A 144,179-nucleotide genomic window follows, 5' to 3' on the forward strand; every position below is an offset into this window, starting at 1 on the left:
TATTTTTAATGACAATTGATTTTTGAATGGAAAGGAACCCAACTAGTAAGAGTATCCATTTAGGGAAATTAAAATCAAAGGTCAAGGATTACTAACTTTTGTATATTCCAATGATGTGTAGCTTTGTATAGATTCTTTGTGCTCATAAGTTATGGTCTGTGTTTTTGTTATTGTAAGTAGAAAATTGTATTCATTTTGAAATTTGTAGTATGCCTTGCGCCAAATGCAAAATAACAGCATGTGTAAATATTGATTTTCTCTCACCTTCACAAAGGAAGGTGAGATTGTTGTAGAGAGTAGATAAACAAGGGAGAGAAAATAAGGAAGAGAAATGAGAAAGAAAAAGTAACTATTGTCTTATTAACATTAATTAAGGAATTAAAATTTAATAGTGTCTTTTTATAATATTTTAATGTCTGTTTTATTCTTTCTAATATTTTTTTACTCGATGTTGTTAGAACAAGGATCAACCGGAACAAATGATATCATGGAAGAAAAAAAAGATAAAAGAAGTTACTATAAAAATAGATGTAAGAGAAAAAATGTAAAAGAAAAAACCTTAATTTATAATATACTTTATTTTACCTCTCCCCTCACCAGCCTTTCATTTAATATTCTAATTTGAAACTATTATTTGTTGAAGATGCATTATACCAACCAAAGTCTCCAATAAGTTAAAAAAACAAAAGGGCTTTTTGAGTGGGATGAAATTAAATAATTGTAATATATCTTCTGATAAAAAAAAACCCATAAAACATATTCGTGGAAAATGTATTTATAAAAATTTAGTAGACATATTACTATTATGAATAGGAAATCGTAAACAATAATTAATAAATGTCATTGTTGAAGATGAATCTAAAAACAAATATTAATATTATCATTAATTTTTATTAAGAAAATTACTAATAAACTTTTAGTAATTATGAATAGGACAAATTACTTTTAGTAATGTTTTTTTTATGATCATATTTTTTAACCAACCATAATCAATTTCAAATTTTATTCAAAGAGTTTAAACATACTATTACTCAAACTAAGAATAATTTCCCTTTTTCCATTGAGGAGACTTCATTCAATACCTTATTAATTTATTTTCACTCAAACTAACAACTTGTTAGTATATATTGTTTATTGTACTACAATCATAAAATATTTGAATATTGATGAAAAGTAGACCTTAATATCCATTAAACAAAATGATTATAAGTTAAGGTTTCTTCAATATGAATATAAACTCCTTCAGAACTTGCTTGTATAAATAATTACCTCTTTAACATGTCTTCTAACTTTGTTCAAGAGAAAGGGACCAAGAGAGAGATTAATAGAAGGTGAATGTATCTGGAATACACTTCATTTAGCATGCAAGTTTAATAATGGAGAATGTAGATTTTCTGATAATTTTGCTTTTTTTTGCATGCTACAGCAAATCTTGTTCGTGAAGTAGCTCTGTTCCCCCCTTACTAACTATTATAGATATAACATTTTATGCAGAGTCAATTTCTGAACCATCACACACTGTATTATTAAATAACTGATTTTTTTTTTTTTTTTTATTTCTCAGTAGCATTCATTTCAAACTAGATTTGCAGACTTCTGGAACAGCAACTCCTCTGTAAGCCTTGCAAACATAATGTGCAAAATTTGCATAGTCCTGAACTCACACAAACAGCAATCTTGATTAGTATATTCTCAATAATCTAAAGATAATTTGACAATTAAATTTTGACAACTTTTTTTATATTTTGAAGTGACATTTTTTAACTAATTTTGAAATATAAAAAATCAGAAAATAAAATAATAGAAAGTCACTTAAAAAAATGTCACTTCAGCGCGTAAGAAAAAGTTATTAAAATTTAGTCGTTAAAAAATTATTTTTCATAATCTACACATCATAAGTGTGTGTCAATTAGAAAGTATGAGACAAAAAAAAGTACTAACTTTTCCAATTGGTTGATTGTTCACCACCACCCATGGTACAAATGAAGGAGATGGGGAAAGATGTGCAATTTGATCAATATATGTTTTTCCAAGCTGCATAAAAATTCAAATTTCACAATGTAACACCAGAACAAGTTATTAAGTAGTTCAGAACCATTAAGGTTTTAGCTAATAGAAAAGTAATAGAAGAAACCTGTGTTCCATTTCCCATGTTGAAGCAAATCAGAAGAAGTTCCGTAGGCAAACCCAATGGGTCTAAACAGTATTCCTTCCATTTGTTAATGGTTCCCTTAATTGCCAGAAACTCAAAGCAGTTGATCAATCCATATTGTATGTCCTGCATTACAGTATTATTGAAGATATCTCAGATCCATTAGAATTATTGAAATCATTATAAGTTACTACCATAGAGGTCTGGTTTCTCTGTGTCCCTGTTAACTATGGAGGGAAATTAATAGTATACTTACCACTTTATGCCAAAGATTAAGGGCACATGATTCCAATGAATTTAGCTCACATTCATCTGGCCCATTCTGCCATGCAGTGTATAAGTATGAGTCACTGATAAAGAAATATGAGAGGGATTTTGATTCAACATTTTGTTTTTATTTTACAAGTTTGATCTTTTAGGCTTAAGTTAGTCCCAACTCAAATTCTTAAAATTTCATGACATAAGAGTATTTTAATCATTATACTTGTTTTAAATCACAAATTTTACTTTCTTTTCTTTCTGCTAAAGTTAACTTAACTATAATAAAGTATTAAAATCTCCCTCTCTTTATCTCGTTTCCTGCAATCATACACTGTGTAAGTATTCTCTGCAGTTAGTGCATGGATTGCAGATTCTGACATATCAGAAATACTGCAACAGTAAAGTTTATTGACTGCATAATTGAGTGAGAAAAAATTACAAGACATTGGTAAAGTTAAATTCCTCTTCCCATATATAAGTGAAAACATCATGAAAAAGGCAACATTAACAGATCAGAAAAACTAAACTAAATTAAAACAACCGAAATATAGCAGAGACAACCATAACTCCTAGTCCTAGCATTTATGTAAGAATACTTTACTTTATATTTCCATAGATGCTTAAATGCATGTACCTTTGCTTTCTTCTCATCATAAGTTGAAACAAAAATACACTGATTTTTTTCTCAAATTTCTGAGACTTAAGCCTGTGATATTTCATTGCAGCAAAGCAAAGATAAAACTAAACCTGACATGATATGGAACTGTTGGTTTTATTGATGTAAGCTTTGGCCCAAGGAACAAGCCGAAGATTCATAATGCTGATGAGATTGCTGTCAAACACATTCTTCAGATCCCGAATAATGAATTGTGCACAAGATTGGCAAAGGCTATCATAATACACAGACACATTCACTGTCTGATGAGCCAATGGTGGATTAATGTTAGCACCATTAACAACACTAAGTGAGCCAGAAGAATTAGATGCACCCTCAGACTCATACATGGAAAGGAAAAGGATTAGCATCAATGCATTGGTGATAACTAGTTTTGAAAGAAACATTTTGTTTATACTTGTAGAAAGACTTTCCAGTGTGACTCTGGTGTATGTGAATTGTGAATGAAGAAAGATTTGGAACTGAGTCTCTGATATATAAGTATAAGTGTAAGTGTATAAGAAAAAGAAAAAGAAAAGAGAAATAGAGGAGAGAGAATTGGTATTTCAGTTTGGAGAACTTCAAATTCTACTTTCCATTTTGGTTTGGAAAATGTAGCAGAAAAGCCTTTATCTATGGTTTTGTTTACAAGTAAAAACTAGAGGGCATGAAGCCCATAAGTACAATAAAACAATGGACCATAACAGTAGAAGCTAAAACCTTTAGTTTTGTATTGTTGTGTTAACTTTGCTTAGGTCCTCAAAAATACAAGTTTCAAGCTTCATGCTATATCATAGGCATTCTTCTTTGTTTGTTTATTTTTCCTTCTCCCTTCTCTCTGTCTCATATCACCAACCACAAAAAGTTTAGATATTCCTTTTGTCTTTTACACTTCCTACTTTCTAGCTTCTTTTTTCTTTTTGCTCTAGTTTTCTTGGTATCCTATCTAAGTTTTAGATTTCCTTCTTTTATTTCTGTCTCTTTTGAACCCCAATTGTGAATCATATCAGTGATATTTTTATCTTATATATATATATATATATATATATATATATATATATATATATATATATATACATATATTTGTATGTATGTGTGTGTTACTAAATTGAAAGGGCTAGTTCCAAATTAAACTTTAGACTAGGCAAGTCCTGCAAAATTTCATTCTGTTTTTGTTCTCACAGTATCTATTTAAAAAGTCTGGCTTTGGTATAGGATTTAGTAGCATTCACCTTCCTTTACGTGAATGGTTTTATAAGTTACTGATAATATCACTATGTCAGTATAATTTTTCAATCAAGAAAGTGGGTTTTAGAACTCGTTATGTTATTTTTGCAAATGAAATTCAGGTAATAGTGCAGCATAAATAGAATTACTTGCAGTATATAAGTTGTGTATGCAAAAGAAAGTAAATAATGATAGTCAAGTACTTGCTAACTTTTAGTTAAATTTTAATTTGATGTCCTTTAATTATATGAGGTTTTAGTTGTAACGTCCCATGACTATAGTGTATAATAATTATTTATAAGAGTCAAGTAATATTGGATAGGTTCCAACTATGTGTCTAAAGGGGCTAATCTAGGCAAGTCCATTTTGTCTCACTTTTTAAATTAAGTAGAGAGGGATCTTTTAGGTTAATAAAGTGGGTAAGACAGAGTTCTTAGAAGAGAGAAAGAAGAGAAAAATTATTAGCATATTCATTTAGCTTCTCAGTAAAATTATGATTTCTTCTTCATTCATCATTTGTTGGGCTTAAATTTTGACAATAGGTTCACAACATAAAATTCTTCATTTAAACTATTGGGATTGTCATTTGGAGGGTTTTGATTAGAGAAATCACTCTCAAACTCTTGCTTTACTTTAGCTTTCTCTTTCTTTGTTGAGAACATTATTGTATTGATATATTAGATAGTTGCAGACATTTGTTTGTGTTTTTTATTTGACTCTCTTGCATCAATTTTTTTTTATCTTAGTGGATCTTGATTTATTGACTTATGCTGCTGGATTTTTACTTCATTTGTATTCTCTTTTGTGATTATTATTATTATTTTCTATTATTATTGTTCCTCGTAGAATTTTTAGCAAGCTTGGAGGAATTATTTATGCATATATTGGTGTTTTTGTTGTTGTTATTATTTTCCCCATCAAGTAATATAAACATAAAATCAATAGGTTATTCACATAAGTGGGTACATCTTATCCCAAAGGATAAGTTACACTACCAAATTAAAATAAAATTAACCATTTTTATACAAATCATAAATTTTAAAGAACATATAAACGTGAACTTAATATATGAAAATATCTCGATATAATGTTAGTCAAATGGTGAAATATAATCCAAGTTACTGGTAGTTTTCCTAAACTTCTAATTCATTTCAGAAAAACTTTAGACATTCTTAAGATTTATGATTCCTACACATTAACATACATAAATCATAATAAGATAAATCATGATCTATGAGAGATTCAATGAGAATAGATGAAATATGTTATTTGACATAAACCAAATCCTTTCTATTAACTAACGTCTATCAAATTGGTTACAGTAAATCTTATTTTATTCTATTATGACTTCTCATAATAATTAATAGGTCCTTATATCTTATTAAATCACATTTAGACTCATCTATTTTACATGAGTTACATAATTAAATTAATTTATCAATTAATTCTAACATGGTGGTCATTCAAAGGATCCTGCACCTGCAACTAGAGTTGTCAAAATGAGTTGGAAACCTCGAGCCAACCTGGCCTACCACAGGTTCGAGTCGGGTTGGGTTGAATTTTATTTATAAATTTCAGTACGGGTTAATTTTTGACCCGGTCCACCTAGAACTCGGGTTGAACATGTGGTGAGATGGATTGACTCACCAACCTATAAATAAAGGGTCTACAAATAAAGGGTCACACAAGTGTTTTTTTATTATATTGTGCTTTGTATTTAGGTTGGGGTTAGGTTGCTCTTTTTAGCCAACACATTGGTAATTTGTATTTTTGTGATTTTGGTTTGTATTTGGAGTTTAACATCCTTTTGGATTGTATTTAGATTTTATTGAAATTTATTTAGATTTTAATCATAATTATAATTTAACTTCTTTTAGACCAAAGAAAAAAATGTTTTTTTTTTAATTAAGTGAGTTAGTGAACCAACTCGTTTAACCCACCAACCCGATGGGTCAGACTAGGTTCGAATGTTTTTTGGTTCACTAATAAGTGACCTGGGTTGGGTTGGCTCACTAAATGACAAACTCGAGGTGGATCGAGCTGGACCAGGTCAAGTTACCCGTTTTGACAACTCTACCTGCAACATCTTGTGCTTAAGTGTTAAATGATGATTATAAACACAACATCAACAAAAGCAAAAGCATGAAGGATTGGTTAATATTTTTTATATTCAATATGAAGTTAAAATTTACAATTAGTAATAGTAAACGTAAGTCAACAAATTAACCATGCATTTATATATAGTTATGCAATCAAACATGCACTTGTAAAATAATTTCAACTTAATTTTCTTGAATCTAACATTTTTCAATACATCACCAAAATTTAAAAAGTCCAAACCTATTTTAAGAATTTGTTTTTTCTCATTTTAGACAAAAATAAATCATTCATCCCAAAAATTATAAATCATAATTATAAATAAAATCTAAATAACCTCAAATTTGGTCTATCTTCCTCAAAGCTTCAAAAGAAAAAGATAACTTGTGTTTTGGGTTGAAATGTTAAGCTAAGACTAAGGTAGGATTTTTATTATTTTTTTATGTTTGAGTTGGTGAGTCAATTGGCTCAACGGGTTCAACCCAATTGAGTCGAGTTTTTAGTACGTTGGGTAATTTTTGACTCGTATTGAAATTTACAATTTTTTTAACCTATCCCAACTTGAACCTGTGATGGATCAAATTGACTAAAGGGTTTTAATCTATTTTGACAACTCTAAGTGTTAACGACAAAATCTAATCTGTTATTTGAAATTTAGTGAAACATAGACATCTCTTTTTATTAATATATCAACAAATCAATACACACTAAACTTCAACTAGGTTAATCCAACGTATTTCATTAACAACTCAATTTCAAATAATAATGAAAACATTCAAAATAAACACTTAGATTTATTAATTTAAATTAGAACAATCACTACAAGAAAAACCTAACATAATGACCAAATTTAGTGATCAAAATTAATGTCACTATAGTGACCAATTTAAATACTAATATGTAAACTAAGAATTATTGTTAACTAAACTAGTTTCAAAAAATTATAATTCGTCTCTAAATTGGTAACTAAAATAGTTTATATTATTAATTGGTTTCTAAATTGGTCATTAACATTAGCTACTTAGGTTTTGACAACCAAATGAATTGGTAACTAAATTAGTCTCTAATGTTGGTATCGCGTAGCGGAATGACTAAACAATGGTCAAAAATCAAGACGGGGGGTGAATTGGATTTTTAAAAAACTTGACAGGTTTTAAAATTTTTCTCAAAATTTAATTAATTAACTTAAAATAATAGTTACTTTAAATGCAAGTGCAGATAAATAAGGAGTTTAAGGGAAGAAGATGCACACTGATATTTATACTGGTTCGGATCAAAAGACCCTACGTCCAGTTGTTAATCTCTTAAACAAGGAGATTAACTCAATCACTATAATAATCAAATTACAACAGATTATATAAGAGTAAAGATTAGAAAACACCTCTCTTGAACAACCACAAGAGATGAACAAAACTCCCCCTGAATCTTCTAAGAACTCACTTAGAAAAAGTTATCACTCACTCACACTAGGTTTTTCAAAGCTTTCTTTAAGAATCTCACAGAGCAACACTTTGCAGTCACAGCCAAAAAACTCTGAATCTTAAAAAGGTATTTTTGAAGTTGAACTGCAGTTCCTTAAATAGAGTTTTTGAAAATTAGGTTAAAAATTAAATCGTTATGTTCCAACTGCCAAGGATAATCGATTATCCTTATAATCGATTATTCCAGTAGGTTTTTGAAAATTAGGTTAAAAACTGAATCGTTAAGTTCCAACTGCCAAGGATAATCGATTATCACTAAGGATAATCGATTATTCCAGTAGGTTTCCTGAAAAGCAAATTTTGAACAGGATAATCGATTATTTCAGGAGATAATCGATTATTCCAGTAGGTTTTTGAAAAATACAAGTTCTGTACAGATAATCGATTATCAATAGTGATAATCGATTATCACTGTAGTTTTTCTAAAAATAAGAAACCTTCTAGAGAGACGAATGCAATGTTGATGATTCTAAGTTTAATTAAACTATTCTACAATACACTTATTTTATTTTACAAGATAACATTTGCATAATTAAACACTTTGTCTTCATTAGTGCTTGATCATCATTCAAAATCACTAGACTTCCTTCTTTTTGCCAACAATCTCCCCTTTTTGATGATGATCAAAAATATGTTTAAGGACTTGTTGCTACCTGCAATTTAGAGACTTGCAAAGAGAATGGTTAAAATAAAATAATGTGTCTTTATCATTTAAACTTATTCTCCCCCTTTTTGATCATAGGAGAAAAGGGTAGAGCTCCCCCTAAATGAAATAATGCTTGAGGGCACACAACAGGAGATAAAATACTTAATCATTCATTGATTCATAAATTAAAAGAGACTACAGGCAGTGGTAAAACATATGTAAGAAATCCTCCCCCTAAAATTCTGCACTCATGTCATCATCATGAGTGAATTCCTCATCAAACCTATGTTCTAAATGGGAAATTCTAGTATCAATCCCCCCTAATTAGCCCGACAACTTCTTCATGACGAGAGTTAGACAAAAGAAATAATTCTTCTAGTCTTTTGTTCATGTTGGCTATGTTGTCTTCTATAGAGAAAGATGAGCCATCACCACTTGAAGAGCCAACATTTTGTGTAGCAGGAGGTATGGATCAGTAGGAGGAAGTTCTTCATCTTCAGCATCATAGTTGGGCATATCATCTCTATGGACATAGGTATCACCAAGAGGAACAAGCTTTAGCTGTTTGAGAGAACTTTCAGCAATTTCATTTGCACGTAGGGTACTTTGACAAAGCTCCCCGGTGGTGTCAACTCCCTTATATTCGCAAATCCTGGAAATTAAGAGGGAATATGGGAGAGGACATTGTGAATACCTCTTTGCTTTGAGCATAGTGTCAAGGATTAAACTAGACCATTTTATCGGAACACGATTGAGAATCCCATACATTATGAGAAGGTCAGCCTCTGAGCACTGAGCATGATTGGTTCCTCTAAGACACAAAATCCAGACAATTAAGTAATGGATGAGTCTTTCATCCATTTTTAGTCCTCCAGCCAATAATTGTCTCCCAACATCCTGTGCTGGATTGCGTAAGAAAGATTGATAGGCCAAGATTCGATTGAAGCCATCAATCCCATTGAGAATTGATTCCGCAGCATCATTGATGGGAAATTTCGCCACATTTTCCCAAATATCATTATCGATGATAATGTCCACTCCTTTCACCTTTGATAAAGCAACTTCATCTCTGATCTTGAGATTGTAGTAGAAAACTCGTACAAGATCAGGATAGTAGTTTCCTTGCATTTCCACAAATGGTTTGATGCCTTGAAAATTAAAGAGAGCAGGAAACTCAAAACCTGCAGCTGTGAATTTTCGAGAAGTGATGTACTTGGGAGAGATGAGTGCTTTGTTTTTCCAAATCTGAACGAATTCATCCCTTCGATCTTCGTCAAAGATCCAACCTTCAATGGATGCGGATCTGATGGAAGGTTGAGTTGGACGTGGAGCAGTTCGTCTACGTGTTGGGATCTTTCTGCGAGATGATTCTGCCATGGCACTGATTGTTAAGAGCAAAAGATGACACTGAAGGAGTCTTTAGGGTTTTTTTTTAAAAGAAAAAAAGGGCAAATGATGAGAGGAGTTCGTTTCTGCGTGAATAGTTGAAATTGGGACTCTTAATTTATAAAGAGTAGGCTCCCAACGGCTAAAATGCGAAAATAAAAGCAAATCTAGCCGTTATAACGGCTATTTTTTCAAAAATTTTTACATAATGTCGTGCAATAATCGATTATCCTGAGTGATAATCGATTATTATTTCATAATATGAATTCCAGAAATTATTGGTATGAGCAAATAATCGATTATTGTAAGTAATAATCGATTATTCCAGAACGATTTTGAGTATTTTGATAAGGGTCATGATAATCGATTATCCTGCTTGATAATCGATTATTCCAGGAATTTAGAACTTATTTTGGGAGAAGATAATCGATTATCATGAGTGATAATCGATTATTGAGCGCTGTTTTACGAAAATATGAAAAGTGAAGGTCATTGCTCTTTCAAGAGACTTCTAATATTCCTAAATCTCTCCTAAGCTCATAAAATCTGTCTTTGGCTAAAGGCTTTGTAAAGATGTCCGCCAATTGATGCTTGGTGTCTACATAGTCTATCACACAATTTCCTTTACTTATGTGATCCCTTAAGAAGTGGTGTCTAATTTCTATGTGTTTTGTCCTAGAATGCATTATGGGATTCTTAGTTAAGTTTATGACACTAGTATTGTCACATTTTAGAGGTATATGATTTAGATAGATACTGTAATCCTCTAATTGTTGCTTCATCCATAGGATTTGGGCATAACAATTTCCAGCAGCAATGTATTCGGCCTCTGTAGTTGACAAAGCCACACAGGCTTGTTTTTTGGAGTGCCAAGAAACTAATGAGCTTCCTAAGAGGTGACAAGTACCACTGGTACTTTTTCTATCTATTTTACAGCCACCATAATCAGCATCAGAGTACCCTATTAAACTAAGTGATGCCCCAGAAGGATACCAAAGTCCAAAAGATATAGTTCTTTTAAGATATTTTAAGATTCTTTTTACTGCTATAAGATGTGATTCCTTAGGACTAGCTTGATATCTAGCACAAACACATACAAATTGCATAATATCAGGTCTACTTGCCGTAAGATATAAAAGAAATCCTATCATACCTCTAAACATGGTTTGATTTACCTCAATATTCGATTCATCTTTATCCAAATAGCAGGAAGTTGCCATAGGAGTACTTGCTGCTTTAGCATTGTCCATTTCAAATTTTTTAAGTATTTCCTTACAATATTTAGATTGAGATATGAATGTCCCTTCATCCATTTGTTTAATTTGCAAACCAAGGAAGAAGTTTAATTCTCCCATCATTGACATTTCAAACTCACCCTGCATTATGCTTGCAAAACCTTCACATAGAGATTTATTAGTTGATCCAAAAATTATATCATCAACATACACTTGAACCAATAAAATGTGTTCACCTACTCTTTTAATAAACAAAGTTGAGTCTATTTTACCTCTTTCAAAATCATTTTCGAGCAAAAATGTGCTTAAGCGTTCATACCAAGATCTAGGTGCTTGTTTTAAACCATAAAGTGCCTTTTTTCAATTTATAAATATGATTTGGAAATTTATAATCCTCAAAACCAGGAGGTTGTTCAACGTACACATCTTCTTTGATAAAATAATTTAGGAAAGCACTTTTGACATCCATTTGATATAATTTAAATTTCATAATAGAGGCATAAGCAAGAAGTAAGCGTATAGCTTCTAACCTTGCAACAGGGGCATATGTTTCATCATAGTCTATACCTTCTTCTTGTCGATATCCCTTTGCTACAAGCCTAGCTTTGTTCTTAGTAATATTTCCATCTTCATCCATCTTATTTCTGAAAACCCATCTTGTCCCAATCACTTGAAGTGATTCATTTCTTGGAATCAACTCCCATACTTTATTTCTTTCAAATTGATTGAGCTCCTCTTGCATTGCAATGCACCATTGATCATCTTGAAGAGCTTCTTGAACATTTTTTGGTTCAATCTGTGAAACAAAAGCAACATTCATACAGAAATTATTCATATTTCTAGTGATTACCCCTTTTGAAATATCACCAATGATGTTGTCTAGAGATAGTCCTCTTGGTGACTTCCAGCATTTTTCAAGATCTTCAGATTGAGAAGGTGGATTCTCATTTAAATACATCTCATCAAGGGCCTCCTGAATATATTCTTCATCACCTGTAATTTGCTTATTTGACTCAAGAGGATTCACCTCAAGGTCTACAACTTCATCAAAGACAACATGCATGGATTCTTCAACATTCAAAGTTCTTCGATTAAAGACTCTATATGCTTTACTAGTAAGAGAATATCCTAGAAATATTGCCTCATCAGCTTTAGAATCAAATTTTCCTAAATTTTCTTTTCCATTATTTAAAACAAAACATGTGCATCCAAAAATTTTAAGATGAGCAATATTTGGCTTTCTACCTTTAAATAATTCATAAGGAGTAATTTTTAAAATAGGCCTAATAAGCATTCTATTTAAAACATAACATGGAGTACTCACAGCATCAGCCCAGAAATATTTAGGAACATTATATTCATTTAGCATTGTTCTAGCTAGTTCCTCTAAGGATCTATTTTTCCTCTCTACAACTACATTCTGTTAAGGTGTCCTAGGTGCAGAGAAATTATGCAAAATTCCATTTTTATCACAAAATTTTTCAAATGACTCATTTTGAAATTCCCCACCATGATCACTTCTTATAATCTTAATTTTCAAATCTTTTTCATTTTGAACTAATTTTGCAAATTTTTTAAATGTTTTAAAGGCTTCACTTTTTAAGGTAAGAAAGAAGGTCCAAGTAAACCTAGAGTAGTCATCCACAATAACAAGAGCATAATAATTTCCTCCATAACTCTTAATCCTAGAGGGACCAAATAAATCCATATGCAAAAACTCTAAAGGCTTTGAAGTAGATAAAATATTTTTTGAATGAAAGGATGATCTTACTTGTTTTCCTTTTTGACAAGCAACACATATTTTATCTTTTTCAAATTTTATTTTTGGTAAACCAATTACTAAATCCTTAGAAATAAACTTATTCAACTGTTTCATGTGAATATGAGCAGCCCTTTTATGCCACAACCAAGGATTTTCTTCTTTTGCAACGAGACATGTTATATCACTAGATGATGCATAATCAAGATAAATTAAATAGATATTTTTGTGTCTCATACCTTTCAGAGCAATTTCCTTAGAATCCTTTTGGTGGATAGTGCAGTAATCACTTTCAAAGATAACTTTGAGACCTTTGTCACATAGTTGACTAATACTAAGGAGATTGTGCTTCAGTCCTTCTACAAGTAGCACATCCTTGATCTCCAAGGTATCCCCTCCACCAACATCTCCAATTCCAATTATTTTCCCTTTGTTGTTATCTCCATATGTAACAAATCCTTGATCCTTTCTTTTGAGATTCTTGATCTTCCTTTTATCACCCGTCATGTGTCTTGAGCATCCACTGTTAAGGTACCACATTGATTTTCTGGCTTTGGAAGTTAACTACAAAATAAGAAAAAATAATTTCTTTAGGTTCCCATTAACTTTATTGGGTCCTTGGGGTTAGAGAGATATAAGAATTATCTAGCAATAGGCATCCAAGTATACTTCCCATTTGGAACATCATAATGTTTAATATTGCATTTATTTGATGTATGCCCCTTTTTCATGCAATAAAAACAAGTAGCTAAACAATTATTTTTATAGTGAGCAGTTCCTTTTTCTACCCACACTCTACGAGTCCTTTTAATTTTATTTTTAGGAACATATTTGTTTCTACTTAGATTCTTCTTCTCAAAAACATGTTTTTCAAAAGATTTATTTTCTAAAGCATCTTTAAGTTGTTTTTCTAAAATCATTAACTCAAACATATAGCTTTTGCAAGATTCACATTCAACTGCCTCAATTTCTCTATTTTCTAAACTTAAGATTTTATTTTTCAAAACATTTTCTTGTTCAAGAGATTTTTCAAGATTGTCTTGTAACTCTTTAAAATCCTTTTTTAATTTTTTGTGAGCAATATCTAGTTTACTGGATTTAGCAAGCAATTCTTGAAAAACATCATAAAGAGAATCATAATCATTTTCATTGTCAGAGGAGCTTACCTCACTATCAGAGTGATCACTATTGGCCATTAAGCAAAAGTTTGCTTCTTCCTCATCGGATCCTTCAGAGTTGGATGAACTTGAGACATTATCTTCCCACGCTATGTATGCCTTTTTCTTATAATATTTCTTGCTTTTCTTTTCATCACTCCTTTTTGAATTTGGGCAGTCTGCTTTTACATGACCAGTTTCTCCACATCCATAGCATTTAAAGTTTGAGGAGCTTCCTTGATTCTTCTTCTTATTACTCTTGAATTGATTTCTTCCTTTGGACTTCATGAACTTTGTGAACTTCTTTATCATGAGACTGAGATTCTCATCATCATCAGAATCTTCTTCCTCTTTTTGCTTCTTGCCTTTGACAACCTCAGTTTTGAATGCAATATTCTTCTTTCTTCCTTGATCTTCTTCATCATTCAGTTTTCCCAGCTCAAGCTCGTGCTCTCTCAGTTTTCCAAACAGAGCCGCCATGGTCATTGTTGCAAGATTTTGTGACTCCGTGATAGCCGTCACCTTTGGCTGCCAAGTCCTATTCAAAGATTTAAGAATTTTTATGTTAAGTTCATCAGTATCAAAGGTTTTACCTAGCCCATTGAGATGGTTGACAATGTAAGTGAACCGCTTCTGCACATCGTATATGGTTTCTCCCTGCTGCATTCGAAACATCTCATATTCTTGTATCAAGGAGGTCTTTCTAGCCCGTTTGACATCGTTAGTTCCTTCATGAGTCACTCGAAGGATTTCCCACATCTCGCGTGTACTGGTGCAGACAGAAATTCTGTAGAACTCATCAAGAGTTAGAGCAGATGATATAATGTTTCTGGCTTTAACATCATATTGAGCTCGCCTATTTTCATCAGCAGTCCATTGAGCAAAAGGCTTTGGTTCCTGCACTTCATTAACAACGTTAACAAGCACAAATGGTCCATTCAAAACAGCATCCCAAATACCCCTATCAACTGATTCTAAAAATATTTGCATTCTGACTTTCCAGAAAGGATAGTTTTCACCCGTGAAAAGTGGAGGTCTATTGATAGACGCACCTTCAGCAAATGTTTGGTTTGACCCTACCATTTTCGAAGAATTTGAATAACTATCAAAGCAAGTTCTGATACCAATTGTTGGTATCGCGCAACGGAATGACTAAACAATGGTCAAAAATCAAGAGGGGGTGAATTGGATTTTAAAAAAACTTGACAGGTTTTAAAATTTTTCTCAAAATTTAATTAATTAACTTAAAATAATAGTTACTTTAAATGCAAGTGCAGATAAATAAGGAGTTTAAGGGAAGAAGATGCATACTGATATTTATACTGGTTCGGATCAAAAGATCCTACGTCCAGTTGTTAATCTCTTAAACAAGGAGATTAACTCAATCACTATAATAATCAAATTACAACAGATTATATAAGAGTAAAGATTAGAAAACACCTTTCTTGAACAACCACAAGAGATGAACAAAACTCCCCCTGAATCTCACAGAGGATAACCAGCTTTCCTAGCAACAGCACAACACTCAATCTTCTAAGAACTCACTTAGAAAAAGTTATCACTCACTCACACTAGATTTTCAAATCTTTCTTTAAGAATCTCACAGAGCAACACTTTGCAGTCACAGCCAAAAAACTCTGAATCTTAAAAAGGTATTTTTGAAGTTGAACTGCAGTTCCTTAAATAGAGTTTTCGAAAATTAGGTTAAAAATTAAATCGTTATGTTCCAACTGCCAAGGATAATCGATTATCACTAAGGATAATCGATTATTCCAGTAGGTTTTTGAAAATTAGGTTAAAAACTGAATCGTTAAGTTCCAACTGCCAAGGATAATCGATTATCACTAAGGATAATCGATTATTCCAGTAAGTTTCCTGAAAAGCAAATTTTGAACAGGATAATCGATTATTTCAGGAGATAATCGATTATTCTAGTAGGTTTTCGAACAATACAAGTTCTGTACAGATAATCGATTATCAATAGTGATAATCGATTATCAATAGTGATAATCGATTATCACTGTATTTTTTCTAAAAATAAGAAACCTTCTAGAGAGACGAATGCAATGTTGCTGATTCTAAGTTTAATTAAACTATTCTACAATACACTTATTTTATTTTACAAGATAACATTTGCATAATTAAACACTTTGTCTTCATTAGTGCTTGATCATTATTCAAAATCACTAGACTTCCTTCTTTTTGTTAACATCTAATTAATTATTTAGAGACCAATCTAGAAACCAATTCCTTTAGAAACCAAAACCTAAGTAGCTAATGTTAGTGACCAATTTAGAGACCAATTCATAATAGAAATTGTTTTAGTTACCAATTTAGAGACCAATTATACTTTTTTGAAACTAATTTAGTTATCAATAATTTGTAGTTTATAAATTAGTATCTAAATTGGTCACTATAATGATTAATTATTTATTATCACTAAATTTGGTCATTATTTAAGTTTTTTCTTGTATTTATTCAACTAAATAATAAAGCTCCAATTCTTTTTGGAACTCTTAAACATCGGAATTAAAAATTGTTGAGTGACATTTGGTTGGGGAGTGCAATTTTTTACCAGATCCCATTTCATTGGCCGGTTTTTTGTAATTATTTTGAATTTTCCACTATATTGATTTCATTGAGCGACAATTCAACATTTAAAATAACTATCAAATATCAATTCAACATTTAAAACAATTGTCTAATATTAATTTCACATTCCTAACAAACATAAAACATTATACTTTATTTAATACATAAACTAATCATCTACGACAAATTCAAATTCAACCAAATTTCACTTTTCAATAACTTTCAAAATTTGTTTAACATTTCACATGTAATCAAAATTCATCAAAAGTTAAAACCCAAATAACCTAATCACAGAAAATTTAAAATATGGTTAAATTATTTCTTTGGTCCCCATGTTCGTAGCAAAATATCAATTTGGTCCCTCAATTTTTTTTATCTCAATTTGGTCCCTATTTTGGGAAATTTGATGCAATCAAGTTCTTTCCGTTAGTGGTGTAGTAACATTGTTAAATGGGGTGTCACGTGTCAATTTCTGGATTTTTTATTTATTTTTTTTATTTTTTTTTTTGAATTTTTTTTTTATTTTTTTATAAAAATATTTGTATAACATTTATATGAAAGTTAATTTTTGTTTCAATTTGGAAGGGGACGAAATTGCACAATTTTTACAAAAATTGGGACTAAATTAATTGAGACAAAAATTAAAATACAGGAACTAAATTGAGAATGAGAAAATGACACCTGGCATAATTGTGACACATGGCACTATCATAGCCACGTGGCATGATATCAGCTTGACACGTGACAAATTTTTAATTTTTTTTTAAAATTTTAAAAAAATAAATAAATAATATAAAAAAATTCGAAAAATAAATAAAAAGTTCAAAAAATCCATAAACAAACACGTGGCACCCCATTTCATTTCCTCAATTTTTAACCTAAAGAACGTAGGTCTATGAGAGCATGAGAAAAGAAGAGTGTCAAGAAAAAGTTATTCAAATTGGAATTTTCCAAACTTAATAATCCAAAACCTTATATTTTAAATTAAAACTCAATTTACTATAAAATTGTTATTTCTCCTTATAAACATCATCATGAATGCAGACTTTAGAAAGAGAATGCAAAATATGGAACTTACTTAGTGATGAGATCATGGACCAAGAAAGACTAATTTATTATTAAGAAGTGGACTTTAGGTTTAAGCCAACCTCACGAAAGTTTGTTAGGTGAGGTTTGAACCTACTTATATACTATGAATCTGCCTAATTTCTAGACGTTGGTGGATGGTCCGATAGCGATCCAAAAGTGGGTGGATAATAAACCCAACAAACAACAAATTTTACTAGTATAGACTCTAAACCATGTATCTGATACCATGTTAAAAAGTGAATTTTAGGCCTAACTCGAACTTACAAAGCCAATTTTTAAGGCCAAGTTTGCACCTTTCTTTTTAAAGCCTAATAGATGCATAATTATAATAAATAAGAATAACGTCATAAGTTTCAAAAAATATCTCAAACTCCCCCCTTAAGTTGGTAAGTGTTTTCCATTCGCAACTTGGATATAATTCTTTCAAAATTATTGTAGTGCAGTCCTTTGGTAGCTTTATATGCAAGTTGTCCTTGAGAAGAAATAAAGTGTGCAAATCATGTCATTGTCAAGCTTTTCTTTAATAAAATGTCTATCTAGTTCAGTATGTTTGGTTTTATCATGTTGGACTGGATTATAGGCCATGCTAATTACATATTTGTTATGACAATATAGCTTCACAAGTCCATCATATTTTATCTTCAAGTCTTCTAGGATAATTTTCAGCCACAATAGCTCACATATCCCTTGAGCCATTGCTCAAAATTCTGCTTCAACAATGGACCTGATTACCACACTTTGTTTTTTACTCTTCCAAGTTACCAAGTTCCCACTAAGTAAAGCGCAATAACTACTAGTCGATTTTCTATCAACAATTGAACTTGCATAATCAGCATCAGTATATGCTTTAAGACTAATATTCTTGTTTCTTATGAACAAAATTCCTCAACTTTACATTTGGATCAACAAGTGTGTTTGATGGTTTGTAGGCCATTTGACTTATTCTAGCAACAAATAAGTAATATACTTATGTTGAGATATAAAAATCCATTTCTTGGAGTGAGCAACTTCAATTCTTAGGAAATCTTTCAATTTCCCAAGGTCTTAATTTCAAATTCTCTGGCCAGACATTGACTCAATCTTTTTTATTCATGTTCATCATTACTAGTCACAATAATATCATACACGTAGACAAACAAAAAGGTTACTCCCCCTAAATCAGAATGTTGAAAACTTACATGCTTTAAAATGTTCCCTATCTACTCAATTGATATGTGTTGCAGTTAGATTTTGAAAGGGGTGAAGATGAGATGAAACGAGGGAGGAAAATGGTTGTGTGAAGGCTCACAAGAATGAAATAAAAAGATGGGGATGATGTTTATATTCTCTCTCCTCTTCCTTTTTGTTTCATACATACATGATAGAGATAAATTATAAATATTTTTTAAGTGTAAAGTATATGTATCATTACAAGAAAATACTCATATAATGACCAATTTTAGTGACAAAATAATCAGCCACTATAGTGACCAATTTAAATATCAATTTATAACCTAAAAATTATTGGTAACTAAAATAGTTTCTAAATTGTTCTCTAAATTGGTCATTATAGTGAATTAGTCTCTAAATTTGTCGCTAACATTAACTATATAGGTTTTGGCTACCAAAGGAATTGGTGTCTAGAGACCAATTTAGAAGTCAATTCATTTGATAACAAAAACATTGGTAGCTAATGTTAATGACAACTTTAGAGACCAATTCACTATAGTGACTAATTTAGAGACAAATTTAGAAACCATTTTAGTTACCAATAATTTTTAGTTTATAAATTGGTATCTAAATTGGTTACTATAGTGACTCATTTTTTTCACTAAAAAAATTTGTCACTATTTAAGAATTTTCTTATAGTGTTTTGTTCTAATTCATTTAGTTTCTTCTTCTTTTTCTTTTTTTTTCTTTTAAGTTACTTATAGTAGGGGTAGTGGAACTAGTTGTTCTATTATCTTTTTCCATTATGAAGTCCAATTTGAATTATCACTATATGACTTTTTCTTTAGAGTTATGTTATCTTAAACTAATTTTTAATTTTAATTTTTCATATATGATTAAATGACTTAGATATTTAGGCTTTATGTTTTTTATAAGCAAACAATTCTCAATTAATATTATTCTTTTTGGTGACAAAATTAAGAATCCCAAAAATAAAAACATGTTACATTTTAAACACACATGTAATGTGCGAGTCAAGTAAAAAATGTTGAAATTAATCCTATTTAAGGAAGGATAGGTTACAATTCTATGTAAAATCATAGTCTATACTCAGGGTGTTTGAGTATAGGCTACAATTCAATCAAAGAACCATATATTATACTCTCACTATCTGAGTATAGGCTAGGTTCCCTCAGTGAATTATAGCCTATACTTATAAACCCAAAATATAGGTTATGTTTTTATTTGAACTATGGCCTATACTTTATTAGTTATTTAAAATATATCAGAATGTTTTTGTAGGTTATGTTTTTCATATGTTTGTAGCATATACTACATACTTAATTGATATATTTGGACTAGTGACATTTAAGTGAACATAGAAATAATGTCTTTAAAAAAATTGAAAAGAACAAAAGAAATGAAAATGATTCTCTACCAACATTTGTTATGAACACATATAAGAACAATATTGCTAGTACACCCACTTAAATATGAAAGAGTAAATTATAAGAAAATGGATAATAATGAATTATATAAATGAGTTAATCCAAAGTTTCATTAATTTAATTAGTTAAACCTATATAGATAAAATTATTACAATTGTAATTAACTACATGAAAGAATAACAAAGTCCAATAAACTAATAAAAAAATTATTTAATAATAGATAGAAGTTAATATTTGGATGATAGATATTTACATCTCAATCAGACATTGTTAGATGATCCATCGGATGAAGAGGAGACATCATAAAATTCAGCATTTTCAAAATATGTATTATTAGAAAATTAAAATGAAATAAATCAGCACTTTCTAGTATCTTATTATGATAATTTACACTTCTATGGTGAACATTCAAAGTTATAAATTGGTCGATAGAAGCTTAAGCTTATCTCCAAAGTATAAATATTTTACACACCCACATGAATAATCACATTAAAAGTATATATGCCAACCTAATTTAAATCAGTACTACTTAATCTACTTTCCAAAGTGTAAGGTCAGATTTCTTGCTTCATCTGCATAGCAAACAGGTATAAAGAAGTTATTGTCTTTTTCATTTGACTCATCATAAGTTTTTGTTGAATGTGATGATCTACAAGCACTTGGCATCATTTTGCCTTTGTAAGCCCTACAAATATAGGTCTCAAAATTTCTGTAGTCCTGCATCACACAAGAAAAGTCAAAACAATTTCGCCATAATTCAATATTCAGTTGTGTTCTACAATCTTCAGTTTGACATCACTCACAAACCTCTTGGAGCGCTTGGTTATTGACAACCACCCATGGAACAAATTTATGGGGTGGTTTAAGCTCAGATGTTTCTTTTCCATACTTCAAGTGAATCTGTTTGGTAGACACATAAGGTTGTTTGCATATAATTTGATATATGAAATTATATTCTTCTATCATAAAATATTAGTTATTAATATACTAAATTTAGGATTAAATATATTTTTAATCTCTAAATTTGGACAACAAAATTAGAATTCGTCTATGTTTCAAACTTTGATACAATTTAGATCTCAAACTTTAAAAATGAATAAATAGTTCTTCCAACTCAACTATGTGAATTTTTTTTTACGTGTTAAATGACATTTTAAGCTAGTGTTGAGTTGTTTACATCATTTGACACGTTCCAGTTCAAATGTCAATCTGAAACATTATTTAACACGTAAAAAAATTGATGTTGTTGGATTAAAAAGACTATATCTATTTATTTTTTAAGTTTTGGAGCCAAAATGTGTTGAAATTTGGAACAAAGATAAATTCCAATCTCGTGTCCAAGTTAAAGAACTAAATATATTTAACTCTTAAATTTATTGATTTTACTAATAACGTATATTAATTATAGAAGACATAAATGAAGAGTGAAATAAGAGAGTAAAAATAACTAACAGTTTTCCCATTTCCAGTTGTGTAACAATCAATAGGTGATGTGCCCAAACCAGTCATTTGGAAGCAGTTCATCCATTGCCTGTGTCTCCCTTCTAAACTCAAGCGCTCCAAACACTCAACAAATTTGAAATGCTGCACCTGCATGAACCGTAATTATGTGTTAATTAACTTATTAAAGTCAACAAATCTGAAATCTTACATTCTGCATGCATGAAAATGTGATGCATGAAAATGTGATGCATGACTACTTAAGGTTAGTATGATGACTTTTTTTTTCTAAGTTTTTTAAAATCATTTTTAGCAACTTTAAAGATATCATTTGTCATTCTGTATAAATAAATGGAAATTTCATTTTATAAATCGATTTTATAATTTGTAAGATTGAGTTGGAGTTAAACTAAATTTTTTAAGAAACTAAAAGTTAAAAGATAAATTAAATAAAGTTTATAAAATTGTTATATAGGAACTCTACCACGTCAGGATAGATTGTAATAGTGCAGGCCTCAATTGTGTTTAGGAAGCATTCATCCTCTCCATGCTGCAATAATTAAGAGAAAAATAAAATAAAATTAATGATGGTAAAAATAAATTATAAAACAAAATGAAATAGAAAATGATTTTATTAAAAAAATACATATTTCATATGGTGATGAAACATATATTTCATCATTTTTAATTCTTTTTATTATAGCTTGAAGATATTTGTATACTTGGGTCAACGTTACTTTTTTTTTACAAAATGAAACAATTTTTTTTAAAATTAATCATGAATGGTGTAAGTCGTGTCTCTCTCTCTCTCCAAACATTCCTTTCTTTTATTTTCAATTTCTTTCTAATCGTTTTCAAAATCTAATTGCACCACGGTAAAATTGAAAAGGTAAGAATCATTTTGAACCGATCAAATTTTAAAATAGAGTAAGTTTCTTTTTCTCTATAAAATCACTCATTTCTAGTTTTTGTGTTATTTCTAGTGGGATAGTTGAGAGAAGTGATTCTTTCATCTTAATCTATCTTATACTAAACTTTTGTCTTTTTTTGATAACATATTCTAGGTCTCTAGTTGTGAGTGGTAGTGCTTATAAAGCTAAGGGAATTTAGCTTTGAAGGATAGCTAGAAGAATTATAATTCTAGAGAGCACCAGAAGTTCCACTTGTTGGGCGAGTCAGAGCTCGTTGGGCGAGCTTAATAAAACAAGCTTCTAGGGGCCTATTTGTTGGGCAAGTTTATTTTGAGAAATCAATAAAGCATAGGGTGGTTGAGCAAGGGTTAAGTTCGCTAGTTGAATGTGTGGGATTTTAGCTCTAGTGCCGAATTTATTGGGCAAGACACCTTTTCGTTGGACGAGTTTACCTCCAGGGGTGTCTCGTTGAGTGAAAAGGGGACTCGTATAGTGAGTCTATGATGGTTGAGTGTTATGTGATGATTGAAAATATGAGGTTTCAAAGGTGATTATAATATTGATTTAATGAAATATGGTTTTGAATGTTGGAACATAGTGAATACATGGAAGGATGATGATTTTGTGGTGATAGTGAATGTTATGTTGTATAGAAATTGGTTTTTTGTACCACACAACTATTGGGTTAACTGTTTTATATTTTATGTATGGACATGTGATATGAATTTGTTGTATGAATGAGAAGGGGTGAATGCGATTCAAATGGTGAAGGTGATGATTTCATGCTTATAGGAGGATTGTGTTTGAACATTTTGGTTTATTTATGAATTGTATGAATGTGGTTAATTCTAAGAAGAATTGTTACATTGTCTAGTGTTAGGGTATGTATTGAGTAAGAGCCTAGATAGTGAAGTCATCCTAACTCTACTAAACTCATAAACTCATATAAAGAATGAAGTTTAGGTAGTGAGAGTTGAACAAGGTTCATATAGCAGGATTTGGTGTAGGAAAACACATTTCTGGCTAAGCTATAGTGAACTAACCCTATCATGAGTGATTTTTAGACCAAGCAGAACCAAGACTAGTCGTTACAGTGCTTTATAAAGTTACATGACAAGGGCATTACTTCATGAGCATTCAATTCAATACATGTCATTTTGAAAATTGAGTCTAGAATGCATTTGTGTTTATGAATTGTTATTGTATGATATGATTATGAGTCTTTCAAATTTCCGCATTGGTAAGTGTGTGAGCATATAACTTGTTAATATTTCACTAGCTTACCCTTATGTTTTTGTTGTGGTGCTTTTATCCTTCCTGCAATGATTGTATGTTATACGTGACTAGAAGATAATGTAGGGGGAGAGATGAGCAACGGTGAGACGGGTGAGGGTTGAATAGTGAGTAATTGTCACTTAGGTATAGTAGGGTGGTACTACTTAACCGTTGTACTACAAATGGAATATAAGGATTTTGTTTGCCCTTTCTTTTTCTTTTGGTAGCCTTTTCTTTTTATTTGAATATTAAATAGTTTTAAAAGGTGCAAAGAGAAAAAAATGGAGCAAATAAAAAGTCTCATATAATTTATCATTCTTAAATTAAAAATAAAGGATAGTTTCTTTTATGCCAAAAAAAAAACGTTTCATTTTGTCCTTTTTTAATTATGCAATATACAAGTAATTTACCCTTGACAAAATTTGCATGAACATTGAACTTGCACTAAGCTATTTTGTTTTTCACTCTCAAGTTTCCTCTTTAACCTCCATCGGGATGCATAAAAGGAAAAAATTCTCTCAGTGCCACCTTTTGATATTGTCACCCTTTCTTGTCAATAGAGATGACAACAAGTCGGGTCAGGCACGAATAGTACATACTGCTACCCAACCTGCAAAACAAAATACTCACTACCCACCTATTTGTCCATTGGGTACTCGCTTAAAAAATACCCATGACTTTTTTTTAAAACCCGCGGGTACCGGTGTATACCAGTATACCTGCGAATATTTAAAAAATATATATTTTATAAATTTTTTAAATAAAATTTAAATATAATTATATAAATATAAATAACTAAATTAAATATAAATTAAATTTTAATTTTAATTAAATTTAACCTAACAAAATATAAATTAAATTTTAATTTTAATTTTTGGTGGGTAACGGATACTAGTGAGTACAGGTAGTATGATATCTGCACCTGACCCGTTTATAAACGAGTATTAAATTTCTTGCTATATTTCTACTTTAAAATGAGAAATTCAGAAGGAATTTTCAAAAAAAAACTACTTTTAGAAGAAGAGAAAAAGAATAATAGAAGAACTGTAGGATAATCGCAAAAGAACATAGTAGAAGAACCATAGAATAATCGCAGAAGAAGAAAAAACAAAGAAGAACAGAAAAATAACCATATAAGAAAGACAACCGCAAAAGAAGAAGAAACAAAGAAGAATAGAAGAATAACCCTATAAGAAGGATAACCAAAGAAGAAAAATAATAAGAGGAGAATGAGGAAGGGGAGGAGGAGAAGTGGAGAGAAGCATAACCAAAGCAAGACCAAAGAAGAGGAAGAACGAAAGAAGAAGAAAAAAAAAGTAAAGAAGAAGAAGAAGAAGGACAAAAAAGAGAAGAAGAATCATATAACAATATTTACCAATAGATTTTACAAACAAAATTTATCAACGAGTATTTTACCAAGGAATTTTTTATTGTTGGTAGGCCCTTAATAATTTTAACTTATCGACGACAAAAAATTCATCAGTAATTACTGACAAATATTTACGGATAGATAATTACCAACAAATATTTACAGATAAATAATTACTAATTGATTTATGTTCGTCGATAATTATTGATAATTTTTTTATCTCTCAATAAAATTTATCGACGAATATTTTACTAAAAACATTTGGTCGTCGATATATCATCTATAATTTTGATTTATCAATGAATTTAATTTATCGATAATTCTTATTTTTTGTAGAGTTTGATAAAAAAAATTATATTCATTAGAAATAAAATCAAATTATAAATATATATAAACCTCATTTTGTAAAATTCAACTTTTGAAAAATTAAATTAAACTTAAATTCACTTAATAAAACCTATATTCTTTTTATCTCAATATTAAATAATATATTCAAGAAAATGAAATATAAATTTTAAAAATATAAAAATATAAAACACTTAAAAAAAATAGATATGGAAAGGAGGAAGGAGACAAGAGAGATGACATCCAAAAATAAGGTTATTTCCCCATTGAGACCTAACTCCTTTCTTTTTACCTTATCCCTAAAGGTTGATAATTGTGGTTGTTGAAGTATTGAATTCGGGCACGGAATCACTTGGGCAAATTAAGGGGCAAGAATTTATTAGGATGACAGTGCCTTTAAATTACGTTTTAGGGATCCCAGAAATTGACCCATAACTCTTACAACTTTCTTTCAATATCATAACTTCTACTTCTGCTTTCAGATTTCTTCTGGAACCACTTTGTGCATAATCATGCAAAGAGTTCAAATGAGGAGCTCATATAGTAAAATGACAAGTAAAAATCAATATAAAAAAAAAAAGGTTGTTCATCAGAATGTAGAGAATTAATTAAAATTCAAAGGAATTAGATATTTTCTATAAATTACAATTAATTTATGTATAAAGGAAAAAAAATTAAAAGAAATTGACATATTAACTTATTCATAAAAAATGTATCTTAAAAATTCTAATAAAGAAAAAGTTTATCCAAACTTCTTCTAAATGAAGAATAAAATTTGATTCCAACTCCAACTACTTAGATAATATTCTCATTCAGAAAACTTAGAACACTCACAATCCTCCTAATGAAAGTTTGCATTAATAATAACTACAAACTATCAGAAAAAAAAAACTTAAATTTTAATTAAAAATAACAACAAAACATACTAAAAATTAAGTTAGATTTTTCCCTTTAAAATAATTAGGTTTAGATAGAAAAAAAATCAACAATATGAAAAGAAAAGTGGAAGAAATTTTACCTGACAAACGACAGAACCATCGGGTGCAATCCAAGCATTTCCCCAAGGGACCAATCTGAGGTTGACTATGGAGATAAGATCCGTTTGGAAGAGCCTCACAAGACGATTCACAATGAAATCAGCACAATAGGGACACAAGCTCTCATAGTAGAGTGACACAGTTACCTTCTCATTTGGGGCAGAAGAAGAAGAAGATGAAGAAGATGATGGTGGCACCAAGAGCAAGAGCAGAAGAAAAAGAGAAAGGAGGAGGAAGCAACAGAAGAAGAATGAGCGAGGAAAAGAACGAAGAGAAGGAGCCATTTTCATGTGTTGTGTTTCTTAAGAATCAAAGGGTTTTGTTTAGTAGTAGTTGTTGTGCTGTCTTTGTGTTCTTTTGTGTTGTTGTGTTGTGTGATTCATAGGTTGTGGAAGAAAGGTATCTTCTTCCCTCTCTTGTCTCATCTGTTTCCTGCAAAGTGCTTTTCTTTTCATCTGTAAATTTATTATCAAAACATTATCATCTTAGTTTCCAATTTTATTATGTTTAGAATAAAATATTGTTTAAAAGTTTTAAATTTGATTTTAGTATCTTCAGAAAAATCTATTTAGAACTTATATACATTATCAGAAAAACACACATATCTTCTATCAATTTTAATTTGAAATTTTTTTCATATTACAAGTTTTTGTTATAAAAATTAATTTACAAGAAATTACTATTAAATTTTTTGAGAAATATATTTTACAAATAAGTTTTTCACACAAAAAATTACAAAAAATACTTGCAAATTTTATAATTATATAAAAAGTAATTATTCACAAAAATATTTATTTATCAATTAAAAATTTTATAAAAAATAACAAAAAATATTTTTTAATACAAAATTTTATAATAAATTCGTAAGAAAAATATCATAAAATATAAAATATTCTATTTATTTCTTCAAAATGTTCGATAAAAATGATAGTTTTTTTATATTCAAAATAGTTTAGGTAAAAAAAATAATTTTTATATTCAAAATAGTTTAGATAAAAAAAGTTTTCTTTTATCTTATAAAAATTGTTTACATAAAGTTTTATAGAATAAAGAAAAGTGACTTAAATAATATTGGAGATATCAGAAGCAATACGTTTTAAAATTAGGAAGACTAAAAATACAGAAAAGTATATGTTAAAGAAACTAAAAAATTATTTTATTGCTTAAATCCATTTTTTATTCTTGTAGTTTCCTTAACGTGCGTAAATTTTGTTCTCAAGCGAAATTAATATCATATTTAGTTTTATAAGTTTCAAAATTACGTAATATATTCAGCCTATAATATCAAATGCATAGGAAGAGAAGAAGAGAAAAAATAAATAAAAAAGTCATAAACTAAATAAGATTATCATACCATCTAAGCAAGCTATTTAGCATTAAACTATATAATAATATAATAGATAGTAAAAACTGTCTACACATATCTTAGACCATTTAAAAATAATAAGCAAGTTGGCTATCTAAGATTCCCATCAAGTTAAGAGTGAAGGTTAACCATTTTCAGCTTGAAACAATTATCGTAAAAAATGGTTAGGAAGAGGTTTTGTGAGAATGTCATTGAGTTGGTTTCTAGAAGAAACAAGTAGAAACTTGAGAAAACTGGCAATGACTTTTTTCTCTAACCAACTGACATCAATTTCTATATACTTCATCCTTTCATAAAAAAATAAAAAAAAAAAACTTGGTTGTCATAAAAAGAGAGTTGGATGCAATCATTGAATTTTGCAACGAGCGGATGCAATAGCATGATATTCAACTTCAAAAGAAATTCTAGATATGGTAGGTTGCTTCTTTGATTTTCATAAGACAATAGTCCTTCCTATATGTAAATCCAATATCCAATAACATGTTCTTGGATGCATAAGTTGTCGTGTGGTGGAAGTCAACACACTTGGAATACTACACTCTCAAGTAGAAAGAGTTGTGGAACAAGTTTAATTCTCAGTAGGATAATTATTCAAGGGAGATTATTGTGGATTGCACAATATTGAAGAGTTTGATTCTCAATGGGACAATTGCTAAAAAAAGATTATTGTAGGATACATTAATTATTTTCTGTTGGAGGTCAGCTGGATCAAGTCACAACCTGGATTATTGTGCTTTCTTTCACGAAAGCACTAAAGTGAACTATTAACATGTAATATCTCTATCTCTAAATTTAATAAATAAAAAATGATAAAAAGAACCTTGATTAAAACCATGATTTTGAAAGAAAAAAGACAACCTAGAGTTCATTACCTTCTAGCTTGCCTAGAGGTAGCTGCACGTAAACCTCTTCATTGAGATCTTCATGTAGGAAGGAATTCTTAACATCTAGTTGTGTAGGATGGCTGCAACAACTAGAATGACATGCACAATGGTTAGTTTTACAATTGGTGAGAAAGTGTGAAGAAAATATAAACCTTTTTTTATGTAAAACCCTTATCCATGAACCTTGCTTTGTATAATTATAAAGAATTGTTTGCTCTATACTTAACTTTGTATAACTATCTGCAATAAATAGCTTGTTTATGTTGAGGAAGAGTGACTATGCTCTAGGTGTTGTTGATTTTAAGAGCCTTAATTTCTTCGTTCATGGCTCTAATCTAGTTAGAATCCTTTTACAGTTTTCTTATAGAATTTTGGCTCAAAGATAGGGGATATCATAGTATAGCACTTATTGTGTTTAGAAGAAAATCTAGAGGAAACATAATTTGACATTGGATATTTAATTTTTTGTGATTTATTAAAGGAGTTGGTTAGAATTAATCCTTCAAATACACAAATGGTTTCCTTATAGGAGAAGATTGTCTATAATTGATAGGAGAACCAACAAGATCAAACTATCTAATGGAACAAACAAGATCAAATTGTCTAATAGGGTCAATATTGTCTCTTTCTTCTTTAATAAAATCAGTAATTTTGGTAATATCTTTTTGTTCGTGTGTAGCATTATTGCAAATGGAGTCTAAAGTTATAATTCTAACTTTGTTCTCTGACTATAAGGGATTGTCAACATAAAAACCATAATTCTCAAATTGTCTAATGAGACCATATGAGGGGTTCTCTCATATTGACATTGCTTTTTGATTAGTGGGTGATGAGATACTAAAATAGCAACCAATTCTAGCAAGTGTGTTGATGCATAGTAGTATCAAACAAGTGTCCTTCCATTGGATTTGTTAAAATTATCCAATATTTACTTATAGATTTAATGGAAAAATATTTGATTAAGTTGTGTTGATCATAAAAACAAAGTTTAACTAATAATTAGAAAATATGATAAAAAAATATATGTTGAGGTTGAATTTCATCTCATCTTCTTCTAATGTACTACTTATCTTTTATACTTAGTATACCATTTATTCAATTTCCTAGAAGTACTCTGCGGTAGATCTAGGCCCATTCCTATAACCTAGCACCAGTGCAGGAAGGGGCTTTGGCAGCAGTTGTTTTTAATATTTTGCACCGGTTCGGGAACCGAAGCATATTGGGGTGAGGTCGGCCTCGGTTAAGAACCGAAGCCATAGAGGCCCCTTCTGCCTCGGTTTAATGGAACCCGAGGTCATCGAGGCCCACCTTTTGGCCTCGGTTTTGGTTCCACCCGAGGCCATATGTGCTTCTTTTTCTTTTTTTTAAAATTTGATACCCTTTTGGCCTCGATTTTCGCTGCACTCGAGGCCATATGGGCTTTTTTAAAAAAAAAATTCGATACCCTTTTGGCCTCGGTTTTGGTTGCACCCGAGGCCAAAAGTACGTTTTTTGCTTCGGTTCTGGTATGAACCGAGGCCTAATATGCTGTTTTTTTTAATGCAGTTTCTGTTTTGGTGTTATTCCACTCATGGTACGTTTAATGCAGTTTCTATAGAATCTAAGAACTTTAGACCCAATGTGATTCTTCCACTCATGGTTGAATGATTTCTTTCCTTAAGTGCAAGACTTAATAACTAGCCCACCCTTTATATCATGTATAAGCCTCTAATAAGAATGAGATGATTTGATTCGACCATAGTTTGAGACTAGTCTTCCAATTCAATCCAAACTAATGAAATAAGATGAGTTGTCAATTTATCCAAACAATAAACATAAATTAAAACCACAAATTATTGAATAAAATCAAACATAAATATTAAAGATGTAGCAGTATAGAGAATTAGAATCAATTACATTTAACCTCAACACATGAGAGTTCAGCTACTCATGTTGATAGTGAAAGCTAAACTCTAGGAGTTTGTTGTTCCTCTTCTATGCCTCTCATTAAGATATTCTAATTTATTACATAGAGAGTGCCAAAAGAAGATAAGAATGAGATGATAAAACTAGAAGCAAGGCATTGTATTTATATATAATTTTAGGCGGTGCTCAGCTTCATTTTGTACTGCTCAACAACAAGGGTTTCCTTTCATTTCAACTCCATGTTCTGGTGATCAACACTTGAGCTTTCCTTCCTTGGAGGGTTTCCTTGGTAGTTTAGCCCCTACTTTTGGTGCTTTGGGTTTCCTTTTGCAAAAGATTTTTTATTGTGGCTCAACACCATTATGCGTCGCTCAGCTAGTAGGACAAATTTAATTGTTTTGTATCTTCTACCTTCAATATTCAACGCCAATAGTTATGGCTTGGCTACATCGTTGTTGTTTTCCTCTAAAATAACTATAAAACATCAAAAATATCATTAGTTTCACTAAATTATAATTCTTCATACCTTGTTATGTTACTTAGAGCTAAAAAGGGTTGTTTTGCTTACAAAATGTAATCAATTAATGCATGATATAATAACAAATTTATGTGAAATTTATGGTATTATAGACACTTATATCTATTGAACCCTATCATATAACAAATAACACTATCAATACTATGAATCTAACATTAAAAATTAATTCACCAAGTAAAATGCTAATTAGGCAACAATACAAAGAAATGGATTCAACAAAGGCCATTGACTTCAAACAACCAAGGCCAAACTCCACCAACGGAACATGAGATTAAACTATTTTCAAATTCCTCCATCCTAAACAAGGATCACTAAATTATAATATTTCATCTCCTGTCCACAACTCTAATTTTTTGACCCTCACCGCCCTTAAACTCAAATATTCCTTCCACAGACATGCAAATAAATTTATGTGACATGTTTTGGTCTGGTGAAAAGAAAAAAGAAAAACTTTATTAAGTCTCATTTATAATCTAATAACGCACTTGAGCTAGGCAAATATGAAGGACATTTGGCACAAGCTGAGCATCCTTCTCGTGTTCAAAACCCGCAACCTACACAACATTTTCACAAATTGAAATAATAAAGCTCACCATTTCAGTCATCGGAGAATGTTATAAAATTGGCAATGTTAGCGATTTAAGAAATCATGTACATTGTCACATAATTGAGTAAAAGGTGGTAAGTTTTAGTGGGTTATGTAACATCCCGACCGGATATTACGAATTTAAATAATAAAATAAGAAGTAAATAATAAAACTTCATTTATTATAACTGATATTCCCAAAAAACGCGGGAAAATTAAAATAAACTTTTATTAGTTTCATATCTGGCATTGTCAGGAAAGTATTTCTCCAAGAATCATGTCCTGAAGTTGGCCCAAGTCATCTGCTCTTCACGAGTGTGCATCAGCTGTTGCATCCCCACCCACCAGTACTCAGCGTCTGCCACAAGAAGGAATGTGACGAAGGTCAACTTGTGTGCATCAGTGCATCCAATTGCTCGGCATATCTTCTCACACTCCCTCAGCCATGCATCCGCTTCGTCCGGAGTGACCTTACCAGTGAACTTAGTTAGCATGTGCCTTATGAAGTCTTCCATAGTCACAGCACGAGCAGGTGCGACTCTGGCTCTGGATTGCGCTGCATTAGGTTGCATCGCGTCCACCATTCGATGAATTGCATGTGCAATCTCTTCAGCCCCAGTATTATCCCTTCTTTTCCTGTTTGCCAAAGCTTGTGCACGCCACATTTTAGCTGGATTAAACCACACAGCTTAAGTCATGCCTTATGCAAACAAAAGGTTTAACATAAAAGAATTAACACACTAAGTCGTAAGTGAAACACGATAAGCTCACTCCCCATAGACCCCAAAAATCTTTTGAAAACCATTGCTCTGATACCAAATGTAACATCCCAATCGGATAATACGAATTTAAATAATAAAATAAGAAGTAAATAATAAAACTTCATTTATTATAACTGATATTCCCAAAAACGCGGGAAAATTAAAATAAACTTTTATTAGTTTCATAATAAACCAAAATCCATAAGTATAAATAAGATTATAATTATCCAAAAGTCCAGAATATTTATAATTACAATTTATTTCAAAGCGTAAAAAAAATTTATAAAAGTTCTCATAAAATCTTCTCCCAAAACTAGCCCTGCTCCGTCTCTAGGCCTCACCAGATCCACCTGCAATAACATCTGCTCCCGTGTACCGCGTACACGATCATCGCCAAACACAAGCAGATAGGGTGAGCTAACATATTACACATACATATAAATATTGCATAGTTATATATATCACACAATCACACCAATACTGCTACAGTAAAATTGCCTAGCGGGGAACACGTACCGCCAAGCGTTGCCCGCTTCCAAACCGCGTGGAAGTTATGATGAGTCGAACCTTGACTGACATTCAATAATTAAATTTTGGGAATTTCGTATTATTTTTGCGCTTAAAAATCGTATTTAGTTGCATGCTAAATTTATTATTAGATATTCTTGAGTTTAATAATGCAACTGTAATTTAATTTAGGTCTCCAAGGGTGTAAATAATGAATATTTTAATTCATAAATTAAGTCCCAAAATAGGAATTTTGGAGAGAAATAGTTCAGGTATTGAATGCACCCACAATTCTCATGTTTACACCCCTTTTTTCAATTGGAATATTTATTTTTAAAATAAAACATTTTTGGAGCTAGTTGCACCCTCTGTTTTCAGGTTTACACCCCCTTTTGTAATAGTAATTCATTTCTGTTCTGCACCCTTCATTTTTACTAAGCTGCACCCCTAATGTCACTTAAACTCTAGTCCACCATATTTCACCACGTGGCAATCCTCCACTTACTAAATTAACCAATGACAGTTTGCCACATCATCAATCCTCCACTAACTCATATCACCAATCAATGTTTTCCACGTCATCATCTCCTTTCCAACACAAACCCTAACCCTAATCTCACTTTCTCTCTCTTCCGCAGCTGCCACACTCCGCAGCCGCCACACTCCGCAGCCGCCACCTCCGACGCCGATCGTCACCGCTACTCTGATCGTCGCTGCAGCGTGCCGGAACGCGGCCACCAGAAACTCCAGCAACGCCTGCGCCACTACCCCCATCTTCTCGCACCAACTGCCATTCGCGCGCCTCTTCCTCTCCTTCATCCCAAAGCCACCATCGTCGCTCAATCGCCGGAAAACACAGCCCCCGTTGCTGCACCAGTTATGCGCGACATCTGCGTCCTCTCTGCAGTCCCGCAACCACCACCACACAGTGACAGCTTGCGCAGGACAACGGCCACCACCTCCTACAACTCCCGCGCCTCCATCGTCCTCCGTCGTGCCTCTCTCGCGCCTCCATCACTTCCCCCTACGCGAACCAGCCTTCATGACTCATAGAACCACCGCGACTTCAACCTCGAACCACTATCTCTATTGCGTCTCGACTCCGTTCACTCATGCGTCGTCGTCGACGGCATCACTTCCATGGCAGCCACCACATAGCACTCGCGCCTCCTGCTTCCTCCACCATCCAGCCCCACCGTGACACCACTTCCCCCGTGACAGTCGCGAACCCAACAACACCTTCCGTGATAATCCCGCAGCCACCGCGACAACCACCATAATCTCGCCTGAACCATTCATGGCAGCCAAACCCTAATGGGGAGAGAGACTTCCCTGACATGTGGCAATCTCTCAATGGCTGTCAAAAGTCAAGACTGGTCAACCAGTCAACTCTGGGCAAGGCTCGGTCACAGTTGGTCAACAAGCTATTTTTATACTATTTTCGGCAGGTGGTTCCTTTATAGGAACCCTAATCGACCTAGCAATGAAAAGATAGTCTGGCGGCAGTTCACCACCAATCAGACTAATTCTGAAAATTTCCCAAAATCACAAACTCTAAAAATGAAATATACGAATCATACATAATTATACTAAATTCAGTATACCAATCAGAATTAAATTAATCAACGCATGAATTACCCTATTTAGCATGCCATTCAAATTAAAAATAAAGTTATCGCGTAAAAGCTCCCCTAACCTGGTTTTCCTTCGCCTAAATCTTTGACAATTGAAAAGTTCTCCCTTGATCACCAAAACTCTCCTTGATTCTAATCAATTCAGCTCACAAAGCTTCCCTCAATCCTCCCCACTCTCTAATTTTCGTGCTCTATTCTCGCACCTCAATAACAGCCTTGCAAAACCTTTCTCCTAGCCTAAATTTACCTTTTTAATGGTGCCTTAATGTGAGTTAATGACATAAAACGAAAATCCAATTAAATTATGGGTTAATGTCCTTTAATTGGTTGTCTTATGATGGTTTTCCAACCCCCTTGGCTGCTAGGGTTTCCTTGCTCTTTCACCTTCATGCCAAAACTAAAATTGACAAAAAGAAAGCCTAATTTGGTTCTACCAAGGTTAGAACTCATAACCATGCCAATGTTCAATCCAATACACAACCATTCAACAAATTCATGTTTCATGATGAGTAATATAATTCTATGATTATATTATTTCACAACATAATTATACATATTATTAAAACAATAATAATTAATTAATACATAAATAACATACATAGGATTTGAACCCAAGTCCTCTCACACATTTCAATAAACTAGTACTTTTCCACATCATACAAACCAGAATTAAATACCATAAATGTTCTTACTACCCACATTTATTAATTAATTAATTATTATTATTTAATTTTCACGGGTCTTACAAGTTAATATATCATTATTTTTAAATTATTATTATAACTTTTATATAGTTTTTTATTAAAACTTTTCATTATAATAAACTTTACACAATAAATTATTGGATGTAAATTTTAATTATAAAAATCACAATTTTTTATATAACCCAAAACTAATATTTAATTAAACCATCACCCAAATTAGAAACCAAGGTCGGCCCAAATTATAAATTAAGGTTGTCACAAAGGAAAGTATACATGACATGATCATCATTTATGGGCATCTGCATTTTGTTTTCATTTTATCCTATGGAATGATTTTACTTTGTTAAAGTTATTTTAGTCAATTTATAGGAAACAATTCATAAATTTAATTAATTTTTTATAAATAAATATAATGCTTCTATGCTTTTGTGAAATATAATTTTTTATAGTTTAGTGTGATGTTCTATATTTTGCTTTATTTTATTTTTTTTAATAAAACTTTAATATGATGATAAATAATTATTAGACTTTAAAGTATCAAAAATTTGTAGTTGAATTTAATTTCAAAAATCATTTTTTAACTTTTGGATTGTATAATTTAAAAACAAACATAATATAATTTAAAAGTTATTTTTTTAAAATATTTCTGAATTCTATAATTCAGAAATTAAATTTAACTTGTGTAATTTAGAAGTAAAATAACCTTTGTATAATTCGAAACTATTTTTTTCAGAAAAAAAATAACTGAATTATTAGATCCAAAAATGTCAAAATAGTTTTTGGGAAAACAGGACGAAAGTTATGGAGGTGCAGGAAGAAACTGCCCATCTATAACGTTGAATTGAACCCATTTCCTTTATCCTCTTCTGAATTCAACAGAAATACTCCTTCACTTCAAACTATACTATCTTCACTCATACCTCCATTTTCATATTCATTTTCCTTCAATGGCTTCCATAAACTTCAACCCCTTCGGGGGAAACTGGTTCTCCAAACCTCCCAATCCTCTCTCTCTCCCCTCCTTTCCCAGCAACGCCTTCAACCTCGCCGACGCACCCTCCCTCCACCCCAACTTCGCCACTATCTCCCTCCCCAACCCCTTCCGCCGCAAGCCCAAGGAAAATGCCGCCGACCCTTCCGAGCCCGGTCACTTCGAGATGTTGGCCCGCCAGGCCCTTTGGGAGGCCAAGACCTGCCCGGACCACCGCCACACCCCGGAGGTCGACAAAATCCTCGCTGAAAACGACGCCGCCTTCGGCTCCGACGACTCCGTCTTCGAGAAGCGCGAGAACGCCACGGAGGAGGAAATTCGGGAGAACGCGGAGCTTGTGGACATGATGCGCAGCAGCCCCTTGGTGCAGTTCCTGGCGCGCGCCGAAGAGATTCTCGACAAGATGAACGAGCTTGAGCTGAAGGCGAACGAAAAACCCTACCACGATGAGGATGCGGAATTGTGGAAGGAGATTCCGCATATCATTGGGCTCGACGGACGGCCCATGCCCCGCAAGGCCCAGAAGACCCGCCAGGAGGCCGACGACAAGTTTTGGGACTTCGCCAGACAGTTCTTTTTCGGGCTTTGGAATTTCAGACAGCGGCCCTACCCTCCCGGGAAGCCCATCGACGCGGCCCAGTCCATTGGGTATAAGAACCTCGAGAGGCGCTACTATGACTGTGAGTTGCATTCATTTTTTTTTTCAATCCTACTTATTTGCCAGTGTTTTTATGTTTGGGTTGTGCTTTGAGGTGAGCTGTAACATATTTCCACAAAACTTTTCATAACAATGGCATTGTCCAAAATTTATATTTAGTAACACATAAGCTAATGTGTAAATTTTTGTTTGTTTGTTAAAGAAATTTGCTTTATTTTTTTATGTACTCCCTGAGGTTGAAGTTATTGCACATATTACCTCTTTTTTTAAACATATACAACAACACCTTGTGATTTTTTTTTTTTTACAAACAATTAAGGGGAGACAGATAGTGTAATGTACAAGAGATGTTAATCTAATGTTCTTAAAACAATTAAGGAGCTTTTGGTATGTCCCAAGAAGGAGGGATATCTGGCAAAATCTGAGGAAAAGACATGGGAGACGGGTCTAGTTTAATCGGACCTTAAATAATTAACCGGTTAACCATGGAATGTGTAAGAATTACAATTGATATGACTGTCAGGCTTGGATTATTTATGAATAAAAAAACTAGTGTACCTCAGTGCCTGAAAGTTAATCGCTGTGTGAAAAGTATGAGATGGTCATTGTTGGCTGAGGTTGTTTTCTTGATGGATCCAAACTCATGAACAACCGATAACCAAGACACAACTTGACTCAAGTTGATATCACATATTGAGTAGAGATATGACTAATGTAGTTCTTCCAAGTTTGGGATGTCTACCTTATAAGTTAGTTTTTTGTGAAATTTAGTTAACCGATAAGCTTAAGTTTTAACGTGTATCATAATCTGTCTTTTGTTGTTTATTGGCCACTTGTATCTTTAAATGTTCGAGCACCCATATTTGTGCATGCTTCATGTCTTGTTGAGGGGGTGTACGTGACATCTCACATTCATTAGAGATATAACTAATGTTTTTTATATAAGTTCTGTGGTGTTGAATTAGGTCTTGGGTTCAAATTCTAAAATCAATGACCTTATCTTATAAAGTGAAATTGATAACATGGATCATGCAATGTCATTAAACTTAGTTAAAGTTAAATTCTCAACAATATTGTATAGCATGAAGCAATATTTTGGGCATAATTGAAAGGATTACGTTAATATGTCAAAATTTAGAAACGAAGATAAGCTACATGTTGCAGAGAAGTTCAAATGTTATAAATGTTACCTAGCATATCAAAAGTCTATCAAACTAAGAGAATATTTTAATTTTGAATTTTTCTCTTCTAAAAGTAAGGGTCAAGTAAATTATCGTAGTCATTGAACAACATTAACAAAATAGAGAGAGAAGAGCATTTAGGGTTTTCCTTTATTTATATAATTTAATATTTAAAATTTATGGGTGGGTTGGTGAGCCAACTTGGCTCACCACATGTTCAACCTGGGTGAGCTGGGTTCTTAGTAGGCCGGATCCATTTTTTTCTCGTACCAAAATTTACAATTTTTTTAACTCAACCCGGCCTGAACCTTTGGTGGGTTGTGTTGTCTCGCAGGTTATAACCCATTTTGACAGTTCTAGTTTTGGATTTGACTCTAGGTGAAATATGTGCCGGAGTATTTGTGTTTGTTAGAATAGTGTTAAATATGATTCATTGTAAAGGTGTTGTGTGCTTTGTGCAACACCTATTTCCTGGGTATAACTTTTCAGATTCGCTTCTCTTCCCTTTCATACATTGTATATGATGTATCTAAAGTTGTTATAAATATGAGATCCTAAAAGAGGGAAATTCATGCTAAAAAGTTCATTCTAATTCCTTTATATTATTCTCAAGTGTGTTGTAATATTTAATATACATTGTTGATGTGGGTTAATTGGTATGAATTGATAGCCTTGATGAAAATATATTGATTCTTGTTCATGATCCCTCGTAGGCAATTATCAATTTTGGTGCTCTATGTTTGGTTGTGAAACAAGCTATCTACCTTTTTAATTTGTAATTTGCTGAGGGAAAAAAAGAAATATTCATAAGTTAGAACGGATTGTATTGAACATTTTTGTGGTTATATTATTGCTAGTTTCCTATAACATGGGAGTTGGACGTGAGATATGTAATCAATATTATCATTGTCTGTTGAAGCTTTTGTAATAAAATATCAAACTCTAGATGTAAAAAATTCCGTTAATTGATGTATCTGTCCACAGTTCTACTTTTTGTTGTATGATGTTATTTCTGTCGATGCAGTTATCATGAGGAGTGGTGGGTGGTACTATAAGGATCGGCTGGGTCGCACAAGAGGACCGTTAGAGTTGATTACGCTTAAAAGTGCATGGAGTGCTGGGATTATTGATAAGAACACTTTCATTTGGGGTGAGGATATGGATGAATGGGCACCCATTCACATGATTTACGGAATGGAGCGTGCAATTGCCACTTGGGAAGGTCTGTTGAGTTCCATATTTTCTCTTTCTCTAATATACTCTTTATTGTTTGGACTTGAGTAGAGCTATGACAAAAATTGTAAACTTAAAATATTTATTTCATTTGACCATTTTGTCATCATTTTACTGATGATTGATATATAAGCATTTGAGCATTTGTTTTTATATGAGCCTAAGACTAATGGACCAGGTACCACTATCAATCAAATGTTGAACCTATATGGTATTTTTCTCTGGTCCACAGATCAGTGGTGATTTTTTTTTTCTTAGTTTCAGATCGTTAGAAAATTTTGGGATTGGAGGAATCGTTCTTTGTAATTTTCCAAATTTCTGGTCCCTCAGTTACATCAGTCAAAGGGATTATATGAGGCTCTCTGGAACTGTTTTGAACAAGGTTATTTACAACGCCCTAAAATTGGAATATTACATTATCCAGTTTTTGACAAAAATCTTGATAACTGTGTCTTCAGTACTTCTTGACAAAAACTATAGAACTCAAATAATATTAGATGCTATTTTAGTTTGTCTTCTTACTTCGTGTTTTTGCTTTTGGCTTGAGGATTGTTTTTTCTGGCCCATACACGTTAGTATTTGATAACAACTAATTCTTGGTTGGGCAACTTTGTAGTTAGACTTGCTGCTTCAGCAACAGCATTGCTTCAGAAACTACAAAAGGGCATACCACCTTGGGTTCCTTTGAAGGGATTTGAAAAGAAGACTTATAAGGAACTTCAAGAAGAGGCTATACAAAGCAAGAGACGTGATTTAGCAGTATTGGAAGCTAATGATGGTCTTTGGCCTGGAGTTAAAATTCCAAGCTATGCCCTATTTCTTTGGGCTAGTGGCTCTGAACTGACCACTATATTGGAACAGGACCACATGCCCAACAAATACATTCCCAGACATGTAAGGTATGCACATGCTGAGACTGTTACCAGAATAGCACTGAATTGTGATTTTTACAACATTCAGCATTTTGTTTTGGTTTCTAACTCTTGCCCTTCCTCCCCCCTCCTCTTATTTTCTTTGGGTTGGGGTGGATTGCTGTGTGAGGCAGAAAGAAGTTGGCTGAAATCATTCCCGGGTTAAGGCCATGGGAAGTTCTGAGCTTAGAACAAGCGATGGATCGACTAACGTTTAATGGGGAATGGTACCGTGAGCCTCTTGGTTCCTACACCACTGGTCCTCCCTACCTCCAGCACTGGAATGAAGATGCTATGGTATGCCTTTTCATCAAACATTTTGAATTCATTATTCTATAATTTGATATTTTTTAAAAATTAAGGAATTAAATGACATTTTACTAGCATAAGTGTGTTAATATTTATGTTTATTTTATAAAAATTACAACTTCAATTTAAAAAGAAATAGCTCCAAAACAATGCTAACTCTTATGGAACATGAATTTTAATTTTCTTTGATTGTTTGCAGGAGTTGTATAAGATATTTGAAGATCTTAATTCTGAACTGTGCTATCACATGGAGAATTCAATTGCTGGCTTTGATAAAATTATGGATAAGGTCAGGGACGATTTTATTGCGAGAACTAACAAACTGTTGGAGCAGAGAGACAAAGAGAAAAGAGAAGAACGCAAGAAAGCTGGGTTGCCCGAGTATTTGTGGCCTGAAAAACCATTTAAACCTTCATGATTTCTGCAGATCATATGGTAAGACTCCTTTGTACTGAGTCTTTAAATTATAGTGAGTCATTTATTTTGAACCTCCCAATGTATCATAGCTATCCAAAAAAAATTATTTACCCACTTGTGTTGACTAAAATGATGAAACAGAATTTTCTTTTATTTTTTGGGCGGGGGAATGGGGTGTCAGATTAATTTTCCACCAGTTATTTGAATTTTGATTGATATAATTGAATATATATATATATAATTCATTTATTGTCAATAATAATCATAATAAAGAATTCCATTTAATGTCAATAATAATATGCGTGATAAAGGATTTAGTTAAATGTCAATAATATGCACAATCGATAAATGCGTGGACAAAATTTGCGTGCATCTAAATTTTGTCTATTTTTCTTAACTATAAATATCATGAGTAGAGTTTATTAAATAAGGAGTGAAAACTATAATTTTGTGATTTTTAATAGGTATTAGCATATCGTAAAGAGTGCTAAAAAGTTGTGTTGTTAGCAATTGTTAACACGCTTATTGGTTATTAACACGAGGGCATGCATTACTTGCGTTGCCTTTGGGAAGTTAAGCATATCTGGTTCCTTATTTATATGCATTTGGTTCTTTATTTGTTGCACATTTTGGTACACTAATAAAAAGTTGACATTGTGGTTTTTTTTTTTTAAATTTTTCATACTCTTCGGAAAGTTGAAAGGTTGATTCTGGCTATTACAGCTCTAACAGGTTCTCAAATATTTTTCTGGGGGCAATATCTGGTTGATTCATTAAGACACTATTGCTAGAGGATCTTTTTCATTACAGGGTAAGATTGTTAGATGGTGAAAAGTGTCCTGAGAATGGTATCATGTACTACGAAGGCAATCTGGGACCTCAAGAATTTTGGTCTTTCTTGGAGTTGGTTAGAACATTTCTTTTGTTAAATATTGGCATGTACATTATGTTGGATAATCTTTAATTTTGTTAAATAATCTTTAGATTACAGAGTTGTTTTTATTTAGCAAAGTGATAGAGTATTTTATATTTGATGAATTAGATTTAAGTTAGTTGTTATTTTAGTCGATTGGAGTATCTAAGATTTAGTTTGTTAATATGGCATATTAGATTAGATTAAATTAGATTAAGATTTAGTTTGGTTTGTAAGTGACTATATAATAGCCCATTCTCCACCAATGAAAAACACCATAGTGAGTTACTTTGCATATTCTTTTAGTGTGTGTGAGTTTTTTCCAACAAAGTGGTATCAGAGCTTTATGCTCTGAGTACCGAGTGCGAGAAAGAAAGGAGAGAGTGAAACAATGTGAGAAAGGATGAAAGGAGTGTGCCTGAGTGAGAGATGGCTAAAGTCGTTAATGGTATGATGATGTTGCAATTGACGAAGAAAACCAATTATGATAATTGGTGTCTACAGATGAAGACCCTTTTGGGATCTCAAGACATTTAGGATATAGTAGAGACCGGGTATCAAGAATCCGTGGAGGAAGCAAATCAGACGGCGATCCAGATTATCGCGCTGAAGAAGACGTGAGTGAGAGAAAAGTCGGCTTTGTATTTTTTTGTACAACACTGTGGACGAGTTAGGCTTCAAGAAGATTGCAAACGTTGCATCTTCCAAGGAAGCATGGGAGATTCTGGAGGTTGCATACACAGGGAACAACCGCGTCAGACAAGTCCGGCTACAAGCTCTCAAAGGAGAGTTTCAAGACCTGAAGATGGAGGACAAAGAGCAAGTATCCAAGTACATAACTTGAGTAGAGAAGGTGGCTAATCAACTCGGTAGGAATGTAGAGCCAATGCCAGCAAGCCGAGTTGTGGAGAAAATCTTGAGATCATTGACAGATGATTTTGAGAGCATCGTATGCGCCATCGAGGAGTCGAAGGACCTGTTAGTTCTCCTAGTGGAAGAACTTGTCGGGTCACTAGAGGCCCATGAACAAAAGAGAGGGAAGAAGCACGACCCGCATGATCAAGCACTAGAGGCGCAACTTGATTTGAATGAAACTTGGAACACTCAGGGCCGAGATCCTAGAGATAAAGGATGAGGTGGTCAAGGATGAGGTCGCAGAGGACAAGGTGGCCAAGGACGAGGTAGACGAGATGATGTTGAAGACGACATGGATCAGACCAGGCTACAGAATTGGAGTGCCTGTGGTCAAGAAAGGGGCCGAGGAGATTGGTCAAAGTCAGAAGTGGAATGCTTAAGGTGTGGCAAGTATGGCCACTATGCAAGAGAATTCAGATCGACAAGTTGCTACAACTGTGGCAAGGTTGGTCATATAGCGAAGTTTTGTCGAATTGAAAAAAAGGAGAAAAATCTTCTCACAGAGGAATATGACGAGGAGGAGATAGGGATTTTAATGATGGTGCAAAATGTAGATGCCGAACTAAAGAGCGATAAATCGAAAGCAGAGTGGCGTTTGGGTTGTGTAAAGGAAAGGAGATCAGGTGACGAGCTTAGTCCAGGTTGTTTAAACAAGTCGGTCTAGTATCTAGATACTACAGCGAGCAATCACATGTGTGGCGATGAGAGTTTCTTCAACGAACTCACCAAGATGGAGGTCGGATTAGTGTCATATGGAGATGATTCCAAGATGGTGATAAAAGGGCGTGGAACAATTCGGCACATGCAGAAGGATGGACGGGTTGGAGAAATTAGGGATGTCTACTATGTTCCCGAGCTGAAGAGTAATATTTTAAGCATATGTCAGATAGTGGAGAAAGAAAACTCAATTCTGATAAAGAACCATGTACTGTACTTGGAGGATAAGCACGATCGGCTAGCAGCCCGGATAGAAAAGAAGAAAATCGAATGTACAAATTGGAGTTGAGCATCCTGCAGGCCCGGAAGAAAAATCGGATGTACAAATTGGAGTTGAGCATCCTGCAGAAAAGGTGTTTGAACCATGTGGACAGTGAAGGCAGCACATGATCTGTTCGGAATGGTGTGGTGAAGAAAGAGACAGGTAAGCAAATTAAAGCAGTGCGATCTGAAAGAGAAGAGACAACCAATCTTGCCAAAGAAGTTGAAGAAGTAATGTTGTTGATAATGGGATGTAGCTCGAGGGATGAGCACAAACAAGTGGGGAAGTCGGCAAAAAGGTTGAATGTCATAAATCAGTCCAGAGAGGTTGTCAAAACATGCGAATAGCTCGGAAAGGAACTTAGAGAGCTCCGTGGAGCATGAGGCCAATTCAATTAGCTTAGTGGGAAGTTCGAATTGCTTGATTAAGTCGGTTGAGCAAGTGGAGTGCCTAGATCATTTAGGGGAGCAAGTAAACATCTCAGAAAGCTTAGCAGGGAACCTAGGTAACTCAGATAGCTCAATGTGGAGTGTGGATAGCTCGGATCTTGAATAAGAAGTGTTGTTTGCAAGAAGAGCAGTTGCATGCCGAGAAGGATCTGAGAGTTGTACTGGAGGTGTAAGATGAGAAGTGACAACTTGAAATGGATGATGAGTTTGGTGTGAAGAAGGTGTGGGAATTGTCCACTCTCTTAAAGAGAGATCAACCTATTCAAAGGAACTCGGTTAATGGCAAGTTGGCCACAAAGACAATAAAGAACCCAATAAAGGGTAAGTCAGCCAAGGTTAAGATGAAGTCGGTCAAAGAGAAGGTCAAGTTGGTTATGGAGATAGAAGATTATTCATAATGAGAAGGAAAAATTTAAAGCTTATGGGGGAGTTTTGTTGATAATTTTTAATTTTGTTGGATAATTTTTAATTTTATTAGATAATTTTTAATTTTGTTAGATAATCTTTAGATTACGTTTTAGATTATGAAGTTGTTTTTATTTAGTAAAGTGATAGGGTATTTTAGTCACTTGGACTATTTAAGATTTAGTTTGTTAATATGACATATTATATTAGATTAGATTAAATTAGATTAAGATTTAGTTTAATTTGTTAATATTTGATTTGTAAGTGGTTGTATAATAGTCCATTCTATGTCAATAAAAAACACCAGAGTGAGTTACTTTGCATATTCTTTTAGTGAGTTACTTTGCATATTCTTTTAGTGTGTGTGAGTTTTTTCCAACACATTAGTGAATAATGAACAAAAATATTCTTTAGCTTCTTGTGTTTTCTATCTTTCGGAGGTGCGTGACCTCTAATCACGATTCTTTCACAACCCTAATCTTTAACAGTTTGATTAATTTGCATAAAAAAACATGAAAATCTTGCAATGATCCAACTTAGCATTGCACATCTGTGGCTGTATACACGATTACCTTCCAACTCTGCTGAAACAAACTTACACCAACAGTGTGTCGGGATCTGTGTTGAAGATACGTGTTTTGTAGTAAAGCAACTTCAACATTTAAAAATATTCAGAAATAATTATATTTCAGAAACAATTATTTTTTGCTTGAAATGTTGATGTACGTTAATTCAGGAAATGCAGGTTTTTTTGTAACCACATGAATGAAGCTTATGGCTCCGTGAAGTAAATTTCCTGGCATTACATTCCTCTGTTAGAATAAGAATGTTTTGGAATGGGTAAGAAGCTCTTGAAGAATTTTGTCCTTCTTGAGGTATTAGACAAGGAAATCATATTATTTCTCTCTTATCGATTTGTTTTGTGCATGGAATCTCTCACCTTATTAATCTCACCGTGTATCATTAAAATCATTAAAATTGGGTACCATTTAAGCATGCCAGGGAGAGACCAAAATGCCAACCAGATTAATGATGCCTGGAAAGTATTTAGGGTTTGAGATGTTTTCATCGAAGAGTTTCCAAGCAAAGTTTCATCTATATCATGGAGAAAGTTAATCAAGGATTGTCTAATTGGAAAGTTTCTTCTGTCTCTATGAACTTAATTTTAAAGTATTAATAACAGCAAAGAAAATGTTACAACAAATTAAAAATATTTAAAATCTATAATTTCAAAGTTTATATGCATAAAAACAGAACTTAAGTTCAAATAGATAGTATTCAATAATTAAAAAAAAAATGTTTAACAACTTAAAAATCAATTACTTATGTATGCCGTCTCAAAATACACGACAATTTTAAAATCAATAGATAGTCTTTGTTTGAAAAGTTGGAAAAACGGTTCTTTAGAGAGGACAATGAACATATAAGATAAAGACAATTTCAAAGCTCTTATAACTAGTTTGTATTTTTTCTAGATTGTCTTTTAATATTGTAAGAACTCCTGTCCTGTGAATTCATATTTGTTTATTACAAATTATAATCTTAATGCTTTACTTCCTTCGATGTTTTGAGAATTACTCTAATACAACAAGAGAAAGTAAATGTTGAGAGGTTACTTAAATCAATTAAATGAACTTAGAACAATAAAGAGATTAACATAGTCTATGATGGATGAACAAATTTTCAAATAAATATATTATAACCAGTGAGGTGTTCACGTTTTCTTAAAAGTTGTTAGAGCATATGATGAAATAAAGAAATAAGTATTACATAACAGCTAACATAATGACTAGTTATTACAAAAGTAGTGAAAGAAAATGTTGTGCAAGTTTTGATAAACAATGCTCATGTATGCAAATGTGCTGTAATGATAATTAAAGTTTCATTTTCTTAAGTTTTTTGGATACCGTGTTGTGAACACACTTATATTGACCTTAAACAACATATATAAAGCTAAAAATATTGAAGGAAATTATGAAATATTTGATAGTGATATTTTATTCTAAAAAATTAAAAATTTAATAATAATAATATTATATATATATATATATATATATATATATATATATATTATAACCGATTTAAATATTTTACAATGATATTTTATTTTCACAAACTTAAATATTTTATAACAATATTATAATAAATTTATAGTAATATTATATTATAGTCAATATAAATATTTTACAGTGATATTTTATTCTAACAAACTTAAATATTTTATATTAATATTATATTATAACCAACTTAAATATTTAAATATTTATAGAAATATTATATTATAACCGATTTAAATATTTTATAATGATATTTTATTCTAAAAAATTTAAATATTTTATAATCATATTATATTATAACAAATTTAAATATTTTATAGTCATATTTTATTTTAAGTAACTTAAATATTTTATAGTCATATTTTATTTTGAACAACTTAAATATTTCGGTGATATTTTATAACAACTATTTTTTATTTATTATAATTTTTTTACATATGAAAGCTATTTAATTAAAGTTAAAATATTTATAAGATTATATATATATATATATATATATATATATATATATATATATATATATATATATATAATAACTATTTATTTTAAAATATAAATAAATTTTTTTTTATAAATATTACAATTATTATGTATATTTTGAATTATATATGTACATGTGAATCATTAACCTTGATTTGATAATTATATGTAAATTTCATTCTTTAGGTTTAAATTGACTAACTCCAAGCTCAATTTGAGAGGCGAGAACACCCTTTTAAAGCGACATACTGACTTGGTTTGGAGTAGGTCATTACCTGACTTAAAATTGACATATCAACTCAACTAGGAACATGATATCACCTAACTTAAAATTGACATACCAACTTGGCTGGGTACATGTTATCACTAACCTGACTTAAAATCGACACAACATCTAGGTTGGGGAAGATTATCACCAAACTTAAAATCGACATACTAGCTTGGTTGGGAGCATGATATCACTTGACTTAAAATCAATATACCATTTCGACTGTGAGGAGGTTATCATTTGACTTAAAATTGACATACCAACTCAGCTGGGAGTAGGTTATCACCTAACTTAAAATTGACATACCAGCTCAATTGAGAGAGACTATCACCTAACTTAAAATCAATATACCATCCCGGTTGCAAGGAGGTTATCACCTGACTTAAAATCGACATAACAACTCGTTATGAGCAAGTTATCACCTGATTTAAAATCTACATACCAACTCGACTGGGAGTAGGTTATCACCTGAATTAAAATCAACATACTAGCTGGGATGGGAGAAAGTTATCACCTGACTTAAAATTGGCATAGCAGCTTGGTAAGGGGTAGGTTATCACCTAACATAAAATCGACATACCATCTTTGTTGGGAGCAAGTTATGACATGACTTAGAATCGACTCCAAGTTTGGCTTGAAAAGCGAGAAAACCTTGTTTAAATCTATTAACTTCAAGCTCATGTTGCGGGACAGGAATGCCCGATTAAAGTGATATTTCAACTCGACTGGGGCTGAAGAAGCCAACTTAAACTAACAAGCTATTCATTGGCTAGCCAAAACAAAACCAAACAAGCTATTAATTGGTAAGCCAAAATAAAACAAAAAAAGTTGTTACTTAGTCAGCCAAAACAAAACCAATAAGTTGTTAATTTGTCGGCCAAAACAAAACTATAAGTTGTTAATTTGTCTGCCAAAACAAAATCAATAAATTGTTAATTGGTCAGCCAAAACAAAACCAACAAGTTATTAATTGGTCAGCCTAAACAAAACCAACAAGTTATTAATTGGTTACCCAAAACAAAACCAACAAGTTAATTGGTCATCCAAAGTAAAAGCAACAAGCTGTCTAGAAACATCAAAGTTAACAATGTTTTAAGTTAGATGTTAAAACATCATTATAATAATGCTTTAATATATATATATATATATATATATATATATATATATATATATATATATTATATATAACTCCATCTCAACCTTTTTTTTTTGCCATGTTGTAAGGATTCAAGGAATATTATTATAATGGAACTAGATGTATATTCTTTCATTGAATTTTAGTGAAAAATTATACTTATGAAAGTAATGGTGAAACCTTTTAAATTTCTGCATTCATTCAATATCTCATAATCACTCATTTATCTCTCATCTAACTCATCCAGCACAATCGTATTAAAAAAAATTATCATTTTTTACAACCCTCTTCCAATCTTCTCCAGTCTCAATCCTAAAGGACACTTCCTTCTATGAACGATCTCCTTTTCTCCTTCATAGACCCTTCTATCAATGACAACCTTTAAAATTTTATGTTTTCTGTTTCTACAATTACAAGACTCGTAGTTGATTGAAGGTAAGATCTTTGGATTGTAAATCCTAAATACCCTATTTTTTGTTTTTCTTTTTTATTTATTTTGTGGTTATATTTACTTTTTATTTTTGAAGGTTAACTTTTTTGAAGCTTTCCTTTTTCGGTTGAGGGAATAATTTTTGTATTTTGTCTATCCTTTCAAGATTTTTAGATTCTTAAAACTTAATAGTCAATGCTATGAGTTTTCATTTAATTTTATGTAGAGAACACTGTGTTTTTTAAATGCTTTTAGCAAGTTTTATTACTGTTGCATTCTTTGTTTTTATGATTTTGGTATTTAAATTTTTTTGAGTATGTTTTTTATTGGGATTCTACATTGTAATAAGTTTCCTCTTCGGAAGAAGACTGTCCTCCAAGTTATATTTTCGGATTCATCTTTTTGTTTGATTATTTTTACTGCTTGAAGGTTTGTTCTTTGGTGATTTTTCCATATTAAGCTAGGAAGCCCTACATTTGGTGATTGGATTTTGGCTGAAGATATAAAGTTTATCATCAACCATATAACTTTTTGGGATTCAGGTTTTTGGATATTAAGCCAGAAGCTCTACATTTCATATTTACTGTGTTTAATATTTAGAATATGATTCCCTTTTTTAATCATGCAGACATATCGAGGCCCATTACGTGATAATCCTTCCTATTCATGTCGATGGATGTAAGCATCTTTCATTAGACACTGACTTGATCAGTGGATAAAGTTTTAGAATCATGTGACAACTTTCTATTCCATATTATCTGTTTGAAAACTTTGTTTATACTTCACATATATAACACTTCTGAGATAAAAATTTTATTTATTATTTTATCAAAAAAAATCTTATTTATTATTGTTACTCTTAACATTAATTAGCTCACAACTATCATATACATTAAAAAGAATGGCCAAGAGGTTTGATGCCATCAAGAACATGCCGATTGTTTATGGACTATAAGTCCTCTCCTTGACAAAGTCCAGAATGCAAGCTGACAATATTTTAGTTTATGATGATGTAATGTTGTGTATTGCTTAACTATTTTTAACTATTTTATGTGTTCTGTATGTACAATTGATTTCCTTTATATAATGTAAAATTACTGAATTTTGGTTTTTAGTATAATGTTGCGTTCTTTTCCCCATTTTGGTTCATTGTTTTGGCCATAGTGGTTACATGAAATCATGTTGACATCTATATAGTGTACACATTTTTGTCCATATGCATAACTAGTGATTCAAATAACTTTCTATAAACTGCCAACATCTACTATAAACATGTTGCTTGAGATACCTGTGCCATCAATAATCAAGGATTCACTTCTAAAGGTAATCTTCTTTGAATGTTTGAATTTCTATGCTTCTAGCCTAAAGCAAACTACTTTCAATTATAGATAGTTGGAAGCAACAAGATAACAATGTCGAACCCCATTTTTATGAACAAATATAACAATCACAATGATTTTTTGTGCTCCAATAAGAAAGTGCTCTTGATTTCTACCAATTTTACTTAAAAGGTTTCATAATGTTTGAAAAGTATAAGCATTCATACATGTTTTTTCTTTGAAAAATACAAAGTGCTTCATACAATTCCATCGGATTATAAGTTTGATTTTAGAAACTTTATTCATGAGCAAGGGGGCAAGAAAAGGAGATCCTCTCCCTTCGTGAACATGTTGCTTTTGCCTGCATGAAGGTAAAAAATTTACATGTGTTAGTTATGTCTATCTATATCTTAGGATTTTGGAGAAATTAACTAAATTTAACGGTATCAGGAACTATAGTTGTTGAATGAGAAATGCAAACTAGAGAGACAATTCCCTAAACTAAGAATGGTTAATAAATGTTTTTTGTAAGTTATAGTTATATTTTAGCATCTTGCTTATATGACATCATCTTAAACTTTGAATGTTACATTTTTATTATGCAGTTGATGAGAAACAAAGTGAAGTTATCTCATCCACGTCTAATGATTTGGCTTGAAGAAAAGGTTATTTTGAAAAAAATTTAAAACTTGCTTATGATTTGAAAGTAAGTATAGTTTCATGATTATATCATAATTTTATTACCCTCTTTTCATTATTTTATTGTTTTGTTGCTACTTTTAAAGCTATTTTTTAAAATTTTAATTGGTAGAGATGGAATGCTACCATTAACTAGATAATTGAAGTTAGTGGTGTCTTGATTCTCTATGGTGGCTACTAACGTTGATTAATGACTTTCTTTTTTTATTTGAATTCACTTTATAATGGACCCAAAATAATCTTTGCTTAACTTAATGGTATGTTTGGATGAGGCAATTCAAGAGGGTAATTCATTTATTTGGAGAATTTGAAATTCTTTGTAATGAAATGCTTTGTTTGGATAGAGAAATTAAAAGGCATTTAAAATGCATGCATTTTTTTGAAGTATTTCAATTAGCTAAATTAGAAGGAATTCAAATACCCTAAAAAAAGGTGGAATTTGAAATTCTTCTCACTCAACCTCACAATCTGGACTCAACCCCAAACGGACCCGGCAAACCCGACAACCATGACAGGCTGGGTTGGCTAGACACTCCAGACGTATCAGACAGACATGACGACACAAACAGGTTGAGCAGACCCGACGACCCACACGGGTTTGGCGATCCAGATGACCTAGAGGTGTCGGGTGGGCCTGATGACCCAAACATGTCAGGCAGGCCCAACGGCCCAACTGACCCATTGACCCGACAAGCCTGACCGACCCGATGACCTAGTCAGGCTTGATTGACCCGACAACTTAGACGGGCCCGACCAGTCCGACGACCCGGGTGATACCGATTGGCCCGGCGACCTTGCCAGGTCAGGTCAATCTAACGACACAGACTTGTTGGGTGTGCCCAATGACACAAACATGCCCGACAACTCAGATGGGTCAGTAGGCCTGACAACCCAGATGGGTTGGGCGGGCTCGATGATTTAGTCGGTCCAAGTCAGGACAACGACCTAGACGGGTTGGGTCGGGCTGGGTTGACAAACTTGACGGACATGACCTGCCCGTATGGGTCGTCAGGCTGATTAAGCTTGTCTGGATCGTCGAGCTGACCTAAACTAGCTCGTTTGGGTTTTATGACCCGGTTGAGTCGTCGAGTCGGCCCGACCCATCTTGGTCATCGAACCTGTTTCCAAATTTACCATGAACTCAAAACATAATTAAGTCTAAAATAAATATTTTTAATATGAAACTTTTATCTCACAAGAAATTCAATTATTTTATCAAAACAAGAAATTGAAATGTAAGGTATTTTAATTTCTTTATCCAAACAAGTTATTTAGAAAATGAAGGGAATTTAATTGCAAACAATTCAAATACAATGCATTTCAATTTCTCATAATTGTTGAAATGCTTCATCTAAACACAAGGTAAAAGTTCATAGTTTACACCTAAAATAAATGTCATGCTAATCATTTGTGTTGCAACGACAATTTCTTATTAACTCGAGAAAAATGTGGATTTGTAACGAAAATTATTATTATTGCAATGATTTGTATGAAAAGGTGGAAAACGATTTGACAAGTGCTTTGGTTTTAGAATTTAACTCGTGTAAAAAAAATGAACCTTTGACCAAATAAGTTGCCTTTTGATCCATAAGAATCATCTTCATGTGTCCTTTTGATCCATAAAATTTTTTATTTCCCACAATCCAGAGATCGATAATTCTAACTGCTAGTTTCAATGTTTCTCTATTTCCATAAATATCTCTGACCATATCAAGTTTCCTAGCCATCTACAAAAGCAATATATAGACATGAGATCTATTATATAACTAATAAAAGAACAAACGTTTAACAAAAAAAATCAAGAAAGGTTGAAGCTTCAAAGTTAAAACATTCAAACCTTGCAACTTCAAAATAACAATCTACAAAGAAAAATAAAGCAACCACAAATATAAGGTTGAAGCTTTCAACAAAAAAAAAAAACATTGAAGCTTCAATATTGAACCAAAAATAAATCAAGAAAGGTAAGATAAATACTATGATAAAAGGAAAGAACTAACTTTTTAAATCAACAAAATATAAGAAACATTGCAACTTCAAAAAAACAATATACAAAGAATATCAAAGCAATAACAAACGTAAGGTTGAAGCTTTCAAGCAAACAAAATCAAGAAAGGTAAAGCTCTAAAGTAGGTTGAAGAAAAAACAAAATTCAACCAAAGAATATCAAAACATCTACGAAAGTAACCTTTCAACCAAACTATTAAAAAAAAAGAATGAACTAACTTTCAAGTAACACTACAAGAAAAATTGATTATAGTGATATAAATATTCATCACTAAAAGGTATAAATATGTCACTAATAGTACTTTGTGACAAAATTAAAATTGTCACTAATAGTTATGTCACTATTATACTTGTGACAATAATTTTAAATGTCACTAAAACTAAATTTTATTGTGACAAAAATAGTTGTTACTATTAATTTTGTGTAATAGTGACAATAATGAAATATCACAAACATATAAGATAGTAGTGACAAATTTATTATCACTATTATATTTTTTTAATAGTGATAATAAAAAATTATGACAAAAATATAAAAGAGTAAAATTAATTAGTTATTACTATTATTAATTATTATTATTATTATTATTATTATTATTATTATTATTATTATATTGCCAAATTTTATGTGATAATTAATTATTATCATTATTATTAATATTATTATTAATATTATTAATAATAATAATAATAATATTATTATTATTATTATTATTACAAATGATATAGTAATTGCTGCAAATAGCTAACATGTTGTAATGAATAGATAAGTCACATTTACATTTTGAAAATAAATATCAATTAAAATAAATAAACATGAAATATAAATATATAACATCCATTACATTTAAAATTACAAAAACAAAAATATGAAACTATATATCCAAAAATTACATGTAAAATGATACCTAATTCTACTTTGTACAATTACATTAAATAAGTATTTTAAAAATAACATATGACAATATCTTCAAGGATTATGATCCTGCAAAATAACAAAACAAAGTAAATCATTAGTATTTAATAAAAAATAATCGATAATATATTATAAATGTAAAAATATCCATTACATTTAAAATTACAAAAACTAAGATATGTAATTATATATCCAAAAATTACATATAAAATGATACCTAATTTTATTTTATACAATTACATTAATAATTTATTTAAAAAATGGCATATGATAACATCTTCAAGGATTTTGATCCTGCAAAATAAAAAAAAAAGAAGTAAATCATTAGTATTTAATAAAAAATAATCGATAATATATTATAAATGTAAAAATATCCAAGTACATTTAAAATTACAAAAACTAAGATATGTAATTATATATCCAAAAATATACATATAAAATGATACCTAATTTTATTTTATATAATTACATTAAATAAGTATTTAAAAAATGGCATATGACAATCTTCAAGTATTTGGTACCTAAAATAAAAAGTAAGTCATTAGTATTTAATAAAAAATAATCGACAATATATTATAAATTTAAAAATATAATCATTGATATTAAACAAAATATTCCTAGCAAGTGTGTTGGTCTTGTTCTTAAGGTACAAATCCAAGATGCTTAACTAACGTACATGCTTTTGAATTTTTTTTTCTCTCCATTCATATTTTTTAAATTGTCCTGTACAATATTAATATAAAATAGTTAACACCAAAAATATTCATGATAATAAAATAAATTTGTATGAATATGATTATACCAAACATAAAATAAATTTAATGGTAATATGACATTCAATATGTCAATATATGTAACAAATGAATATTAATAATGATGTATAACAAGATGGTTAATTGTTATGGGGTGATTATGATTATTTTTTATGTTTATTTTTCCTATGAAGTGTTTTAAGTATTTTTCTAAGTGTTTCCATACCTATATGGAGGCCTAATGTTTTAGTGCTTCCTCTTTTTAGAGCTTAATCAACATTCACATAAGGCTTGTAGTGAAATTAGTTTTTCAATCGAGACTCTTCTTCAAACAAGAGTATAACTTTGTGTCGATGCTAAATTATGTGGATTCAAGCATACTATCATTGGTTTGAGTTATTCTAGGGGAGAAAAATGAAACTAAGAAGAAAACATTTTATACTAAAAGTTGAATGGGTAGAGAAAACTGCATGGAGTTATTCAAGCACTCATCAAAATTCACATATAGAGGAAGTATTATGTTTTCTTATCGATATTAAATTAAATTTTGAAAAATGTGAAATAAATTCTCACTACCAAAATCAATGTGTTATTATTTAAAAAATGAAACAATTAAATTTTTACAACATTTTTCCCTAGAGTAAAGAGGTAGGTGGGAATTTTTAGGTTTAATTCCTAGTTAATACTCACATGATTATTATTACTATTGGAGTTTCATATAAAAAAAAAGTTACATATTTTCATAGATCAATGGCAGAAAAGAACAATATTCTCATAAGTCAGGCATAACAAAAGAGGAGATAAACAATGCCTTATTGAAAGACAACAAATTAAGAAAGAAAGAGAAATTAATACCCCAGAGAGATTAGTTCCTTCTACTTATGGACAAGATTTGATTAACATATAGTCATTAAAAAACATGATGATGATAAACAATATGTATGACAATAAGAAACAACATGACAATAAGAAATTAATGGAGTTCCAAATTTTGAAAGATATATAAGACCAACCTGTTGGGAAGTGAAACAATGAGAGTGGAATGTCACTGGAGGTGGAAAGGAACAAAAATAGAAGTGGGATGTTGGTAGGGGTGGAGAGGAACACAAATAGAAGTGGGATGCGGTGGAGATGGAATACTATAGAAGTGGAACCCTAGAATTGGAAACCGTTCTTATTACTCATGATCTATATTTTATAAAACTAAAATAAAATCTGGAAGTTAAAACCAATATTAGACTACACTTAAATAAAAAAAACTATCCTAATTTTTTTTTTTGTATAAAAATAACTGAATTTTAATCGTGGCAACTAAAAATGGGTAAATGCTAATGTTAAAAATTTTCATTTTCATATATTAAAATAAAAATTAAGCAAACAATTTTATTATTAGAATTTTCTAGACGGTTGGATTTTATATATAATAACAAATTTAATATTTAAACAAACAAACTATATAATTATATATTTTTCATTAATAACAACCTAATAAATACAATTGTGTAATTGTATATAATAATAATAATAATAAACAATTTTTCTCAATTTTTTAAAACAAATTCACTGTATAACATATATTAGAAATAATTATCAAACTTATCTTTTAAAAATATAAAATTAAAGATAAGGTTTGATAAAAATATCTAAAGAAATTTTTTATTAATATTGTAGTAAGATTTTATTATTACTTATTTAAGATTTATTTTTTAATTTATTAAAAATATTACTCGGCATATTTAATTTAAAATCATAATTTACTATATTTAAGATTTGATTTAGTATATTAAATATTTATATAAGGTACTATTTAATTTTGAGATCTTTTTACATATATCTATAACTGAAAATATATCACAAAAATTCTTATCTATTATTCAAATAACTTGCAAAGATACTTTGGGTATTTTCACTTAGGTCTATAAATACACTTCATATATTTACTCAATTTTCTCAATCACTATAATACTCAACTATATTTTTCTTTATATTTTATTTAGGTTAGAGATGACAACGAATAGGATATGGTAGAACCTACTTGTTATCCGTTGTGTTTGAAAAATCTGCTTTGTTATTTGTCTTTAGAGCTGTCAAAACAGGTAACCCGACCCGACTCGGCTCGACCCACCACGGGTTGATAATTTAGAAGGTAATATAAAATATGTTCTTGCGAGACTAAGGTCTATCTTGTAAAGTCTCTTAAAATGCTTTAAGTGTCAAATTTTCAAAAAGTCCATGTCCTCAAACTCTAAAAGTACTAATCGAATGTCACAAAGGATGGGAATGTGTCCAAAAGATACTTTGATGCCAAAGTCAGTCAGATGTGTCCGAGAGTAAATGCTAATGAATACGTAATCAATATACTTCCTAAACCGTGCTTTTTATACGACTTTGTTCATGTTCATGGGTCTTGCTTGGTTGGACTTTGGTCTAAGTCACTAATTACCTCATAATTGGATTAGTACAATTAACTTTGAGTTTAGCTGTTCCGAATGACAATGGGTTCATCTCAGTCTGCTGGTGTGGATTGTGTACATATCGTCCTAGAGGGATGACATGTATCCGGTCAGGTCATGTACCCATAGGGGTATTATGACCTCATACAATACAAAATATATTATTTTGGCGTCTTTTACAAATTATTGAATTAAATTAATCTAGTGAAAAAAATAAATAAATATTATTCGATCTATATCCAATAAAATATATCGGATTTATAATTCAAATCCATTTAACTAGATTAATTAGATTTATATTTTTTAAATTAAATTTAAATTGATTTAAAAAATAGATTGAATCTTCTTTATCAATTAGATAAAATCCAATGAGATATGTAATGTATTAAAAAAATATCTTTAGCACTTTAAATTTTAAATGTTGAATTTAAATTTAAAGTAAATATCTTATTTATTAATATCATAATAAAACTATAAATACATAATACATTATCAAACAAAAATGCTTTAATCGTAAAGTGGCAGAATAGGTGTAACATGAGTAAAAGGACCTAAGTTCAAATCTAAGATAAAACAAATTCATTACTTTTTTTTAACAATTACTAATAATAGTATAATAATAAAATGATATTATATGATCATAAATATTTTATAAAATTGCAACAAATTTTGTATTAATTATTCTTTTCAAAAGATTTTTTTTATTATCTCACATTATGTTAACTAGTAACTATTTGTTACAAGTATATTTTATCATTTTACAAGGAATTTTTTGTGACAAATTAAAAAATAATATATAAATAGTGAAAAATGTGTATATATTACTATTAATTACGTTATATCAAAAGTAAATAATTTAATTCCTTTTAACAATTATAATATCACAATTAAAAATTAATATTATATTATTATTAATTTATAAACAATTATTTTCTTAATTATACTCTTATAAAAAAGAAAGTAATTCTATCGCATAATATTTTATATTAATGAACAATCATTTGTGACATTATATATATTTTGTCATTTTTAATGAATTTTTAAATAAATTAAAAAATAGTTGTAAATGATATACAAATAGTGACAAAATTTATATTTATCACAACTAATTACATTTAAAAAAAGATAAATATTGAATTATTTAATATATTTAAACTTAAAGCTATAATAATATATTTAATATATTTTATCACAAATAAATATATAATACTAAAAAAAATATTATTAACACAAATATTTTAGTTTTATAATAATCAATAATTTATTATTAGTAATATATAAACATTATTTTATAAATATTTAATATATGCTATGTTAATTAAATATTTTTATGAAAAATGAAACATTTTTTTAAAATATATTTAACATTTTTTTAGTTTTTGTAATATAATTATTGTGACATTTTTTTAATTTTGTCACTGTTATAAATAGTAATTGTGACAAATAAAAAGTTAGTCACAAATAAAATATCACTACAAAAAAAATATTATTTAGTGGAGGTTATTTTTTCAATCTGTGGGGGTTGTCACCCTCTGCAAATTAATTTGTGGAGGTTTTCTAAACCTCCAAAAATAGAGTCGTCACAAACTATTTGCGGAGGTTTTGAACGACCCCTGGTATCCAAGTTATATTGCGGAGGTTGTTTTGTGGAGGGTTTTAACCTCTTCTATTTCCAAGTTATATTGCGGAGGTTGTTTTGTTGAGGGTTTTAACCTCTTCTATTGGTGACTATTTTTTTGTGAAAATTTGAAACCTCCTTTATTTACAATTACACACCTGCATTTATAATTTATTAATTTAATAAAATTTTTATAATAAAAAATAAATAAAATATATAAATTCAAAAAGTACAGGAAAATGAACTAAAATTAATTTTATTGATGATTTGATAAAGTGTTAACAATTACAATATAAATATTAAAAAAGAAAATACTTAATGAAAAAAATATACACAAAAATCATATATATATATATATATATATATTTATATATTTTTTAAAATTCCTTTTAAAAACATATAGTGTTTAACTAAGTGGTAAAACATTTGCTTATTCCTTAAGGTCTTGAGATCAAACCCAATTGGCCATTTTTTATTTAGCACCATAATTAAATATTCACATTATGAAAAAAAGAATAACAGTGAACTCTCATGATGCCATAAATCCCACATACATGCTTAAATATAATAGTTAAATAAAAACCTAAACCAATGCCTAATCAATAGTCTATCTCAGCCAATAAAAATCAAGACTGAAATTTCTGCATGACTTTTGAATATTGCTTTGTCACTAATATATGTCAAAGTAAACTTGTACCAGATAATAGCTAAATAAGATTTAGTAAACTTCCATTTTTTTGAAGGCTTTGGTTAATTCACCCACCACATCTTCTCCAACCTACAAACATCACAAACAGAATCAATACAATAGTAACTGTCAGAAGCCTGCTCAATTAAAGAGTAGCAGAGAGGTGCAGAGAAAACTCGAAGGGATTCTTCATTGGAAAAGAGTTTGTATGATAAATTTGGAAACCATCAAAGGTCAGCATAATAATTCCAAAGTTAAAACACTATAACGCAAAAGCAATAGTGTATATGCTGACAGAGAAGAATACTCATGCATGTATCTGGATTATGCACCACAGTCATCCTCAGAACAAATGAGATACAATAAGAAAGAATAGCAATAAAAGGAAGATAGAATTGAATATAACAAAATCAAGGTAACGAGAATTACCGCATCCTCAATATTGAAACCCTTGGTCCACTTTATTAGAGTCCCAGATGAAATTGATGTTTGTCTCCCTGGAAAAGAGAAGGTAAAACCCAGTTCCCTTTGTTTACCAGGGGCAGGGTGAAACTCTTCAAGCTCAGAACTAACAAACTATGCAAGTTTATCAGCGATGAAATCAAACAGTTCCTGCAATCCCATGATAATTAATATATTAGAGAGAGTGGTTAGGCTCATTACTCTGACAGAATTTCTAACAGACTTACATGTGAGGAACCAGTCATCAAATGAGGAGGAATGGAAAATTCTTCAGACTCTAGGTTCACAACACCTTTCTCTTTCCCACCTAATTGCACACGAAGTGTTCTGAAGTTTGTGCCACCAAGGTCTAACGCATAAAAGAGTCCTTTCTCATCTCTGTAAACAATGCAATAGAGTAAAGAATGAATCAGAAAAGGAAGAAACCTTCAAGAGTTACAAATTCATATGACAAAATTCTTTTTCATCCATCAAAAAACACAGAAAAGCTCAGTCATTCAAACCCCCTCTTTCACCATATTTCCTTTAGAATGCCTAGAACACACACCACAAAAAGAAAAAATGGAACCAATTTCTCCCACAATGTCACAGAATTACCTTATTTTCTTCTCCTATATAATGTTTAGGGAGAATTTCATCTTATCAGAGCAACAAAAGCACTCCAATTTAGCATGTCTGAGAGATAATTTTACCTTAATTTATGTCACCTCATTATTTTCTTCTCATACATACAAGTGCTAAATCAGAAGAAGTTTATCCAAACAATATGAAAAACCAAACAAGAACACACTAAGCCATCACCACCATGAACAACAACAAAAAAAAAACAGCCATGAAAGCAGAGTGTAATCAAAACAGAAAAAGTCAAATCCTGAGAAAAGGGGTTGTAGGATTGAAGAGAACAAACCCAGAAGGGAGATTATCGACGAAGGTAATCAACATCTTGAGCTTGCTGCCACCTTCAGAAGCAAGACCCGCGTGCATCTCAACGTCCATGGCATCAGCCACCTGTCTCAGCTTCGCAATTGGGGTCCCACACTGCTTCTCAAACTCCTTCACCATGGCCACCGCGAGACCCCACTTTCCGGAGCTCCTCATTCGGCAACGCACCACCAACTCATGAAGGTGCAACACATCATCATCAAGTGCGTGGTTAGAGGCGTGCCAGCAAGGACGCTACCATTGTCTGTTGCTCCGATCATAGTCTTCCAATAAAGTCTCCTTCAAACCAATTCATGAATTGAAAGGATTGGACGACCAAAAAGATAAGAAATCACAACATCATTAGGCCCCACCAGCCACCCCCACTCACCCTCAATTTCTGATTTTCTTTTATCATCCATCTTTACACTCACTGCATATAAATAATCCCCACACAACACATCATCATCACCACACAAGTTGGAGTAAAAGAGTGTGAGAGATAGAGTGAGCAAAAAAATGGAGGGAAAGGAGCAAGATGTTTCACTGGGAGCGAACAAATTCTCACCCATTGTTTCGAAACCATAACACCTCCAGAGTTTTCCCTTCCCTCCTCTTACTCCCACTCGCACTTGAGAGCTTCGTTTCAGAAAAGTCATACCGTGAAACTAATTACAAAAATCAATGTGGAAGCGGGAGAATGAGAATAGAATAAATCTTAACCCTAGAAATCTGCATCACACAAACGAGGTCGAAGAGGGACACTAAAACGTTCTCCCTATCATCGATTCCAATAGAAACGAAAATAGTGTGCAAGGCATTACACTCACCAGGTGCATCTGAGCTGTGGAGATCTTCGCATCATACATATTCGAGGAACAAGAAGAAAAAAACGAAAATATGAGGGGATCGAAGCGTGTCCTACGGTATAGTTGCGGAAGAATTAGGGTGAGAAATGACGGTGGCGAAGCCAAATTCAACAGTGGAGAGTTCTGATGCATTGGTCGTGGAGTATCAAAAATTAGGGTTGAGAATAAGGGAAGAGGAATGAATGAAAAAAATTGAGGGAAAGAAAAAAGTATTTTAGAGATTTTGAAATAAGTCTAAAATGTTTTCAGAATAAACCTTTAAAACTTAATGGAAGTTAGAAAAACCTCCCTTAATTAAATTTATTCGTGGAGGTCCAACAAACCTCTGCTAAATAACCTCCTCTATTAACTGATTTTTTGGTAGTGTATATATAGTTACAAAATTTATATTTGTCACTGTATTTTTGTCACAAAAACTCATATTTGTTGTAGTGTAAAAAGGAAGAAGATGGATATGAATGTAGGAGGTGGAAAGCTTTGAAGATTGAAGGAAGAAGATGAATATGGAAGAAGGAGGTGGAAAGAAGGATGAAGTGAATATATGGAGTATAAAAAGGAGTTGACATGTGTCAATTGGAGAAGTGATGCGCAAAATTATTTAGAATGACCAAAAATCACAAAAATGGACACTTGTCAAGAAAATAAGTTGGGGTAAGTAAGTAATTTCACTAGACTTAAGTTTTCTTAGTTATACAGTAGATGCATATAAATGCAGCTTGATCATGATTTGAGATTAGGATATAATATTTTTCGTGGTTAGAGTTTAATTGCGGAAGGAGAGGGATTTTGAATTTGTTTTTGGTTATGCTCCTTCTGACATTAACATAGATTTGGCTATTAGTAACAAAGGTGGTGTGTGTGGTGTTTGCTATAGTTGAGTGATATAAAATTCTTTAGTTTTAGACTTCACCATCCTCTTTCTTCCTCTTTTGTTGTAACTCAATAGTTGCTGTTTTTTTCTACTCAGAGTAATGATTTAGTTTGCACCTACTCTTAACTTCCCTTCTATTTTATTTATTTTTAACCCATGTTTCTTTAAATTTTAACTTCATATTGTACTTTGCCAAATGTATGCTTCAATTTTGGTTTTTGTTATATTTTGTTCACCATGCGTTGGTTCAATTGTTTAATGATTCCAAGTATTTGCCTGATTGTGAAATAGGTTTCAATAGGAAATCTGATGTAGACTTTGATGGTTCTTCCATTTCCAATGATGCTTTTAGTCATAAGACGATTTTTGAAGTGAGTGGATATGAAAGGATCTTATGATGCATCATCACACAACGGAGAAACTGGTAACAGATCATTGAATACTCTCCTTATAAACCCTTCACCATGATGGTACCCTAAGAGTGTTTTATGTGAGAGTGTGTGGAATTCAGGTTGATGAATCCATCCCCAAAGTTTCTCTCTCCATCATATTCCTGTGAATGGTGTTAGGAGTAACATCAATTGTGATGCATAGTCTTTAGTTATGAGAAGGGATAGTGTGGATAAGAAATCTGAGGAAGCTACCTTTGTTAATACAAATAGTATACATTTTACTGGGAGCATGATTTGTAGGTTAAAAAGATGTAATTTTGTTGGCATGATGTTTTGAATTATGTATTTTTCTTGGATTAAGATGTCATATAAACACAAGCTCTGGATAATATAGAAAATTTGGCATAAATGAGGTTTTATGAATAAACTAACTTTGTTGGATAATACAAAGTCTATATTAAGATATTTATGCTTTGGTGTCTCTATGTTTGTTGCCATTTTTGTTAGATGTTTTCCAACGTACTGAATAATAAAACCCTGTACCAAAAGTGTCATTGCAATATGGGCAACCTAAAGTCATAAACAAACTATTTTCTATTATTTGTGGGAAAAACCATTTTACTTCATTATTTTTCTATTTCTTATCCTCCGGAGTTCCTTGCATTAAAAAAAAGTCTTCCCTAAGGACAACTCTTGGTGACTTCTCTAAGGACTTTGTGCATCTGTAATTATGTATGTGTGCTTTAAGATTTTGTTACTTAAAGGTTGTTCATTTGGAAAAAGAACACATGAAATGTGACATCATAGTTACATATAGTTCATTCTCAAAACTCCGAGGAGACAACAAGTTTAATTTTTAAATGAACATGTATTGGATTCTGATCTAGAATGATTGAAAATTAAGGAAAGAAATCATGATCAAGGAACTTGATCTATGGAAACTATAATGTGGACTGTGATACATGCTAATGGGGTATATGAATGGACAAATATTGACAGGTGCCCAATGGTACAAAAAATGCCTTCTCCATCAGATATCTCTTGGTTCTTTCATGATCACAATTCAAACATACATATATTGTAAGAATAAAATACCTAATATACTGGCTAATAATTAATATGGTTTGTATGAATTATGACTTTTATGTGAAATACTTCATCACATTATAGTTGAATAATGGATACTTTACCTCAAAATGTTCAAAACTAGATTTGTTTATGCTCATCAATTGCACTAAACAAACATATATAAACATATATATTGTATGAATAAAATACTTAATATATTGACCAAAGGCTGTTGTTTATATATATATATATATATATATATATATATATATATATATATATATATATATATATATATATATATATAATTACTGACTCTAAATTTTATAACATCGAATAATATTTATTTTATCAAATTTTATAATCTACATTATTATAAAAATTAAATTCTTAAATATAACTATTATACTGAATATTAAATACTAAATTTCAACATATAAATTTTAATTATAAAAAAGCATTCATTTTATTTAACCATTTATTTCAATATTACAAAAAAATAAATATATAAATTCATGAATATGTACCGATTTAATTATTATTATAAAATTTACTATTCATAAATTTATATATAATGAAATATTCTAATATATATTACAAAAATAATAACTAATTGTTTACTGTAGTAGACAGATGGGCCGATATGTACCATAATGGTGGAGTTAGCCACCATAGCATAAGCACTTAAATGGGTCGCCATCTTAGGAAAGTCGTCAATCCTAAAGGCCATTAACTTGCAAATAGTGGCTAAGCCTAAAGGAATACCACACAGACCAAAGTTGAACATATAGCGGTAAAAATAACAAATCAACTAAGCCTACATAATGACCAAGTTCATTAACTATACGACCTCCTCAAACGCCTATCGAAACCGGTAATGTCGCATACTCTAACTTAGAATAAATCAGTTAAACCATGATGAAAAAGTGTTGGACCTAAAACATGGGCCCAACCAAGCCCCCATAAGCCCAATAAAGGACTAGAACACTATAGAGATAATCAAGGCCCAGTCCATGGTCTAAACCAAAGGAAAATAAGATTAGTTTTCTATAAATAAGAGTGGATCCCAACAATTAAAGGTACACATTTCATTAGTCCATAATCTTGAGATTTGATTTTGAGAGTTTTTGTTGAGAGTTTTTGCTGACTTAATCGTTGGAGTCCTTTCTGTAAGTAATCCCCAATGCTCCATGAAGTGTCGAGTAACGAAGACATGATGAATATGACCGAAAAGTACCCATTCGAGAAGTTCAAAGATTGCGGTAAGATAAAGTTTAAGTCCCATAACGATCTACTATTGTTCATGCATGAACAATTTTTTTCATATTATTAAATTCTTCTTTTAAATATTATATCCATAAGTATACATAATTATAACATTTAAATATAATTATATAATTAATTTTTTAAAATATAATTATAATTATCTTAATTATTTTAATAAAAATTTTAAAAATAAAATGAAAAACAACGAGGGTCTCAAACTAGTTTTAATTATAATAAAAATAAAAATAATGTAAGTAATATTTTCGTATCTCATCTTTGATTCAACACGTTGACATATTAGACGGAATAAAATATATCATCTCACATTGGTAAATTGATGGTACACCATTAGAGTGACGTACTAGATCTATTCAAATTTGTTATCGTACCAAAAATTAATGACGAATGATATTTGATAAGAAAAATAAGTTAATGGTAAACTCATGCAGACCTGTCTCCAAGGTCATTTCTTTTTCTTTCACTTTTGTGTAACTATATTGCTTCGATATAAGTTGTTTTCTATAGGGCTGATAAATATTAGTTTTTCAATCTTAATTAAGATGTTTTCAAAGTCTCGGCGTCGATGCAAAGAATTAGCTTAACCTAAAGATTTTTAATTTCATGTATCAATCTCATTCAGTAGTTCAAGGAATCCGATTGTTTTCTTGGATTTCAACGAAAATCTCATCCATAATAAGTTAATAATTTTTTTTTAATGTTGGATTCTTTTTAACATGAAAATGGAATGTGACAACAATGGATGAAGTGAACGATAAGAATGATTGTACTTAGAATTGTGGATGTGTTGAAGATCTCACATTGATTAGAGATAAAGCAAGTTCATAGTATGTAAGCGGATACAAACCTCACATTATAAGTTTTTTTGTGGGGTTGAGTTAGGCTTAAAGTTCACTTCTTAACAATGGTATTTAAGCCAGGAGTTAGAGCATATGCTAGCGAAATTTGTTGTTTGTTGGATCTATACCACCCATTGTTAGGCTGTTATCGGACCACCCATTAATGTTTAGCTTCACGTTTGAGATGTATATACCTTGCATGAGGGGTGTGTGTTAGAGATCCCATATTGACTAGAGATAAAATGTATTTATAGTATATAAGTGGGTGCAAAACTTACCTTACAAGCCAATTTTATGGAGTTGAATTAGGCTTAAATCACACTTCTTAGTAAGATGTGATGATTGATAGAATTGCAATAAAATAGTAAGACCACTAAAGTAGATTGCAAAAAATAAATTACTAAGGAAAGTAAAGAAACTTGTAACATAAATCAATGAAAGTGGTGACCTAAATTGCAACAACCAAGAATGGATTAACCATTTTTCCTATTCGTGGCATTTTAGAATGTATGAATTGTTCCACAATTTGTCACCATTGTAAAATACAAAAATAACCCTATTTATATTTTCTAACACTGCCCTAAACATTTACAAGATTTGAATTCAAATTTGAATAAATTGCAAGTAACAACCCTAGAACTACCCTTAGCGATTTCGAAGCTCATATGGCCTGAGCGGTTAACATCCACTTAGTCTCTAGAACGATTGTTGCTTTGTTCTCCTCAATTTGTTTCTTGCTTTTGTCGATAATTATTCTCGATTTATGTTTCCTTCAATCAACATTTTGACAGAGGATGAATAAATGGCTTCTAAAGAGCTACATGTCTATCATATGACATCCATCTCATAAAGAAGTATTCGGTAAAATTGTCCTTCACATACTCCATCTCTATGGAATATAATTCTCTCTAGTTTACAATCAGTAAGGTTTAGAAGGCTCAAAATAGATTCTTGATAATGCCAGAAGGTGCTTTTGACCTTCGCTAACACCATCCTTGTGAAGATTTTGTAAACCATGAACCTTTGTTTCTCGTCCTTCATAAAACTTGGCATTTGATCAATTGAGCGACATAAGGTTCATCCTTCAGTCGATTGTATCTAATTTGCCTTATTAACCTTAGACCTTACTTGTGATTCTCAATATCTTGAATAATTTCTTCCTACTTCTTGATGCCCTCAACATTTTCATAATTATTTCAATTTGTATCATCATAAATGTTTATATTTTAAAACAATTTAAAATAAAATATTTTATATTTTAGGTTGTATATTTTAAAATATAACTTATAAAATATATTTTAAATTATATAATTTAAAATATAAGTTTTTAATTTTAAATTATATATCTTCGTGTATATAGAGAAATGGAACATTGCTGGGATTTTAGTTTTGGTCTCTTTCAATCTTAACACTCTGAGGCGCAGACAAAGAAAGTGTGAATTTATGTTCACTTTTAGTGTTCCGACCAACCACCGCATTCTTGAGGTATTGTCCACTTTGGAGTCGAGCTCCATCATGGTTTTGTCCTTAAAAGGCGCCTCATAGAGTGGAGGGAGGAATGAGTATTTAAACTACACTTAATCTTGGCTCCTAAGCGATGTGGGACTATTGGGTGTATTAGAACAAGCCCCTTAGTCGAGGGCAAGGGGAGTTGTTGTCCCCACAGATGGTGCCAAGGGGCTATCTTTGCATTCATTCTTTACACACACACCTTAACTTAAAGTATTACTAACTAGAGCATTAGAGTGCTTGCAGGTACCCATCCTCTAGGAGCATCGCTAAGTAGCAGTTCAACGGGAGCCATGCAAAGAAGAGACGAAGGATTGAAGACTTTTGAGGCAACTCGGGTCCATACAAGCACATTTAGCATGCCCAAATCATCCTTTAAGCCAAAGTTTTTGTTTTCTCTATCCCTAGAATTCTGGTATGTTGTCTGTTGATGTTGTTGGTTAATTGTTTGAGTAGTGAGATGTTGTTTGCTAGCTCAATTCATCTTTTTGTTTTTCTTTTGTTGATGAAAATTTAGTCAATTATAGGTGAACATGCTTCTCCCTAGTTATAATGGGTTGGGGTGAGTTTCTGATTTGGCCACTTATAACATGGCTTGCTTTCCACGACTTTAGTGTCGTTAATGTTCTCCATTGATCTCTATTTTATCTTTTGTTTATGTATGTGTTTATTTATTTATTTTGTTGGGATGCACCTTGACAAGTTTTGATGCTTACTTTTGGGGTTCTATTTACCCAATTGTTAAGACTTAATTAATTATTCAACTTTTGTGTGTACTAGTTAGTGAGTGAGGTTTAGTGAATGGTTTACATTGTAACTGAGATCTTTGAGTCTTGCATTGCTAATTTCTATGTTTTCAGCTTTAAACATAAAGCCGACATGTGATCAAACTGATTGGTCTGTGTGGTTAACTAGTTTTTTGCTTGTTAAATGTTTTTGTGGCAGTTTTCAAATTAGCATTTTTTAAGGCCTAATTTGGTGGGTCAGTGTAGTAGTATATTTAAAGTAATGGTTTTTAGTGATTCTCTGTTTGATAATTGTTATGATATTTAGGAATGTATAATATCTTAAACTGTGACCTCATATCCTAATTTATAGCTTTTCTCATGTATTCAAGCTAGAGGGTTGAAGAAACCACTTGGACTAGCTCAATGCTCAAAAGCATTTGATGCTTGACAAGATTGGTGGTGCCATTGTATGTATATTCTTGTGTTAGTGATATTATCTTAATTTTCTTGAGATTTTCATTTGTACTCATTTATGCATTTGGCCTGATATGTGTAGGCACCCAAGCCATCTTCTGGTCCTCACAAATCAAGGGAGTGTTTATGCCACAACCAAAGATTTTCTTCTTTAGCAACTAAACATGTTGTATTCCTAGTTTATGCATGATCAAGATCAATTAAATAGATATTATTGTGTCTCGTACCTTTTAGAGCAATTTCCTTTTAGTCCTTGTGGTGGATGGTGCAGTAGTCACTTTCAAATATAACCTTATGTCCTTTATCACAAAGTTGGCTAATACTTAGAAGATTATGTTTTAGTCCTTCAATGAGTAGCACATCCTTAATTTCCAAAGTATTTTCCCCACCAACATCACCAGTTCCAACTATCTTACCCTTGTTGATATCCCCATATGTAACAAAGCCTGTTTTTTTCTTTTGAAATGTATAAATTTCTTCTTATCTCTACTCATGTGTCTTGAACAACCACTGTCAAGGTACCACATAAACTTTCTAGTTTTTGAAGATTCCTACAAAATAAAAGAACAAGCTTTTAGGTCCCTAATAACTTGTTTTGGTCCTTGAGGTTAGAGATACAACAATAGACACCCATCTATATTTTCCATTTGGAATACCATAATGTTTAATGTTACATTTATTCGATATATGACCCTTTATCATGCAATAGAAACATCTAGGAGTACTTGAGTTTCTTAAATAAGTTTATCCTTACTCTACCCATACACTCCAGGTTCTTTAATTTTTATTCTTGTTATTAGAAGCATACTTGTTTTTATTAAAAGCCCTCTCATTAAAAGTTGGTTGTCCAAAATTTTTACCACTTGTTGCATCTTCAAGTTGTTTCTCAAGAATATTAAGATCAAACATGTAACTTTTGAAGATGCAAACTCAACATTTGTAGATTCTTTATTTTCTAAAATTAAAATGTTATTTTTCGAAACTTCTTCAAGAGAGATTTTTTAAATTTACTTTATAAATCTTTAAATAAGATTTTAATTATTTATGAGCAACATCTAATTTCCTGGATTAGTGAAGTAGTTGTTGAAAAACATCATACAATTCATCATAATCGTCATTATTGTTAAAGACACTTACTTGGCTTCAAGATGATTCAGTGTTGGCCATTAAATAGAAATGTGTTGGTTCATCTGAATCGCTTGAGTTTGAGGAGTTGAAGGGCTTTCCATCCCAAGCAATGTAAGCCTTTTTCTTGAAAAAAATTCTTCTTTTCTTTTCTTCACTTCTCTTGCCATTTGAACAATCTACATTGACATGTCCTGTTTCTCCACATCCATAGCACTTGAAGTTTGAGGTAGATCCTTGATTCTCCTTTTTGTTACTCTTGAACTGACCTTTTCTTTGGCCTTCATGAATTTTGTGAATTTCTTTATCATCAAGCTCAAATTTTCATCATCATCAAAATCTTCATCTTCTTTAGGCTTTTCTTTCTTCCTTGATCCTCTTCTTTATTTAATCTTCTAAGTTCAAGCTCGTGATCTCTCAACTCACCAAAGAGAGCCATCATGGACATGGTTACAAGGTTTTGTGATTCCGTAATGGTTGTCAGCTTTGGCTGTCAAATTTTGTTCAAAGATTTAAGAATTTTGATATTTAATCCATTCGAATCAAAAGTTTTACCTAAGCTAGTGAGATGGTTAACAATTTATGTGAATCATTTTTGCATGTCATAGATATTTTCCCCTGCTACATTCAGAACATCTTGTATTCTTGAATCAATGAGTTCTTCCAATCATATTTTACGTCATCAGTTCCTTCATGGGTTACTTTTAAGATTTCCCACATTTCTCTCGCACTAGTGTAGCCAGATATGTTGTAAAATTCATCAAGGGTTAAAAGAGATGAAATTATATTTCTTGCCCTTACATCATATTGGGCTATTAGGCTTTCATCTATAGTCCACTAAGCAAAGGGTTTAGCTTCCTGAACACTATTAACAGTTATAACAGGAGTAAATAAACCATTTATCACAACATCCTGAATACCCCTATCAATAGATTCCAAAAAGATTGCATCCTAACTTTTCAAAAGGGATAATTTTCATTGACAAAAGATGGAAGTCTATTGATAGAAGCACCCTCAATAAAAATTTGATTTTGTCCAACCATTTTAGATTGTTTTTTGAAAAACTATCAAAGCAAGAGGGGGTGAATTGGTTTAATTAATAAAAAATAATACTTCAAATTTTATCCCAAAATTTACTGTTACAATTAAAGATTCTTTCCTTTAATGTAACCGTAGATTAATAAGGAAAGTATGGAAAAAGAAGATTGACACGAAGTATTTGTACTAATTCAGATCAAAAGACTCTACGTTTAGTTGTTAATCTCTTAAACAGGAAGATTACTTAATCACTAAAATAAATCATAATACAATCACAAATAAGATATTTAATGGGTTTAGAATACACCTCTCTTGAAGACACAAGAGATGAAGAACACTTTCTTTGAGTCACACAAAGGATGATCAACTTTCCTAGCAATAACAATAACACTTAATCCCTCAAGAATTCACTTGGTGAAAGTTATCGCTCAATCCACACTAGGTTTTTTAAAGCTTGTTTTCAAAATACTCACATAGTTTCTTTGCAAGCACAACACTAAACTTCTGATACTCAAAAAGGTTATTTTAGAAATAGGTTTAGTGCTCTTTAAATAAAATTTTGAAAACTAGGTTAAGAATTTGAAAAGACAAATTACAACTACCACTCATAATCGATTATCACTTATAATAATCGATTATTCCAGAACAGTTTCTGAAAACATTATTTTGTGCTCAAAGCTATTTCTGAAAATTGAAAAATACTTATGATAATTGATTATCACAAGTGATAATCGATTATCATAGTGTGTTTTGAAAAATAACAAAAACTTTCTAAGCTAACTTCTATATAATAAATATAAACAAGATCTTATTGCAAGAGGCTTTAAATAATAATAAAATAATCTTCCAATATTTGCTTAAGGTTCCTTGAGGTTGTCATCGTCAAAATCTTGCAACACAAATCTTCTTGTTTTGTCAATAAAAATAGACTAAAGTATGCTCTAACACATAGAGAAGTTATTGCCATCTTCATGCAGCGCCATGTTCTTATCGACATCAAGGTTAAGATAGATAAGACATATCGTGCTGGTTTCATGGGTAGGTAATGTACATTTAAACGTGGTTACCACATGTCTAACTTGCTATATACTTGAATGTTTCAAATATTACCACCTTCTTGAACATTCTTGTCAAAATTTCGAAGCTGAATATCGGAAAATTTTGTTGAAAAGCTTTGATTTTGCATTTTTCCTTTTTTCCTTGTCATAGTTTAAGTTGTGTTCAATTTGGACAATAGGGCATCCCATATTTGAACACCTACGATAGTCACACCATCCGCTATCCTGACCCACTGATCAAGGCTAATGACATCGATGGAAGGAATAAAGGGTGAGTCGACGTGATCAAGAGTAGGGAAAAGCACAAGGGAAGCTTTGAGACTATCCATGTTGAGGATGCAACTGGTCATGAGTTTGCAACACACATGGGTAATAATTTCAACATTGGTAGAGGGACCAAGACTTGGGTTTCTCTTCCCAAAGGTCGTGGTATCAAGTTGTCTATTATTGAGGAGTGTAAGGAACATAGGCTTAATTTTTCTCACTCTTGTTGCTAACATTGAGAGATACAAAAGGGTTGGTTCCTAACACACATGATGACCCATAAGAGGGCCCAAATCTTCCCAACTAACAATGGAGCCTTCACCCCCCATCCTTCATTTATCTTCTCCCTCATACGATATTGACCAAACCACTCCTTCCCTATCCACTTTACCTGCAACTCCCTTTTTTTCCTTACAATAACTCATTTCCAAATACTCATTCCTTTTCTCCGCCTCACATCACTACCTCTTTCCCTTTCCACCAACAATTCCATTAACTTTCTGCCTAGCTCCACTACTGTTTCAATACGTCCCCACCGATATCCACACTTCTAAAAACAGGAAATTAAAAGCCAAGTTCAGAAAATGATAGCTTTGGGATTTAATGTGCCAAACAATAGTCCCTTCTCCTTTTTGGTCCTCCTTTTTTTAAAAGAAGGATGGTACATGGTGTTTTTGTGTTGATTACCAAGCACTCAACGCCATTACAATCAAGGACAAATTTTCTATCCCAACAGTGGACGAATTTCTCAATGAATTGGGCAATGCATCCTGGTTTTGTAAATTGGATCAACTCTCTCGATTCCACCAAATTCTGATGGAACCCACAAATGCTTGTAAGATTGCCTTCAAAACTCATAATGGTCACTTTGAATTCTGGGTCACGCCTTTTGGGTTATGTAAAGCGCCTTCGACGTTCCAAGCAGTGATGATTGATCTATTCCAACCACATTTGTGAAAGTTCATCATTGTTTTCTTTGATGACATTCTTGTCTATAACTCCTCTTTGGACTCTTATGTCATGCACCTTGAGATTGTTTTTGAATTGCTACGTTCCAACCACTTTAAGTTAAAGGCCAGTAAATGTCTTATAGGCACGCATTTTATTTAGTACTTTGGCCTTTTTGTCTTTGTTCAAAAGTGCAACCCGATCTTGAGAAGTTAATGGCTATACGCAACTGACCTTCACCATCATCAGTGAAGTCTCTAAAGGGTTTCTTAGGACTTACAAGCATTTATCGTAGATTTATCCCTGGGTATGCCTCAATCGCTTACCTTTTCATTGCCTTTCTCAAGAATGACTTTTTTTTATTCCACATTTGTTATTCATATTGATGCTTCAGGCATCGATATGTGTGTTGTACTATCTCATAATCACCATCCAGTTGCTTATTTTAGCAAACAATATTTCCCAAAGCTCAAAAACTCTTCCACTTACATCAGATAGTTATGTGTCATCACCTCAATTGTTTAAAAGTTGTGTCAGTATCTCCTTGGTCGACCTTTTATTATTCAAACTGATCAACGTTCCATCAAGGAACTCATGCACCAAACAATTTTGAGACCCGAGCAACAAAAATATCTCTTCAAGCTACTGGGTTATGACTTCAAAATCCAATATTGCCTAGGCAAGTCTAACTCTATAGTTGATGCTCTTTCACGTGTTGACTCCTTGGAGGAATCTCTTTTGGTGTTATCAATTCCGAACTTGGATTTTCTGGATGTTCTCAAGTTATCACTTAAGACCAACTCTGAATTCTAAGACTTGAAAAATAAGATCAATGCTACACCAGCGAATTTCCTTGATTTTGTTGTTCACCGCGACTTCAATACCTACAAGGACAAAATTTGGCTTCCATCATCTTGCCCATTCATTCCCCTCCTCCTTCATGAATTCCACTCCACCCAGTTGGCTGGTCATACAAGCATGGCTAAAACCCTCAGCAGACTTTTGGCAATTTTTATTGGAATACTATTTGCAAGGATGTCTAGGATTATGTAGCCACTTGTACCATTTGTCAGCAAACTAAAATTCCTACACAGCGTAGTCCGAGTATTTTGCAATCCATTCCTCTACCATCACATTATTGGCAGGATCTTTCATTGCACTTCATTATAGGACTCCGTAAGTCGACCACTTACCACCCTCAAACGAGTGGGGCAAACTAAGGTAGTTAATAAGGTGATACAATAGTATTTACGATGTTTTGTTCATTAAAAACCTTCACTTTGGGGCAAATTACTATTGTGGGTCGAATGAAGTTCCAATATAGTAGTGAATTCCTCCACTAGTTAAATCCCTTTTAAGGTTATGTATGGGTTCCCACCGCCCACTATTCCTTCCTTTACACCTACAGATACCTCTAATGTTGTTCAATACGAGCATTCAACTCGTGAAGAGATTCTTCGCAAACTACATTATAACCTTGCAAAGGCACAAAAGTCTATGAAACATTGGGCAAATGCTTATCTCCGCGAGCTGTAGTTTATCATTGGTGATTGGGTCTACATACGCTTGCGACCACATAGACAAACTTCTGTTACTGGTCAAACCTCTGGTAAGCTACAGAAGCGGTTCTTTGGTCCCTTTCAGATCACCAATAAAATAAGGGCAGTAGCTTATGAATTAGCCTTACCTCTAGAGGCAAAGATCCATAACATTTTTCATGTCTACTTACTTCGACCACATAAGGGCCCTCTTCCTTCCTCACCACTCACATTGCCTCACGACATCTTCGACAACCAACATGTCTTAGTCCAATTAGTTATCATCGATTGGAAATGGGATAACTATACTCCCACCTCTTGCCTTTAGGTTTTGGTTTAGTGGAAGGACATACCCTTCGAAGAGGTTAGCTAGGAACTATGGGATCTTTCTAGAGACCAGTTTCACCATGAGGATAAAGTGTTATTTGAACAGGGAGGTGATGTAAGGAACATAGGCCCAATTTCCCTCACTATAGTTGCTAACATTGAGAGTACAAAAGGGTTGGTTCCTAACACACATGATGACCCACAAGAGGGCCTAAATCTTCCTAACACTGCACTTGAGGAAAGGCCTAGAAGGGAGACATGTCAACCCCAACGTCTGAATGATTATGTTGTGACAATTCTAAACAACCACAAGAAAGGGAATTATGTTATGCATAAATGATTACAGAGAAATCTTATTGTTATATGTATTTTGTCTTGTTCTTACATGCCAAGTGAATAGCAAGGCAGGGTATTCCATATATTATGGGTTATTAATGAAAAAGGGGGCATAAGATTATTTAGTGAAAATACTTCACTTACATCAACCACATGAATAAGATGCCATCAAATTGAAGAAAATATTCGGTAACTATTCTTTTTTATTGGCAATACAATGACTAAGATTAGGTGGTAAAAGCATAATCCAAAACATTTACCCCTACTCTACTCTCATTTTTTTCTTCATATGCCATGAATATCTAAGGAGTGGTTTCACATACAAAAATATTGCAAAAAAAAATTAAATTTGTTTCAAGTTGTAATTATGTTCTTTCTTCACAATTGATAACTTCTTGTTGAGGGCACTAAGAAAGGGAAAAATTATTCAAAACACCAACTTTGTGTTTGGATGAGAGATTTCAACATTTCTAAGAAATTGAGATACCTAGTAACTGAATTACTTGCAATTGATTTGTCTTCATTTCTTAAATAATTAGTTTGGATGAAGTAATTGAAATATTTTAAATTTCAATTTTCTTGTTTCAATAAAATAATTTAATTTCTATTTTACGATAAACTCAATTTTACCTTTGAGTTTAACTTAACTCGACCTCCAATTCGGTACGACTCGTCTTGGCTTTTGGTTCAAGTTGACCTTCAGCCTACCTCGAACATTGTCCCGACTAGGGATGTCAACGGGGCGGGTAGGGTACGGGTAGTAGTTCCCCCGTACCCTACCCGCTGGAAAAATATTTGCCCAGTACCCATACCCATATCCGTCGGGTATCCGTTATGCGGGTACCCGTCTATTTTTTTCATATCCGCGGGTATCCACGGGTATCCGCGGGTATCCGCGGGTATTTACAAATATATTTAAAAAAATAAATATTTAACCATAATTAGTGCTTAAATCAACAAGTCTCATTTCTCCGATTGATTCTTGAAACACAAACAAATAAAAAACACTACCAATTTATTGTAGTTTATTTTTGAATAAAATATTAAAGAAATTACTAACTTCATCAATATCCACCTCTTGCAACATTGTATAAAGTTTCATGTTGTCCAATTTTAATCTAGAAGAGCCTTAAAACATAAGAAGTTCAGTAAAAATTTCTAACAATCACTTAATTAAAATATCTAAGTAAAAGTGTTAATTTCATTACCTTCCATGTTGGTCCATAACCAGTCTTAGAGACACATCAATACCTCCACAGTATATGGAAGTAATTTACTCATTTGTGGGGTAAGAATCTGACCACCATTATTGGATGAAGACTCATAATGTTGTTTACTAATATATATATATATATATATATATATATATATATATAAGGTAAAGTTTAGCAGGTACGGGTATCCACGGGTACGGATACTATCATATCCGTACCCGTCCCGTTAACATGCGGGTATCAAAAATACTCATACCCGCGGGTAGCGGGTATCCATTTTGAATATCCATTTCCTACCCGTTGCGGGTTTTATCCGCGGATACCCGCAGATACGGATTTTTTTGACATCCCTAGTCCCGACGCGATCCGACTCGACATTCTTCCCGACTTAGGTCAACCTGACTTGACCTTTGGTCGGCCCAACCTAGCTCATCCTTTGGCCCAACCTGGCCTAGTTTGGCCCGACTCGACCTTCTACCCGGCTCGACCTTCGACTCGACCTTTAGCCTGACTCGACCTTTGAGTCAGCTCGACTTTCAACCCGACCCAAGTCAACTCGACTCGACCATCGGCCTGGGTCAACCTTTGGCCCAATCCAGCCTGATTTAACATTCTACCCTATTCGACTTTCAGCCCGATCTTGTCCAGCTCAACCTTCGACCCGAACCGACTTGTCTCAACCTTTTGTCTGACCTAACTTGACATTTTGAACCTGTGGAATTTTTTTTCTCCTAACTAATGTGCATTTCCATAATTTGGAGAATTTTAATTTCCTTCTTTTTTGAGTGAATTTAAAATTCTACTATTTTAGTTATTATATCTTCTTAAAATTCCTCAATTTCAGATTCCTTTTAATTTCTACATCTAAACATATCATTTTCCTTGAAATAATTTCAAAATCTCCAAATAAATGAATCACTATCTCAAATGCAGGGATAATTTTTTTTTCTTGATAACTATCTTTAAAGGAAGTTGTACACAACTCACTGTAAACAAGTTTTATAGTTGTATTGTTGACTTGAAACAATCTTTCTTCTTAATATAAAATTGACCAATTATCAATTCAAAGTAAGTCATTTAGTTTAAACTTATTACTCATTTATTTCATTACCATACATATTTACAATTATTACAATTAGGGGTCGGCAAAAAATTTGTTTTGCCTGATCCGATCTATTTTTAATCTGATTTGATCCACTAAATATTCATTTTTTAAAATTTGGATTTTAGTTTGGATCCATATTTATTAATTTTTAGGTTAAAATACATCGTTGGTCCTCGTTTTTGTACTAAAATCTCAATTTGGTCCTCGTATTTTTATTAGTCTCAATTAGGTCCAGATTTTGTAAATTAGTAACAATTAGGTCCTTTTCATTAGTATAGAACTAACACCGTTAAGTAGGTGCCATGTGTTAACTCCTCGCTTTTTTGACTTTTTTTTTGAATTTCTTTTTTAATTTTAATTTTTTTTTAAATTTTTTAAATTTTTATAAAATAATATTTATGCCACATGTCACGTCTATAGTGTGCCATGTGTCAATATAATATGGTGACACGTGTCAAATTATTGTATGAATCTCAATTTGGTCCACATATTTATTAATTTGATTTAATTTCAGTCCCAATTTTTTTAAAAAAATTTCAATTTCAGACGCTCCAAATTTTACTTTTATATAATGTTATTAAATATTTTTATTAAATATTTATGGATTTTAAAATTTAGATAGTCGAAACTTATTCTTTGGACCAGACTTACATCCATACGAATCTAGACCACGTTATTCAACAACCAAATTTTGAAAATAATTTCTTATCCCAAATTTCAATCCACTAAACCCTAACTCCCAAAGTTCAATGGATTACGAACCCTAAACTCTTCCCTCTACTTTCTTCAAGTCACAACACGAATTCATAGACAAATTTGTTTCTCCTTCCTAGTGTTCCTTCCTGTTTCTCCTTCCTGGTGCTCATATTTCTCCTTCCGTTTTTGTTTCCTTTTTGTTCCTTTATCTATTTTTTATTATCTTTTGATTAATTCATATTATGTTTTAGAAAATGCAAGTGATACCACGATAGTGAATGTGGTGGTGGGGTTTGCTCTAGATTAAGATCGAGGTCAAGATTTCAAGGGTATATGCTTATGATTAGGTATTTCCAATTTTGTACGGGTTTCGAGTTAGGGACAATGTATGGTTTTTATTAATGTTATCGTTGTTTGAAAATGACTCTAGCTTAGAAAAATTTTCAATATGTTGAGTCATGTGTGACACATTGAATTCTACTACTTCAATGGCTGGTTTTGACGGTTTTGTATTGCATTGATCGAGACTCATCGAAAGATAGAGAATCAGAAGGGAATTAGGCAAATTTATTATTCTTTTTGAAGTGTTTTTATTAAAATTAGATTCACACATTAGATTTTAGGTATCAAAGCAACATTTTATACTTATTTGTATATGAGCCACACTAGAGGAGATGGATTTTGATATGATGATTGGCAAGGATCTTGTACACTACATGGATAATTTTTTAGTTTAGCTAAAATATGAATTCCTCTAAATACTAGCAATAATGTGGTAAATATACTATTTTTCATGATATAATGCATAATGACCATAGCTTAGGCTACTATAAATGCTTCTTACAGAAAATTATTTATTATTGAATAAAAAATGAAAGAATGTAATGATTTTCTAGACATTTCTACATAAATTTACATAATTAGAAAGAAAATATAGAAATTAAAGCTCGGAGACATTAATAAGTTCTCCTTATTAGAAAAGAATGAGAAGAAAACAGTGAGCAGTAGTTAGGAAAATGCAACATGACTCTTTCAATGTTATTTTTTTTTAAATAACCATAGGAAAGGCGCTTAAGAGAAGCCTCAAACACAATTCAACAACAAATTTAAACACAAAGTGAAACTTTGAAAATACTGTTGTTTCTCTCCAACCAAATACACCTAAAAAGTACCAAGTTGTTTAAATTATAAATTATGATAATCATCTCATTTTGTTTCCTTTGTTCTGTATGTAGATTTCACCGTGACTGCAAAAAGATTGAAGCAATTGTTGGATCAAAAATAGTTATCCAGGTAATTTCAAATGCAAACTTTGTTGTGAGGATAATAATCGTTATCTCTTTCGTCAAATTAAACCAATGTTAAGTAAATCACCTATGCATTTTTTTGTCGTACTAGTCTCTTATTTACTTCAAACTTTATTCCTTCATAATTTTGGAACAAGCTTATGATTGTATGCAGGAGTTGTTAATTATGAGTGGTACGACTTAGTTTAATTAGGAAGAATGAAAGTGATGATTGGAGAGACAAATAGAAGGAGTTTTTACGTATAAATAGGAAGTTTAGGTGGCATGATTTTTGTTGCTTGCTTTTTTCTTTTATTATCTATCTTTTATTCTTTCGATAAAAAATGTGTATTAGAATGGGGACAATGAGTGGCTGAAGGACTTAGGAGTAGTGGCCGAAGGAATTGCTTTTTAGTTATATACTTGGGATTCCTCACTCCTCATGCTTTAAAGGTTATTTTGTTTACAAATAAAGGTTTTACATTGTAGCTTTTCTTTTATTTAGAAGAACTTAATTCATACACTTTTTTTACAAAATGAAATGTATGAATAAATTCTTACATATTTTCAAAATCATTAGATTTAGTTTATACATTATGATAAATTCTTATATATCTGCTTGTGTTGATACATTTTTTGTATGCTATGTTATGTAGCTGGTCAATTTCCTTTTCTAGTTGATAAATTCTTATATATGTGCTTATTAAAGTTAAGTCTTATCTGAGTTTGTTGAATTCTCATATCTACTAGGTTGTGTTCTTTCTTGGTTAGTCATTGTTGCAATATTTTTCTACAAATGTCATTGGTGCATGAAGAAGATAATTTTTCCGTCTCAAAACCAATTGAGAATGCACTTTCTATCCCACCAGTTGTTAGTGGCTCTACAAATGCGAGCCCATTTTCATGAGGGATGGAAAAATCGATATGAAGCTTGGAATCATTTCATTCAACTAGAACCTAAATCGGATAAGAAGGCTCAATGCAAGTATTGTGATGCCCTTATTCGATATGAGAAAGGAATAACTTCAATGCGTAATCATGTATTGAGATGTCCGAATAACCCCAATAACGAAGTAAACAAGAGGCGAAAAGCTAGTGCATCTTCAACAATTGATGGAAATATTAACTCTCCTTCTTATGGTAGATTTGACTAAGAACTTTCTCAAGAAAAACTAGTAAAAATGTTTGTGGAAGTTGAACTCCCCTTTCGGTTTGTAGAGCATGCTGCTTTTAGGAGGTATACAAATGCTTTGCAACTAAGATTTAAGATCCCATCACGCCACACCTTATCCCGTAATATTGTGACATTATGGAATGCAAAGAAGGTATGTTTGAAGAACTTTCTTTCTCAACATTGTCAAAGAGTTTGTCTCATGGACTTCACCTCAAAATCAAAGTTATATGTGTTTGAAAGGCCACTTCATTGACAATGATTGGAATTTGCATAAAAGGATTTTGAATTTTCATCAATTAATAAGTCATACAAGAGAAGCCATGGCTAAATTTGTTGAGTCATGCTTGCATGAATGGGGATTGAATCATGTTTTGACATTGACAGTAGATAATGATACGTCAAATGACACGGAAGTTCAACAGTTGAAGAAAAGACTATTATTGTCTTGGAATAACTTGGTTTTAAAAGGTGACTATATTCATATGCATTGTTGTGCACATATTTTGAAGTTAATTGTGAGTAGTGGGTTAAAAGAGATTGATAATTTCTTTTTAAGAATTCATGCTACAGTGAAATATATTAGATCATCTCCTTCTAGATTTATGAAATTCAAAGAGTGTGTTGAAAGGCAAAATGTTGAATATAAGGGTCATATTTTCTTGGATGTTGAAATAAGGATACAGGTAGTGCTACTTATAAGATGGCTGAAAAAATGGAAAAGAATATGGGAAATATTAGGGTCAAGCTGACAAGTTTAATATGTTGTTGTTGATTGTTGTTGTTGTCTTGGATCTTAGATACAAAATGAGTTATATGAGTTGGGTAATTGATCAACTTTTTTATCCTAAAAAGGCAAATGATGGAATGGTATTAAAGTCAAGATTGGATATCTCTTTAAATTTGTTGTTTGATGAATATAAAAGTCAAAACAGAGCTAAAAATGACACACAACAAGCATATGCAGAAATACCCAGTTATAAGCATGATCCATATGGTTGGAACAAATTTTTGCATACAACATGATTAGCATCTTCAAACAAATCTGAGCTTCAAAAGTATCGAGAGGAAGAGCTTGATACAAGTGAAAATTTAAACATCCTTGATTGGTGAAAGATTAATTCATGTAGATTTCCAATCCTTTCAAACATAGTATAAGAGTTATTAGCTATGCTTGTTTCTACGGTAGCATCTGAGTCTACTTTTAGCACAGGAGCAAGAGTGCTTGATCCATATCACAGTTCTTTGTCATATCAAAAGGTGGAGGTACTTATATGTACACAGGATTGGTTAAAAGACACACATTTACCATCATTGTTGGACTATGATCTTGAAGAGCTTCAATGTGTTGACCAAGGTATGTTGATGTTTCAATTATGTAATAACATGATTTCTTTAAATTAAGTAATGATAATCTTTTCATTTCTTATAGAGTTGGTTTCTCAAGATGTTGACCACAACATGATTTCTTTGAATTAAAGCTCAATCATTATGCATTTTGCAAACATTAAGTACATGAATGAATTTTCATTGTTGTTTTCATATATAACTGATTTTAGGTGACTCTAATGTTTCAATGATCAAATTCTTACTTGCATGTACATTAGTCGTGAATGGACTTTTGTTATGGAGATGGATGATACTATGACCAATAACTCTTCATGTTTCCTTGCAATGACTTTTTATTTTAAGTTTTTATGTTTATTGGAAATTATAGTTACTATATTTTTAATGAATGGACTTTTGGTATGGAGATGGATATTGATACTATGACCAATAACTCTCCAAGTTTCCTTGCAATGACTTTTTATTTTAAGTTTTGATGTTTATTGGAAATTGTAGTTACTATATTTGTCATGAATAGACTTTTGGTATGGAGATGGATAGCGATACCTATACCAATAACTATTTATGTTTCCTTGTAATGACTTTTTATTTTAAGTTTTGATGTTTATTGGAAATTATAGTTACTATATTTGTTATGAATGAACTTTTGGTATCGTGATGGATATTGATACTATGACCAATAACTCTCCATGTTTCCTTGCAATGACTTTTTATTTTAAGTTTTTATATTTATTGGAAATTGTACTTACTATATTTGTCATGAATGGACTTTTGGTATGGAGATGGATAGTGATACATATACCAATAACTCTCCATGTTTCCTTACAATGACCTTTTATTTTAAGTTTTGATGTTTATTGGAAATGTAGTTGTTGATCTTGGATGTGGACAATTTTAAGTTGTCATATCAAGTAGAATAGTTTTTCTATGTATATGAGCTTGCAAATATTTGACTAAACACAACTGCAAGTTTTGCATCAAAAAATTTGTAATCAATGAGTTTAAGCAATGGAATTTTTAGTTTTTTTTAATATTAAGAATTTATATAAATATTATCATTAATCTTTAATATTAATATTATTATATTTTATATTGTTTAATTTTTTATATATTTATGTATTAAATTAAATAGTTATTTTATTTTTAAAAAAGTAGATTTAAAATTAAAATTAAATTTATAAAAAAGTTAATATTAGAAGTAAAAATATGGATTTAGAAATGGATTGGATTAAAAATGGATCCAAATATATGGATCTAGATTTAGAACTTGATCCAAATATTTGGATTTGAATTTTAAAAAGATCTAACTGGTTTCACAAGAAAAGTATATCTGGATTCACTATCTAATCCAATTTTTTGGATCTGGATTAGATCTTCAAAAATCTGATCCATGACCACCTTTACGTCAATTGTGACTTTTTGTATAATTTAGTATTAAAATTTGCAAACTATGTTAACAAATATAAATTTATATATGTTGTGCTTCATGGAGAATTTCATCAAGTAAAATCTTATTAGAAATTATCCGTGCAAAAAAAATCTACAAAAGTTGGCAAAGGATGGAAAGAGTTTTGATGTTAAAATAGATTGCGAGAAAGGGACAACATTTTCTTCAAAGGCGACAACCAAGCAAGAAACATGAATATAAGTGTATATATTATGTAATATATAATATGTAATTTCATGCAATAATTGTAGTTATTGTTTGTTTCGTTTTTTTATTTGTTTTATAGTGAAAGTCCCATTATAGGCCATTGTTCTTTTAAGTAGAAGAAAAATTAATTTAATGCTTTAATTGAGCACCGAAATTTATTTCAGTTTTTTGTATTATACAAGTTAAAATCCTCTAACGATATATGTGAGACCTGATCAGATGAATCAGTACTTATACTAATCAGATGATACAAGTCCAAATGATCATAATGATCAGACAAAGTTGATCATATTCATCAAATGAAACAATATTAAAGTTCTTACAAACGATGTAGTAAAATGAATTGATTAAAGAACTAAAAAGAATAAGCTAACCTCAAGACTCATCAATTAATTAACCACATGATACAAAGTGAATTAATAAGACGTTACAAGATCAGACTATATAAACTTGAGTCTATTAGACTATTTGAACTTTATCATATGATGCATAAAACTGCTACCAGACGTTTATAAGAAATCATCTGACACACTTTCTAGACTAAGTGCCAATTGTTTTATTGTTCTAATTCTTTATGTTTTACTTAGTTTCAAATTTAAATGAAATAAATCGAACCTCAAGGATCAAATTCTTTCTAGATAATTCTATAGACTTTGTTCAACCACCCTCTTCTAAAACCTAATTACACTATCACACAAATTATACAAGTTTATCAATACACGGATATGAATTGATTATAAGCTTGATTAGTTTAAATTGCTCTAATATACTATTGTAATTAATGTTGATAATACAAGTCTAAATCATGATTAGACAATACAAGTTGATCAAACAAAACAATGTTAAAATTCCCACTTATGTTGATCAAAAACGATGTTGTAGAATCAACTCATTAAATGACTCAAAAGAATATGCTGACCAGAAAGTGAATTAATCAGACAATACAAAATAAACTGATCAAACGATACAATATCAAACAATTTAAGCTTGAGTCCATCAGACTATTTGAACGACTAAGATGATAAACACTTAAACCATACTATTAGTATATTTGTATTTTTACATAATCTACTTTATATATTTTTTACATAATTTATCGTTTGTAATTTTAATTTTACATCGTTTACTATTTAATTTTTATACATTTTCTAACTCTTATATTTTTAAGGTCTGATCTTTACAGTTTTATTCATGATCTATTCTTTTTAGTTTAAGATTATTTAGTCTTCAGATTTTCCTATATCATTTAACATTTATACTTTTCCAAAATTTAGTCAACATTTTCTGCATCAATTAACCTTTATATTCTTAAAAAGATTTACTCTTTACATATATTTCCATTATCTAAACAATATTTAATTCAAAATTAAATTTTAATTTTTTATTTTGATTGACTTATCATAATATGTTCTTTAAAGCAATTATATACAATATATTTTATAAAAAACAAATAAATAACCTAAATAGAATCTCAGTATAAAAACAATCAAAATATTATTGTTTAATTTTATATAAAAAAATCACATTAAATTATAATTATATTTTTATAAACTTAAATTAATATAATAAATATATTATAATTTTTAAAAATTAAGTAGATTGCACATTCATAGTATATATATATATATATATATATATATATATATATATATATATATATATATATATATATAAGCTAAAAGTGGAATAATGTTCCAGGCATCAAACAATTCCACCAGAAAGCATGAACGTCATTTTTATTTCTAGCAAAACAAGTGCACACGCTACAAACATTTGAGATTGACACTACCCCCAACTATATAATACACAAAGATCCCATATCGCTACTACCTACAAGAAACACACACTTATTCCCTACCCTACAAACATAGAACACCACATAAGCTTCACATACGACCAAATGCAGAAAACAAGCCTTCCAAGATTATACACCATCTCAATCATGAAGAAGCCTCTGATCAAAGTGCCAAACACCTGCAAGAAGCAGCAGCAACAACATTTATTCTATTAAAAAGAAAGGAGAATATAAACAGAGTAATGAATGCATAATAGGTACATGCTTGTTTGTTAGTGAACCAAACAAAAGTACAAGAAACATGCTAGTAGCTGAAGATAATATATGCATACCATGACCCTTTCCAACTAATCTCAGTTGAGTCACATATTCTGCAATCTTCTTAATTGATTCAACCTGTGCAATGGAAAACCAAGATGTTACAAACCCAGAAATGGTTTTTTTATATTACATATAATGATCAAAGGGTCTTGCAGTTTAGTGATATTCAACCATAATACGAATTCAACTGCATACTATTTTGTAAAGTTTTTACCTGCTCATTCAGAAACTCACTCTCAATGAAGTCTGCCAATTGAGCATCATTGTTACGATCTGCCACCTATATTGTTTAAGAAAAACACAGGAGGTCATTAAACAAGGTACTAGATAAGCAATAACAAATAAACACAACGAAGATTGATTGGTCATTTAGCAGTATGAACTATAGGTAATCTATGATTTCGTTACAAACACATTCATTCCAAAGCTAAGAGGCAAAGAGGCATTACACTATGAACATATAGGAGTTTCTCATTTGTCAACTTCTCCAAAGACAAAGCTAGCTCCATTGCTGAATCAACCAAGAAACCAAAGATGGAAAAGCAAGTTACCATACTGGTTTGAACATAACACCATTATAAATAAAAATGTGCAACACTAGTGTGTGAAGATGCAAACAGAAAACATGATCAAGAAATTTAAAACAAAAGTTTGACTAACAACAGAAAACTCACCATACAAGGCATCCCCTTTTTCTGGATGCTCAAATTCTGAGGGAGGACTTGTAATGGGATGCAGCACCACTCGTCCACCACGAATGTTCTAAGAAAATAAGAGTTATGTTTGTCATTAAGTCTAAGCTATAAAGTCTAGCTCTGTATTTTGTGTTTACACTACTGATATTATTCAAATGATATAAAGATTGATGATGATATTATTCTGATATATTATTCTAATATATGTAATGAAGAATCAAACCCCAAAAAAGCTTAACAAACCCATTTTATTCCAACTGAAGCGAATATTACTTCTGTGCAAGTTTTTCTTTCAGACACATGATCTTGAATTAAAACCCCATATGCTTACTAACTTATCTCTTAAGGACATGTTTGTATACAAGTTGAACTAAATTGACCAAAACACAAGCTTATAGTTTCATAAGAACAAACATGTCATAATTGTGTTAAACCTTGTTGATTCAAAAGGCAACAAAGCTTAAATTTGTTCATTAACAAGACTCAGATCCTGAAACTATAATGAAGTCGTACAATAAATTTTCATGAATGATAAAACTGATTATAGATATAACTAGTTTAAAAGTATATAATTAGTTGACTGTATACATATAATAATCCTTAGCCCTTGCAAAATCAAACTTTAGTGGTATTTGTCCAAGGCTTGCAAGAGCTGTTCAAAAGTAACACACCAACCTGATACTTTATAAGCTTTTCAGCATGCTCTCTTTCTTCTTCACTTGATTCCTTGAAGAACCTGCTCTCCACAAAACAGCACCCTATTAAAATCCTTTCTGAGAAATAGAGTAAATAACATCATAGAAATATGACACTGGTTTAGAGTTGATTACTTGGCAAGTCCCTTGAGAGCTATGTTATCTCTGTCGAAGTAGGCAAACAAGGAATGATACACATAGGAAACATTGTATTCCACACTGTATCCAGAGTTGAGAGACAAAATAACTATTAGCATAAAGACTTTTTATTATAAAATAAATAAACAATTAACCATAAATAAATAGATGAAAGGAGAGTATGATATCAAGCCTAAAGTTAAAAGTAAATGATGAAAAATTGTGTTTCCAATTTATATATACTTTGTTAAATCTGATATTTGTATCTATATATGAAATTAATGAATTTGGTATTTCAATTATTTATAATATATGATTTTATTCTTTTCTGAAATCTAAACTTAATATCCATTACAGAAACCTTATTCATCAACTTAAAAATATAAAATCAAAGCAGATTTAACACAAACTGCAATTAGCAAAGACACGTTTTTCCTTTACCCTTAAAAAGATGCAGGAGTTTAGGTGCTCATGAAAAAGCACTTTCCAGTAAAAATATAGGAAACAGTTAAACATAAACAAATATGTATTTAAAACTAAAAAAAATATGTAAGTGCTTTGCTACAAATAAAACTAAAACTGTACTCATAATTTTACGTAGATTATTAACCCGAACTCTAATTCATGTTTGAAATCGGCAAAAAAGTCACGAATAAAATTCCATCAAAGTCTGTTAAAAATGAAAGTTAAAAAAACCCACTAGAAATACATCAAATACAACCCTTCTATAGTGTAAAAAATGGATCTCTAACTCTCACAAATTCCAACCAAGAAACCACAATATAAAACAAGGTTATAAAATATTATAGAATGAATAGAAACATACTTGATCTGTTCGTTGATTGCAGCTTCAGCCTCATCTGAATAGTTTTGGCGAGACAAGGAGACATTCGGTGCAATTGGGACAGCAAGATAATCCTTCTTCAGCTCCTGAAAGGGTTCAAATATCACCCCAGTGAGTGGTGCTGGTGCGTTTGAAGCAGCAGCACACACTCTCATGTTCCTGCTCCCACCACCGTTAACAGAAACACTCAAAGAAGAAGAAGAACAAAGGGATAGCTTCTTCTTAGCATCATCACCACCCACAACATTTGAGAGAGAAAAGGTCAAAACTTTAGAACAAGAAAGGGCCATTTGGGAGGAAAATGAAGAGAAATGAAAAGATAATTGCAGTTGCGGCAAGGTTTGTGTGAAGCAACGAGGAAGGGGCAAGGGTGATATAAGTAGTAGAGAAAAGGGGTATTCTGGGAATTCAAAATTTTTTTCAACCGTTCGATTGACAGACACGTGGAGGGCTGAGATTTGTTACAAGTACGGGCGTGTGGCGAGCTCGTGGTCTATCCAGTGTGAAAGGGGAATCTGTGGAAAAATCCTTTCCACGTCACAATCGAGCATCCTCGAAATCTATGCCTACGCGCTCGACTACGTCAAGATGCGGTACTCGCGCTTTGAGCGTTTCAATTAATTGAGGTGTTTCAAAATTTTGTCTCTTTGTTCCTTCTCTCTATCTTTCACATTTTACTTTTCTTTCACGCAAAATAAAAAAACAAATGAAATAAAATCGGGTTTTACTATTCTATTTTTTTCTATAATAAATGCGACATTTAAGATTTTTAACTATTTTTGTTCTCACTCAATTATTTATTTTCCTTCACATAAATTAATATTTTTATAATTAAGGACTGCAGTTTTTTCTGATGTGTGTACAAGACGCGATCCTTTTAAAATTCAATTCATTTTTATTTTAACTGTTTTAAAATTGTAATCCTTTATCTTTATAAATGTTGGAAAAGTAACATTGTCTTGATTCTTTACTGAAGCATGACATGTATTCACATCATATTCTTTACTGAAGCATGACATGTATTCACATCATATGCGATTTCTAAGTAAATTTTAACATGATATATGTCCATATGTAATGTTGAACAAGAAATTTATTTATGGAGACTCAAGAAAAAAATTTAAAAGAATTTAAGGGTGTGTTTGGACGAGGCAATTTAATATGGTAATTTATTTATTTGAAAAATTTGAATTTTTTCTAAGTAAAATAACTTGTTTGAATGAAGAAATTAGAAGGGAATTGAAATTGAGTAATTTTAATAAGGTAATTCAAATCACTAAAATAGTAAAATTTGAAATTCACTTAAAAAGGAAGGAAATTGAAATTTCACAATTTTTTAAATTTCTCATTGTTTAAGATCAGAGGTGCCAATTTGGTTCAGATGACCAAGACGAGTCAGCCAGCCCAACGACATACACGGGCCGGTCCTACCTGACGATCAAAACAGGCCTGACGACAAAGACGGGTCAAGTGAGCCGACGATCAAGGCGGGTTGGGCAAGATTGACTACCAAAACGGGATAAACGACCCAAACGGGTAGGTGGGTCAAATGACCCAAACAGGCCGATGATCAAGAAGGGTTGGGCAAACTTGAAGACCCACACGGGCCGGATGGGCACGACAACTCAAACGGGTCGGGCAAGCTCAACAACCAAGACAGGGTGGCGGGCTCCACAACCAAGACAGGTCGGGCGGGCTGGATCGACGACCTTAACGAGCCCGACCGGCCTAACGACCCAAACGGGCGTGATCAGTCCAACGACCCAAATGGACCTGACCAACCCGACGATTCAAACGTGCCTATCTGCCTGACTATCCTAATAGGTTTGACCGGCCCAGTGATCCAAACGGGGCTGATTGGCCTGACGACCTTAACAGGTCGGGCTGGACTGACTTGACGAACTAGACGAGCTCGACGATGTAGACAGGTCGAGCCGAGTCGAAAACTTTAATTTGACCGAATTTAAATATTTTAAGTTGACAATTATATTTGTTAAATTTAATTTCAAAATTTATATATTAAAATAAGTATTATTAAAATGAAATTTTATCTCATAAGAAAAATTCAATTATTTTATCCAAACAAGAAATTGAAATGTAAGGTATTTCGATTACTCTATACAAACAGATTATTTAAAAAATGAAGGAAATTCAATTGCCAGAATTTTAAATGCAATGCATTTCAATTTCTTAAAATTGTTAAAATGCTTCATTCAAACACAAGGTAAAAGATTCTATAACCTTTTTTTTTTATCAACCTTGCTGTAACACATTTCTCACGTTGTAACGATAAGATTTTTAGTATAATTATTTTTAATTAAATTGAATGCCTATATTCTATCATTAATTATCGTAAAATTAAAATTATAATTTTTGTAAATCATTTTTTTACACTTAAGAGTGGTTAGAATGGTTCCTATAAAGATCTTAGTAATAATAGTAATAATATATTAGAAATAAACTCTATTTTTTTCAAAAGCAACTACAAAATATAACTACAAAATATATCAGGTTATTTATATATCGTAACAACACTCTTAAATAAGGGACCAATTTTGATGATAAAAATATGTTTAGAGATCAATTTCTTAATTAGATATCAACTTAAAGACTAATCTCTTTAGTAGCCAAAATATCAGTAACTAAAAACATATGTTAAGATGTAATTAATGATCCTTAATTATACTATTTTTAGGTTGAAAATTGGAATAAATAACTTCATTAATTAAAATAATATAAAATTATTCAAAATTTATAAGTAATATCTTTTTTGTAATCTTTTTATGTATTTAACACTATTTTTTGTTAATTTAATTCTTTTATATTTAATTATATCTTAATTTTTAACAATATTAAAATATAGTTATTTTATTATTTAATTCTTTTTTAACTTTTTATTTATGTGCATTAAATAAAACATTAATTACAATTGTACAACATTTATACGTATTTTTGTTCTGTAAATAAAGTAAAATTATATTAATGATGATCTGGTCAAAATTTATTTTAATATCACAATTACAAACTTTTATAAAATTTAACAACAAATATTAATTATTTTTAACTAGTGCACTGGTCAACTGAATCCTTTCTTTAAATTATTTTAATTACCAATTATTTTTAGTTTATAATTTAGTATATAAATTGATCGCTGACTAATTACTTTTTGTCACTCATCATTCAATAATTCTCTTGTAATATATTAAACTTAATAAAAGAATAATTCTCTTACAATGTATTAAACTTAATAAAAGAAAAAACATTTAGTGTGTTTCGGTGACGGATCTTCGACCAATATTTTGGGGATGCCAATATTTTGGGGTGCCAAAATTTTGGTTGAATTACTCTTTTGGTCCATTTTTTGTTAAAAATGTCAACTTGGTCTTCTAGTTTTTTTTAGTTTCAACAAGGATGAGATCCGTGCGTACGCACGGATCGTCTTTTTGGTTTTTAAATTGTTTTTTTAGAAAACAGATTTTAATATTATTATTAATAAATCAATAATTTAAATTAAAAGTTTGTAAAGTTTTAATTGCCAATTTAAATATATTTAACAATAAGATTCATTTAACAATGATATAATAATATATTTACGTATAATTAATTATTGCTATATATTATGTGTTATATGTTATGTGTTTTTAAGTTATTTGGAATCATCAATTTGTGATGAGATAAATTGTTATTTTGTTTGGATTAAGAAATGACACTTGATTAGAAGTTTAATAAAACAACATTGTTTGTGATGCACGGTCGTGTTTTTTTTCGTTTTATATTTTTTAATATTTAAAACAGATTTTATTGTTATATAAATTAGTGATTTGAATAATTATTATTGTTATTGGTTTAATTATATAATGATTAATTTTATTGTTTAAATATATTATTAATTTATTTAACTATAACAATTTGTAATAATAATTGGTCGTTGTTAAAATAAAATGTAGATATATTATGTAATATAGTATTGTATAAATGAAATATAATATAAAATTGATGTTAAAATTTTTAAAAAGAAATATTGCATGTTATATTAAAATAAGATGCGTACTGTATATGCTATATTAGAATAAAATGTATATGCACAAATTATTATTAAAGTAAAATAAAAGCATATGGTGTTATATGGTCATGTACAAAATATATATAATGTGAAATTGATGTTAAAATTTTTAAATAGGAATACATGTAGATATAAACACATGTATATTACATCAGAATAAAATGCATATCCACATGTCATTATTAAAGTAAAATGTAGGCATATTGTGTTATATGGTTCCATACAGAATATATAACAGATAAAATTTATGTTAAAAATTTTAAATAAAAACACATATAAGCACATGTATATTATATTAAAATATAATGTATATTCATGAGTGATAAATATATTATTTAAGTAATCATTTTGGTTATTGACAATAATAAATTTATATTAGCTAAATTATTCAATATAGTAACAATAATGTGATTAAGTAACTAATATTTAAATATGACATTGTAATATTATTATTAAAAATTCTCATATTACATAGAATATTTCTTACAAACTTTTGAAAAAATTTCAAGAAAATACTTTTTTCTACCATTTTTTCTAAGAATTTTAATTGGCAGGTAATTCGTCCATGGGTAATAATTTCTGACAAAATTATAAAATTTGCAAGTATTTCCTATAAAATTTGTTGCAAAAAGTGTTTTATACAACATATTTTGCAAAAAAATTGGTAGAAATTTCTTGCAAATTTTTTTCACAACAAAATTTGTAAGTATTTCTTACGGAAAGATTTTCAAAACAAAATTGGTAGGCAATATGAATTTTTTTGGTAGTGTATGTTTTTGTAATAGTATTTGTTAGTTATTTTTTATATTTAAATATATATATATATATATATATATATGTGTTAATTGAAAATAATCAGTTTATATTAGAAAAAATATATTTTCTATAATTAACATGAAATGATATATTTTTGTTAGTTATTTTTTATATTTAAATATAGATCTGTGTTAATTGATGATATATTTTTGTTAGTTATTTTTTATATTTAAATATAGATTCTTGTTAATTGAAAATAATCAATTTATATTAAGAAAAATATATTTCGTATAATTAACATGAAATGATATATTATTGTTAGTTATTTTGTATTGTATAATTGATGATTAATTTTTAATGTTTAACAACACTTAACTATTAATTATTCTAATTAATTATTAATATAATTAATATTTCACATAGATTAAATAAGCTTTATGAAGAAAACTTATTTCACAGTGATCAAATCATTACATTTTCAGAATCAATAAGAAGGGTTTGATTTTGGCGGCAAGTAATACTTATTAGGTGTCTTTTCAATACCTCTGCAGTTTGATTTCGTAGAGACCTTTTTAGATTTGGTGAATCAATTTTCTATATTATACTCACTATGTCTATTAACTTGGTTTAGTATGTCTATTAATTTGGTTCACTGATAGTCTAATATTTTGTGTTAATTTGTTTACTGTAGGTAGGTTATTTCATTGAAGTAGTTTTTTTTTTGTCCCATTATAAAGTATTGTGAAATTAATTGAAATTAACTGTAAATAGTTCTTCTCATGATAAAGTATGGGCAAATCAATTATAAATCCTTCTATTCAAATTTGACGTTATTTATTATGAAGTGTGACTATGATTAACTATAATAAACTTATTTTACTTTCAATGCTTGAATTATATTTCTGTGATATTATGATCGATTTAATAGTTATAAAAATAATAATTTACCTTATATAAGATTCACTATTGTAGAAAATTCCATTAATAAAAGAAATGTATTATACAGTTATTAAAATGATTATTAGGTATAATTATAAAATGTATAATATTACTTATTATAGAAATATCAATTAATTAAAGGATATAAAAAGAACATTTTTAATTATTATTTAAATTAAATAGTCATTTACCTTCTATAATATTACTTATTATAGAAAGGTTGATTAATAAGAGAGATGTATTATACATTTAATAGCACAATTATTATAAATAATAATAAAATGAATAGTTATATACTATATTAAAATGAATTGTATATTTTTTTTTATCGTTATAGTTAATCGTATGTATCTTGTGCAATATGATCTCGTAAGCAATATATGATAAGTTTTTTTTTTGTTTTTTGAAATCCTATTGCGATTTCATTATAAACAACAATAATAGACCTTTTGTTTTACTTTGTTGTATTAAATTTATTGCATTTATTTGTAGTTATATAAGATACTGCTTTTAGTTTTTTTCAACTGAATTTATTTCTTTTAATTTGTAATAAAAAAATTGATATAACAATAATAACAATAACTTATATAATATGAAAGTTTTAAAGATATAAAAGATTTTGAACATGAATATTTACAGTAACAAAAATCGAAATTCACAAACCCAATATTTTACAATGAAATATAACAAACACCTAAGTGCAGAGCAAAAACATAAGTATATAACGAACTCCCCTCCACAGTAACATTACAAATACAAAAACAAATCCAAACTACAAATTTTTTATACATACTAAATTCATTAATTGTGGAAGAGGAGGGAAGTAAAAGTTTATAGGAAATATCTAATAGAATATAAAATAAAAAGCCTCTAACTATTAATCAACGAAATAAATTTCATTCATCTCAATGAATAACTAATAGAATACAATATAAAATAAGTTTCATTTATCTCAATGAATATAAATGACGTCACGTGAGCACCAATATTCATAATACATGTTGATAATCCATTTACATGACTGCTGCAATATTGGTCAAGTGAAATAAAATAACACCTTATGAAAATGTTAGAAGCTAATTAAGAAATCCTGACAAAGAAATCACTTCCAATTTTACTAGATATTGTATTGATTGTTCTCCACCAATCCCGTCATACAAATAAATTTCATAATTCATCATAATCACAATTCCAGATATAGATTAAAGATATCACGACCATTATAGCACAAAGGATTTCTAAACCAAGAGAAGAAAGTTTGAGAGTACGAAAATTTGAACAAAGTGGTATGCAACAACTTTCAACTGTAACACTTGGTTTTATTTGGAAAGTAAGGTTACAATATTATCAAGAGCAGCAACAAAACAATTACAACCACAATGATGAATGTGTATCATCTCGGTCATTAATATTAATAGTCATTTATACCTGCAATCATCATATGAAGTTATAACAGCAAGTCCCTATATGGGAAAAAATTAAGTTTGGGGTCCATTCTAAAATGAATTCAAATAAAAAACGAAAGTCATTAATTGACGTCAATAACCATGTCTACCAATAAAAAATAGCTATAAAAGTAGCAACAAAACAATAAAAAATGAAAAGAGAATAATAAAATACTGATATCATCATGAAACTATACTTACTTTCAAATCATTAGCGAGTTTTAAATTTTCTTCAAGATAACCTTTTTGTCAAGCCAAATCATTAGACGTACAAAGAGATAACTTCATTTTGCTCCTCATCAATTGCCTAATAAAAATGTAACATTCAAAGTTTAAGATTGATATCATATAAGTAAAATGGTAAAATACAACTATAATTTACGAACATATTTACTAACCATTATTAGTTCAGAGAATTGTCTCTCCAGTTTGCATTTCTATTCAATAGTTGTAGTTCTTACTGCCATTAAATTTAGTCAATTTCCATAAAACCTGAAGATGTAGATAAACATAAGTGACACATTTATATTTTGTACCTTTGTGCAGGAAAAAATAATTTGTTCATGGAGGGATCTGCTCTTCTTCCTGCTTGCCTGTGAATAAAGTTCTTTCAATCAAACATATAATTTGATGGAATTGTATGAAGTACTCAATATCTTTCAAAGAAAAACATACATGAGTGTTTATACTTTTCAAACATTATGAAACTTCCAAAGTAAAATTGATCAAAATCAGGAGCAATTTCTTATAGGATGAATATTATTTTATCACATTGTTAACTTTGTCAAGTAAGCATGAACACCTACATATTCATAGTAGTGAAAAGATGAATCACATCTCATCTTTAAGTTTCTTATGAATTTGATAAATAACTGTAGTAAAAAATAGTCTTGATTATTATCATTTTCAGAATCACCTGTAATCATAAATGCTCCTTATGTAGTAGTGAGATTAGTATCCATGAGCTCAATACCAAAGTAATTGAATGTCTCCATCACCTTGCTGAACCTTCCCCTCTATTTATGCCACAAAGACTTATTTCAGAAAGTAAGAGTGTTAACATTAGTAATAAAGAATTTTTGGGATCTTTTTAGAGTATATCTATCATTGCATTCATACATATTAAGAATATATATGAATTTAGAGTGATTTCAATTTAAAACCATGAAAGAAAAATATGGAGGAGGGAAACTTATAGTAAACCTTCAGCAACTCCAAACACACAGATCAAGGATTATGCTCCCTAAGGTTTCATAAGGACAAAGAAAGGAAAAACATTAGATACACATTCACATGGAAAGGCTTTTTTGGATTACAAAAACATATTCAAGATACAAAACAAATAGAAACATCAAGATAGAAAACAAAACCTTAACAACAAAAGCCAAAGCAAACCTTAATAGTAAAAGCTAAAGCAAACCTTAACAGTAAAAGCTAAAGCAAACTTTAACAACAATCATCTCATGAAAGAAAACAAAACCTTAATAACAAAAGCAACAAAGCAAACCAACCATCAATATAATAAACAAATACACAAAAATAAAAACAAACCGCAAACCCATTTGATAGATCCACGAAAATACGGTAATAGGAGATGGAAACAAAATAATCGTAAGAAATGGAAACAAAACAATCAGTTGATTAAGGAGAACAAAACCTTAACAAATAAAAGCCAAAGGAAAAATAAATAAATCATGGGCTTCAAAAATATGAGTAGGAGAGAAAGGAGGGATCGTTTGCGAGTTCATTCCACAAAAGCACCACAAAATATAGAATTTCAGTCGTGGCTAGAAGCCTCCTCGATAATTTTTTCATTTTGAAAAGAAAACTAAATCACGTCCTCTATAGTGTTGGCGCCATTACAAATGCTACGCTTAGCAAAAGTCCAATTGATTTGCAAAAGGGCCTTAGATCCTTATCCATAAGCCTTATTTTCCTTTCCTCAACGTTCTAGCACTTCAATCTGAAAAAAAAAATCAAACCTTTCATAAAGAACAGTCAACACAAAGTAAAAAAAAATAACAGAACACAAAGTAAAGAAAAAATAACTGAGTATGAAGAAAAAGAAAGAAGAAGGATCCACAAAGAAGAAGAAAAGGAAGAAAAAAGGAAGAAGAATAGAAAAAACTAACCTTCTTGATGAACCAAACGTTCTGTTATGCATGAAAAACAATAAACAGGAAGTTAAAAAAAATATAACTTCACATGAAGAAGAAAAAATAAAAAGGATCGACGAAGAAAGAAGACGGAAGAAGAAGAAGAAGAAGAAAAACAAAAGAAAAAATATCCACAACTTCTGTAAACCTTCAACAACAACAATCACAAAAAAATTAAACCTTTCATGAAAAAAGAAGAAGGAGCACATAAGAATTAAAAAAAATTAAAACCATAAAAAACAACAGAGAAATCTGAACATGGCTTTCAATAAAAGACTAACCCATTGCTACAACATATTTAACAGAAAAAAGTTACAAAAACATAACCTTTAAACATATCTCAACAACAACAAAGAGATCTCAACAACAAACCACAAATAGACGAAAAAAAAATACAAAAGAAGACCATTAACAAAAACATCATCATCCTCACTCATTCTTTTTGTTCAAATATTCCTTTTAAAAACGAAAACTTGAACATTTTCTTCAACCCACAATAATAGATCTACCAAGTATAAAAAAATAAATAGAACAACACTATCAACAACAACAAAACATGTTCAAGATTTTGTTAAAAAATACCTTCTAAAAAAATCAACCTTTTCTTCAAGACGAAAAACATTGCAAAAATTAAATCTTTCACGAAGAACAATCAACACAAAGTAAAAAAAAAAATAGCAGAGTAAGAAGCAGAAAGAAGAAAAAAAATAAAATTAAGAAATAGAAGAAAAAATTACCTACACCAACCAAAACTCCCGTCAACCTTCAACAACAACAAATAGGAAAAAAAACTTAAGTTGGTATGAGAAAGAAGAAGGATTGAACAAGAAGAAGAAGGAAAACAGGAGAAGAAAAAAGAAAATGACCTCGACGAAGTTGATTGCTTTGGAGAAGAAAGATCCTGCTGTCAGCCAATATCAATCAGCAATTAAAGTGTTTCAGCGGCAAAACACCACTACACCAAAAAGACAAATATAACCTCAATTTTAGACACATGTCAATTAAATAGAATGTCTATTTCAGTAATTTACCTATACTAAGAAGTTCTTAGATATATAGTAGATTTGGTTCGATTTTTAAAAAATTGATGCAATTTGGTTATTTTTGTTAAATTTCTTGAAGCGGAGCAAGAATTTTTCACCATGACTGACTCTAAAATTATGTCATTTATACCAACAAAGCAAATCATCATTATTCACAACTTCAATTTTGATTAAAAAATCTTGATCTGATTCAAAAAATTTAACGAAAAATAACCAAATTGCATCATTTTTTCAAAAATCGAGATCAAATTGGAACTAAAAATAACTGGAGAACTAACTTCACATTTTTGAACGAAAATAAAAATCAAAAGAGTAATTTCAAAATATTTATATAAAGCGGTAAAAACATTGTATTTACTTTTTTTAAGATAATAAAAAGTAATAAAATTATAATTATTGTTATCATTATAATTATAAAATAAATACAAATAATTTTTATAATTTTACTATAATTAATTTTCATTTATAATGGTTAAATTTTAAATAAAAATAGTCAAATAAAAAAATATTAAATTAAATAAGTGATCACTTAAAAGATAATGTTAATAAAATAATTAGTTTTATTTTAAAAAATATTAAAAAGGTAAAATTGAAAATGTAAAAAACAAAAAAAGAATAGAAATATATTAAATATAGATATATAAAAAATTTAAAATATCAAATATATTCAAAATATCAATTTTTAAATATATATTTAAAATTATATATTAATTAAATTATGTAGATATAAAAATTTTGGGGGACCATGCACTATGTCCTTCAAAGGTACGTTTCTCGTGTGTTTGAATATATATATATATATATATATATATATATATATATATATATATATTAATAATGGTGGTTACATAAAAGATAATAATTACACTATAATTATTTTTAGTGTTTTGATATTTATTTTTATTTTTTTATTTTAAAAAATAATTAAGAACAAACTAAAAATATTGAATGTGTATCTTAACAATATTATTGTAGAACTCTTCTAATTTTAACAGTTAATTTAGAATAAAGTAAGAATAGAATAAAGTAAGAATATAAAATATGTAAAAAAAATCCTATATTTTTTATTAGTATTATGATTATTATTTAAAATAAATAACTTTTATTTTCTAAATATTGTACTAAACTTTGTAGGTCATCATTATCCACCTAACTTAACAATCAATTTCATACAAACTTATCCAAAATGTTGAATACGAATTTTTCTTCGTTACGATATTACGTCGTCAACTACGAATTAGTTTTTTGATGATACCACTTAATTTCACAAATTTTCAAAAAAAATTATTACAATGTTCTAAAAGAATTCCTATTTATGTAAATTTCACACGTTTTTGTAAAAAGAAAAACAATGACAATTCAAAATTATTTATGGAAGCATTTATTTCCATCACCAACTTATTATGTGATATTCGAAACCTGTCAATATCGGGAGATATTAGTAGAAGTATTTAGTAGATAAATATTGTAAGGGATTATTTTTATGTAATCAAATAAATGCATAAAATGAACTAATGAACTGATGATTAAATTTATATATAATAATAGTATATTCGAAGTATACGTTGACAACATGGTTGTCAAATTCCCAAGCCATCACCAGCACGTTCAGGACCTATCAACAGTCTTCTCTGCGTTAAGATAGTACAACCTTCGTCTCAACTCCGACAAATGCGTTTTCGGTGTCGACCGCGGAAAAATCCTTGGATTCATGCTAACCCAGCGCGGCATAGAGGCTAACCCTGAAAAGTGCAACGCGATCATTGAAATGCGAAGCCCCGCCAGCATCAAAGAAGTACAACGCCTCATAGGCCGCCTCACTGCCATCTCCCGCTTCCTTCCCAAACTAGCCGAACAAACCCAACCTATCATTCAGCTACTCAAAAACTCTGTCAAGTTCACGTGGAATGATAATTGTGAACAAGTATTTCAAAAGCTAAAAACCACCCTCACCTCACCACCCATCCTCCATAAACCAGATACTCATCAACCCTTATTGGTCTACATCACCGCCACAGATCACACCGTAAGCGTCGCGCTGGTTCAAGATGTCAGCGACACCCAACATCCTGTTTACTTCATCAGCAAAACTTTGCAAGATCGCGAAACCAGATACCAGATGGTGGAAAAATTAGCCCTATCCCTGGTACACGCAGCCCGACGCCTACGCCCGTATTTCCAAAACCATATCATCATCGTCAAAACTGACTATTCGATCTAGAAGATATTGCAGAAACCAGACCTTGTGGGGCGGATGCCGTCCTGGGCCATTGAGTTATCCCAATTCAACATCCACTACGAACCTCACGGCCTCATCAAAGCTTAATGCCTTCTAGACTTTGTCAATGATCTCCAACGAACTCCTGAAGAGGACCAATGGACACTTTATGTTGATGGTTCGTCAAACCCAAAGGGACAGGTGCCGGCATCGTACTAGAAGGCCCCAACGATATCCTCATCAAAAAATCCCTCCATTTCGCCTTCAAGACGTCTAACAACCAAGCTGAGTACGAAGCCATCCTCGCCGGCTTATCCTTGGCCCGCGAGGTTGGTGTCAAGTCACTAACGTGCAAAACCGATTCTAAGCTTACCGTCGGCCATTTAAATGACGAGTTCCAGATCAAAGACCCTACCCTCCTACAATACTATCATCTGGTCTGGAAAGTCGTCAAGTCCGCCTTTGAACAAGTCTGCATCCAACACATTCCCAGATCCAAAAACATCAAAGCCGACATATTGTCAAAACTAGCCAGCACCAAGTTAAAACACCGCCACCGATCACTATTGCAGCAAACGCTATCCACCCCCTCCATCACAAATACTTGCCATACCCTAACCCAACACCAAGCCGACAATTGGACAACTCCTTACATCCAAAACCTCCAAACCGGTAACCCCCCACCTGATGCTGACAGGACTTGGAGAACTAAAGCCGCTAGGTACACGATGATAGGCGATGACCTGTACAAACGCGGATACGGCCAACCACTTCTCAAATGCGTGATTGCAGAACAAGCTCAGTACATCATTAAAGAGTTACATGAAGGCATATGCGGCTATCATTCCGACGTATGCACCATGACTACTAGAGTCCTTCGCGTCGGTTACTTCTGGCCGACCATGGAGGCAGACTGCCACGACTTCGTCAAAAAATGCATACCATGCCAGAAACATGGCAACCTTATCCACCAGAAACAAGAGTAGCTTCACTTTATACTATCCCCGTGGCCCTTCACAAAGTGGGGAATGGAAGGACATTATATGCCGGTATGGCATCCCACATACGATCATCACCGACAATGGCCGACAGTTTATAGACAAAGAACTTGCTAAATTCTATACCAGCCTAGGTATCAAACATGTAACCAGCTCTGTTGAACACCCACAAACCAACGAACAGGCCAAGGCAGCAAACAAAGTTATACTAGTAGAACTGCGTAAACGGTTGGACAACGCCAAGGACCGATGGCCAGAAGAATTAGTGGAAGTGCTATGGGCCTACAAGTGTACCCCTCAATCAGCAACAAATGAATCTCCATTCAGCCTAGTATACGGCGCAGACGCCATGATACCCGTTGAAATTGGTGAACCATCTCTGCGCCGAGAACTATACGACCTAGTCCAAAATCATCAAAACATGATCACCCACCTCGACCTCCTACCCGAGTTAAGAGAAAAAACCCAAATACGCAACTTAGCTGCCAAACAGCGAGTGGCCAGAAAATATAATGTGAACCTATGCCCAAGATCGTTCGCAAAGGGGGACTTAGTTTGGAGAATGGCCAGCAGTGCAAGAAAGAAGGATGGCAAGTTCTCCGCCAATTGGGACGGCCCATACCGAATACGTGAAGATGCTGGAGGAGGAGCGTGTAGGCTTGAGCAATTATCGGGGGAAGAAATACCCAATACATGGAATGTGTCCCATTTCAAGTTTTACTTTAGTTAAAGACATGTATTATAGCACATACTTGTAACCCTGGGTGTACTCTTTTTTCTCACTTGGTCATTTTTCCCTAAGGAGGGTTTTGGCCAGGGAGGTTTTATTGAGGCACCCCAAATTTCATGAATAAAACAAAGGGTTCTTCACCTCACGACTACTCCTTACCTTACTTCTAACACGCTTTAAGTTCCCCACCCTTATCACAAGTAAGCGGCCTGGGTCGAACACCCTTAACTTGATGTTAATTCGCTTAAGTTCCCCACCCTTATCACAAGTAAGCAGTTTGGATCGAACACCCTTAACTTGATGTTAATTCGTTTAAGTTCCCCACCCTTATCACAAGTAAGCGGCCTGGATCGAACACCCTTAACTTGATGTTAATTCGTTTTAGTTCCCCACCCTTACCACAAGTAAGCGGCCTGGGTCGAACACCCTTAATGTAAAATCGCATTCGCAAACCAAAACACTTCTTTATCGAATTAAACACTCTAAAGCAAACACTACATACATCAAACTCCCACTCACGATTATATCATACCACAAACGCGCCGCTATAACGCAAGTTATCGATATCAAACAAACAACATAGCATACACAAAGCATTCGTCACATTAGCACAAAAGTAATTAGTGTACGATTTATTACAAACTTAGAATCAATATCAAATTGGAAGTATTAAAATAACAGTTCTAAGTCGCCTCTTGGTCAACATCCTTCGCAACTGCGCCATCAACGTTCGCATCCGCCTCCTCCGCCCCCGCATCCCCCTCGAGATTAGATTCCAGCTCATCCACAAGCACATCATCAACCACATCCTTGTTTACATCAAACCTCTCATCATTAACATCAACATCCTTATAGAAGAAAGCCGCTTGCCGCAAACCCTTCTGAAAGTCGTTTATATGCTCTTGGATAATACAGCTCTTTAAATCCTTCATCTCCACCTCCAACCCATCATGTTTTTCTTTCATCTCATCATAGTCGGCCTCCAGGTCTGCCCGGCCCTTCAACTTCTCCTCTGAATCTAGGCAGCGCACTCTCCAGGTAGCCAGTCTCTTCCTTTCTTCTTCCCATTCCTCTTTCCCCTTCTTCCAGGCTTCTTTTTCCTTCGCATGCTTGTCCACCTTTTCCTGTAATTCTTCGACCTTCGTCTGACTCCCCTCCTTCAGCTCTCTTTGATATAAAGATCCAACATGCCGACTCAGTATCAGCGTTTTGCTGCTAAATTCGACCATAGCCTTCACCAAAGCGTTCGGCTCCATATTATCAATCGAATCGATCAACGATTTCGGCATATTGATATCGATATCCTTTCGCACAGTTGTCTCTGGAAGCTCAATCAATCCAGCCTCCGGTCCCTTCCCTCCGCTTGACGATCCCGGCCCCATCAAGGTGGCCCGCACCTTCTTCACGTCCTTTCCTTTGCCAGGCCTAGCCCGCAACTCTGCCTTCCTCTTAGTCCTACCATGCACATGCACGTCTACTAACGATTCTTGCAGGTTTGGAACCTCACTGCTCCCAACAGCTCTAGCCTTCGCCGCCTTCTGCGCATTCTCCTTCCGCAATGCTTGGAAAAGTGTCAAGTTCTTTTTTCCCATCTGTGCCATATGTCCTGCAACCCACAACATACAACCATCAGAATGCTCAAACATAAAATAACACTCAAAATTACAGAAAGATACCTTCAATATCTATAATCGGGTGAACCGAATTATAAACCCTAACTAAGCCCTTAGTGGGCATCTTATCGCTAAAGAGCATCACTGTATCCACCACCTCCTTGTCGGCCACCGATAAATCCTCCCTCGGCAGCTCCTTCTCGGCCATGGCAGACACATTCCACAACAGTTACCCTCTCTGGCACCACTATGTCCCTTCGAGCACCTTTCTCAAAGATTGGCGTACAATTCATCCAAGACTTCAGTAATCGCGACCACTAAAATAGCGACTGCTGTGTTCGCACGTCTGCCGCTACCCACTCGTACCCAGTCTTTGCCGGCCAGCTGCTTTCCGCCAACTCCTCAGGTGGATCTTCCCTAACTTCAACTACCCTCTCCATGGGGATCCTCCCTACGTTTCTGATTCCTCCCTATCACTATTATCCGCCCAACTACTCTCGCTCCCCCAAGACCTCTCACTACTCGAACTCGACAAGGAAACCCTATCACTACTACTAGACATAACTGATTCTTTTTAGGATGACGGAGGAGATAAGGAAGATATCAGACAACTCTAATGCACACGAAGTAACTAATCTCATATTTTTTGCAAATGAAGCAATATGGGCACACTGTCAACAACATCTTCATTTATAGACATGAATTCCAAACGTCACAACTCCTTCCCGCCAAAAGTCACAACCATTCCAATAATCACGAGGCACACCAAAAGTCATGGAACATAAAAAATGACGGCGCGAAACCCCTTTGGATTAGACTTCTGACACCCCTTCACCTGCCACGATGATGAAGGATTGACCCCAACCAAGGATGAAGGCACATGCTTAAGAAGACTAAGCATGTTTAGAAAGGAAGTTCACTAATCCTTCATCCCTTTCATTTGTGTTTGTTATTTTTGATTCCCTAAGTTGACTTAGTTGAATCAACTTTAGTTGACTTGTTGACCTTTGACTAGGTTTGACTTGTTGACTATAGTTGACTTGACTTAAGCCAACATGCTAATCAATGTTTATTTGCTTTGTAGGTTAATTAGGAGTAAGAAAGCAATGCTAGGTGGCGCATGATGATTGGGGAGCATAAATGATGTGGATGAGAGAGTAAAGTAAAGGCATAAAACATAAAGTAAAAGGCATAAAACAAGTGTACCTATGTACCTTTGGTCTCCTTTGTTTTTAGCACACTTTGGCCACTTTTTGGAGACATATGAGACACATTCTTTGTCTCCTTTTATGCTAGAACGAAATTAGCCTTGCACACACCATAGTTGGCTCTTTTGTCTCTCATTTTTGTAACCTTATTTGACCTAGTTTCTAGAAGCTAGGGTTAGGTTTTTGTAGAGACATCCTTAGGTATCTTTTATTTGCTTAGAGGCCCCTAAACTCTTCTATATAAGGGGTGCTGCTAGACATGTAAAAGGGTTGAACATTTTGAAGTAAAAACACTCTTGTGTCTCAACCATTTGTGAGAGTTTCCTCCCTTGGGAGTGAATACTTTTAAGCCTTATCTTGCATAGCAAGTGGCGGCACACATCCACTCATCTTCAAGGTTGTCATGGCTTCTAGCCTAGCCTTGTAGTGGCGTGCTTCTCACATTTTTTACCATTTCTTTCCTTTCCATTTTATGTTTTCTTCATCCTTTAATTATTCTTGGTTTTCTATGGTTTATGTGCTTTCCATTTCCTTTTTTATTTTGAACCAATCCATCATCTTCTTCTCTTGAGCTTTGTGAAAGGAACCTTCACATCTAGATAGCTTGCTATCTTAATGTCCAGTGGAGATTTCACTTAGCTTTCTTAATCAACTCACACCATATTCAATAATCTTAAAAAGAAACAAGATAATCCTTCATCATTTGGTATCTAGAGCCTAGGTTATCTTGAATATGGTGTTTTTCATGTTCTAACCTTGTCTTGTGTAGCTATCTTTGAATGGTCCACATAAAAACAATGCTGGCAGAAACTGTTCACGATTTTAAAAGATTAAACTGCACCTGCTCAGTGGTCCAAAAATTACGTTCTTGATGTCAAAAGAAAGCTCTGTGAGTCTAGGTTTTAACAAAAAAAGAACCAATGCATTTGGAGTTCTGTGGAGAGAGTTATGATTGAAATAGTGAGCAAAGGTCAGAGCTGCCGAGATCACCGCGAATCAACGTTTTTCAGGTTATGTTGGGCAGTTTTGGCTACTGTTTTTGTTACTCTTTTTACTCCTAAATGTGGTTGGATAACATGCCTTTGGATGCTTAGTCTTTGAGCCTCAAATCCATGAGTTTAAATGCATGATAGCTACATGTTTGTGTCTTTGTGTATGTCATGTTGAGTCTTTAAATGTGTCTAACTTTTGCTTGAGTCATATGTCATATGTTTCTTTGAGTTTTCTTATTCTTGTTTCTAAGTATTTGAGCTATTGCATGAGATCTATGCCTTTTGTTGTAGCATGCTCCTTGAAATTGATTTTGACCTAATTTTTAAGGAACTAAGTGTTCAAGACACCCTAAAATATCCTTCTCATCATCTTAAGTACCTAGTTTTGAAAAGAAAAATTATATTCATAACCAAAAACAGTTTGGCCGAGAGCTAATGTGTTGCTTCGTGAATCCATTTGGCCATTTTTACTAGGTGCTATGCTACCAAATTTTATACTTGGATTTTGGGTGATATTGGCAAATTAGTTCCATGCTTTAACTTGGTTATGATCTTTCTTGGTGTATGCATAATTTGAGGTATAATCTTGGCTTGTTCAAATGCTTTCCATAGAGTCTTTAAAAGTGTTTTTCATTGCTTTAGTCTTGTTCAAGTTTTGTCTTTAAAACAAAATTTCCTTAGAAGTTAAACTTTCTTGTTTTTGTGCTTTTCTTGCTTGTCACTAGGTGTTCTTTGTTGTGTCATAGTAGTTTTCTTTTCTTGAAACTCTTGGGATGTTGTGGCCGAATCACTTGTCTTGCATTTGAAAGGTTTTGAACAAGTTTTTAAAAGTGTTTGCTTCACTCCTTTGGTGGATTTTGAGTGCTAGCCTTGCCTTGTTACTTTGGGAGTGTGATCTAAACACTTGGGTTGCATTTTGGGTTGGATTTGGTCTCGATTTTCATGTTGTCTAACCCCTAATCCATTTATTTTGTCTCGGATTTGAGTGTTTTTATTGTAGGAATCATGGCAAGTTCATCAAATGCACCTACACCAAACAAAAACAATACATTGATGAGATTGCTTTGGGATTTGGAGTTGTCTAGGAAGGAGGCCTTTGAACAATTGAGAAAGGACAAGGACCAAAGTGACCTAAGAATCCAAGAGCACATTCAAAGGCTTGAAGCTAAGGAGCAAGAAAGAGAGGCTAGGAAAAGAGGGCATTCTAGGCGCAAACTATCACAAGAGAAGCAAACTCCAAAGATTCCTAAGTTCAAAGGAGAAAATGATCCAAACATCTACATTGAGTGGGAACAAAAAGTGGACCAAATTTTTACCATTCATGTAGTTAGTCATCAAAAGCAAGTAGATTTGGTAGTCTTAGAGTTTGAGGATTATGCCATGACTTGGTGGCATCAATTATGTATGGACAATATTAACCAAGAGTCACTCGCGACTTCTTGGAGGGACCTTAAAAATTTGATGCGTGCTAGATTTGTTCCTTCCTACTATAGGAGGGAGACTCTTTTGAAGCTCCAAAGGCTTCAACAAGGGTCCATGTGTGTGTATGAATATTACAAGTTAATGGAGTCCATGCTTCTAAAAGTAGGACTCCAATTTGAAAGTGAAGAGGAAAAGGTAGCTAGATTTGTGAGTGGGTTAAGGAGGGACATACAATATTTAGTAGAGTTATATGAGTACTCCTCTATTGACAAAGTTTTACATTTGGCCATCAAAGTTGAAACTCTATTGCAAAAGAAAAAAGAGGCCAAGAGGAGTGGTTCATACAATGACTACTATTCTAGTACTTGGAAAGATAAAGAAAGAAAACATGATAAATTACCACTCAAGAGTTCCCAAGATCCACCTCCTAGGACTAATTCATCTAGGCCTTCTAATGAAACTCCTAATTCTTCTCAAGGTATAAGGATAAGTTCTATAAAATGTTTTAAGTGTTTGGGATATGGGCACATAGCTTCAAATTGTCCTACCAAAAGAACCATGGCCTTAAACCTTAAAAGAGAAGTAAAGAGTGAACATTCTTCTCCCCTTTCCCCCAAAAGTACTTCTTCCCACACTTCTTCTTCAAGTGAAAGGATTAAACCCCTTGAAGGTGGATTGTTAATAATAAGGCACCAACTAAGACAAGTTTCCAAGGAACTTGACCCTTCTCAAAGACAAAACATTTTTCATTCAAGGTGCCATATCAATGACAAACTATGTCCCCTCCTCATAGATAATGGAAGTGGTATAAATGTGGCTAGCACAAGGGTTGTGGACAAGCTTGGCTTGAAAACTATCCCTCATGCCAAGCCCTACAAGCTATCATGGCTTAAGGAAGAAGACATTAAAGTAACTCAACAAGTCCTCATTAACTTTTCAATTGGAAATTTTAAAGATGAGGTGTTATGTGATGTTATGCCTATGGAAGAAACTCATATTTTGTTAGGTAGGCCATGGCAATTTGATAGAAAAGTCTTTTATGATGGTCATGCTAACACCTATGCTTTCTCCTTCCAAGGCAAGAAGTTCACACTCCTACCACTATCACCCAATCAAGCAAATGAGGACCAAAATAAAGTGAAAGATAAGAGAAAAGATGAAAAAGAAAAAGAGCAAGTTACCTCCAAAGTGTTACTTGCCTCTAAAAAAAGATTTCCAAAGCAAGATGGACATCACCATTCTTTCTTCTCTTGCAAGGCTCAAAAGGAAGACCCAATGCGCAAGCATGAGAAGAAGAGTGGTCTAGAGAGGGATGGCCTAACCAAAGCTAGGGGTAGTACCCTTAGAAAAGATGGAACAAGAGCTCATAAAAGGGAGGCGCAAAACCTCCCCCAAATCAAGTCAAGCTCCATCTACAAAGGCTTAAAGAATTTGTGGTCAAATTCTCTCCAAGAAGGGGAGGATGATGAAGGATTGACCCCAACCAAGGATGAAGGCACATGCTTAAGAAGACTAAGCATGTTTAGAAAGGAAGTTCACTAATCCTTCATCCCTTTCATTTGTGTTTGTTATTTTTGATTCCCTAAGTTGACTTAGTTGAATCAACTTTAGTTGACTTGTTGACCTTTGACTATGTTTGACTTGTTGACTATAGTTGACTTGACTTAAGCCAACATGCTAATCAATGTTTATTTGCTTTGTAGGTTAATTAGGAGTAAGAAAGCAATGCTAGGTGGCGCATGATGATTGGGGAGCATAAATGATGTGGATGAGAAAGTAAAGTAAAGGCATAAAGCATAAAGTAAAAGGCATAAAACAAGTGTACCTATGTACCTTTGGTCTCCTTTGTTTTTAGCACACTTTGGCCACTTTTTGGAGACATATGAGACACATTCTTTGTCTCCTTTTATGCTAGAACGAAATTAGCCTTGCACACACCATAGTTGGCTCTTTTGTCTCTCATTTTTGTAACCTTATTTGACCTAGTTTCTAGAAGCTAGGGTTAGGTTTTTGTAGAGACATCCTTAGGTATCTTTTATTTGCTTAGAGGCCCCTAAACTCTTCTATATAAGGGGTGCTGCTAGACATGTAAAAGGGTTGAACATTTTGAAGTAAAAACACTCTTGTGTCTCAACCATTTGTGAGAGTTTCCTCCCTTGGGAGTGAATACTTTTAAGCCTTATCTTGCATAGCAAGTGGCGGCACACATCCACTCATCTTCAAGGTTGTCATGGCTTCTAGCCTAGCCTTGTAGTGGCGTGCTTCTCACATTTTTTACCATTTCTTTCCTTTCCATTTTATGTTTTCTTCATCCTTTAATTATTCTTGGTTTTCTATGGTTTATGTGCTTTCCATTTCCTTTTTTATTTTGAATCAATCCATCATCTTCTTCTCTTGAGCTTTGTGAAAGGAACCTTCACATCTAGATAGCTTGCTATCTTAATGTCCAGTGGGGATTTCACTTAGCTTTCTTAATCAACTCACACCATATTCAATAATCTTAAAAAGAAACAAGATAATCCTTCATCACACAAATCCCTTCACTTGCCACAAACCTCTTTACACTTTCAGCCTATCACACTTAAAGGCTGGGGGACTGGTGTACCACACCTAGTCGGCCTCGCTAACACATCAGCACTTATCATCCTTCACCGTCATATATATATATATATATATATATATATATATATATATATATATATATATATATATATATATATATATATATAAGTCTAATCAAATAATAGTAATAAACAATCATCGTATATACGCTGAGCAAATAAAGTAACCGGCCTAAACCGACAGAAGAATAATAGCGGCCTAAAGCCGCTAAAAGAGTAATCGGTCTAGACCGACTACTCTGGAAAACTTAACAAAATCAAAGCATTTTTGTAAGACTCACAAGGCCCACGAACAATCGAACTAAAGGACCTGGGCTAGGGCCCAGGCCCACCTACAGCCCAAGCAAAGGCCCAGCCCATGACGTGGTCAAACGTAATTAATAATCTATAAATATGTATAGACCCCACGAATTAGAGGTACGCATTCATTACTTCCCTAATCCCCAGATTTGACTTTTTTAGAGATTTTGCTGACTTGAGCTTCAGAGTCCCTTCTGCAGGTAACCCCTCTCGGGTCCAAACCGATCACACCGAGATACCCATGAGCGACCTGCATCAACTAGGAGGAAGCCTACTGAGGAGATGGCAGACTAGAGTAAGGTAAGGTTTGTGTCTAACATATCTTGTTTGTTTTCTACAGGAATAGATCATAATTGATCTTTATATAATAATTATATATGAAATGCTAAGTTATCATTAGCCTATCATCATTCTATTTTTTGTTGTTGTGTCTTTTTTGCAGTAATATTTTTGTGGCGTGAACAGATGGAATGCAAGTGGTGGTAATGCTAGTCAGTATGTTGAGGGTTGTGTTTTCCAAATTTTTTGGAGCTAAAAACAAAGTTATATAGTGTGATGTGTTGTCTCATTTTGAAGAATTTTAGTGCTTTTGATGCATTTTGAAAAACTTAAATGTTTGTGACAAGACTATATTACATTTTATTGCATGATTCTGTATAATTCTTATTATCCAGGTTTGCCTAATATTGATTTTGTAGTAACTGAAGAAAGCAGTAGTAAACTATTTTCTACATATTTGAAGTCGAAAAATAATTTAATTTAGTATATAATAATAAGTTTTTATATTATTTTAAAGACTCATTAATTTTACATAATTAGTATTAAAGTAATTCAAAATTCTTTGAGAAAGAAATTAAAAATTTATGAATAACATGTATTTATAAATGTACGCATTGTTGTGTGTATTTGACTTATTTATATATTTAAATTATCACCTTTATAATTATTTTTACTTTTTTTCCTGTTTTCGAAATAAAATAAAATTGTGTGGATGTAAATTCTAGATAGATAAGTGTTCCAAAAATTTTTTTTTTCTGCATTAATTTAAGCAATATTTTTGGACCACAAGTTCGAAAATTCAGTGATGTTTCGAGCGATAGAGTATGTTTACTTTGTTTTTCACATCGAACCAGACATGGTTTAGGATTTCTTTTCTTAATCTATTGCATAGTGATCTAGCCTGGATACTAATGTTTGCATTATAATCTGAAAATTTTGGGGAATGTGAATGTAATTTACTCAAATAAATGTTAAGTCACTGTTCGTGTTTTGTATAACTCAAAAAATGCTTGTTCTAGAGGCCACTCTAGAACTGTGTTGCATTTTCATGAAATTTGAAAAGTCCAGATGAAGAAATTCTTGGTACCTATTTTTTATCATACATAGCATCAAATCAGTTCATTGTCATTTCAATGCCATTGGGTACTGCTTGGACGAGACTTCTGGCCTTCGAAACTACGCATGGATACCATGTGCTGAGGACCACGTGTAGTGAAAAACAACTCAGCAGTGTTTTTTACACCAATGACCAATAGTCAAATTTTGAAACTGATAACAATTGCTCTGAGATTGTTTGCTAGCAGACAAATCTGAAGATAGAGCTTGTGGATGGCACGCAACTAGGAAAGTTCTTGCGTGTGTATTTGTCATGGTTGATGCTACGCGTCTAGACATAGACTAAAGTTGCACTTGCATAAATTGTTTAATGAAACACATATTTGATAATAGATCAGAGTTGATTAATTATCTGTGACTATAAAGTGTATAGGAATATGTTGAGAAGGGGTTCATTTTGGTAAGTTTTTCTCTGAAGGTTCATAAAAAGTCAAAAATTACTTCTGGATATTGGAGGTTTAAATATGTTCTATATATTTTGTTGGAATTAAAGGCATGAACTGAAAACTATATTCTACTATATTTAGCTATATGTGCAGGAACAAAAAACATGGGGGAACAAAATAAGTGATGATAAATATTACAGATATTTAACATATATATTTTCTTACAGAGAATAACAGTAAAAATATATAAATTAACAGATAGTTTTGTTAGAAATCTCACATCAAATAAAAATAAAATAAATTTACAAATATATAAATAGATATAAATTTTATCTTACAAGTTTTGTAGAACTGAATTAAACTTAAAGTCCATTTTTAATAATTTTGAGAGTTTTCTTAACACTTCTTAATTAATTAAAAAAATCTGTATAATCAAATAGTTGTAGATTCGTAGAGTTGTGGTAAGCAGTGCTTATATTCCATTTTTGCAAGAACATCTTCCCTAACGTTAAAGTATCCTAGTACATTGTAGGCACGTTGATTTTGAACCTGTGTGTTAATTTGCAATCTGTGCTGAAAGCTGGTATTCTATTCTCTGATCAGTTTCCATGTGTTAATTTTCAATTTTACTTTTTGAATGGTCATTGGAGATCTACTGACTAAAAACCAAACATACCCTAGATCATCAGGGACAAAAGGGACATTTCATTTTCACCAAATTACATCATCCAAGTAAAAGGGCAATATTTGAAGTGCATATTTGAACACTACTTGCAAATTACAAAACCATTCACGTAAAAGGAGATAGAAAGGGCCCACAAGAACAGACAGGGATTTAACTGATTGTAATAGCTATTAACAAAACATGATGTAAGGGTTTTAGAACTTATCTACGCATACACCATCTCTTGTAAACTCATATGCTTCCCTACTCCTTGTTTTCTTCATGCCAGCTGTCACATAAAGCTTCGATCCATCTGACATAATGGTTGTCACTTTCACCCAGATCAACACTTTTGTCTTCATTCCTTCTATCTCTGCTAGCTTTCCTTTCTCCATATAACAATTCACAGTGGTGAAGAAACGCAAGACTGATGAATCCTTGTAGCCTACTTCACATACCTGAGGAATGTAAACAATGAGCTTCCCAGTCTCTTCATTGAATTCATAGTTTGTTGCATCACGAGGAAAGATTCCTATTGGTAGATCATACTCCTTTAGCAACTCTGGTAATGGCTTTTGCATCTTCCCTGTATCATGATTTTTGTGAGAGCGCAAGCGTAATGTCAATTAAAATGAAAACGGGATATCAGGGATGACATTCTAATTTTATTAGCTTTCCTCAAGTATTATGACAAAAGGAAATATAAGTTGAAAAGGGTTGATAAGTGTTTAGCATGTTTCCAAAATCCATGAAAGTGGGATGGTAAACCCAAATACCCAATAAACAATTAGTAATGTAGCATGCAAATTTTCAACTTATGAAATAATGATTGGATAGAAAGACCGTATGCAACCTGAATTAATTACTGATTTCAAATACAAATTTCATTTTCATTGGTTGTAAATTCCAAATTAAAACTCTAAGTAAAACTACAATAATGATATTATGGTACTTTTATGTGGCCTTCAAGGAAGTAAGATATATGTAGGTACTTCATAATACTAACAGTGATGTGTCAAATAGTACCATGAGATTTCAAGATCATGTGCTTGAGTAATGAAACATTCGAGACGTGGAGAAATAAGGCAGAAGTATCGGTGGTTTTACATCATTAATGTGTTGAGATATTTCTGTTATCCAGATTATAGAAGTAAAGATAATAGACTATATAACAAAAACTGTAGAAGGAAATGTTAATGCAACATGCTGCAAAAGTAGTTATCAAGAGGAAACGAAATTCCAGGAAGGAAATTATTAATGTAAATCAAGTGTAAGGCATTCAACGCAGCTGGAGGGAAAAATTGAATAGTATGCATATAGAAAGAAGAGGTAAAAAAATTGGAGGTTATGAGTGAGGGTGTATGCAGGGTCTCTTGGTTCCACTGTTATTACCCATTACCAGTTTCAGTTCTCTGTCTTCCATTCCAGAGACACCATACAGGTATAGATAAAACATTGATGTCAGTATCCACATTATAACAGAATAGATTCACCATAACAGAGTATCTTTTGACCTACTTTCTATCAACTCTTTTACAGGAACACTTGTAGGATGAATGTTCGAGTAACTGATAGATATGAAACACAAACCTTTTATTTTGTTGACCAACCATTTGGTTCCCCCTTCAATACTGTTTGACAACGACTGATCATCAGAAGAAAATGTGTTAGCATAGAAATTAATCAAGCAATGATCATTCTTCATAAACATTTAGCATATTCAAGCAGTAGCAGAAACATTTTCATTCACAGTTGAATATACGAGAGGGTAAATGATGTTTTAAAAGATGAGGTTTGTAACAGAGATGATGATGGGTTTTCTACATATCTTTCAATTTATCAGCATGCAGGTAAATCGAGCTTAAACCCTTAATGCTTGCACCTTTCCCCACTTACTCATCTCAAACAAGCACGAATAATTAGTTACTTAGTCAACAACGGTATTAATCAGCCAACACATTAGCCTTTACTGAGTTAAAACCTTTCAAGCACATGACTGTTAAAACTCATTTTAACCATATGTTGTCATAATTATACACATTCTAACCATAAAACACATTGGACTTTAGCCTATAATGTGACATCACTTAGCACGATCAATCAAAGTAAGAGAATTGCTTTACATGTCTCATCTCTCTGCATCTTAAATTGATCCTTCAAACATGCTCTCACAAAATTTTATTGCCTTGGACAGCCAAATAACAGCTTCTCCACCTTCCATTGTACATTCTCAACACAAATTTCAAAACTAAGCATTCTAACTCTATACTCCTATGCTGAAATGATCCAATCATCATTTAACAAACCAATACACCCACACCTGCAATTTCCTACTGCAGTTATTACAATTCACACCCAGCAAAAATTGATCAAATGTAACCTAACAGCAGGATTCCAATTTCCATAGGATGCATTGCACCGATCCAAAATCCTAATAATTTCACATTTTTTTCCAAATAACGGTATGATCACAAAAAAAAAAAAAAATCAACAACAACAATTCTTGTTATACTTGAATTCAGGAAATTCCCGTTTGACCATCATGAAAAAGAAGAGAAATTTTGAAAGAAAAAGGAAAACGGGTGGAGAGAGAGGGTACATTGATGTCGTCACCGACGGAATTGAGCTGGGTGGTGGCTTTCTGGTTGAACCAATAGGATCCGACCTTGTTGAATACCTGATCCATTTCGGTCAACAACGTTTGATTTCGATCCCAAAGGAACTTCTCTCTCTGTCTCTCTTCTTCCTTCAGATAAAGAAAAAAGAGAGAGAACACACAAACGTGATGGAGAAGAAGGACGTGGCTCCTATCCTTATTCTCTCGGAGTTTTTCGTCACACTCGATAACTATTTATTTGTTATTTTATTATTTATCACCTCTTTTGGTCTTATTAATCTCAATTATTCATTTATTTTCTTTATTTCATTTGTCGTATTTGAAAGCATTTCTTTATCTCAAAGCTGTTTGTCACTCAAAATAGCAATTCTATTTTGATAATATTAGCGAAAACATAAACCTTATGATTATATTTATATTTTCAAAATTTTAGAAAGAAAATTTAGGTTGCTATTAAACATTGTAATTACAAATTTGTAAAAAATAAATTTTTGAAGTATATTTTGAATTATTTTATGTATTATTTAATGTAAAAAAAAAAAGTTAAATTATGTCCTTGGTCCCCGTATTGGAGGCAAACTCTCGATTTGGTACCTTTATTTCTAGCAGTTTCAATTTGGTAATCTCTTTTGTTTAATGTTTAAGTGTCTCAAATGTGCCTTTTCTGTTAAGTGGTGGTAGACGGCGTTAACTAAATAGTGACCTGGCAGGGTTGACCATTACTGGAACAGTGACAAGGACCAGATAACACTAACGTAGAAGCAAAAAAAAAAAAATTTAAGAATAATAGTGATATGCAGTTAGGAGTTTTAAATGTTGGCGAAATTGGGGGTTTTAGTGGATGCTCTCAGTTGAAGCTTAATTCTACCATCCCTAAAAGTTGGAAGGAGTCACTACTAATATCAGCCACAAACATTCCCATATTTGACGAAGCAGATGTTGCTTCAACCCAAAGAGGCAGAAATTATCCTAAAAAATCACCATAACAACGTAGAAAAGAGCTCTTCGAAGCTACTTCGTTTTATTCTAGGAATTGCTAAAATTCGATTGAGTTGGTAACTACAAAGTCTACTAATAACAATGAGTGAAAATGTTTTGTGTGGTGACATGTAAAGCCAAGGTGGTTTGCTTCTTGAATATTTGATGAAGACCTAATGAAGCTTTTTGAACTATCTTGAAGCCATTACCATTGGAATGAAGCCTACATTGATAAAGAAAATGCGATTTGATGTTATCCATGGTGATCAAGGCTGGAACGTGTGCTCTCCATGTAGTTATATCATTTAGAAATTGTATTTTAAGTTTGTAATTCATGTTGTAGACCTTATAGCATTAATTAGATGTTTTTGGTCTTAGGTGTGTCTTTTAATCTCTTGAATGGTTTTTCAACAGGTTAAAATGTCTCTTTTACTCTGTTGAATGGTTTTTCAACATGTTAAAAGGTTGGCTGCAGTAGTTTTAAACTGCAACAAATCCAATCAATTGATTTAGTTTTTAATCGACTGATTTCACTTAAGTCAAGTGAAATCAACCGATTGATTTGAAAATCAACCTGTTGATTTTCGTAACAGTTTGACTATATAAGCTGTGATTTTCAAAAGAGAGGTCTGTTGATCATTTTAGAGCATAAATTTGTTCTGGAAACTTGTGGAAACTCTCTCCTTCGTGATCATATGTGTTGCAGCTGTTGAAGATTGATCTTGGATCAATTCTTGGAGCTTTTGCCTTGGTTCGAAGCTTGGAGAAAGTAGTTTGTGGTAGGCTAGGCTGTGCTACCACTCAGGTTTGATCTTTCTCAAGCTTTGTGTTTGTGCTTGGTGGTTTTCTAGGTATGCAAGAGGGTTCTTGTTGTGCTGGTTTGATTCTTGTGTGATTCAAGAGTCTTTTTGTGGTGTTTTTGCATATTTTGAAAGTGTAAGGGTGGATACTTTGTAAATCTTTTGAAATAGTGCAAAGTTAAGCTCTGGTTGCCTTGACAAACTGGATGTAGCTCAGGTTTGAATGAACTAGTATAAAAATCTTGTGGTGTCCTCTCTTCTCTAACCTTTCTCTCTTGCATTTTAATTTTAAAGTTTAAAGAACTTGTGTTTTAATCATCTTTTTCATGTTCTTGCATGTTTCCATGGCATCTGTAGCATTGAGCATGTTTGTATAATCATTTGGAATTGGTCTTAATCATTCTTGAGCATTGTTTCTGGTTTAAAACTCGAATTTGCATTTCTGCATTTTTCCAGTATTTCAGTCGACTATTTTTCTGTTTCAATCGATTGATTATACTAGAACAGAATCTTTTTAGTAAAATCAATCTGTTAACTTTGTTTTTGATAGACTAAAAGTATACTGTCCAACACCTTTTGCATCCTAACTTGGTGATCTATTTGATTCAATTAAAGGAGGTTTTTAGCAAGTAAAGATAGCCTAAATTTTTTAACTAGCCAATTCAACCCCCCCCCCCTTCTTGGCTTTTCAACCATTTCAAAACTAACAATTGGTATCTAGAGCTAGGTACTTGAAATTTGATCAAGTAAGGTCCTAAATCTGTTTTGAACTACTTGAAATGGCTGAAAACAAGTTACCCTTTGGTGAAGGTGCCTCAATTCATAGACCCCCTATGTTTAGTGGCATTAATTACCAATTTTGGAAAATTAGGATGAAAATCTTTATTGAATCAATAGATCAAGGGATATGGGATGCAATCATAAATGGACCATATACTCCTAAGCATATTGTTGATGATGTGCAGGTTAATAAGCCATGGACTCAATGGACTGAGGAAGAAAGGAGGAGAGCTCAATATGATTGTAATGCAAAGAATATCCTCACTTCATCTCTCAGCATGGATGAGTTTTTTCGTGTTTCACAATGCAAGAGTTCCAAGGAAATGTGGGAGGTTCTTGAAGTGACTCATGAAGGAACCAATGATGTTATGAGAGCAAGAAAGCATGCTATGATTCAAGAGTATGAGCTATTCAAGATGAAACAAGGAGAATCCATAGCGGATGTGCAAAAGAGATTCACTCACACAGTCAACCATCTCATAAGTTTGGGTAAGGAATTTGACAAAGAAGAGTTAAACATCAAGGTGCTAAAGTGTCTTGATTGATCTTGGCAACCAAATGTCACGACCATATCAGAAACAAGAGATCTATCCACTTTGACTACAGCTGCATTGTTTGGTAAGCTTAGGGAGCATGAGATTGAGATGCAAAGGCTTAATGAGCTTGAGTCAAGTGAGAAAAAGGTTAAGAATATAGCCTTGAAGACTAGCACCAAGAAGAATGAGGAACCCGAGGATGAGGTGGCTGAATCAAGTGAAAGTGAGAACTTGAATCTTCTTATCAAGAGGTTTGGTAAGTATCTCAAAAGGAAAGGTATCAAAGTTAATCCCAAGAGGTACATTTCCAAACACAATGAATCAAACTCTTATAATTTTACATGTTATAACTGTGGAAAACAAGGACATATCAAAATTGAATGTCCAAATGCTAACAAAGAAAAGGAGAAGAGTGTTGATAGGAAAAAGGAGAAGAAGCCAAAGGAGAAATGTGCATACATTGCATGGAAGGACAATGATGATTCAACAACAAGTAGCTCCTCACAAGATGAGAGTGAAGAAGCTAACTTATGTCTTATGGCTGGTTATGAGTCATCCTCCTCAAGCCAAGTAAGTTCCCAAGACATAAATGACTATAATCAATTGTTGCATGATTTTGAAGAGTTGTATATTGAAGCAAACAAGATTTCTACATTAAACAATCGGTTGAAAGGCTTAAACAACTGGCTGGAAAACAAAGTTAGTCAACTGGAAAAAGAAACAGCTAATTTAAAAACTGATTTTGAACATTTGGAAATGATTTACAGTAATTCAACCGACTATTTTAGAAATCAGTCAGCTGAAAAATCTTGTGAAAATTGCACAGTTTTGAAAAATCAAGTGAAATACCTTATAAAGACCTATGCAAGGTTCACAAGAGGAGAAGCAAACTTAGAGGTTGTTCTTGGTTCACAAAATTGTGTGTTTGGCAAAGCTGGACTTGGTTTCAATCCTTCTTTTCAAAAGAAAACCAAGAAGTTCTCTAGTTTCTTTTCTAAAAGCATGCCAAGTGATATGCCATTCATTTCATGCAACTACTGTATGCAAAAAGGTCATGTGATTAAGAATTGTCATGCTAGAAAATATGATGTTCCTAAAGGGATTATGAAATGGATCCCAAAAGGATCTAGAAAGGCATAACCATGATGGACCTAACCTATCAAAGGGCACCAAGTAATCCAAATCTGTTTTATAGGTCATGAAAGGTGATAAGAAAGACTTGTGGTACCTTGATAGTGGGTGTTTGAGACATATGACAGGTGATAAGACCAAATTTGCAAAGTTGGAGTTAAAGGAGGAAGGGTTTGTAACCTATGGAGACAACAACAAAGGAAAAATCCTTGGAAATGGAGTCATAGGCAATGGTTCCTCTTTCAACATCAAGAATGTGCTGCTGGTAGAAGGACTCAAACACAACTTGATAAGTATAAGTCAACTATGTGATAAAGGCTTTAAAGTCATGTTTGAACCAAATAGTTGTTTGATATATGATGCACATGGTAGTATTGTTTTGATAGGCAAAAGAGTCAATAATATATATCTGCTTGACCTGCATCATGGATCATTTAGCATCCATTGTTTGCTTACAAAAGAGGATGATACTTGGTTATGGCATAGAAGACTTTGTCACATACACATGCAGCATTTCAATCGGCTGAATAGAAAACAGTTGGTTGAAGGACTACCAAAACTCAAGTTTGAGAAGGATAGAGTGTGTGAAGCATGTCAAAAAGGAAAACAGACCAAGGTCTCTTTTAAATCCAAAAATGTTGTTTCAACTGAAAGACCGTTAGAGATGCTTCACATGGATCTATTTGGTCCATCTCGAACCATGAGCCTTGGTGGCAATCTTTATGCATTAGTCATTGTTGATAATCTCTCTAGGTACACATGGACTTTATTCTTAGTTACCAAAAATGACATTTTTCATGCTTTCAAAAGACTTGCCAAGATGTTTGAAAATGAAAAGAGTTCCAAGATAGTGTCTATTCAAAGTGACCATGATGGGGAATTCGAAAATGAAAAGTTTGAACACTTTTGTGAAAAGCATGGCATTAACCATAATTTTTCTGCACCAAGAATCCCACAACAAAATGGTGTTGTTGAAAGGAAAAACAGGTCACTTGAGGAACTAACTAGAACTATGTTGAATGAAAACTCACTACCTAAGTATTTTTGGGCGGATGCAGTCAACACTGCTAGCTATATTTTAAATAGAGTGTTGATTAGGCCAATTTTGAAGAAAACCCCCTATGAGTTTTTCAAAGGGAGGAGGCTTGTTTTAAGTCACCTAAAAGTATTTGGATGTAAGTGCTTCATCTTAAATAATGGCAAAGAAAGTCTTGGCAAATTTGATGCAAAAACGGATGAAGGTATTTTTCTAGGCTATGCTACACAAAGTCATGCATATAGAGTCTATAATAAGAGATTGATGACTGTTGTAGAGTCTATGCATGTTGTATTTGATGAAACTAACCCAAAGTTGCAAGATCAAGTGCCAAAGAATGCAGATGAAGAAGATCTCATGCAGAAGCATATTTCTGCTGCAGAAAAGTCCTCTGCTGCATGAAATCAATCGGCTAAAAAGGAAAAATAGTCGACTGAAAAAGCTGCAGACAACAACTTGCCCAAGGATTGGGTCCAACCTAGAGGTTTATCAAAGGACAACATCATAGGTGATATCATATAGGGAGTATCTACTAGATGTAAGATTGTATTTTGTGAACATGTTGCTTTTGTATCTCAAATTGAACCTAAGAATGTGAATGATGCTTAGAATGATAGTAATTGGATTGTGGCTATGCAAGATGAACTCAATCAATTCACAAGAAATGATGTGTGGTTTCTAGTGCCTAAAACTGATGATATGAATATAATTGGAACTAAATGGGTTTTTAGAAACAAAATGGATGAAGATGGTAATATTATAAGTAACAAAGCTAGACTAGTTGCTAAAGGTTATAATCAAGAAGAAGACATTGATTTTGATGAAACATATGCACCTGTAGCAAGGCTAGAAGCTGTGAGATTACTCTTAGCATATGCTTGCATGTGTAACTTTAAATTGCATCAAATGGATGTGAAAAAGTGCATTCTTGAATGGTTTCCTAAATGAAGAAGTGTATGTATCACAATCTCCTGGATTTGAGGATCATCTCTATCCTAACCATGTTTTCAAATTGAAAAAGGCCTTATATGGTTTGAAACAAGCACCAAGGCAATGGTATGAAAGGCTAAGCAATTTTCTCTTATCAAAAGGTTATGCTAGAGGTGCTGTGGATAAAACACTCTTCATTAGAAAACATGAAAATGATGTTATACTTGTTCAAGTGTATGTTGATGATATCATCTTTGGTTCAAATAACAACACATTGTGTGAAGAGTTTGTTGTAGCTATGTAGGGAGAATTTGAGATGTCTATGATGGGTGAGCTTACCTACTTTCTAGGATTGCAAGTCAAGCAACTCAAGCATGGAACATTTTTAAATCAATCAAAATACTATTTTGACTTGTTGAAAAAGTTCAAAATGGAGGATTGCAAGGAAGCTGCTACTCCAATTGCAACAAATTGCCTTATGGATGCAGATGAGGCTGGCCAACCAGTAGATTCAACCAAATATAGAGGGTTGATTGGATCTTTGCTCTATCTTATAGCAAGTAGGCCAGATATTCAGTTTGGAGCATGCTTATGTGTTAGGTTCCAAGCAAATCCAAAGATTCGGACTATGCAGGGTGCAAATTGGATAGGAAAAGCACAAGTGCTACTTGCCATTTGCTTGGATCAAGTCTAATCTCATGGAATAGCAAAAAGCAAGCATGTGTGGCACTCTCCACAGTTGAAGCTGAATATATTGCTGCTGGACATGGGTGTGCATAAATCATATGGTTGAAACATCAACTTTTGGACTATGGTGTAAGGCTGTAACATCCCTACCTGATATTACGGATTTAACAAAATAAAATAATAATAATACTTCCGCACCATTTAAGTAAAACCCATTTATTAATAATGCCTCATTTCCCAAAACACGAGAAAAATAAAACTTCATTAAAATCACCAATAAGTCCATACATACAAAAATGTGAGTTTAGTCAAGTAGGCCATGAGCCTTTACATCATATGTTAAAATAGAGTGACAAAAACATAAACATATAAATCCCCATAATCAGCCCCTCTCCGCAGCTAAGCCTCACCAGCTCCACCTGCATCATCACCTGCTCACGTGTACACGATCATCGCCAAACACAAGCAGATAGGGTGAGGTAACAGTTAAAACATACAAAATATATATCACGTATACATATACATGTTAACCAGTACAAATAGTATAACAACAACACAATTCTTCTTTTTACTGCATGGCCACAACCATATCAAGTATCCTTCCTCTTCCCACAGAATCTTACTCTATTTCCATCACATGGCCACCACCATGTGCATCGATGCACTTAATGGAAGTCACGTTACCTTATATCCACATGGCGACCACCATGCATAAATAAGTACATCAGGAAACCTCGCTTGAGTTCTTCTCATGGCCCCAACCATGTAAGCAGTATTCTATATCTTCTATTGAGTATCTCCAGGTGTCTTGCTGCCACACCTATCGGCCACAATCGATAGAGCACGTGTGGAAACCATGCTACGGATCACACACCGTAACGCCAGGCGGAGTTCCCAAATACGAACATAGTCTGTAACGTCCCAAGACTACCAAACTCGTCAGCAACCACTGAGGAGGGCAATCCATCTGGACCCATCCATACTTGCCACAACCAGTACACTCACACCGGCACACTCGCCAACCCAAGCCACAACTCAAGGTTCCTCGTGTTCATCCGCTATCCCGAGCCACAACTCAAGGGAAGTCATTCCGGGCCACAACCCATAGAATGCCACGTGCTTAACCCCTATCCTGAGCCACAACTCAAAGATACGTTCCAGGCCATAACCCTTGGAACACCAGCAAGCCCACCAACGAGATGTTCTTAGAAGCCTTATAGACCATGCTCTATAATTTCCACTTCATCCCATTAATATAGCAATAACACCTGCCGTGGAGGTTTCTCATCCCCCTCACTCCCTTAAAATAGACTCCTTTGTGTAACCTGTTCAGCCTATCTCGCCTGGGCGAGATCATTCTCGCCCAAAATTGATATACCTCGTCTAGGCGACGAGTTCAACAATAACCACCAATCTTCCCTCGAGATCTCGCTTATGCGAGAGGGTCTCGCTTGGGCGAGATGTACTCCCGCTCAAAACAACAATCACCCTCGCGTGCGCGAGTTGTTCAACATAACACACAATCTCATACGATTTCTCGCTTAGGCGAGTCTCACTCGACTAAGCGAGATGAGCCCTCGCCCAAACCCCAAAACTCTCCGCCCGAGCGATGGCCACGAGCAGATTAAGGATTCACGTCCATGCATAAGTCGCCTAAGCGAGCCTGACTCGCCTGAGCGAGAATTGCAGGTTTTGACGCTGGTTCACGCACACAACAGCAACAAGTTCATCCAAAATACAATCCAAATTCATACCATTGCAATTATCACAGTCCCATTAATCATACGTGCGTAATTGAACACTACAACAGACCTCCTAGCAGCCCCAAACATGCATAACCACAGCATAGACAGTATAACCACATTATTTTCATGCTTTTTGACCAAAGTTCAATAAAACAGTACCAAAACCCATAACCCCTAATTCCCTCAGGTATAGCACGAAATTCAGGTCACAATTCCATCATTCATCATACCAAACATCAAAATAAACATGGGAATTCGGCTCAGCTCCCTTAACCTGAAAAATCCCTTGTTTAACTTCTGAAATTGGGGAATTTCCTTTGATCACCAAGGCTTGCCTTAATCACCACTTCAATTACCCTCAATAATTCTCTCCCAACTCTCCTTTCACTCCAAATTTTCGTCCTCCCTCTATAGCTTTCAGAAACAGCCTTCCAAAACCCTATTCTCCTCTCAAATTTTTCCTTTTATAGGTCCTACTAGAAGTTAAATTTGAGTCCACCCAGGTTCGAACCCACACCATGCCAAAGTTAAATCAACTCTAAACCATCAAGCCAACCCATGTTTCTTGCTAACACATACAATTCAAGCATTATCTCATACTGAGTATGACCCAACATATTATTAAAACATTAATGACAAAATACACATAATTGGCATACATAGGACTCGAACCCAAGTCCTCTCACACAATCAAAGTACTCTCAACCACTTGAGCTAGTACTTTTCCACGTCATACATAACATAATTTAATGTCATAAATGCACTAGCCTCCCGTATTTATTAATTAATTAAATTCCGCGGGTCTTACAAAGGCTAAGCAAGGTACCTTTGTATTGTGATAATACTAGTGCAATCAACTTAACTAAGAATCCAATACAACATTCTAAAAGCAAGCATATAGAGATTAGGCATCATTTCATTTGTGATCATGTTCAAAAAGGAGATTATGAAATCAAATTTGTTAAAACTGAAAATCAATTGGCGGATTTGTTTACAAAACCATTAGCTAGAGATAGGTTTAACAAGCTAAGAATTGAACTAGGCATTTTAGACATCAAGAATGTGGTCTGATGTGTTTGTAGCATGTTAATCTTATGTACTCATTCATTGGTTTCATAAAAATCTGCTGTTGTATGCAAAAGTTGAAAACTGTCATATTCAACATGTTGATTTTGCATTTCAACGTGTTGATTTCACTTAAATCTGCCTCTGTTTGCACAATTCATGATTTGTCAACCTGTTGATTCTGTTTTCAACATGTTTATTTCACTTAAACTGCCACTGAATGATGAAAAATTGATCTTATATGATTTTTAATCTATTGTTTTCATAATTCAGTAAGTTGATTTCATTGAAACTTAATCTGGAAAAGTAAAGTTCAATTTTACGATTTTCAATCGATTGATTTTCAAAATCAGTCAGCTGATTTCACTTAACCAGATTCTATTTTTTAATCTCTGATGCTCTGATGTTGTTTTAGTCGACTGATTCTATTCTTCAACGTGTTGATTTTACTTAAATTGTGCATTTACTCACGAATTGAATTATTAAGCTGACTCAGTCAAAGAAAACATCTTTTTATCAGGTATTATCTGCTCTTAATTGCTCATTTCATCAGCCATGTGTTGCTTTTACTTATTTATTTGACCAAAAAGCATTTTAGTGTACAATTCCAATGTGCATGCAGCTCACATGATCTAAACTGATTGATTCTCTCATAAAAACACATTGAAAATATCATGAAGGCATGAGATATTGTTTTGGACTACATTAAACTGATTTGGGTAACCTAAAACGAATTAAATAGAAAAATCTGCACCATTTAATCAACTGTTTCTGAAAATCAGCTGGTTCAATTATAAATACTGCACTTGTATTGCTGTATTTGCATCATACATTTCTTAGAAACAGCCATACCAACACTCATCATGCCTCGTCGTTCCCAAAGGGCTATCCAATTTGATGATGAGCACTCCACTCCTCCTACCCCAAGGTCTCCAAATCATGAAAGCCATGGGAGAATTGAAGCATGGTTTGAGGATCATAAGGAAAACATTCAAGTGTTCCTCATTGAGATGAATAGGAAACAAATCAACTTTCCTAAGGTGCTGAGGTTCTCATGGCTAAGGGCTGAAGGCTTTGAGAGTTTATTCCAAAACCTAAACCATCAAAGGTTGAAGTCCTTCCTTGAACTTTCAGGGAAAATCTATCCAGACTTGGTGAAGGTATTTTTCACCAACTTGGAGTTCAAAAATGATGTCCTGATGTCCAGCATCAAAGGTGTTCGAATGGAGATCAACAAGAGAGCTTGGAAAGATGTGGTTGGACTCAAATCAAGGGATGTGCAAGTGAGGAAAGGTGAAACTAGGGCTGTTCCAGAATTCAACAAAATGTAATACTATGGCCAATGCTTGAGGAATCCTGCTACTAAAATCAAACACTTTCATGTTGGTGGTCTCAAGGTGGATCAGAGGTTGCTTGGTATGATTGTCACAAAAATCCTTGTCCCACGTGGTAGCAACCATTCTACATTGATTGAGGGAGATTTGATACTCATGTACTGCATTCAAAACAACATCCAAGTGGATTGGATCTTTGTGTTTCGTGATCACATGCTCAAGGCCAAGAGGCTCACGGATTTTAGGCTACCATATGTGGTTTTGGTGTCTAAATTCATTGAATACTTTGGAATTGATGTAGAGGATGAGCTAGAAGAGTCAACTGGACTATTGAACCATACCTCCAACCAAAATCTGCACAACGTGCGCTTTCTCAAGGTGGGAAATGGATGGCCAACTGTTGGAGCTGTTGTTGATGGTGCACATGACCATGAAGCTGGTCCAAGTGGTGCAAATCAAAAGGAAGAACCAACTGTTGGACCTATTGACTTGATTCCCTACAACCCTCTAGAGGACAGAGGCCCTGTGTACTCACATTTTGAGAGGATGGTGTTGAACCAACTGCATGAACTCAATGTATCCTAACATGCACATCACAACTATTGTAATGAGAGGTTCAATGCATTGGATGGCCAAATTCATGATATCCATGATATGCTCCACTCGTTCCAGACCAGAAATGATCCTCAGGATGACTGAGTGTGGTGGTTGTTTAGGATCATGCATTGCATCCGTGTGTTTGTGATTTTTCAGTCTAAGTTCTGTCAGGTTCAGTTGGTTGTTTTTCATTTCAGTCGGCTGATTATATCAGTTTTATGATTTTTCTTCTCTGTTTCAGTTTGTGCTTGTTGTATTGTGTTCCAGTATTAATTAAATGATATGTAATGCTAATTATCTTTATGCAATTGTTCTGTTTGATGAATCCAAAGGGGGAGAAAAATTGGAAAATTGGAAACCACTTTTAATAATCACATTGAACTAAGCATTAAAATTGGGGGAGCATGATCACATTTGTATACTTGCTAGCTTGTGTGTATTGCTACTGTAAATGTCTTTCATGTTCACAAGCCTCAAGCTAAAGGTGTCACTTCATCAATTTGATGGTATCCAACAAATGGAAGCATTTGCAATGAAAGATAGAAGAAGATAGATAAAAGGAAATAGAGGTTGGCTTCATCAAATTAGGGGGAGATTGTTGACATGTAAAGCCAAGGTGGTTTGCTTCTTGAAGATTTGATGAAGACCTAATGAAGCTTTTTGAAATATCTTGAAGCCATTACCATTGGAATGAAGCCTACATTGATAAAGAAAATGTGATTTGATGTTATCCATGGTGATCAAGGCTGGAACGTGTGCTCTCCATGTAGTTATATCATTTAGAAAGTGTATTTTAAGTTTGTAATTCATGTTGTAGACCTTATAGCATTAATTAGATGTTTTTGGTCTTAGGTGTGTGTGTCTTTTAATCTGTTGAATGGTTTTTCAACAGGTTAAAATGTCTCTTTTACTCTGTTGAATGGTTTTTCAATATGTTAAAATGTTGGCTGCAGTAGTCTTAAACTGCAACAAATTCAATTAGTTGATTTAGTTTTTAATCGACTGATTTCACCTAAGTCAAATGAAATCAACCGATTGATTTGAAAATCAACCAGTTGAATTTCGTAACAGTTTGACTATATAAGCTGTGATTTTTGAAAGAGAGGTTTGTTGATCATTTTAGAGCACGAATTTGTTCTGGAAACTTGTGGAAACTCTCTCCTTCGTGATTATATGTGTTGCAGCTGTTGAAGATTGATCTTGGATCAATTCTTGGAGCTTTTGGCTTGATTTGAAGCTTGGAGAAAGTGGTTTGTGGTAGGCTAGGCTGTGCTACCACTCAGGTTTGATCTTTCTCAAGCTTTGTGTGTGTGTGCCTGGTGGTTTTCTAGGTCTACAAGAGGGTTCTTGCTGTGCTAGTTTGATTCTTGTGTGATTCAAGAGTCTTTTGTGGTGTTTTTGAATATTTTGAAAGTGTAAGGGTGGATACTTTGTAAATCTTTTGAAATAGTGCAAAGTCAAGCTCAGGTTGCCTTGACAAACTGGATGTAGCTCAAGTTTGAGTGAACCAGTATAAAAATCTTGTGGTGTCCTCTCTTCTCTAACCCTTCTCTCTTGCATTTTCATTTTAAAGTTTAAAGAACTTGTGCTTTAATCATCTTTTTCATGTTCTTGCATGTTTCCATGGCATCTGCAGCATTGAGCATGTTTGTATAATCGTTTGGAACTGGTCTTAATCATTCTTGAGCATTATTTCTGGTTTAAAACTTGAATTTGCATTCTGCATTTTTCCCAGTATTTCAGTCGACTGTTTTTCTATTTCAATCGATTGATTCAACGCGCCATAATTTAAATAACACTAGGGGGTAATAATGTTATTACAAGTTCCAAATTTCGACAAAATATTAGAAAGCACAAAAAAATCCCTAGCTCAAAGTCCCCCAAGCTAGCCCTCTCTCCTCTGCTATGCATCAACAACATCACCTGGAATATCATCTGCTCCCGTTTGATAAATCACACGATCATCGCCAAACACAAACAGAAAGGGTGAACTCATAACAAATTAACACATAAGTTAATAATAACAAAAATACACCCAACTATTTTATTCTAATTAGTTTTTGGCCAAGACCTTAATACTCCAAGGCTTTTTAACCTTCAATTCACACAAATAGTTGACCATGGACTCAAAATATGTGATGCTCACATGAACCTGCCCGCTCATGGTCCTGCCTCTACGAACCTCTCTACTCGTAGTCCTGCTCTACGAACCTCCCTGCTCGTAGTCCAACTCTATGGACCTGCCCGCCCGTAGTCCAACCCACGTGATCTACCAACTACGAACCTCCCCACTCGCAACATCTCTCAAGTGTGAGCACGAAACATACGAACCTCCTCGCTCGTATCCCCATACGAGAGTAACAGGATATGAACCTCCCAGCTCATATAATCACGTGTTCACCACTATCCATGAACCTACCCACTCATGGCACATCATCTCCTGATCCAAGTCTCGCATCACTGCGTACAAACAACACACGCAAGCCACTGCCTGCAACGCTATCGCTTGGCGTAACCTAAGCGCCGCCAAGCGAAATTATTAAACAAACCACCTGACGACACATCCAGGCGCTAGACCCACTCCAGACCTACTGTTTTAAAGTCTATCGCTTGGCGGATCACACCTTGCCGCCAGGCGCCGTGTTGCCCAGAGATGTACCTGGTGGTCTTATCGCCTGGCGAACACCCGTAGGCCGCCAAGTGTCATACCAGTAGCGCGGTTCTTATAAGATCCCAACTAGATATTACGAATTTCAATAATAAAATGCCGAAATAATAAATAAACTTCATTTATTGAAATCTCATTTCCCAAAAACCGGGAAATTTAAAAAAACTTTATTATAATACATAGTATCTCAAATCCTCAATTTATAAAGCCAAATATAAAAGCCATGTTCCATAATCCAAATGGTTACAAAAATCCATAAAATTCATAAAATAATAAGATGTTAAATATAATTTCCCCAACTAGCCCACGCTCCGGATCTACACCTCACCAAATCCATCTGCAACATCATCTGGTCTTGTGTACCACGTACACGATCATCACCAAACACAAGCAGATAGGGTGAGCTAACAGTTAAACAATTATACATACACGGCATACATACATACATACATACATACATACATATATATATATATATATATATATATATATATATCAATACATCCACACCGAAGGAATTCTATCCCCTAATTTCATACCACATGGCCACTACCATGTTACCCGTGTTCTACATCTTCTGATGAGTATCTCAAGATATCTTGCTGCCACACCTACCAACCACAACTGGTAGAGCACGTGTGAGAAACCATGCTACCGACCACTCTCCGTAACGCCAAGTGGAGTTCCCAATACGAATAAGTATTCGTAACGTCCCAAGACTACCAAACTCGTCAGCTTAGTATTGAGGAGGGCAATCTAACTAGACCCATCAGTAAATGCCACAAAGTGCACACTCACACCGGCAACACTCACAAACCCTAGCCACAACTCAAGATACACGGCATACATACATACATACATACATACATACATACATATATATATATATATATATACATATATATATACATATATATATATATATATATATATATATATATATATCAATACATCCACACCGAAGGAATTCTATCCCCTAATTTCATACCACATGGCCACTACCATGTTACCCGTGTTCTACATCTTCTGATGAGTATCTCAAGATATCTTGCTGCCACACCTACCAACCACAACTGGTAGAGCACGTGTGAGAAACCATGCTACCGACCACTCTCCGTAACGCCAAGTGGAGTTCCCAATACGAATAAGTATTCGTAACGTCCCAAGACTACCAAACTCGTCAGCTTAGTATTGAGGAGGGCAATCTAACTAGACCCATCAGTAAACGCCACAAAGTGCACACTCACACCGGCAACACTCACAAACCCTAGCCACAACTCAAGAATTCCTTGTGTTCATCTGCCATCTTGAGCCACAACTCAAGAGATGTCATTCTGAGCCACAAATCAATGAATGCCACGTGTTTAACCCCGATCCCGAACCACAACTCAAAGGATACGTTTTGAGCCACAACTCAAGGAACACCAGAAAGCCGACCTTTGAGATATCATCAAACCCTGGTAGATCATGCACACCCAAATCAAGCAAGACGCAAGTCTGGTCTCCGCATTATCGCCTGGCGTTGCTCATGAGTCGCTAGGTGAAACTCACCTTCAGACCGCTTGACAGGGGATGCGTACCGTAGGCGCCACGCGCCTAAAAGCACACTGCCTCTCCAATTTTCGCCTAGCGGGTCATCCCTCATCGCCTGGTGCCTCGCGTCATATAGAGCCCTTGGAACACTAGCTATCGCCTAGCGGGTTGAACTTCGTCGTCAGGCGCCACACCAGTACAACGAACTGTACTGGTTTTTTCTTCACTTCATCCATTTTCTAACCCTCTGTCACACACTTGCACACCTTCAGAGTATAATTTCTCTTAATGGTTATCTTACTAGTTTTTGTACCCGTGCAATGCACGAGACTATTTAAAATATACTTTTTTGTTATTATAAATAATAATAATACTAAAAGGTATGAAAATTGTGTAATAACATAATATTTGAACATATAGAACTTTAATGTTTTGATTATATTTAATATTATCACATTTAAACACTCTTTGATAATTTTTTTAAAAGTAATTAGAAATACTAAAGTTTTTCTATCCACCTTCAATCTTGGTATTTTTTTTTGAAGAATTTATAAGCAAACTTTTACATTTGATTGGTCCACATGTATGTTATGAATAAAAATATATTTGAATTTTTCTAAACGAACTTGTTTTCTAAAATATAATAACAGTAAAATTTAAATATAAGAAAAAAATAAAACATGAATACAAATAAATATAACTGATAAAATATTAAAGGAATAAATAAACCAATGTAGAAGCTCGAATTGAATTTCTAAAAGAATATCATAAACAATAAGATTTTTAAAACAATAATTTATTACTTAAAGATTTTAGTTATGTCCAAAAATCAACATATTTGAATTTTTTTTGGTTAAATATGTTTTTGGTTCTTTAACTTTCAGTGAAAATTAGAATTAGTTCATCTTTAAAACTTTAGCTTAAAAGTCTTCAAATTTTAGAAATCTTTGAATTTAGTCCTTTTAACCAAATTTTGTTAAAATTATTTGACATTTCAAATGTTTTTCTTGGTAGCATTTGAGTTGTTAACACCGTTTGACACATCTCTGTTTCAATGTTAGCTAAAAAATTATTATGAAACTCGTTTGAAACGTAAAATAAAGGCTTAAATATACATTTGATTCCTATTTTTCTTGTTTTTATTCAATTTGGTCCTTATTTTTGTTTTGTGTTCAATTAGGTCCTCATTTTCATCAAATTGTGGTCAATTTGGTCCTTTTCACTAATGGCGTTTAAATAGTTAGCGTTTTTGAATAGTACATGCCACGTGTCAGTTCCTGATTTTTTTGATTTTTTTTAAAATCTTTTTAAATTTTTAAATTTTTTTAAATTTTTTTAATTTCAAAAAATTGTCCACGTGTCAACTCACAATTGTGTCACATGTCAATGCTAGTGCCATGTGTCAGTTTGTGGTTGTATTATTTCTTTTTGTTCAATTTAGTCCCAATATTCGTTATTTTTGTTCAATTCAGTCCCTATATTCGTTATTTTTGTTTAATTTAGTTCCAAATTTTGTTAAAATAGAACCATTTAAGTTTTAAAATTAACATTATTATTAGTTATTTTTTAAATTCAATTATAAATTATAATATTTAATTATAAATTGAATATAATTCTTAGATTCAATTGTTAAATAGAATATAATTATTTAAATATTATTAAAATATAATTATTAAAATTTTAAAAATATATATTAAAATTTGTAAAATTTACATTTAAATTTAAAATATTTAATATTTTTATTGCATTTTAGATATTAAAATCTAAAATATTTTATATTTAAATGTTAATTTTACAAATATTAGTTTACTTTTCTAAAATATTTTGAATGGATTAATTACAATTTTTGTACCTAACGTTTTTGCTATTTTAGAATGGGTATGTTGTTAATAAAATAGCAGTTGTTGTTTTATTTGTATTAGTACATCAATAATGTACATCAGTCCTCCTCAAAGCTGAAAAATATTTTGGATTAATACATCAATGCAAAGTAGAAAAGTTGATATTAACATTTCAACAAAAAATAATAGAGATTTTATTTATTTCTTGTTAAACCTCAAAATCGCAAAGAATAAATAACTCATAGGCTTTCTTGAGAAAGTTCATTTCTCCTCTTTGCTGATAGTAAACTTATATGAAGTCGATTGAACTTAACAACTTCCACCACAAAAACATTAAATAAACCAACACCACCAAATAAATGATAAGTAACATAAAATGAAATATTGTTGTTACCTAATATGTTCCCTTTTATTATTGTATTTCATCAATCAATATCATTCATATTTGTAAAACTTAATGACACTAAAACTAAAACCACATTAAATATGTTAAAGGAAGAATAACAGGCAAAATATTTGTTATTTTAATGGCATTGGTGTAGTTGGCAACATAGGTATGAATGTTATGCGGATAAAATGAAAAGACAACAAAATCACATAAAATGGGAAACCAAACATAGGCATAACAAATTCAACCTCTACCATAAAGAATAGAAAACAATGTACTCAAATTATACAACAAATGTATGCCAAAAACAAAAAAATAACTATATGAAAACAGAGATTCTATAGGTATGAATGTTATGCAGATAAAATGAAAAGACAACAAAATCACATAAAATGTGGAGCCAAACATAGGCATAACAAAATCAACCACTACCATAAAGAATAGAAAACAATGTAGTCAAATTATACAACAAATGCATGCCAAAAACCAAAAAACAACCATATGAAAATAGAGATTCTAAAGATTAGAAATCAGAAATGAAAAACCAAAATAAAACTTGAAAAGGGAAAATAAGGACATTAGGTTACAAATCAAGGTGATACCGAGAGATTTCCTTAGCAAAACCAATTGAAGAGAGTAAACAAGGAAGAGAAAAAAAGAAATCAAAATACTAGTGTTAGAAATGAGACCAACAAAGAATTGCAACAAATGCTACTAAATTCAAACTTTGCAAATGCATGAAGAGATTAAAAAAAAGATTTTTGATAAAAGGTTGAATTGGCTTAAAAGGTGTAACCGTAAACATTTGGAATGGTAGGATGCATTCTGAAAATATTGAAGGTAATAAAGTGGTAGAAGTTTTACAGAAGAAAGTAATCAATGATAAAAATCAAACATTTTAAAATGCTTCTGATTAACAGAGACCTTTGGCCTCTTCATACTTCTTCTACTTTGTTTCAAAGATTTCTTGCACCTCAATTCAATTCAGATATGTTTTTTTATATCCGCACTACTCAAAGCCAACAAAAACATTAAAATCATTGAATTCAAGTGAAACTAACAAAAGAAATGAGAAAAAAAAAGAGAATTATTGTAATAATAATTTGGTTTTACCTCATTCCATTAACCTTTCATCAAAAACCAAACAAAATCTAAAGTGGAGAAGGCCTTTTCTTCCCACATCCTACTTTCTTCTTCTTGTCTTTTTCATTTCATTATAATAAGAAGATAGAAGAAACACTCACGTACAAAAAAAAAACATGAGAATGATAAAAATTAAACCTTTTGAAAAAATAGAAAAGTGATCTTCATCTTTTTGTTTTAAATGTTAAACATTTTAAAAATCAAACCTTTTAAATATATTTATCTTTTTTAGTCTTGATTTTGGACTTCAAGAGCTCTTTGATTTTCTCCTTCCTGAAAATTTTCTGAATCTCAAAAACAAAAGTAAAGTTAAGATATTCTAAAATTAAAAATCACATGTATCCTAAGATGTCCTGAAAAAAAAGTCACATATATCCGGAACAAATCACAATGAATTAAATGAAAATGAAAATATTCAAAAAAATAAAGACATATTATGCAATAAAAAAAGGAAAAGAAAATGAAAGAGAGAAGAGAGAAGAGATGAAGGAGAATACATAGAATAATAAAAATTAAACCTTTTTGAAAAAACAGAGAAGTAATCTTCATCTTTCCATTTTAAACGTTAAACTTTTTAAAAATCAAACATTTTAAAGATATTTATCTTTTTCAGTCTTGATTTTGGACTTCAAGAGCTCTTTGATTTTCTCCTTCCTGAAAATTTTTTGAATCTCAAAAACAAAAGTAAAGTTAAGATGTTCTAAAATTAAAAATCACATGTATACTAAGATGTCCTGAAAAAAAGTCACATATATCCGGAACAAATCACAATGAACTAAATGAAAATGAAAATATTCAAAAAAATAAAGACATATTATGCAATAAAAAAAGGAAAAGAAAATGAAAGAGAGAAGAGAGGAAGAAGAAGACAGAGAATAATAAAAATTAAACCTTTTCGAAAAAACAGAGAAGTGATCTTCATCTTTCTATTTTAAACGTTAAACTTTTTAAAAATCAAACATTTTAAAGATATTTATCTTTTTCAATCTTGATTTTGGACTTCAAGAGCTCTTTGATTTTCTCCTTCCTGAAAATTTTCTGTATCTAAAAAACAAAAGTAAAGTTAAGACGTTCTAAAATTAAAATTCACATGTATCCTAAAATGTCGTCAACAAAAAGTCACATATATCCGGAACAAATCACAATGAATTAATTGAAAATGAAAAGATTAAAAAAAATAAAAAGACATATTAAGCAATAAAAAAGGGAAAAGAAAATGAAAGAGAAAAGAGAGGAAGGAGAAGACAGAGAATAATAAAAAATTAAACCTTTTTGAGAGAATAGAGAAGTGATCTTCATCTTTCGGTTTTAAACGTTAAAATTTTTAAAAATCAAACGTTTTGTTGGTATGAGATGGAGAATCTCTAACTTGCATGTTTATATGTTTATTTATGTCGAAAATTGGGATTTTCTTTGAAAGAATGTTAAATGAGATAAGTTTGGTTGAATTAGTAGTTTAGTATGAAATTGGAGATGTTTTTGACTTGGTAGAAGCCTAATATTGGTTTTTTGGTATTTTGAGAATTGGAAAATTGCATATTTGAGTTTATGTGTTTTGGAGACTCACTGGGTGAGCCTATATCTCATTAGGCAAATTGGTATTCTCATTACAAGTCATTACAAGTCATAACCGTCAGATCGAGCTATAATTTGACAGTTGATCCTAGATGTAAGACTTGAGAAAATTAAATAAATAAATAAATATTTATTTAATAAATGAAGGGACGGGAGTCCCTGATAGAGGTCGTACCCCACCAAATTAAACAGTTAAATGCAGTTTGTGAAAGCTGAACCAAGTCGTCTCCCAACGACCAATATTTTCGTCCAAAGCAACAATTTCCAGATGAACACAACAATACAATATAGGGGGTGAGGGGTTTGGCAGATTTACGGATGTAACACACAATTAAAAACTTAAATGCAGATGTATAAAAATGATGTAAAAATAGCGTTGATTCCTTGCTTCAAATGAAAATCCACCAATCACGAATTACAAATCAAAATGGTTATATTAACTCTCGTGAGACCCGAATTAATTACTAATCGCAAATTAACTCGTGCAATTAAGCAATGCACACATTCATGAATCTGCTACAGTTCACTAAGCATGAACACACAATGATTCCACTCTGCAAATTAAGCAAAAACAGAATGGTTTCTTCATTAAACCCAAACGCAAATTCAGAATGGAGAGATTAACAAAACTCCACCGAACAAAACACTAATCTCAAGGTTTCAATTCATTATCTGCAAAGAATCAACACGTAAACTTAGCTCCTCATGGAATCCGAATTAGGGTTCAACAAAATTTGCAATTCAACCATTCAAATGAGTTCAAATTGTTGTTGAAAGCTTAAAATGGTGCAGCAAACGAAAATGAGCAAGGAATAATAGAGGAAAAAACGAAAACAACCAACAAAACCTTAAATGCTTCAATATAAATGTTACCAAAGGTGCATAAAATGTGAATACAAGCAATAGGTGTTGTCCATGACTCATAAAATGTCAAAAACAAGTGGAAACGTGAAAAATCAGCTAGTGCCTCCATGGGTCACCTTCCAAAGTTTGAAAAACCTAAAACGGAGAGTGGAGAAGATGATGGTGCGACTGCATGAGCTAAGAGACCTCCATTCACGTGGTCAAATCAACCTTGCCACTAGTATTTACAAAAATGCCACTCTACCACTTAGAATTTCAAAAATGCCACTACTGGGCCCCAAGTTTGGCCCATTCACTTAGATGACGTGGAAATGACGTGAAAATGATGTGGAAATGATGTGGCAACTCTCTTCAACTGAATATTAATGTCCAAGCTCCAAAATTGCTTCACCCAAATACCTAAAAATAATTAAAAATGAAAATTAGGCCAAATAATGCGAAATTAACCCAAATTCATAACAGTGGCGCAATAAAGCCCAACAGATGAAAACACACTAAAGATAAACAATTAAGCACTGAACAACTATCAAATGGGTACAAAAAGGCGAGAAGAATGGAGGAAAATAATGAGTCAAGTAGTTAAGAGTACTTGGTTCTTATTGAAGGACTTGTGTTCAAGTCCAATGTGTATGCCATTAGAGGATAATTTAATGGTTTTATTATTTTAATAATATGCTGGACTATAAGGCGTGGTTTTATAATCCTAGATGCATAGGTGGTTGATTATGCATTGGATTGGTAGTTGTGTGATTGTGTGTTCGAACCTTGACTTATACGAAATAGGTTCTTTTTACCAAAAACTCTTTTTGATCATGAATAAGAATAATTATGATTATTATGATTCTTCTTGATGTAATGTTTAGAGATTTCTTCTAAATACGGCACACTTATTATAATTATTATTTTTATTATTTTTCTTATTATTATTATAATTTTAATATTATTATTATTTTACTATTATAATTATTATTATAATTATTTTTATTATTATTATTATTATTACTATTATTATAATTATTCTTATTCTTATTATTAATTTTATTTTATTTTACTATTATTATTATGATTATTATTTATTATTATTATTATGATTATTATTATTTATTTTTATTATTATTATTATTATTATTATTATTTTGTTTTACTTTTATTATTATTATTATTTTTATTGTTATTATTATTATACTTATTATTTTTATTTTATTTTATTATTATTATTACTATTATTATTGTTATTATTATTATTATCATTATTTATTATTATTATTATTATTATTATTTATTATTATTATTATTATTATTATTATTATTTTATTATTATTTTACTATTATTTTGTTATTATTATCATTGTTTTATTTTATTTGTAATTTTATTATCGTTATTATTTTTTTATTATGATTGTTTTATTTTATTATTTTTTATTTTTATTTATTGTTATTATTGTTTTATTTTATTTTATTATTATTTTCATTATTATTATTTTTATATTTATTGTTTCGTTTTATTATTATTATTGTTGTTGTTGTTAATTTTTTATTAGTATTATTATTACTATTTTATTGCTCGTGTGATATTTTTAGACAATGTGTAATATCTCGGTCGGATATTACTATTTTAAATAAAATAAAATGAAGCTAGAATAAAACGCATTTAATAACCAAAAATCTTTCCCAAAATGCGGGAAATTTTTAAACTTTATTAAAAGCACTAAAAGAAAAAAAATCCATAAATGCGTTCAATGTCTATAAATATAAAACAATTTATAGTAATTGAGTACAAAAATAATCCATAAAATCCATAAAATAATTCATGTAAAAATTCTCATGTTGACCTCACTCCGACTCTAAGTATCCATGTGCTCACCTGCATCAACATCTGCTCCCATGTAACGAGTTACATGATCATCGCTAAACACACACAAATAGGATGAGCTCAAAATTAAAACGCATTACAAGGTACATTATAATAACAATTTAAAACCCCTAACACTTCTACTACACTCAAATCTCAGACCCAAACTTTCATGTCTTCCTCTAGACGCCTCTTTATTCTATACCCTTTGATGAGTACACTGATCGATCTTTGCTGCACGAGTGTCTAATCGCCCCTCTGACTACAGGCCACCACCTAATAGTCCACACTCAGGAATAAATTGCCACGACCACAATCCGCGATACCAATTGGAGTTCCCCAAAACGAACCGCAGTCCGTAGTTGTCCCTAGACTACCAAACTCAATCAGTTACACTAAAGAGGGAAATCTTCTGGAACCCCACCGTACGAGCCACGATCTCGTACACTCAACTGGACTTCCAAAACCACCAGGCTACAACCTCGAGTGGCCACGTGTTACCCCAATACAAGTTACACTTGTAACTAGGCCCCCAACAAAGCATCGCATAAAGACCTTCATCCAAAGTTGTGTAGAATCCCTCGCGTAATCCATTACTACATCCAAAACCGCCTAGCACAACATCCATGTCACTAGGTTAACTCGCGTTCTAGACCACCTGGCAGAACACTTGGCGTCGTTGGGTGCTAACCCACTGGATTTTGGTCCAAGCCCAGTTCTATAACACACTGCCTGACGGAACCACTTTTGTCACCAAGCGCCAACTCTCAGGTTTTACTCTAGAGTTCACTTTGTGGCCTATCTCCTGGAGGTTTACACCGTTCCGCCAAACGCCACACCAGTAATTGGTAATTTACTGGTATTTAGCACTCTAGAATAGGTTCCAATGAACCTATTTACACAAAAGACTCAGTACACGAAAAAATGCATCCATGACAAGTAAATACACTTTCATATCATTAACTCAACTACACAATATCACTTCATGGTTTTTTTGATTTTATTTTTATTTTTATTTTTTAATTGTTTTTTTTAAATGTCCACGTATCAACCCAGTAGAATGTCACGTGTTAAATTCAATGTTCTATATTCAATTTGGTACTTATATTTGTTATTTTTGTTCAATTTAGTCTTAATTTTTTGTAACATGAACCAAATTGGCCTTTCTCCAAATTAGAACTAAATTTAATTTTTATATCAAAGTTATAATGATGTGAATTTTAACATATTATATAAAAATAATTAGTAAAAAATGTGAATTTAATATAAAAATTAAATTTGGTTCCAATTTGGAGAGGGACCAATTTGGTTCATGTTAATAAAAATTAGGACTAAATTGAACAAAAATAACAAATATAGGGACCAAATTGAATATAAAACATTAACTTTGACACGTGGCACACTACTAGGTTAACACGTGGATATTTTAAAAAAATTTTAAAAAAAGAGGAAGTGACACGTGGCAGTCACTGTTCATGGTCATTAATGATTTAAACGGTGTTAGTAAAAAATGATCCAATTGAACAAAATTGACGAAAATTGGGACCAAAAAGGTATTTTAACCAAAAATAAAAATGAAAATAACTTTAACAAAGTTGTGCATTAGCCTTCTCCATTTGAGCTATTATGCGATTCATATCATATCCTCCTTCTTCGAAAAGATTCGTCCTGAATCTTAAGGCTTTATTTTTCTACTAGTTTTAATATGAGTTTATTATGATCTTGTGAAGTAATTTATTTTTCCACAACTTGAAACTAATTCTCTTCCTCCAAGATTAAATTCAACTTGAATATATTCATATTTGTTCGTTTCCAATGTTTGCAATCCGTGGAGCACCTATCTTGCAAACACTACCTCACCTTGATATGTAACAATAAATAATTCCATGCGTTGTGTTTGACGAGTTTGCTTCTCATCAGCGGACCAAATGCATAATAAAGCACTATGAACAAGCTTCCTTTTCAAACATGGAAGTTGGTGTGTTTCATTCACATGTTTATCCTTTTGTTCCTGTAAAATGACATTACAAATTGTAGAAGAAAAAACATTGACAAATAAATTTTTCATCATCTTTTTCTCTACTTCCTTTTCTTTTTCTTCACTGTCCCTTCCTTTTGCAGTTTCTATTGCTTCTTTTTCTATTTTTTCTTTTTCTATTTTCTCCTTCACCTATGTTGATCCTTACTGACTTGTCTTGGTCTCATAAATTTCACTTCATTTTATGTCCCTCATGCCTCAAATAAAGGGAGCGTTCATCAAGATTGAGTGTTTTAAAACGAAGTCGTGCCCATCCCAAAAGAAGATGACAAGAGTCCATGTGAGCAATATCACATAATACTTCTTTCACACATTTCCCTATATTGATATTGATCCATGCTTGATTCGGATGAAAGCTTGTTGGTAACTGGAGTTTGTCCACCAATCTTTGGCTCACAACATTGTTGTCGCTTCTATAATCGAATGCAACTAAACATGGGTGGCCTTCGATTAAACACCTTGTATGATAAGCTTCAATTGCTATTCCAAATCTAGTGATCTAGGCTCTAAATACCAAATGATGTGAATCTAGATGGGTGGATTTGTTTTATGGATCCATCTAAGTTGGAATGCTAATTAGCAAGAAATTTGAGAAATTATTTAAAACGAGAAAATGAAAATAGATAATAAGATGAAGCGTAAAGTGATAGACATCACACTTCCAAGAATGGAAGATAAGCCTAAGAGTTTAAACACACAAAGGGATAAAGGAAGGGGATGATGACTATGACGGTTCCAACGACATGGAAAGACTCTATGACCCAAACACGTATGACGACCAAAACAGGCCCAAAGACCTGAATGGTACCGAAATCCAAATGAGGTCGACAATCCGAACGTGCCCGATGACTCGGACAGGCATTACGACCTGGACATGCCCGACGACCGAGACGGTCCCGACAACCTGCACCGTATCAACGATTCGAATGGCCCATCGCCCCAAACGATTTTGACAATTTGAACAAGCTCGACGACCTATACGGTCCTAACAAATTTGTTGGTCTCGACAACGCATAAATACCTGATGACCCAATTAAGCTTGACGACTCGGTCGGACCTGATGACCTACTCGATCCTGACGATCCGAATGGTCTAGAAGACCTTGACGAACAATGCGAGCTCGTTGGGCACGTCCAGGTCGGGCTCGTTTTGGTCATAAGGATCATTTAGTCGTCGGGCACATATGTGTTATTGAGATTAATCGGGTCGTTAGGCACGTTCGAATCATCAGGACTATTCGGATTGTCAGCACCATTCGGGTCGTCTGGCTCGTCTAGGTCATCGGACCTATCTGGATCGTCGGTTAAATCCTAATCATCACGTACGTCAAGATATTTTTGCCCGTCTAAGGAGTGTGGTTCTGTTTGGGTTGTTTGGCCCGTCTGAGTCGTTGGGTCCACTGAGATCTTCAGGCCTATCCTGGTCGTCGGGCCCATTAGGTTCTTCGGCCCCATAGGGGTCTTCGGGCTGTTTGGGTCATTGGGCACGTCTAGGTCATCGGGCTCATTTGGATCATGTGGGTCATCCGAGTCGTCATACCCGTTCGGGTCGTTGGGCTCGTCTGTATCGTCAGGGTAGTTTGGCACATCTGGGTTGTCAAGCTCAATCGGATCGTTGGGGTAGTCTTGCCGATCCTGGTCTTCGGGCACCTCTTGGTCATCTAGCTCATCCTAGTCCTCGGGTCTGTTTGGGTATTTGGGTCTGTTATAGTCGTTGGGCTGTTTGAGTCGTCGGACCCATTCAGATCGTTTATCTCGTCCAAGTCCTCGAGCCCGTTTGGGTCATTGAACTTGTCTGGGTCTTCAGACCCATCTAGGTTGCTCAACTTGATCTTTGAATCTAACTTAATGTAGTATTTTTATGGGGGCCTAACCCACTTTAGCCCTGGCCCTAACCCACAAGAGAGGGGGCTTTGGGGGTTGGGACTTTTGGTTGGCCCCTTGTTTGGGGGCCCTAGAAGGGGTCTAAATGAAGAGTGGGCCAAGGCTAGCCCATGGGCTAGGGGCCAAATTGACACATCTACCATTGACTCTAAATTTTCTTTTTGTAGTGAAGTCCTTACCTTGGTGAACCTGTTTGTGAGTGGTCAAAACGCATGTTTAACTAATGAGGGTTGATCCACCTAAGGTTGATGTAAGAATGCACAATTGTTGATCAAGAGAAAAGCTTTCCATCAAGACGAACTTAGAATTGATACGCGAGTGCAGGATTTGGTCCAAATTTATGATGTGTTAGCCTTGGTTGCGTGAGAGTGAAAAATGTTTGGAGGCTAGGGTTTGAGAGCTTTTTGTGTTCTTGCGAGAG

General features: G+C 32.5%; 6 protein-coding genes, 1 long non-coding RNA gene and 3 pseudogenes across 12 annotated transcripts; 4 read left to right on the plus strand and 6 right to left on the minus strand.

Moving 5' to 3' along the window:
- Positions 1-1,356: 1,356 nt before the first annotated feature.
- Positions 1,357-3,556, minus strand: LOC114167556 (gamma-interferon-responsive lysosomal thiol protein-like). The gene is made up of 5 exons (XM_028052656.2): positions 3,161-3,556; positions 2,409-2,474; positions 2,135-2,278; positions 1,942-2,034; positions 1,357-1,654 (listed from the first exon to the last, which is right to left on the minus strand). The coding sequence occupies exons 1-5, from the start codon at positions 3,473-3,475 to the stop codon at positions 1,571-1,573; spliced, it is 702 nt and encodes a 233-aa protein (XP_027908457.2). The 5' UTR covers positions 3,476-3,556; the 3' UTR covers positions 1,357-1,570.
- An 8,375-nt stretch (positions 3,557-11,931) lies between these two features.
- LOC146882479 (uncharacterized) lies at positions 11,932-15,139 on the minus strand. The gene is made up of 6 exons (XM_085667422.1): positions 15,053-15,139; positions 14,215-14,953; positions 14,066-14,127; positions 13,139-13,463; positions 12,008-12,268; positions 11,932-11,936 (listed from the first exon to the last, which is right to left on the minus strand). The coding sequence occupies exons 1-6, from the start codon at positions 15,137-15,139 to the stop codon at positions 11,932-11,934; spliced, it is 1,479 nt and encodes a 492-aa protein (XP_085523548.1).
- A 5,525-nt stretch (positions 15,140-20,664) lies between these two features.
- LOC114167326 (gamma-interferon-responsive lysosomal thiol protein-like) lies at positions 20,665-27,145 on the minus strand. Of its 2 annotated transcripts, XM_028052384.2 has the most exons (5): positions 26,693-27,142; positions 22,259-22,324; positions 21,787-21,924; positions 21,142-21,234; positions 20,665-21,051 (listed from the first exon to the last, which is right to left on the minus strand). In XM_028052384.2, exons 1-5 carry the CDS (start codon positions 26,999-27,001, stop codon positions 20,869-20,871), a joined length of 789 nt encoding a protein of 262 aa, XP_027908185.2. In that variant the 5' UTR covers positions 27,002-27,142; the 3' UTR covers positions 20,665-20,868. The 2 variants fall into 2 exon arrangements, with proteins under 2 accessions (XP_027908185.2, XP_027908186.2); XM_028052385.2 differs by lacking the exon at positions 22,259-22,324 and having other exon boundaries at positions 26,693-27,145.
- Positions 27,146-36,477: 9,332 nt separating this feature from the next.
- On the plus strand, positions 36,478-45,905 carry LOC114166971 (histone-lysine N-methyltransferase ATXR3-like protein). 4 transcript variants are annotated; one of them, XM_028051852.2, is made up of 6 exons: positions 36,478-37,267; positions 39,451-39,648; positions 40,276-40,558; positions 40,705-40,867; positions 41,079-41,314; positions 45,694-45,905. In XM_028051852.2, the coding sequence occupies exons 1-5, from the start codon at positions 36,544-36,546 to the stop codon at positions 41,295-41,297; spliced, it is 1,587 nt and encodes a 528-aa protein (XP_027907653.2). In that variant the 5' UTR covers positions 36,478-36,543; the 3' UTR covers positions 41,298-41,314; positions 45,694-45,905. The 4 variants fall into 4 exon arrangements, with proteins under 4 accessions (XP_027907653.2, XP_027907655.2, XP_027907654.2 ...); XM_028051854.2 differs by having other exon boundaries at positions 45,703-45,905; XM_028051853.2 differs by lacking the exon at positions 45,694-45,905 and adding an exon at positions 41,993-42,284.
- LOC146882480 (uncharacterized) lies at positions 42,435-45,687 on the plus strand (annotated as a pseudogene).
- Positions 45,906-59,604: 13,699 nt separating the features above from the next.
- On the minus strand, positions 59,605-62,251 carry LOC146882481 (hexokinase-1-like; annotated as a pseudogene). Its single transcript, XR_014985268.1, has 5 exons — positions 61,728-62,251; positions 61,146-61,592; positions 60,466-60,616; positions 60,206-60,388; positions 59,605-59,866 (listed from the first exon to the last, which is right to left on the minus strand). The product of XR_014985268.1 is annotated as a hexokinase-1-like (transcript).
- LOC114165432 (small ribosomal subunit protein eS4z-like) lies at positions 62,115-72,911 on the plus strand (annotated as a pseudogene).
- A 5,931-nt stretch (positions 72,912-78,842) lies between these two features.
- LOC114166539 (uncharacterized) lies at positions 78,843-83,281 on the plus strand. Its single transcript, XR_014984871.1, has 4 exons — positions 78,843-79,004; positions 79,094-79,189; positions 80,078-80,135; positions 80,879-83,281. It is a non-coding gene; the product is annotated as an uncharacterized LOC114166539 (long non-coding RNA).
- Positions 83,282-86,010: 2,729 nt separating this feature from the next.
- Positions 86,011-89,124, minus strand: LOC114165968 (ferritin-3, chloroplastic). Its single transcript, NM_001376042.1, is given in 8 exon segments — positions 86,011-86,274; positions 86,428-86,491; positions 86,631-86,696; positions 86,866-86,927; positions 87,091-87,178; positions 87,787-87,847; positions 87,942-88,025; positions 88,771-89,124. Coding segments are annotated over 8 exon segments (771 nt in total). The 5' UTR covers positions 89,079-89,124; the 3' UTR covers positions 86,011-86,236.
- A 24,634-nt stretch (positions 89,125-113,758) lies between these two features.
- Positions 113,759-116,602, minus strand: LOC114165682 (uncharacterized protein At5g01610-like). The gene is made up of 3 exons (XM_028050248.2): positions 116,337-116,602; positions 115,328-115,382; positions 113,759-114,323 (listed from the first exon to the last, which is right to left on the minus strand). The coding sequence occupies exons 1-3, from the start codon at positions 116,421-116,423 to the stop codon at positions 113,953-113,955; spliced, it is 513 nt and encodes a 170-aa protein (XP_027906049.1). The 5' UTR covers positions 116,424-116,602; the 3' UTR covers positions 113,759-113,952.
- Between the last annotated feature and the right edge of the window lie 27,577 nt (positions 116,603-144,179).

This window comes from Vigna unguiculata, chromosome 10 (genome assembly GCF_037176805.1).
Source record: "Vigna unguiculata cultivar grain cowpea cultivar isolate G323 ecotype 2 chromosome 10, ASM3717680v1, whole genome shotgun sequence".
In the NCBI taxonomy this organism is placed as follows: domain Eukaryota; kingdom Viridiplantae; phylum Streptophyta; class Magnoliopsida; order Fabales; family Fabaceae; genus Vigna; species Vigna unguiculata.

What these genes read in the sequence shown, in the direction of transcription:
- LOC114167556 (XM_028052656.2), bottom strand. Translation starts at nt 3,475, where the DNA reads ATGTTTCTTTCAAAACTAGTTATCACCAATGCATTGATGCTAATCCTT. An exon ending in ACAGTTCCATATCATGTCAG is followed by an intron (nt 2,475 to 3,160) that starts GTTTAGTTTTAT and finishes ACTGCATGGCAG; the next exon opens with AATGGGCCAGATGAATGTGA. An exon ending in ACATGGGAAATGGAACACAG is followed by an intron (nt 2,035 to 2,134) that starts GTTTCTTCTATT and finishes ATTTTTATGCAG; the next exon opens with CTTGGAAAAACATATATTGA.
- LOC146882479 (XM_085667422.1), bottom strand. Translation starts at nt 15,139, where the DNA reads ATGGTAGGGTCAAACCAAACATTTGCTGAAGGTGCGTCTATCAATAGA. An exon ending in CTGCCCAAATTCAAAAAGGA is followed by an intron (nt 14,128 to 14,214) that starts GTGATGAAAAGA and finishes CCAACTCTGAAG; the next exon opens with GATCCGATGAGGAAGAAGCA. An exon ending in TAAGGAAATTGCTCTGAAAG is followed by an intron (nt 12,269 to 13,138) that starts GTATGAGACACA and finishes CAATATTTCTAG; the next exon opens with GATATTCTCTTACTAGTAAA.
- LOC114167326 (XM_028052384.2), bottom strand. Translation starts at nt 27,001, where the DNA reads ATGAAAATGGCTCCTTCTCTTCGTTCTTTTCCTCGCTCATTCTTCTTC. An exon ending in CAACTGGAAATGGGAAAACT is followed by an intron (nt 21,235 to 21,786) that starts GTTAGTTATTTT and finishes TCTACCAAACAG; the next exon opens with ATTCACTTGAAGTATGGAAA. An exon ending in ATAACCAAGCGCTCCAAGAG is followed by an intron (nt 21,052 to 21,141) that starts GTTTGTGAGTGA and finishes TGTGTGATGCAG; the next exon opens with GACTACAGAAATTTTGAGAC.
- LOC114166971 (XM_028051852.2), top strand. Translation starts at nt 36,544, where the DNA reads ATGGCTTCCATAAACTTCAACCCCTTCGGGGGAAACTGGTTCTCCAAA. An exon ending in CGAGAGGCGCTACTATGACT is followed by an intron (nt 37,268 to 39,450) that starts GTGAGTTGCATT and finishes CTGTCGATGCAG; the next exon opens with TTATCATGAGGAGTGGTGGG. An exon ending in TACATTCCCAGACATGTAAG is followed by an intron (nt 40,559 to 40,704) that starts GTATGCACATGC and finishes TGTGTGAGGCAG; the next exon opens with AAAGAAGTTGGCTGAAATCA.
- LOC114165682 (XM_028050248.2), bottom strand. Translation starts at nt 116,423, where the DNA reads ATGGATCAGGTATTCAACAAGGTCGGATCCTATTGGTTCAACCAGAAA. An exon ending in CCGTCGGTGACGACATCAAT is followed by an intron (nt 115,383 to 116,336) that starts GTACCCTCTCTC and finishes TCTGATGATCAG; the next exon opens with TCGTTGTCAAACAGTATTGA. An exon ending in GTTGGTCAACAAAATAAAAG is followed by an intron (nt 114,324 to 115,327) that starts GTTTGTGTTTCA and finishes ATCATGATACAG; the next exon opens with GGAAGATGCAAAAGCCATTA.